Source organism: Chiloscyllium plagiosum, unplaced genomic scaffold (assembly GCF_037043375.1).
Source record: "Chiloscyllium plagiosum isolate Xiang-an unplaced genomic scaffold, Cpla_swu_hap1 HiC_scaffold_40, whole genome shotgun sequence".
Lineage (NCBI taxonomy): Eukaryota > Metazoa > Chordata > Chondrichthyes > Orectolobiformes > Hemiscylliidae > Chiloscyllium > Chiloscyllium plagiosum.
Window position 1 is genome coordinate 18,640,173 of NW_028270178.1, and position 131,651 is coordinate 18,771,823.

At 46.0% G+C, this 131,651-nt stretch overlaps 3 protein-coding genes across 4 annotated transcripts in view; 2 read left to right on the forward strand and 1 right to left on the reverse strand.

Moving 5' to 3' along the window:
* LOC122544124 (beta-1,3-galactosyl-O-glycosyl-glycoprotein beta-1,6-N-acetylglucosaminyltransferase-like) overlaps positions 1–534 on the forward strand; it is a 2,808-nt gene extending 2,274 nt beyond the window's left edge. The window contains exon 2 of the mRNA XM_043683162.2: positions 1–534. This exon is cut by the window's left edge and continues 643 nt beyond it. The gene's annotated coding sequence lies outside the window, so the exon portion shown is untranslated.
* Positions 535–26,982: 26,448 nt separating this feature from the next.
* On the forward strand, positions 26,983–99,376 carry LOC122544083 (uncharacterized). 2 transcript variants are annotated; one of them, XM_043683093.2, is made up of 13 exons: positions 26,999–27,475; positions 36,679–37,043; positions 51,289–51,320; positions 55,145–55,699; positions 63,159–63,491; positions 69,383–69,440; positions 70,145–70,237; positions 71,433–71,519; positions 74,459–74,509; positions 74,739–74,817; positions 88,273–88,387; positions 91,852–91,951; positions 97,622–99,376. In XM_043683093.2, exons 1-13 carry the CDS (start codon positions 27,014–27,016, stop codon positions 97,851–97,853), a joined length of 2,562 nt encoding a protein of 853 aa, XP_043539028.2. In that variant the 5' UTR covers positions 26,999–27,013; the 3' UTR covers positions 97,854–99,376. The 2 variants fall into 2 exon arrangements, 1 of the variants encoding a protein (XP_043539028.2); XR_015753990.1 differs by lacking the exons at positions 69,383–69,440; positions 97,622–99,376 and having other exon boundaries at positions 26,983–27,475; positions 91,852–91,885.
* A 10,692-nt stretch (positions 99,377–110,068) lies between these two features.
* On the reverse strand, positions 110,069–113,352 carry LOC122544140 (uncharacterized). Its single transcript, XM_087981771.1, has 2 exons — positions 113,249–113,352; positions 110,069–111,460 (listed from the first exon to the last, which is right to left on the reverse strand). Exons 1-2 carry the CDS (start codon positions 113,332–113,334, stop codon positions 110,935–110,937), a joined length of 612 nt encoding a protein of 203 aa, XP_087837897.1. The 5' UTR covers positions 113,335–113,352; the 3' UTR covers positions 110,069–110,934.
* Positions 113,353–131,651: the final 18,299 nt, after the last annotated feature.

Sequence of the window (131,651 nt, forward strand, 5' to 3'; positions counted from 1 at the left end):
CTGGACTGGCACATCTTGTATACCACGGGACAATTTAGCATGGTCAGACCACCCTAACTTGCACATCTTTGTGACTGTGGGAGGAAACCAGAGCTCCTGGTGGAAACTCACACTGACACTGGAGAATGTACAGACTCCATTCAGAGAGTCACCCAAAGCTGGAATCTAACCCAAGTCCCTGGCGCTGTGAGGTAGCACTGCAAATCGCTGAGCCACTATGCCTGATCATGCCTTTTGAAAAGCGTGTCACTGTTTAGAGGTAGGTAGAGAGACAGGCAGCTAGGTAGTCAGATAATTAGATCGACAGATTATCAGCCAGGCAGACGTCAATTTCCATAATGTTGTGATACTAATGGGTTAAAGCTATCAAAGATGCTATTTTAATTGATTCCATCGAAATTTTGTTTTTGTTTGGAATAAAGAACAGACAGTTCTCACGACTCAGAGAAAGTGAGGACTGCAGAGGCTGGACATCAGAGTCGAGAGTGTGGTGTTGGAAAAGCACAGCAGGTCAGACAGTATTGGAGGAGCAGGAAAGCCGACATTTCGGGCATAAGCCCTTCATCAGGAAACGCTAATTCTCCTGCTCCTCGGAAGCTTCTTGAACTGAGGTGCTTCTCCAGCAACATACTCTTAGTTCCTAGACTCGAGTGCATCTGAAGCTGAACTGCACCAGGGACTGTGCAATAGACGCAACTGGTAGCTGTTGCAAACACCACCCAACAAAGATAAACGCTGCCTCAGCCAATAACTGGACCTTGATCAGTTGGGTCAATGGGCTGTGGAGTAACAGATGAAATTTAATTTGGCTGCTTTTGGAATGTTGCGTGTAATTCTGGTCTCCTTCCTATTGGAAGGATGTTGTGAAACTGAAAGGGTTCAGAAAAAAAAAAATCAACGATGTTGTCAGGGTTGGGGTATTTGAGCTCTCGGAAGAGACTCAAGAGACTTGGGCATGGATAGAATAAACAGACAAGGTCTTTTTCTCTGGCGTGGTGGAGTCCAGATCTAGAGGTTGTAGGTTCAGGATAAGAGGGGAAAGATACACAAGGGACCTAAGGAGTAACTTTTTCATGAATGAGATGGTGTGTATGGAATGAGCTGCCAGAGGAAGTGATGGACGCTTGTACAATTACAGCAGTTAATAAAAGTATCTGGTTGGGTGTATGAATAGGAAGAGTTCAGAGAGATATGGGCTAAGTGCTGGCAAATGGGACTCAATTAGGTTTGGATATTTTGACAGAATGGAAGAGTCGGACAAAAGGGTCTGTTTCCGTGCTGTATATATCTATGACTCTTTGACTCTAAATGGACAAATTCATCAAATTTCTTACCAGTGAATTATAGAAAGGAGGTGCTGCGGGTACCACATCAATTACCAGTGTGATGTCATTTGGGAATAAGTAAAATGCAAGCCAAATTGCACATATATTGCTATTGGCCTAGACTGCATAAGAATGTGATTAAATTTTGGTGGAAATGCCATACATGTCACGCAATTGCAAATCATCAGGCAGTGACAAAATCAGCACTGTTAACGCCATTCCAGCTTCTGAGGAAGTTGTCACAAGACTTTTAATTGATTGTATCAAACCCCTCCTTAAGACAAAAATGGGAATCAGCATTTATTTACCATAATGGGTGTGTCTTCTAGATTTCGAGAGGCCACTGCGGTTAAAACAATTGTAGAAGAGTTGCGTAATTTATTTTTACTAGATAAGGATTTCCAACGGAAATACAATCGAAGCAAGTCTCAAATTTGACATCACTATTGTTCAAGAAGTTGATGAACAGTTTAGGAATAAATTATTCAAATCCACTCTTGCCATCCAGAATTGCAAGAGGTATTCGGACAATAACATTAAAGTTTAAAGGCCAAGTTGAGGGCTTATTTTGATGACCATCCAGAGAACTAGGATGAAGGAATTTCATTTGTACTTTTTGCAAGTATGGATGCAGCTGATGGATTACTTAAATTTAGTCCATTTGAATTAGTTTCTGGGTGTCAAGTGAGAGGACCACTGATATTGATTAAGAAGAAAATGGTGAGTCAGAGTTCAGAGGCCACTTAATTGGATGATGGGTCAAATTTTAAGGAAAGATTTAATCGTGCAGTTAAGCTTGTCAGAAAGCATTTAAAATCAACACAGCATGTTAAGAAACAGAAAGCAAACAAGAAATCAAAAGCTCACAATTTTGCTAGTGAAGATAGATTGTTCGCATTATGTCAGGGAACCTTTAAATGCGAGGTTTAATGGACATTATCACATCTAAAGGAAATTAAGTGAAGTGTAATTATTTGTTAACAAAAAATGCCAAATTTTAAAAAAGGAAATCTCACAGAGTGTCTTGTGCAAATATTCTCTGAAGCTATTTTGGTCAAGAAAGAAAACAAAAGGAAAGTGCATTGCTAGTTATTAGATTAGATTAGATTACAGATTAGATTACAGTGTGGAAACAGGCCTTTGGCCCAACAAGTCCACACCGAACATTGGTTACAACACAATGAATAACCAAGTTCAGACGATTCTGAACTGGACATTCTACAAATTAAATTGCAAAATTGGAAGGCCTAAACAATTGAGATAAACCGATTAATATTGTGTTCATATTCATATGCGAAGAAAATGGGGATATCTTTAATAAGCATGATGGTACAGGTCATGGTTGCTGTATTCCTGATGAAGGGTTTTTGCCCGAAACGTCGATTTTCCTGCTCCTTGTATGCTGTCTGAACTGCTGTGCTTTTCCAGCACCACCCTACTCTTGACTCTGGTTTCCAGCATCTACCTTAATTCCTTGTGACATCAAGAATTTATCACTGTCTGCCTTGAAGACATTTAGCGTCCCAGCCTCCACTCCACTCTGCGGCAATGAATTCCACAGGCCCACCACTCTCTGGCTGAAGAAATGTCTCCGCATTTCTGTTCTGAATTTACACCCTCTAATTCTCAGGCTGTGCCCACGGGTCCTAGTCTCCTCACCTAACGGTAACAATTTCCTAGCGTCCACCCTTTCCAAGCCATGTATTATCTTGAAAGTTTCTATTAGATCTCCCCTTAATCTTCTAAACTCCAATGAATACAATTCCAGGATCCTCAGCCGTTCCTCGTATGTTAGACCTACCATTCCAGGTGAATCTCCGCTGGAAACGCTCCCGTGCCAGTATGTCCTTCCTGAGGTGTGGGGACCAAAACTGGACACAATTCTCAAAATGGGGCCTAACTAGAGCTTTATAAAGTCTCAGTAGCACAACGGTGCTTTTATATTCCAACCCTCTTGAGATAAATGACAACACTGCATTCGCTGTCTTAATCACGTACTCAACCTGCATGTTTACCTTTAGAGAATCCTCGACTACCACTCCCAGATCCCTTTGTACTTTGGCTTGACGAATTTTCTCATCGTTTAGAAACTGGTCCAGCTTGTATTCTGTTTTCCAAAGTGCAAGACCTCGCATTTGTTCACATTGAATTCCATCAGCCATTTCCTGGACCACTCTCCCAAACTGTCTAGATCCTTCTGCAGCCTCCCCACTTCCTCAGTACTACCTGCCTGTCCACCTAACTTTGTATCATCGGCAAACTTCGCTAGAATGCCCCCAGTCCCTTCATCCAGATCATTAATATATAACGTGAACAGCTGCGGCCCAAAACTGAACCCTACGGGACACCACTTGTCACCAGCTGCCATTCCGAAAAAGAACCTTTTATCCCAACTCTCTGCCTTCTGTCAGACAGCCAATCCTCAATCCATACCAGTAGCTCACCTCGAATACCATGGGCCCTCACCTTGTTCAGCAGCCTCCCGTGTGGCACCTTATCAAAGGCCTTTTAATAAGACCATTGCTGACAAGAATTCCTGAAGACCATCAAAGACATGAAGATAGAAGAGGATGAAATAACGGTCTCGTTTGACGTAACAGCCCTGTTCACATCCATCAAAATCAACCTAGCCGAAGGAAACAGTGACTACACTCATAGAAGAAACAAAGACATATGCACCAAACAACATCAACTTTATCAGCAATGACGATATTGTCAAGCTAGTGGGCCTATGCCTCACCATCAGCATCACCTTCAACAACACAACCTAGAGACACCCAGCAGAAGATTCATGGGATCTCCGATATCAGGGTTCTTGGCAGAGGCAGTAATGCAGAGACTCAAACAAGCAGCTCTGCCAACCATCCAACCCAAACTTTGGGTCCGCTATCCTTGTCATCACTAAATGAAACAAATTAGAAGAAATATTGAGAGCCATCAATAATACCCTTACTGACATAAAATTCACTAAAGAGAAAAATAACAACAAACTGCCAATCTTAGATGTCGCAGTAGAGCAAACAGCCAATGGGGAACTTCAAACAATGTCTACAGGAAAACAACGCATACAGACCAAACACTGAATGACAGAAACAACCATCCCAACATTTACAAACAAAACTGCATTAGAACATTATTTCAATGAGCCGCCACACAGTGCAGCACAGAGAAATTATGAAGAGCAGAGAAAAACCACCTATACTGTGTATTCAAAAAAGAATGGGTACCAAACTAACTGTCTACTGATTTCTCATCAACAAATCCAAACAAGCTGACAAAACAGATCCAGAAACTCCAGCTAATCTCTCCTACATCAAAGACATCTCAGAAATGATTGCAAGACTACTCAGACCCATTGTTATCATGGTAGCCCAGAAACACACATAAAACAGCAGCTAATGAACTTGAAAGACCCTACACAGATAACACGCAAAACTAATGTCATTTACAAAATATCTTGCAAGCACTGTAACAAACACTATATTGGACAAACAGGCAGAAAACTAGCCACCAGGATAGATGAACATCAACTAGCCACGAAAAGACATGACCCACTCTCACTAGTATCTTTACATACAGATGAGGAATGACACCACTTCGACTGGGACAACACGTCCATCCTAGGACAAGCCATACAGAGACACACCAGAATGCCTAGAAGCATGGCTTTCCACTGGAACTCTATCAACAAACACATTGACTTGGATCCTATTTACCACCCCTTGAGAAAAAGAACAGGGAATGCCATCTCCACGGGAAATGACATCACCACAGGAAATGATATCAGTTCAGGAAATGACATCACCAAACCAAGGACACTTAAGCACATAAATAAAATGTGGGCCATACTACCAGTGCTTCATCTGCAGACTCACTGATGATGTTACCTAATATGGTGACAAAACATCTAAAACTTAACCTACCAGGTCAATGAGCAAACTTACATCCACAACACGAAGATACGTCATTCAACTTGTTGTGAATCAAATCATGACAGAAATGTGAGTACAATTTAGGTTACTTGTGAAAAGAGCTCTGTTTACACATGTAGGCTGTACGTCCTCTGGAGTCAGCTGCACCAATTCATCAGATCATTGCTGATTTGATTCTAATATGCATGTCCAATATGCAAGCAAGGTAGGAACATAAGACTAGGCCATTCAGCCCCACAAGTCTCTTCTTTCATTTATTGAGATCAGAGATGACCTGTGCACTTATTCTTCACTTCTGCCTTTGGCCCATCTCACTTGATGCATTTGCTTTACAAACAAAAATGAACACGGATTTAAAATTCGCATTTGATCCAACATCCGCTTTCATTTATAGTTAGAAATGCTTCCTAAATCTTGCTGAATGCTCTGGCGCTCACTTTCAGATTCTGTTCCCTCGTTCTAGAATACTCAAACAATGGAATTACACTGTGTTCTCTTGTTAGTATTTTCAATATTTTAATCAGATCAACTCGATGTCACACAATTTCATTTTTTTTTAAATGGGCCAGCCAAACTTCAAAGACGAACTACTAAAACCATTTCAGGATCACCCAGTTGTGTAGATAACAGACTGGGGTGGAAATGTGTTGCTGGAAAAGCGCAGCAGGTCAGGCAGCATCTAGGGAACAGGAGAATCGACGTTTCGGGCATTAGCCCTTCTTCAGGGCTAGATAACAGACTTCCAAATTGCTTTGAGGAATGACATGAATTTAAATGGAAGATGAGTCCTGTTCTATTGATGTGCATTTGTCATGTCAATGATCTGATGATTTCTACTCACACAAGAAAGGGATATTTGAAAGATCTATCAGAATTAATCGATCAACTTCGGGAAGCAGGCTTGGTGAGAAATTTGGCTCGTATTGAATTCAGAAAAGCACAAGACACATTCCTGGGCCATGTTATTAAAAATGCACATATCGTTCCATGGAACGTGAAAACCAACATTATTGGGGAGTTTCCCATGCTATTGATTAAGAGGGAAGTACTATAATACCTGGGACTGTGCGGTTTTTTTTTAAATTGCAGGTTTGTTACAAGTTTTAGCAGTGTGGTTACTCAACGGACTGATTGTTGAAGAAGCGCAGAACATTTCAGTTGACAGAGCAGTGTCAGCAGGAATTTGAAAGCCTGAAAGCTGTGTTAACCATTCCCCTAGTGTTAGACAGACCCATTTGTGCAAAGTCACTTCAGGTGACTATTGAAGCAAGTGCTGTGGTTGTCCGTTTTGTACTCTTGCAAGAGGATGATGAGACGATCGAAAGATCTACTAAATATTTTCCACAAAATTGAGTATTCATCAACAAAATTCAACAATTGAGAAAGGTATCTTGAGTTTGATATTTGTGCTGCAACAATTCAACATTTATGTTGCCATCAATGTGTATGGAAAAATTGCATATCCTGAACTTTAAACATTTTGGGAGAAAAAATTAAGACTATTTAAATGGAGATTATCATTGCAGCCTTTCAATTTGAAGATTATACACGTATCAGGACAAGAAAATTTAATGGCTGATGTGTTGTCATGACTTTGATGAAGGAAGACAGAAGTATTCGATGTTGAGAAAGAAATGGACTTAAAATGGATATTTGCATGTTTGAACTCACGTAATGTGTATGTATATATATATATATATATATATATATATAACATATTGTAGCGTTCTGTCAGCATATGGCTTTTGTTAATTAAGGCATCTGCATATTGGTCATTCATTTTTTTAATTGGGGATGCGTGATGATTTCATGCTGTCCTGGATTTTCTGCTTTGACGAGAGGTTAAGATAGAGGTGTGGGTGGTCCGCTTAAAGCCAATAAAGTCTATAACTTGTGACGGATCGTTATTTCTTTTAAAAAATGGACCTATAGAACTAAGCCCATATAGAGCAAAGAGTTTTAGGTTTAGCTGTCTGCTTCTAATGGAATCTTGAAGCGAGATACAGACGCTCTTATTCCTGACTCTGTTTCAACTAAAAGCTGGAGCCCTCTTCCTGATGCAAGGAATGCATTTAAAACAATCTATTTTACTGAAGTTGCCTTGGCAAAGGGTGCATTATGGGATGCTGCTATATTGGAACAGATAAATAGCAGCAGTTAATATATGATATTATTTTGCTTAGTATTTCGACTCAGTGCTAGTGAAGCCAATTCATTTCCTTTCGAAGTGTCCGTATTGTAAATGTAACGTAAAAATAAAGTGTGTTTTGCTTCATTATGTACCAGGTCGGACCCCCTCAAAACATTTCAAGAAAGTAGCCCAGACCCTAACTTTGTTCATGTTTTTAAGCAGGTGTAACATGGGTATTCCAGGAGAGGTGCAGTTGGTCAAACCATGTAATTTTAAACTAACAGAATTTATGTAGAAGATTACCCATCGTTTAGGGAAGGAAACTCATCATCACTTGGTCTGGCATACTTGTGACTTCAGACCTTCAGCAATGTCACTGACTCTTAACGATCCTCTGGACAATTAGGGTTGGAAAATAAATGCTGCCTCGCCAGCGACACCCCTATCCCGTGAATTAATAAAGCCTATCTGGACCGTAACATTTTCTTATTTTGTATGTGGATACGAAGTGCTGTATTCCAGCTGCAAACCATACTACTCCACGTTAAGCAAAATACAATGCATTTAAACACTATACTCAAAACACACACAAAACTAAAATAAAAATAGGAATCTAAAATAACTTAATGCTTGGAAAACTTAACAGAACAACACATTCCGCAGCTATTACTAATTAACTGTTCCAAATTAGTAACATCCCATAAATACATCCCTTGGCAGAAAGGTCAATGTAGATATGGATTTGTACATGCAGTTCTTAATTCTAGGAGAAACAAATCATCAAGAAAAATTCAGAAGTTTAGCAGTCAGAGAAATTCATTATAGGTTCAAACTGTGTTGACACGCCAAGAGCTTCTGATGTTTCTGAAAAACATAAACCACAGATATCTGGATCTGTGAGAGCTAGCCGCACACATTTGGCCTATTAAAGAAGAAAAGCCTCACAGGTCACTTACACCATTCATCTTCAGTAGCTAATACTTCACTTCTACGTTACAATTTCTCTACAAGGAAAAACAACTCGAAAAAATATCCTTTTAAAGTGACAGCATCACCACATACCTTTCTTAGTGGACTTCGAGCCATTTTTCCGTGGTACGATTAAAGAGTATCTCTCTCAGCTTCGCAAAAACTAAAGAACTAGTCACTGAATTCAGAAGGAAGGTTGAGGAACACGCCTGCAGCGGCGTCAAAGCAGCTGATGGGTGGCACAGTAGTTAGCACTGCTGCCTCACAGAACCTCAAACCCGGTTCAATTCCCGCCTCATGCAACTGTCTGTGTGGAGTTTGCACATTCTCCCCGTGTCTGCGTGGGTTTCCTCCCGTCAGTCCAAAAATGTGCAGGTTAGGCGAAATTCGGCCTGTTATGGTAATCGTTCTGCCCTAGACCGTAAGAAACTACAGAAGGTTGTCTGCACAGCCCAGACCATCGCAAAAGCGAAACTTCCAGCAATGGAGTCCATTTACACTTTTTTTTTGCCACAGAAAGGCTCCTAACATCATTAAAGATCCATCTCATCCTGGTAATGCTCTCCTACCATCTATTCCGTCAGGCAGAAGGTACAGAAGCTTGAATACAGGCACCAACAGGTTCAAGAACTGCATATTCCCTCTTTTATTAGGCTGATGAATGGACTCTTTAAATTCAAGTAATGCTGAACTTGCAAACGTTGATATTGCCTCGCACAGTCCTTTTCATGTAATCTATACCTCTGTCCAAATTCTTTTTTCGTACTATGACCTGTATATCCTTGCTTACTATTATCTGTCTGCACTGCTACTAAAGGAGTTACACATGACAATAAATCAATTAATAAGTCACTTTGCAGCTATTACAGATCCCTAATCCACAGCATGGCAGAGAGGTCTAGTAAAGTGCGTTCAATCCCCGTCTGACCACGAACGGCTCTGATTAGAATCTTCCACCTGCATTCTAGATGGTGCCCAAACAATGAGAAAATATTCCACCACTGTAACTTGACAGAACTAAGACACACAACACAATTTCTGAAAAAATGGTATATAATTACATGCAGTTTCCATCACTCTTTATTCATGCATTCAGACTTGAATTGAGGAAATTGAAATGTAAGAGATTTTGTTATCTGCATGAGAACTTCCTGAGACAGGGCAAAGCAAGCAGACAGAGAATATGGTACCTCTCATTTAAAATTTCGATTAGCTAATCTGAGAATACGCGGCCAAGGAGATGTCAACACTTTCTTCACTTCCTGCCTGAATTTACATTGTGTGGCTGCATAAATGCACATTTTTGTACATGAATTCAAATACATGAGCATGAGGCCAGTTTCAGTGGCAAAGTCAGCAGGAGCTGCATATTCACGTTGATGACGTGCAGTGCCTGCTATCCTTGTAGATGAAAAGTTCACTGCTACTGTAAACCACAGAAGTATAAAGCTGCTCGATAGGGACGCCCTTTGACTGTCCACCTTGGAGCTTTTTGACTCTCACTTTTGCATCCCTGGATGGCCCTGCGCGCTCTGTTGGTGACTACAATATGTCTGACCGTCAAGGAATTAAACAGAAATGTCAAAGAAAATGGAAGACAAACAGATAAGGTAATTTGCAACCAGAGAATGCTGCACCTACTGGAGAAAAGAAGAAATTCAAATTATGGTGACAACCCCACTGTATATGGTCAATTACTTGTTCAGGTTCATATGCAAAGCAATAGGGTATGTTCACGAGGTAAACCAGGGCAGTGGTGCTCAATATTGTTACAGCTGCTCTCCTCCATCTGCAATACGTTGTTTTCAGCCTGTTAAAACATATAGCTACGTGTCGATCAATTGTGAACAAGACAGTATAGGTTGGCAGCGCTCATGTAGGTAATGAACTTACAAAATCCAGTGTAGGCGAAGTAAACATGCAAAAAATGAAAACTGAAAATGTGATGCACATTGACGATCATCATCAGAAGAGGCGTTGTTGCCATGGCCACAATGTAGGCAGAAGTGAAATCAGAAAGGGAGCACTTCCTCTTGGAAATAATTATTATTGCCAGCAGGTTGGCTGTGTGTCAAGTAAAGAATAGTTACAAAACACAAAATCAGTCAGACAGCAAATGTCTCGAAGTTTTGTGGCAAAATTACACAATGGCACTATTTAAATGCACATGTATTTTGAAAATTTGATTATGCTATACCAGCACATTGGACACTGGATAGAGAGACAGAAAGTTTGGCTTGATTGCAGCATCTTCGAGTTAAGTTTTTTCAACTATCAAAGTATACTGTGGCATATGCCTTATGACGTGCAGACTAAAAGGCAAATCACATCTACCTTCCTGCTTTTATGTTCACAACACAGTAAAGTTAAGTGATTCCATCAACACTAAACTTGACCACAATCTTTCTGCAGTAAATATTTGAATAGCTAGTGAAGAGTTTAAGTTAACTGACATCAGAAATATTCCACTCAAAAGTAACTCTGAACAAGTTATTAACTGGGCAGGAACTATAGCAGAGCAAAATTCAAAATAAAGGTGAGGTAATCAAAATACTGGCTCAGATTTAAGTCTATTCCTCTTTGGTTCCAGCCCCAACTTTCACACAAAGACAAATAAGCAAATTAAATAGTTGATAATTTAAAATTAATTTAAAATATTAAAAGTGAGATAAAACCAGCCAGTTTACATCAGGGTTTTCCACAAACTGCAACATCACAGCTACATTGGATTGTGCTTTTATTGGTTTCTAATGACATTGATGAATGCAGACAACTTCCAAAAGGGTCCAATGCATGCCAAGATAATTCTGATAACAGAGATTCTCTTTTCGAAATGAATGGCGGAATAGCCTCGTCCTGCTCCTGTTTTCTATGTTTCTACCAAATGTGTACCTGTTCACTGAGCGCATTGACCGAAGGTATCTCAGACATCCCTTTCTGCTCTGTATCCGTTCAGTCATTGGAGCTACAGATTCAGAATCACACAGCACAGAAATTTAACCTTTGGACCAATACGTCCATGCCAACAAAGTATCCAAAACTTAATTCATCCCTTCTGGCTGTGTTTGTTCCATACCCTTTCCTATTCATTTACCTGTCCAAATGTCTTTAAAATGTTAAAATTGTACCCTCCTCCACCACTTCCTCTGGCAGCTCAGTCCAGACGTGCACCACACTCTTTGTGAAAATGTTGCCCGTCAGTGCCTTTTAAATCTTTCCACACTCACTTTAAACCTATGTCCTCCAGTGTTGGAATCCCCTACCATAAGGAAACAGACCTTTGCTATTTAAATTATCAACGCCCTAATGACATGATGTACCTCTATAACGTGATCCCTCAGCCTCATACCAAACAGGGGAAAAGGCCTAGCCTATCTAAATCCTCCTTATAACTCAAACCCTGCACTCAAACCCTGTCCTTGATTTTTTCTATGCACTCTTTTTAGTTTACAACATCCTTCCTCAACCAGAGTGAGCAAAAATGTGGACATTATTTCAAAAGTGGCATCAACAATGCTTTGTACAGTTGAAACTTGTCTACCCAACTCCTATACTCAGTGCTCTGCCCAGTGAAGGCAAATGTTACAAATGGCTTTGGACACCATCTAGTCCATATGCAATATCTCTTTCAAGGAACTATGTATGTGCATCCCTCGGTCCCTCGATCCAACAAGACTTCCTATAGTCCTACCATTAACTGTACATGTCCTGCTCCGGTTTGCCTTACCAAAATGCAACACCTTGCATTTATCTTAAATAACCTTCATTTGTCATTTCTCTTCCCAGTGAACAAGTTCAAAACCTCTTTGGAATTTAGATTAGATTTCTTACAGTATGGAAACAGGTCCTTCAGTCCAACAAATTTACATCGACCCTCCGAGGAGGAACCCACCCAGACCCATTTCCCCGACTGATACACCTAATACTAAGGGCAATTTAGCATTCTCCTGAACTGCACATCTTAGGATTGTGTGAGAAAACCAGAGCACCCGGAGGAAACCTACACAGACACTGGGAGACTGTGCAAACTCTACACAGACAGGGAATTCAACCTGGTCCCTGGCGCTGTGAGGCAGCAGTGCTAACCACTGAGACACCATGCCGCCCTATTTAAACTTCTTCACTCTTCCCTCTACTACCAGTTTTAGTGTCATCTGCAAATTTACTAATCATATCTCCAATATTCTCAGACAAATTGTTGAAATAAATTTACAAACAGAAAAGGGCGGCACGGTGGCACAGTGGTTAGCACTGCTGCCTCACAGTGCCTGAGACCTGGGTTCAATTCCCGCCTCAGGCGACTGACTGTGTGGAGTTTGCACATTCTCCCCGTGTCTGCGTGGGTTTCCTCCGGGTGCTCCGGTTTCCTCCCACAGTCCAAAGATGTGCAGGTCAGGTGAATTGGCCATGCTAAATTGCCGTAGTGTTAGGTAAGGGGTAAATGTAGAGATATGGGTGGGTTGCGCTTCGGCGGGTCGGTGTGGACTTGTTGGGCCGAAGTGCCTGTTTCCACACTGTAATGTAATCTAATCTAATCTAATCTAATCTGTAAAAAAAAAATGGACCCAAAACTGATCCTTGCAGCACACTACTGGTCACAGGCTTCCAGTCCAAATAACTATCTCCACCGCCACCTCCATGTTGTTGACATGCCAGGAATGGCAAAGGCTGCAAGAATCGGGTAATGAATTATCCTGATCTGGAGAATTATTGGTTGTGCCATTTTCAGAAGAACGTCTGGAATATATACAGATTGAGATCTTCACTTTGAAAGGGCAGTGAATGTTCACGTTTTAATCGAGCAATGTGTTCCTGTTGAGAACAAGATAAACATAATGCAACATTATCATAGTCGTATTTTCTGAAGCGATTGTAGCTGCTCCATTTCACCGACCTTTTCCATGAGGAAATGACACAGCTGAGTAACAGAGAAACCTGCCACGAAAGAGAACAAATGGAATAACATTACAGAATGAAAATGATTGGCACATACCAAAAAGAACAGGAACTTCTCATTGTACTCAGTTACTGTGTTGGCTTTCTTCCTTTTCTAATGATTATGTTCAATCTTAAAGCATATTTTGTAAAAGTTGTTGATTTTACAATCCTACAAGACGACTGAAGATCTGAAGGTGATCGAATTGAGCTGGAAAGGATTCTTAGGAGCTTGGCAGAATAAATGCTGAGAGGATTTTTCGCTTCATTGGACAATCTCAGGACAAATGGGGACATGCACACAGTCACAGACTCTCCTGTTCACAGTCAGAAACACAACCACACACGTGTGCGCATGCGCGCACACACACACACACACATATATATGCACACAGAAATACAGACACACTTGATGCAAATATGGAAAATAAGAATGATAGAGACAGAGGTATATCTGGGAGTAACACTGACAGCAGGAACCTCAGCAATTATCCTTATGATCTGCCCAGTCCTCTATGTCAGGGGGGTTATGGTCAGACAATCTTTGGTGTTAGTGTGGGATCAACGATCAATATTTTCAAACTGTATTGATGTCACAATCTCTCTTGCTTTTCCCTATTTATAATGTCAATGTCAGTGCTATGCTAACAAAATGACTGCCATCAACAAACCTACAATGTCTGCCAGACTCAGTTGGATATGGAATTCTGTCAGCAAGGAAGAAGGGGAAAAGTGTCAAAAGCCATTTCCATTCATAGATGTATGAAATTGAGACAACTCTTGAAGGTGATGAAATGCAAATTCCAGAACATGTTTATATAGAGACAATGTCACATTCCAGCAATGCCTGCCTTACTTTCTGAGCTCCGAATATCTGACAGACTCAAATATAAATAACCTGAAACAGCTCAGCCATTGAATTGTAGATGTGCAGACATGGTCAGAAACTGCCAGATTGAGAATCCTGTGTGGTTAGGCCCTATCCCAAAATCAAGTGTTGATCAAATCCCAGACTGACCTGCTGTGTGTTCAAATTGTGTGTTGTCTACAAATAAAGGAAAATAATGCATCTGCAAATGCGAACGAAAAGAGAAAGACATAAAGAAAAACAGAGAGAGACGGGCGATAGGAGATAGACACGGGGGGTGGAGGGTGGAGGGGGGAGACAGGGAGACATAGGGAAAAGAGAGCGAGAGAAACCAGGGGAAGAGAAACAGACCCAGGAGAAAAACAGACAGACATGAGCGAAAAGCTCATTACCACTTTCTCAAGGGGGCAGCTAGTGATATTGGGACGATAAGAGAGGGTAAAGGTAAGGGAGTACAATTAACTCTGACCCTGGTCCAACAAAGGAAAGCAATTTGAAATAAAATGGAGTGGTGTACAGGCTTCCTGTTGTAGTACTGAGCTTTGCAAATGAGTTGGTCACAAAAATGGAACTGATCGTCACATTTGGTAAGTTGGTGAAAATAGTGCTTTGCTTCCATGATAAATTGGAAACAGAATGAGTCTTTCTTCAATATCAATTTTAATTAAATTCCAGTGAAAATTCCGAAGCAATATGTCCTGACGCCATGAAAGGACAGACTATTGTAAACTCAAATTGTACTCGCTTCACAATGAAAGGTCAAGGGATTGCAGTTTGGCAGAGATCTGAATAAAATTGCATTCAATGTTTGCACTGAAGACAACAAGTAGTGTACAGTTCCCAAAATTTTACATTTTGATGAAGTGCGCTGTAATGAGAAGGAAAAAAGAGCCATAAGTAGCAATGTAAACCAAATAGCATTTGGATATAATTACAGGCTAAAAGGAGGATATCTTCAATTGAACGTTAGTTCAATTCAGCATTCTTTATATGTCCAAACACAATGTGAACCACTTGTAAACTCAAACAAATCATGCCCCAGGACATGATTCTTAAACGGTAAGAAATCTAAGGGAATCGGTATAAACAGAAGATAATAAAACATCACAGACTTCCTGGTAGTAGTATTGAAGTGCCCAAATGGATTAGTGAAGAAAATAAAACTGATCATTGCATTATTTATTTCATTTATATTGACAATTTGTGCTGGTGGTTTATCCACAAAGTGCTTCAGGAGGGAGAATTTTGACCCAGCCATACTAAAGCAGCAGCAATGACTTGAGGGGATTTCGCAGGGTGTGGTGTTTCTGTGTATCTGCTACCCTTGTCCTTCCATGTGCAAGTGCTTGTAGGTTTGGAAGGTGGGATTTATGAAACTTGGTGAATTTCTGCAGTGCATCTTGGAGGTAGTGCACACTGCTGCTGATGGGAAATTACCTTCTCACCACAGCTTGCTTTATCAAAATATAAAATGGTAGTAACTGGGTATTGCTTCTTCTTCACAAAGCAATGATTTAGTCCAGTATTATTATGATCTCTGTCAGACTGAAGCCTCCTTGCTCTTTCATGATGAAGTCTGGTTGACTGCTCAGTGTCACGCTCACAACAGTTTGCCCTCTAGTGTCTTCAGAGCATATTGCTTCAGAAATATCCCTGGAATTTTGTCACAGAATAAGAAAAGAATCTGACTCTTTCGACTGTCAAGCTATCATGGAAGGTAAGAGTACTTATTTCAGTCGTGTGTATGATGAAATGTTCTGTTTGATTTTCTTAATTTATTCGGGCACTTCAATACTGCTATCAGCAAACCGCATTCAATATATTTCAAATGCCATTATTGAGTATGAATCAGAGTCAGACTTCATGTGTTCCTTTCTCTATGTTCACACTTACTAATGTTGAAATGGCACTTCCAATCAATAAGACTTTTACCTTTGCAGTTCCTTTTCTTTCTGAAGATCACACAAACAAATTTACTCTGTATTTATTCACTTGTTGGACATCAGCAACACCGACTGCACCCACATGGTGCAGCCATCTCTGGTTACCCCTTGAGAAGGAGGTGGTGAGCTGCCTTCTCGAATTGCTGCAGTCCATCTGCTGTAGGTATACCACAATGCCCTGAGGGAGGGAATTGCAGGATTTTGTCCCAGCAACAGCAAAAGGGTCAGCAATATATTTCCAAGTTAGAATTGTAAGTGAGTCGGAGGGGAACTTAGTGTTCCCAAGTATTTGTTAACCTTCCCCTTCTAGATAGAAGCGGTTGTCTGTTTGGAAAGTGCCATTTGAGGAGCCTTGGTGAATTTTGGCGTGTACCTTGTAGATAATATGCACTGCTGTGAATGGGAAATTGAATCCAACCACATGTTTCTCTCTCTGTTCATAATAAATAAAACGCTGCAATCGGCTAACATCTCTCTCTTACGATTACATAAATTTAATTCAGACTGTTCTATTTTAACCATCCTCCTGTCCTTCAGATCTGCAGTTATCTTAACATGTTTCTATTATGTTTCTGATTACTTCGTGTTATTCACGTTGTAGCACAGCTGTAACAGAAATGGTCTGAACAGCCACCTACAGAGATTGGAAGAGCATCGTCCTGGTCTCTGAGGGACTGCCAAGCCTAAGGATGGATTTGTGTCAGAATGCTGTGATGGACACAATTAAAGAATTGTTCCCGACGTGCCCATGTGTTTCAGGCACACGCCCTCTCTCACTCTGCTTGACGTCAGCTACCTCGCAGCCACATAATAGGAAGACTCTCCCTTAGTCTGACTACTGCTAACCAGCTTAAAAAATGAGAAGCAGGAATTCCAGTAAAACCAAGAATCTAAAAAAAGCTCAACAGTTCAATGACCTGTCTCATCACTACCATTAAGTGCTATTTCAACATCCGCTCAATTCTTCAGGAACAGTTCCGAGACTGATCCAATTTTTTATTATTTTTTTTACTGTTTTGAAAAGTGCAAGTGTGAGAGTGTGTGACTGTGACTCTGTGTGTGTGTGTGTGTGAGAGACTGTGCGTGTGATTATGTATGTGTGCAAGATGGTTTGAGTGAGAGACTGTGAGAGAAACAGTGTGTGTGATTGCGTGCATCTCTGTGTGTATGAGAGAGATCGCATGTCTGCATTTGCGTATGTCTATGGGACAGACTCTTTCTGTTTCTGTGTGAGATGTGTCTGGATGTGTGTATGTGAGACAGTGTGTGTGTGTGTGTCTGTCTGTGTGCAAGACTGTATATGTATGCATCTGCATGTGTCTGAATATCTCTGTGTGTCTGTATGTGGGTCACTGTATGTGTGCATGTAAGTATATCTGTGTGTGGGAAAGACTGTGTATTTGAGATTTTGTGTTTGTCTGTGTGTGTGGGAGACTTTGTATGAGACTGCGTGTGTGTGTGTGTGTCTGCCTGTCTGTCTGTATTTTTGCCTGAGTGTCTGTGTTTATGTGTATGTCTCTGCTTGTGGGAGTGTGTATGTGTTTATGTTTGTTTGTGAGAGATGGTGTATGTTCATGTGCGTGTGAGACAGCGTGTGTGTATGTGAGGCCCTTTGTGTGTTTGTGTGTGATAGTATGTGCTTCAGTGTCTGTGTCTGTGCATGTGTAAGACTACGTGCATTGTGTGAGAGAGTGTGTGAATGTATGTGTGCATGTATATATTTGTGTATGTGCCTGTGTGCATGTACTTAAAACACAAATTCCTCTTGTGTTTTATGTTAGTCCAGTGATATATACCGTGTCTCTCACACATTCACATAAACACACACTCATTCCCATATGCAAAGACATGCACATACACACAGTCATTCAAACAAAAATACACTCACACATCGACACACATCTACACAGACACACACAGACACATATACACACACAAATACAGTTTCACACAAAGTCTCGCACACACAAAATGTCACATACACACAGCCTTTCTCACTCACATAGACAAACATATATGCGCACACACAGTATCCCACACGCAGAGACACATGCAGATACATGTTGATTGTTGTGCAGTGCCCGTTCATCCGTTGTCATAGCAGGAGTGTTCTCTCCCAGTTGGGGAACACTTCAGTGGTCCAGGACATTCAGCCTCGGACCTTCAGGTGACCATCCTCCAAGGTGAACTTCGGGACAAGCAGCAGAGAAAAGTGGCCGAGCAGAGGCTGATAGCTAAGTTCGGTACCCATAGGGAGGGCCTCAACCAGGACCTTGGGTTCATGTCACATTACAGGTGATCACCATTGCACTATACACACACACAGACACTCCGACACACACACTCTCTCTCTCACACATCCTAACACACAGGATTTATAGCAAAAATTTACAGTGTGATGTAACTGAAATTATACATTTAAAAATTGATTGTCTGTTAAGCCTTTCATCTGTTAGAAAAATGTGATATTTTCACTTCTTTTATGTGTAAATCACAGAACCTTTTTTAAAAAGTTGCATTTTCGGGTTAGCTGTTAACAATGGTGAAAGCGAGACAATATGTTGAAGGTGTTGCCCCCCTCTGTTCTCTGTATATGCCATGATATTTAGATTGATTCGAATCTAAAAAGTGAGATAATGGAGTTCTACATGAATGCATGTAGTTTCTGAACAAATTACAAAGTAACTCTGCAAGTACAAATTCACCCCACAAAATATATGTGTGCATGTGGGTCTTTGTCTGTCTGTCTGTCTGGGTTGGGGGTTGTGAGTGTGAAAAAGTGTATGTGTGTGTGTAGTGAGTGCAGAGTGTCTTAAGTCTGTGAGGGGGTGCATGTGTGAGTGTGCAGGCACTCCTATACACACATACACATGGACACACATACACACAGACATGCACACAGACACCCACACACACCCTTACAGACACACACACTCCCACACTCACACATGCACCCCCTCACAGACTTAAGACACTCTGCACTCACTACACACACACATACACTTTTTCACACTCACAACCCCCAACCCAGACAGACAGACAGACAAAGACCCACATGCACACATATATTTTGTGGGGTGAATTTGTACTTGCAGAGTTACTTTGTAATTTGTTCAGAAACTACATGCATTCATGTAGAACTCTGAGTTCAAAAACTGCATGAATTCATGTAAAACTCCATTATCTCACTTTTTAGATTCGAATCAATCTAAATATCATGGCATATACAGAGAACAGAGGGGGGCAACACCTTCAACATATTGTCTCGCTTTCACCATTGTTAACAGCTAACCCGAAAATGCAACTTTTTAAAAAAGGTTCTGTGATTTACACATGAAAGAAGTGAAAATATCACATTTTTCTAACAGATGAAAGGCTTAACAGACAATCAATTTTTAAATGTATAATTTCAGTTACATCACACTGTAAATTTTTGCTATAAATCCTGTGTGTTAGGATTGAGTCCTCCACTACCACCTGATGAAGGAGCATCGCTCCGAAAGCTAGTGTGCTTCCAATTAAACCTGTTCGACGATAACCTGGTGTTATGTGATTTATAACTTTGTACACCCTAGTCCAACACCGGCTTCTCCAAATCAGGGCCGGATTTACATAGTTAATGGTAGTGCCCTGGGGAGTGTTGTCAAACAGAGAGGATGAGGAATGCAGGGACATAATTCCTTGAAAGTGTTGCCACAGGAGGGAGGTGAAGAAGGCCTTTGGCACGCTTGCATTGATTGGTCAGAGCAATGAGTCCAGGAGTTGGGATGTCATGTTAGGACTGTACAAGACATTGGTGAGGCCACATTGGAGCTCTGCATACCATCCTGTTCACCCTGCTATGGGAAGGATGATATTAAACTGCAAACGGTATGAAATAGATTTACAAGGATGTTACCAAGACTTAAAGACTTGACTTCTCAGGAGAGGCTGGGACCTTTTTCCCTGGAACAGAGGAGGCTGAGTGATGAGTTTACCAAGGGATATAACATCACGGAGGGCATACATTTAAGGTCAGAGGAGAAAAATGTAAAAAACACTTGAGGGGATCTTTTTAACACAGAGCGTGGTGCGTATATGGAAGGAGCTGCCAAAGGAAGTGATAGAGGCAAGTACAATCCCAACATTTAAGAGACCTCAGGATAGGTGTGAGGATAGGAAAAGTACAAATGGGACTGGCTCAGTTTTCGAAAACTGGTCAGCATGGATCAGTTGGGCCAAAGGGTTGGTTTCCATGCTGCATGGCTCTATAATTTCTATCATCTCAAAAACCCACTCCCGGGTAACTGTTGTACCACATTAAAAAAAAACACCTTCAACTCCTCAATTAGATTCCAGTGTGTAACACACATCTGGGCATCTGCCACTCTTTGTATAAGCCATCTGCTACCTCTCGATTATATTCCAATCTGTAAGTCACTCCTAGCTTGCTATTAGTCTACTGGTAAACCACTCAAGTACCTTGATCAGAATCCTGACTGTAACTCTCTTCTGACGCTCTGTTGTTCCATATATAGTTACCTGTCTGTAACTCAATCCCTGGTATCTGATATTCTGTATGTCAATCCCCACTGAATCCTGGATTAGATTCCAGTCAGTAACTCAGACTTGGGTATCTGTTAAAAACCTTCTGAACACATATTGAGTGGAAGAGTGAGTGAGAACCAGAGTGAGATGGCCTAAGTGATGTATGAGCCAGAGTCAGTGTGCACATGCTTGCGTGTGAGTGAGAGAGAGTTAGGCATTCCATCAAGGAATCATTGACACTGAAACTCGACAAAAAAAGGCACGGTGTTTTGGTGTGGGACCAATATTCACTACTTTCAAACTGTTTTGGTGTTGCCAGTCTGTCTTGCTATTTCCTATTTATTCCATCAGTCAGTGCTATGCTAGTATAAAATGGTGGTTGAGAACAAATCTAAAATGTCTGCCTGAGTCACTTGGGTCTGGAATTCTGTCAGCAAGGGCAAGGAGGGAATATGTCAAAAGTCATTTCCATTCATGGATCCTTGCAGAGGTAGGAAATGGAGACAGTCCTTTGAAGGAGATTAAAATGCAAATTCCAGAACCTGTGTACAGTGAATGCAGAGAGACAATGTCACATTCCAGCAATATCTGCTTTACTTTCCAAATATGTAAGAGACTCAAATTTACAAAGACTGAGTCAGCTATCTGTGACTCTATATCCAAACCACCCCGAATCAGTCAATAGGATTCCAATTTGTAACTCACTCCCACGTATCCGTGACTATGTATATACACCACTTCAAACCCCTTGATTGGATTCTAGTCTTTAACTCATTCGCCATTATTCCATATATAAACCACACATCCCTCAGTTAGATTCTAGTCTGTAACTCACTCCCGAGTATCTGTTATTTGACATAAAAACACTTCAAACACCTCGATTAGATTTCAATGTTTGACCCACTCACTTGCCATCTCTACCTCCAAATATTCTTCTCTCAAACCCTATCCCTTGGTCAGTGTGTTTGCATCTGTTTCTCTCTCCACTCCCAAAATATCTGCCAATCCCACATCCATCCATGAGCTTTTATGAGTTGGTTCATGGTATCCATGTCCTCTGCACAATCCCAATAAGGCTTCCTCACTTCTCATGTCCCATCCCCTGGGAATAACTGAAAGATAATCAGGTGTCCTCGGAATATATAAATACCAGATTAAACATACAAATGACGAAATGATATGGGGCCTTAGCGACTCTCACTCTCTCTCTCTCTCTCTCACACACACACAAAGTCACTTGCACACACACACATACACAGTCACAGCACACACATACGATTCCTCTCACTCTTTTTCTCATACACACAATCAGACACAGTCACTTGCACACACACACACACATATACACACATGGTCATACCACACAAACATGATCCGTCTCTCTCTTTCACATATAATCACACACACAAGCATGCGTGCACACACACACATACAGACACACAGAGTAATTCTCACACATGTTTTCACATACGCACACTCAGACATGTGCGCTTATGAGAGAGTGTGTGCAAGAGAAATTGTGGGAGTGTGAGAGAGTGAGTGTGATCATCGATCTCAATTTCGAAATCCCCATCATGTCCCTGGGATCACTTAGGCAGGTCAGGTTAATTGGCCATGCTAAATTGCCATAGTGTAAGGTGCATTAGTTAGGAGTAAGTGTAGGGAAATGGGTCTGGGTGAGTTACTCTTTGGGAGGGTAGGTGTGGACTTGTTGGGCCAAATGGCCTGTTTCCACATTGTAGGGAATCTAACCTAATCAAACAAAACCAAGATTATGTATGAGAGAGACAGAGATTGTGTATGGAAGTGAACAATAGTGAGATGGTGTATGAAAGAGAGAGAGAGAGAGAGAGAGATAGTGCAATGGTGTATGAGAGAGAGAGAGAGAGAGAGAGAGAGATTGTGTATGAGAGAGAGATAGTGAGATTGTACATGAGAGAGACTCACCTTCTCCCTGACACTGAGGGGTTCCTGTATCACACACCAGAATGAAATCAGATGCTGTGTTTGGGAGCAGGACATGGCCCATGGACTTAGGACATCTGTTCATGTCGATATTCAGAACCAGGAATTGAGCAGAGAATGACAACAGAACAGAGAGAATCAAACAAAGATATTGGTGTTGAATTTGTGGAAGAGTTCAGTTCCTGTAGAGAATGTTGAGCCAATGATACATTGACACTGATGTACCACGGTCGAGAGTTTAGGACTATGTCTTTGTTTGTGTCTGTGTGTGAGACAGATTGTTTAAACTGAGTTTAACCCTGTGTTGCTGCTTAGGTAATGCCTGTCCTTCACACTTTTCACTGTGACATCATCCAGAAATACACACAGTATTCTAAAGCTTGCCTAACCAAAGTCTTCTACAGCTGCAACATGATCTCTCAAATACTATTCTCAATTCTCTGACAATAGAGGAAAGCATACCAAATGCTGAGACTCTACGACTGACTTACTCTATGACACTGTGACTCTGATTCTCTGGCTCTGTGACTCTCAGACTCTGTGATTCTTTGACTGAATAGCTATATGAGTCTGTGCCACTCTGAATCTGTGACTCTGTGAATCTCAGACTCTGTGTCTCACTGAATCTGTGACTTTTTGACTATGACTATTTGCCAGTCTGACACACTGATTCTCAGACTCTTACTCTGTGACACTGTGAACCTCAGAGTCTGTGACTCAGTGTCACTCTGATTCTGTGATTACCTGCCTTCAGACATTGTGACTCTCAGTCTCACTGACTGTGTGACTCTGAAATGTTATGACTTTGACTCTGTAAACCTCAGTCTCTGCGTCTCTGTGACTCTGGCTCAGTGTCTCTCTCACTCTGTGGTCTCTGAATCTCTGACACTGTGATTCTGAAATTCTGTTACACAGTGACTCTCTGACTATGTGACTCCCTGCCTCTCTGGCTCTGTGAATCTCTGATTCTGTGACTCTCTAACTCTCTGAATTTCTGACGCTGTGACTCTCTGACATCGTGGTCTGTGACTCTATCTCTCTGTGACTCTCTGGCTTCATGAGTCCTTCTAGCTCTGTGACTCAATAACTCAGTGACTCCATGACTGTGATCCTCAGACTCTGCGACTTTGTGGCTCTGAATCTGTTACTTCTGACTCTGAATCTGTGAATCTTTGTCCCTGTAAATCTCTGATTCTGTAACTCTGTGTCTGTCAGACTCTGTGACTCACTGACTCTGTACTTGTAAATTTATGACAGTATCACTGTGACTGACTCTGTGAATCTGTGAGTAACTGACTCTGTGACTAAGTCACCCTGTGCCTCTGTGACTTTAACTCTCTGATTCTCAGACTCTGTGACTCTGTACCTCTGTGCTCCTCAGACACTGTGCCTGTGTGAATCTGAATTTGTGACTCTGTGACTCTGTGACTGTGTGACTCTCAGACTCTGTGACTCTGTGAACCTCAGACACTGTGCCTCTGTGACTGTATGACTCTCAGACTCTGTGACTGTATGACTCTCAGACACTGTGATTCTGTGACCGTATGACTCTCATACACTGTGACTCTATGACTGTATGACTCTCATACACTGTGACTCTGTGACTATATGATTCTCAGACTCTGTGACTGTATGACTCTCAGACTCTGTGACTCTGTGACTGTATGACTCTCAGACACCGAGACTCTGTGACTGTATGACTCTCAGACACTGTGACTCTGTGACTGTATGACTCTCAGACACTGTGACTCTGTGACTGTATGACTCTCAGACACTGTGACTCTGTGAATCTCAGACACTGTGCCTCTGTGACTGTATGACTCAGACTCTGAGACTGTATGACTCTCAGACTCTGTGACTCTGTGAATGTATGACTCTCAGACACTGTGACTCTGTGACTGTATGACTCTCAGACACTGTGCCTCTGTGACTGTATGACTCTCACACTCTGTAACTCTGTGACCGTATGACTTTCAGACACTGTGACTCTGTGACTGTACGACTTTCAGACACTGTGTCTCTGTGACCGTATGACTCTCACACTCTGTAACTCTGTGACCGTATGACTTTCAGACACTGTGACTCTGTGACTGTACGACTTTCAGACACTGTGTCTCTGTGACCGTATGACTTTCAGACACTGTGACTGTATGACTCTCAGACTCTGTGACTCTGTGACTGTATGACTCTCAGACACTGTGACTCTGTGACTGTATGACTCTCAGACTCTGTGACTCTGTGACTGTGTGACTCTCAGACTGTGACTCTGTGACTGTATGACTCTCAGACTCTGTGACTCTGTGAACCTCAGACACTGTGCCTCTGTGACTGTATGACTCTCAGACTCTGTGACTCTGTGAACCTCAGACTCTGTGACTCTGTGACTGTATGACTCTCAGACACTGTGATTCTGTGACCGTATGACTCTCATACACTGTGACTCTGTGACTGTATGACTCTCAGACTGTGACTCTGTGACTGTATGACTCTCAGACTCTGTGACTGTATGACTCTCAGACACTGTGACTCTGTGACTGTGTGAATCTCAGACACTGTGCCTCTCTGACTATATGACTCTCAGACTCTGTGACTGTATGACTCTCAGACACTGTGACTCTGTGACTGTATGACTCTCAGACACTGTGACTCTGTGAATCTCAGACACTGTGCCTCTGTGACTGTATGACTCAGACTCTGAGACTGTATGACTCTCAGACTCTGTGACTGTATGACTCTCAGACACTGTGACTTTGTGACTGTATGACTCTCAGACTCTGTGACTCTGTGACTGTTTGACTGTCAGAAACTGTGACTCTGACTCTTAGGGTATGCCAGTCTCTGAGTCTGTGGATCTCTGAGTCTGTTACTCTGTGACCCTCTGACTGTAACTGGGTCTTTCTCAGTGACTGGCTTATTCTGTGAACTTGTGACTCTGTGACTCTCTTAATCTGTGAGTCTCTGACTCTGTGACTCTTTAACTGTTTGATTCTTTGACTCTCAGACTCTTTGAATCTCAGGTTCTGTGACTGTCACTCTCAAACTCTGTGACTCTATGACAGTGTCACTCAATGACTGCTTGAATCTGTGACTCAGTCACTGACTTTGCAACTCAGGCTCTGTGATTCTATGACCCTGAGACACTGTGGCTTTCAGACTCACTCTGTGACTGTGACTCTTAGATTCTGTGACACTCTGACTCCCGAGTCAGTCACTCTGTGAATGAGACTCTATGACTCAGTAACTCTCAGATTCTGTAGCTGTGACTTTGCCTCTGTGACTTTGAGCCTCTAACTTTGTGACTCTGTTACTTTGTGACTCACAGACTTTGCGACTGTCTTAGTCTGTAAATTTGTGCCTCTCTGACTCTGTCATTCAGTGACTCTCTGACTAGTTGACTCTCAAACTCTGTGCATCTCTGGGTCTACGAATGTCTGATTCTGTGACCGTCTGACTCTCAATGTGACTGTCTCTGTGACACTGACTCTGGCTCGGTGACTATGACTTTAGGCATTTGATTAGATTTCCTACAGTGTGGATACAGGCTCTTCGGCCCAACTAGTCGCTGACCCTCCGAAGTGTAACCCATTCCCCTAACTAATGCACCTAACACCATTGGCAATTTAACATGACCAATTCACCTAGCCTGCACATCTTTGGACTGTGGGAGGACACACACGCAGACACAGGGAGACTGTGCAAACTCCACATGGGTCCTGGTGCTGTGAGGCAGCAGTGCTAGTCACTGAGCTACCGTGCCGCTTTCAGAATGTGTGACTCTTGGACTATTTGCTGTCACTTGCTCCACTGTGACTGTCCCTCCCGATGTGGGGCTTCAGTGGAAAGGGGGCGGGGACAGTAAGTGTCAATCATCGTCTGGCCCCGACGCATGCGTTGTTTGTTGAAGGGCGCGCGCAATGACGCGCAGGGGCGGGGCTCACAGACAAACGGGGCGGGGAAGGAATGTGTCCATCAGCGTCAGGCCGGGACGCGCGCGCTGTTTGACGGGATGATGCTTCCGGGGGCTGGCCTTCAAGTGATTTTCGTTGGGAGGGGAAAGAAGCTGTCCATCAGCGGCGCGCCTCCTCGCATGCGCCGTTCACCAAGCCCGCAGGAGGGACTTGATAGGATATCGGGGCGGGGTCAATGACGCTCCCTCCGCCCTTGGGGTCCGGCGACGCATGCGCGGTTTGGCGGAGTTGGTCTCTCCCCCGGGGGGGGGGGGGGAAAGGGGGCGGGGACAGGAGCTGTCCGTCACCGGATGCACCGCGACGCTTGCGTCGTTTGTCGGAGGCGAACCCCTTTGTTGGGAGGAACCAGCGAGGGCGAGTGGACGCGCACGCGCCGTACGTCCCCGCGCGCGCTCGGGGACGCGCGCAGTGACGTATTCCCCCCTCCCCTCCCCGGAGAGTGTGAGCAACATGGCGGCGGAGAACCGGAGCGGGGCCTCGGTTCATTGTCATCGGGCGGGCCCGGGTCCCGGGGGTGAGGAGCGGCGGCGGCAGCAGCAGCAGCAGCAGCAGCCTGAAGGTGAAGGACAGGAGGAGGAGGAGGAGGAGGAAGAAGAGGAGGAGGAGAGACACCGGGGGAGGAGCAGGCTCAGGGGGCGACACGAGCCTGAAACACAAGGCCGCGCGGAGCTAGGCCTGGCCGCACCCTGCACCGTCAAACAGGAGCTGGGGCTGGAGGAGCAGCAGCAGCAGCAGGAGGAGGAGGAGGACGGGGAAGAAGCGGAGGAGGAGGACGGAGGAGGAGGAGGCGGCGGCATGGTGAAGGTGGAGGCCGAGCCTGAGGAAACGGGCCTTGCCGCCGGACAGACGGACTGCTCGCTTTACCCGGCGGGCCAGGAGCAGAGCGAGGCCTCGGGCAGAGAGCAGCAGCAGGTCAGCGGCAGTCACCAGGATTATTGCTGGTTATCACTGTCCGGGCAGTGTCGGAGCAGGTGACACTGTCAGGTCATAGAGAATGTTACAGCGCGGAAACAGACCCTTCGGTCCATCCCGTCCATGCTGCCCCAGTTATCCCAACCCAATCTAGTCCCACCCGCCAGCACCCGGCCCATACCCCTCCAAACCCTTCCTATTCCTATACCCACCCAAATACCTCTTAAATGTTGCAATCCTACCAGCCTCCACCACATCCTCTCGCTGCTCATTCCATACACGCACCACCCTCTGCGTGAAAAAGTTGCCCCTTTGGTCTCTCTTATATCTTTCCCCTCTCACCCTAAACCTGTGCCCTCTAGTTCTGGACTCCCCGACCCTAGGGATGAGACTTTGCCTATTTATCCTATCCATGCCCCTCATAATTTTGTAAACCTCTATAAGGTCACCCATCAGCCTCTGATGCTCCAGGGAAAACAGGCCCAGCCTGTTCAGCCTCTCCCTGTAGCTCAAATCCTCCAACCCTGGTAGCATCCTTGTAAATCTTTTCTGAACCTTTTCAAGTTTCACAACATCTTTCCGATAGGAAGGAGACCAGAATTGCACACAATATTCCAACCGTAGCCTTGCCAATGTCCTGTACAGCCGCAACATGACCTCCCAACTCTTGTACTCAATACTCTGACCAATAAAGGAAAATATACCAAATGTCACCTTCACTATCCTACCTACCCGCGACTCCACTTTCAAGGAACTATGAACATGCACTCCAAGGTTTCTTTGTTCAGCAACACTCCCTGGGACCTTACCATTAAGATTTGCTTTCCGAAAATGCAGCACCTCACATTTATCTGAATTAAACTCCGTCTGCCACTTCTCAGCCCATTGACCCTTATTACTGCAGGGGAGGTGATACTGTTAGATTATTAACATCAGGGCAAGTGATACTGTCAGATTATTACCGCCAGGGCATGATGGGGGTGATGTAGGAAACTGATGCTGTCTGTTTCTCTGTGTGTGAGGCACATGGGGGTTAATACTACCTGTTACACTTGGTGAGGGACGTGGAGTGTTAGTACTGTCTGTTACACCCAGTGTAAGGGACTTGGGGGAATTGATGCTGTCTGTTACTCTGCGATACATGAATTAATACTGTCTCATTATTGGTGTGAAAATTAGGTAAGGGTTATTACTAGGTGTGAGAGACACAGGATTTATATTGAGTTACTGTGCAAAGGGCAAAGGGTTTTTATTAACACTCTTCAGATGAGAGACGAAAGGATGAACATTTGTCTTCCTGGTGTAACAGGTCGATTAATACTGTCTGTTAATCCATTTCAGTGATATGGAGATTAGTACTGTCACTCCTACTCTGAGTGACATGGTGAGTATTCCTAACACTACCCACAGTGTGACATCAGTCTAGATTAAAACTGTTTTTCATTGCAAGTGACAGGCATGAGATTGAATGTTTCTCTCAGCATGTGGTACGTTAGCTGATTAGTACTGTCTGCTTTACTCCGTGTTGACTATCAGAATATTAATGCTATTTCTCTGAGGGTGGATAATATTATCCTTTAGTCTCAGAATGAGGGGCTGGGTGATGTAATTTTGTCAGTTTGTGAGGGACCTGGGGATTAATACTATCCATTATTCTTATTGTGAGATACCTGGATTAATAATCTCTCACATTGTGAGGGATGCAAGATTAGTACTGCCCATTTCTCACTGTATGATTGACATGGGAGGGTTAATATTGTCTGTCACTGTGAGAAACGTGGGTATGAGTACTGCCTTTCACTTTCAGCATAAGAGTTGTGTGTGTATGAACAGTGTTTCAGACTTCATGGATCTTAGAAATTAATACTGTCTGTTTTTCTCAATGTGAGGTATCTGGGATGGTTAATAAGTCATTCAGTGTTACAGAAATTATGGGGAATTATTAGTGTTACTATTCGTGGGGTATTGGGGTGAATAACACTGTTACTTCAGCATGAAGAAAATGGGAAGATTAGGATACGGAACTGAGGGTGATTAAATCTTAGTTGCAATTGGGATCTTGGCAATTAATACTGTCTTATTCTCAGGATGTGATGTGCTAAATAATACTGTCGCGTGTTCTGAATGGCATCAGACTAATACAGTCTGTTTAGTCTGAAGGATGAGTTAATTAATACTGTCCATTACTTAAAAGCAACAGAAGAAACCTCACAATCTTTAAAAAGATCTTGGATGAGCACTTGAATTGTCATAACATGAGCCTAGTGAAAGAAAGTAGGACTCGTGTAAGTACTGGTGTATTTCTGATGGTACAGTCCCAAGGACGAGAGAGTCTCTTCTGTATTTTGCGATTCCATGTTGGAGTAATGTTCTCTCTTATATTTGGAGACAAACACATAAATGCTTTATTGCTGTCAACAGTGTGAGGGATAGGGTGGGATTTAATATTCTGTGTATCTTTGTTAGGGTCTTAGAGGAATAATGCCATCTTTTACTTGTAATGAAAGGGAACTTGAGGGGTAATTTGTATTGTCAGTTACGTTTGCTCTGAGGTGTACTGAGATTAATACTCTTGGATGCTGTCATTGTGCTTAATACTGTCATCTACTCTCTGTATTACTCTCTGCAAGTGTGATATGTAAGTCACCCTCGGTGTCTGGCAGATGGGGGAATTAGTCTGAGAACAGCAGAGATTAATGCTGTTGGTTATCCTCTGAGAGATTGTAAGGGTTTCATACTATCTGTTCCCCTCAATATGATGGATATCAGGGATTAATGTTAGTTATACTCCACTTGGGATGAATACTATCTGTTTCTCCATGTGAGGGCCCTTGGGATGATTGATATTGTTATCCTCAGTGTGAAAAGTGCAGGGCTTATTACTGTCAGTCTGTGTGAGGGATATGGTGGTTAATGATGTCATGCTTTGTGTGGGGCACATGTGACATACACAGAATGAGGGAAATATGGTGAGATTACGAATAAGAGACTGAGTAATTCTGTCAGTGACTTTCTGCAGGACTGGGGACTTGGTGAGATTTAATCTGAGGGGCATGGGTGTTAATACTGTCTGTTTTACTCTGCATGAGTGGCATGAGGAATTAAGCTTACCTGTTACCCACAGTGTGCATACTGGGTTGAGGAGGGATGTGATGTTAACACTTACTCTCTCAAACAACTCAGTGGAGTATGCGGCTCTACAAATATCCTTCAAATATGAGTCCAGCAAATCAGTGCAAAAGAGAAGGCTGAAGCATTTGCAATAATCTTAAACCAGAAGTTCACTGAAACCGGCAATAGATGACTTGGCTTTTCAAGCCTGCTGTGCATTCATTATGATGACAGTGGATCCTCTGTCTCAATGCCATATTCCCTTTTACTCTCCGTGCCTCTTCATGCTTTTAATATTTAAAAATTTACCAAATTATTTTTGAATGTATTTTGACTTCACCTCCACAACCTTCTGTGGTAATGATTTCCACAGATTGACCACGCTGTAACCTAAAGAAAAGTGTTTCCTTGTCTCGCTTCGAAACAGTCTACGATGTTTGCTGAGACTGTGATCCCAGATTCTGAATCCAATTTGGCCTTCTGCAGAGGGCCCTAGCATTTCACATGACAGTCTCTAGCTGAGTTGATTGACTGTGTGATATCAAGAAAGGCTAGATATCAGAGCAGGAGCCACTAGTTAACCGTTGGACCAGGAGGTCTGGGTTCAAGTCTCTCATGCTCCAGAGGTATGTACAGGAATAACATTTCTGCATAGGCTGATGAGAAAAATAGGATAAATAAAAAAAGGCACAGCCACATTAATTGGCCGTTATTGAAAGCTTTTTCTACTGCACATGCCAGTGACTCTGACAGCATACTGCCAATAGCACTGAAGATGTGTGCTCCAGTTCTTGCTGTGCTACTAGCCAAGCAGTGCATCTACTTTACAGTGTGCAAAATTGCCCAGGCATATCCTCTACCGAAAGGCAAGGCAGTCAGTTACTGTGCCATCATTGTACTCTTGATCATCAGTACAGTGATCTGTATATAAATTACAGTACGTGTGCCAGTCGCAAAGTAAGGAACGCAATCTCAGGAGAAGACCATTCAGCCTGTGCCAGGTTATTGTAAGAATTATTCACTCCACTTCCTTGCTCATTCTCTGTCATGCTGCAATTTACATTTTTGTGAAGTTTTTTAAAATTCCTGTGACCTTGTTGGTTGTAAGCCCTCTTCAAGCAATGCATTGCATCTCTTGTTTGTTCATGCAAACATCAGTTATAACCTTCACCATGTGCTGAGGAAAGAGGCAGGCCCCAAGTTCACGTTGACCAAACGGGCATTGAGACCCATCCTGTTGACCTTTTCTGGCTGCCCAACCAAATGAACTGTCAGCACCTTCCCATCTTGGAGTCAAAGTTGCAGTGAAAATATCCACTATTACATGTTTACTTCCAATAGCGTTGATTGAAATCTGCTACCTCTACACTCATTGCCAGGGATCTGGGTTTGATTCCCACCTTGGGTGACCATCTGTGTGGAGTTTATATGTTCTCTCTGTGTCTTTGTAGGTTTCCACCAGGTTCTCCAGTTTCTTCTCATAGTCCAAAGATGTGCAGGTTAAGTGGATTAGCCATGCTAAATTGCCCCATTGTGTCCAGGGATGTGCAGATGGCTGATGTGATTTCGAGGAGAGAAAACAATGAAAAGATTTGTTGGTGGGAGTAGGGAGTGGCTTACAGGAGTTGTTTCTGGACAAGCATGGGCCTGTTTCAATGCTGAAGATATTGCACGATGATATAGCTTAGTCTACTTTATACCTAGCCCCATCCCTCAATCAGAAAAGCACACCTTTGTCCCCATTGCCTGGATTGTAACTAACCACTTTTGTTCATATTTGTATTTCCTCAGACTTCGTCCTCCTGTAATGTGTCTTGTAGCTGCTCTGAGGCCATAATACGTGGGAGAACCACAACCCTGCCCTACTCTGGGCTTTTATTGCCTCTTGTCATTCTGTACCTTTTGAGACATCACCTGACGTTTCATCAGCTTTTTCGTATTTCGCAGTCTGATGAAACTGCAGCGACGTTTTATGAAAGTATTTCATGTGACCTGTATCTGGTCGAATACTGTCAGTAGTTCAGTAACAAAGCATTGATAGTTTCAAGAGGTGAGACAAGATCAATAATATGGAGGAAGGAATCAAAAGTGTGAGAATCCAGCGGCGGAGATTCATGCTGGTGTGCAGCACAGAGGTCCTGAGGCTGTGATTGGAGGGGTTTGTCGTCCAGTGTGATGGTCACAAGGGTTGTGTCATGAGGCTTTCGTGCTTCATGAGTTTCTTGGGCTGTTTTGGGTTACAGTGCAAGGGTTTCTGGCTATTGTTTAAAGACTGTGGGACTTTTAAGGAGCTGTTGTATTCTGTGAGCATCAGGGCAGAAATGAGGGCTCTGTTTTTGAGTTCTGTTGGCCACTGGGCTGCGATGAGTGTGTGTAGGCTGCAAGGACCAAGTCTTTGTGCATTTCATACATTGAGAGGTCCTGGGCTGTGTTTATGGTTATGGGGGAGTGCATTGTGAGCGTTTCAAGCTGTGAGAGTGTACTGTCATACAGTATGTGTGTCTTGGGACAGCAGAGAAACTTTACAGAATTCTTCCTTGAAATACAGATGTCGCTGATGAGATAGGTGTCTGTTGCCCAATTCTGATTGATTTTGCATGTTTTACGATGCCATTTAGAGTCATTGAGTCATAGAGGTGTACAGCACGGAAACAGGCCCTTCGGTCCAACCCGTCCATGCCGATCAAATAGCCCAACCCAATCTAGTCCCACCACATCCTCTGGCAGCTCATTCCATACACGTACTACCCTCTGTGTGAAAAGGTTGCCCCTTGGGTCTCTTTTATATCTTTCCCTCTCACCCTAAACCGATGCCCTCTAGTTCTGGACTTCCCCCACCCCAGGGAAAAGACTTTGTCTATTTATCCTATTCATGCCCCTCATAATTTTGTAAACCTCGACAACGCCACCCCACAGCCCCTCCGTTCCAGAGAAAACAGCCCCAGCCTGTTCAACCTCTCCCGATAGCTCAAATTCTCCAACCCTGGCAACATCCTTGTAAATCTTTTCTGAACCCTTTCAAGTTTCACAACATCTTTCCGAAAGGAAGAAGACCAGAATTGCATGCAATATTCCAACAGTGGCCTAACCAATGTCCTGTACAGCCGCAACATGACCTCCGTACTCCTGAACTCAATACTCTGACCAAGAAAGGAAAGCATACCAAACGCCACCTTCACCATCATATCTACCCGCGACTCCACTTTCAAGGAGCTATGAACCTGCACTCTAAGGTCTCTTTGTACCGCAACACTCCCTAGGACCTTAGCATTAAGTGTATAAATCCTGCTAAGATTTGCTTTCCCAAAATGCAGCACCTCGCATTTATCTAAATTAAACTCCATTTGCCATTTCTCAACCCATTGGCCCATCTGGTCAAGATCCCATTGCAATCTGAGGTAACCTTCTTCACTGTCCACTAGACCTCCAACTTTGGTGTTATCTGCAAACTTACTAACTATACCTCTTATGCTCACATCCAAATCATTTATATAAATGGCCAAAAGTCGTGGACCCTGCACTGATCGTTGTGGCACTCCACTGGTCACAAGCTTCGAGTCTGAAAAACAACCCTCCACCACCAGCCTCTGTCATCTACGTTTGAGCCAGTTCTGTATCCAAATGGCTAGTTTTCCCTATATTCTGTGATATCTAACCTTGCTAACCAGTCTCGCATAGGGAACCTTGTCGAATGCCTTACAGAAATCTATACAGATCACATCTACCGCTCTGTCTTCATCAGTCCACTTTGTTACTTCAAAAAATTCAATCAAGTTTGTGAGACATGATTTCCCATGCACAAATCCATGCTGACTATTGCTAATAAGTCCTTGCCTTTCCAAATACATGTACATCCTATCCCTCAGGATTCCCTCCAACAACTTGACCACCACCGATGTCAGCCTCACTGGTCTGTAGTTCACTGGCTTGTCCTTACCACCCTTCTTAAGCAGTGGCACCATGTTAGCCAACCTCCAGTCTTTCTGTACATAACCTGTGCTTATCGATGATACAAATATCTCAGCAAAAGGCCCAGCAATCACTTCCCTAGCTTCCCACAGAGTTCTCGGGTACACCTGATCAGGCCCTGGGGATTTATCCACCTTTAACCGTTCCAAGACATCCAGCACTTCCTCCTCTGTAATATGGACATTTTTCAAGATGTCAACATTTATTTCTCTACATTCTATATCTTCCATGTTCTTTTCCACAGTAAACATTGGTGCAAAATACTATCGTCCCCCATTTTCTGTGGCTCCACACAAAGGTTGCCTTGCTGATCTTTCAGGGGCCCTATTCTCTCCCTCTTTACCCTTTTGTCCTTAATTGTATTTGTAAAAGCCCTTCGGATTCTCTTTAATTCTATTTGCCAAAGCATGTCCCCTTTTTGCCCTCCTGCTTTCCCTCTGTAGTAAACTGAGGGCTATTCAGATACAAGCACTTCATTGGAAGTCTGGAGTCACATTACACCAGACCATGCAAGCATGGCAGATTTCCTTCCCCAAAGGAACATAAATCAACCCACTGGGTTTTCGAAATGTACAGCTTTGCTGATTCTATTACAGATGCTATCGATTCCCGGTTATAACTAATTAAATAGCGCCAGCTGTCATGGTGAGATTAAACCCATGCCAACCAATACATTAGCCAGATCTCTGGATTATTAGTCCAGTGCAAAATACCACTGTGGACTCAAGTGTGTAAAACTGATGGACTGTCAGAACATTGTAGGTCTCAGCCGTGAAGAGGGCATCATTATGCAGTGTGAATGTCTGATCCATGAGGATAGACTGCCGTATGGTGGGTCCTGCGGCTGTTGTGCAGTGTCTGGGTCACTCATAGGCTTTCAGCAAACTGTTGTTTGAATTTACCACTTCTACGAGACCATGCGCTTGATTGAGTCTCTCACACATCCTGAAAAGAATTCGAGTATGTAGATCTGTGGAAGTTGAGGTAGCAGAGTGGCATCATGTGTGGGTATTGACTTTGAGGGTTCGTTACAGACGGGACAACCAGTTTGTGTAGAGGAGCGCCCCACCAGCCTGCTAATGATAAAAGATAACTGAATTCTTGGTAATGGTCTGAAGATTCGCATTGACAAGGAGGACTGGATTAACTTCCCGATGACTCGAAATAATGGAATGGGATCCCTTGATGCTGATTTGTTGATCCAAAGGTCAGGCCTTTCTGAATGTGGATGCATTCCTTCATGGTGTTAATGATATTGAAATTCATTCCATTAAAGTCTAGAATTTCTAGATTCTGAGATGCCGGTGTTGGACTGGGGTGTACAAAGTTAAAAATCACACAACACCAGGTTATAGTCCAGCAGGTTTTATTGGAAGCACACTAGCTTTCGGAGCGACGCTCCGAAAGCTAGTGTGCTTCCAGTAAAACCTGTTGGACTATAACCTGGTGTTGTGTGATTTTAAACTTAGAATTTCTAGGTAATGGTGACCAAGGCAACTTCTGTTTTTTTTTTATTTTAATTATTTATTCGCTTGTTCATGAGTTGTGGACTTTGCTGGTTTGTCTAGGATTTGTTGCCCATCCCTGCTTGACATTATGACGGTCATAATCAATTTAAAGGATTTGGTTCATTCTTGTCCTCTTCAAGGAGGGGTATCTGCCATCCTTCCTAAGTCTAATCGACCTGTGTCCGGAGATCCACTGTTGTGGTTGGCTCTTAATTTCTTTGCGAAAAATAAAATCACCCAGCCAGTCCCTCAAGGAAGGGCAGCAGATGTTGGCTCAATGGCAGGCACATCCAGGAGAGAGTCAGGAAAAAGAATAGTGCGTGTAATCTTGAGTATTGACTCAGTGTCCAGACTCCATTGAGATTCTGAATAGATATAGATGGATAGCACTCCCATTGACTGTAGTTCAGGATGCACCAGTCACAGTGACTTGTTTTGCTGATGAGACCACTGGTTTTTGATGTGTTAATGTGGTTCCCATTCAGATACTAACGTTGTGTATCTCTCTCCCCTTCCTCTCTCTCTCTCTCTCTCTCTCTCTCTCTCTCTCTCTCTCTCTCTCTCTCTGTCTCTCTCTCTCTCTGTCTCTCTCTCACACACTCATTTGGTGAGAAGCGGAGGATCCTGATCATAGATGAACAACGGCAGCGGGTAGAGGAGGCCGTGCTGTGCCAGGAAGTTGAGTGGGACCGTACCGACAGGCAGGCCAGCGGGCTGGTGTGGCAGCGTGTGGAGGCCTGGGGCCCGGACGCAGACGAGTCAGGGAAGGTGCTGGTGTCGGTGGCCGGTGTGCGAGGCCAGGAGCAGCACCCACCAACAACATTGCAGAGCCTGCCCCGCGATAGACCGGGTTCCTCCCCAGCCCAGCGTAGGCGCAAGTCGGAATATCCCCGCCGGCGGAGCTGCATCTCGTTCACGTTCGGTGGGGCGGAGCTGAGCACAGGCCATCCTGAAGAAGGCGAGGAGCCGGTGGAGATCCGGTGAGTGGAGAGCACGTGTGGAGGTGGGTGAGTCACCCGGTGTCCAGGGCCTTCTGTGCTTTGGAAAGGGATGACTGATGTTTGGGGGAGTTGGGGAAGTGTACCCAAAGGTGGAGAGATTGATGATGAAGGCATGAGTGTTCCTTTCAGACTCATGGAAATGACTGTTTCGAAGAGGGATTGACTATCAAACAAACCAGAAGGAGCACTATCCTTTGCCATGCACACCTGAGCAGCATGAGGGTACTCAGCCTCAACTGGTGGGAAAGATATTCAGGATCAGATCTGCAGGGAAACTCTGAAGAGATGCAGAAACTACAGTTTAGTGATAACGGACGACTTCAGTTTTCTGAATGTGGAAAGGGGCAAATCGTGTTAGAAAGTATTTATTGTACGTATTTGGGAGACTATTTTTGATGTGCCTATTCTGGCTGACGGAGGAAGGATTCTGGTTGGTTGGGAATGCTCTGAATCCGGTCGATCAGGTGTGAGGGAACTTTGGGGGATCAGTGATCAGCGCTAACCTAATGTTTCCAACGTTGTCTAAAATAACCACATTGGAGGTAGGCCAAATTCTACATTTGGAGGGAAAGCTGTCACAAGCAAAATTGTGCAAAAAAGAACAATTAGCTGTTTTTTAATGAGGAAATGGTTCATGTGCCCAAGATGGAGCAGCCAAGTACAGAGCACTGAGACAGCAAGAACTTATGAAGCAGAAAAAAGATGAGTACAAAAATATGTCAAGTTGACAATACAAGTCCAAATCCAAGTTTTAGTTCCAAATGGAGAGGGTTGAGAAGTCAGGGCTACTTTACATGGAGATTGTTGAAGCAAACTTTGCTGGAAACAGTCAGAATTGAAGGGTTTGGACAGAGTCGCCCAAGATCAACTTATTCTTGTTGGTGTGAAGGCTGTAATTTGAGGTTATTGGCCAATGACTCATCAGTGACACGTGAAACGTTTACTTTTGCACTTGGTGGACCTGTGTGCTTGAAATCTAGAATGCACTGCTTGTATTGTTTTTCCCCCCTCATCGTCCTCCCTAGGTTTATGGGCTGCTCCAAATCTATGCCCCCTCCCATTCTTGTCTCCTCTATAAGCAGGAACAGCTCATCTATTCTATCCATCATTTTGAAAATCCTTTATCAAATCTCCACTCAGCCACCTTCTCTCCAAAGAAAGCAATGCCAATGGGGAAACATGGTATGCAGACCTGACCCCACTTCAGATGACTTATTGTAATAACAATAGTGATGATCTCAGTGCTGGTTACAGTCTATGACCAAGCAGCCATGACATCAGTGTGTAGAAGTTTCTCATTACCTCGGTCCCGATAGGCAGTTTGTTAAGCTGGGGCTCTGTAAATCTTAGCTTGAGAGAAACAAACTTAAACAGCAACTACCTTTGCAACATTCCATTACTTTCTACTTTTCAACAAGGTAGCTGCTCAGCCTCCCAAACCATTAGTGAATATGGACCCATTCTAACTGACCTCTCCTCATAGGACAGAGCACTCCTTCCAGGAATCAGTCATAGAGATGGACCGCATGGAAACAGACCCTTCGGTCCAACCCATCCATGCCGACCAGATATCCCAGCTCAATCTAGTCCCAAATACCAGCACCCAGCCCATATCTCTCCAAACCCTTCTTATTCATATACCCATCCAAATGCCTCTTCAATGTTGGAATTGTACCAGCCTCCACCACTTCCTCTGGCAGCTCATTCCATGCACGTACCATCCTCTGTGTGAAACAGTTGCCCCTTAGGTCTCTTTTATATCTTTCCCCTCTCACCCTAAACCTGTGCCCTCTAGTTCTGGACTCCCCGACCCCAGGGAAAAGACTTTATCTATTTACCCTATCCATGCCTCTCATAATTTTGTAAACCTCTATAAGGTCACCCCTCAGCCTCCGACGCTCCAGGGAAAACAGCCCCAGCCTGTTCAGCCTCTCCCTATAGCTCAAATCCTCCAACCCTGGCAATATCCTTGCAAATCTTTTCTGAGCCCTTTCAAGTTTCACAACATCTTTCCGATAGGAAGGAGACCAGAATTGCACGCAATATTCCAACAGTGGCCTAACCAATGTCCTGTACAGCTGCAACATGACCTCCCAACTCCTGTACTCAATACTCTGACCAATAAAGGAAAGCATACCAAACGCCGCCTTCACTATCCTATCTACTTGCGAATCCACTTTCAAGGAGCTATGAACCTGCACTCCAAGGTCTCTTTGTTCAGCAACACTCCCTGGGACCTTACCATTAAGTGTATAAGTCCGGCTAAGATTTGTATTCCCAAAATATATCACCTTGCGCTTATCTGAATTAAACTCCATCTGCCACTTCTCAGCCCACTGGCCCATCTGGTCAAGATCCTGTTGTAATCTGAGGTAACCTTCTTCGCTGTCCACTACACCTCCAATTTTGGTGTCATCTGCAAACGTACTAACTGTACCTCTTATGCTCATATCCAAATCATTGATGTAAATGATATAAAGTAGTGGACCTAGCACCGATCCTTGTGGCACTCCACTATTCACAGGTCTCCAGTCTGAAAAACAACCCTCCACCACCACCCTCTATCTTCTACCTTTGAGCCAGTTCTGTATCCAAATGACTAATTCTCCCTGTATTTCATGAGATCTAACCTTGCTAATCAGTCTCCCATGGGGAACCTTGTCGAATGCCTTACCATGTCCATATAGATCACATCTATCGCTCTGTCCTCATCAATCCTCTTTGTTACTTCTTCAAAAAACTCAATCAAATTTGTGAGATATGATTTCCCATACACAAAGCCATGTTGACTATCCCTCATCAGTCCTTGCCTTTCCAAATACATCAAGTGAATCTTTTACGGTAAGTATATCTTTCCTTTGGAATAAAAAAAAGCTAGTACACTGTACTCCTTTTTATCTCCTTAAAGCCCTTTGCCATTGCACCAAACCCTCATTTTCGTGAAACAAAGCACCTCTGTGAAGGCTTTTGGGATAGTATTTCTGTGTTCAATTTGTTGTGCCTAATTTGGAGTGTAAGTCCCAGTAGTGCAAAAGAGAGCAAAGTCTCCATCTGACCCCATGTTTTTCCTGCCCCTACAAGTGTTTGGTTGAGACAATGTAGAGGGTGCATTACTTTGCTACGCTGTATCTGAGAGTTTTGAATCTCCAAATTTTCACCCCAGATGATCTTTGCTCAGTTGTCAAGTATTTTCAAGACTGAGACTCATGGATCTTTGGACTTGCAGGGGAATCAAGAGATTTGAAGATTAGGCAGGAAAGTGGAGTATGTGTAAGATATCTACCTTACTCTATTGAAGGATGGAGGACCTTGAGTGGCTTTATGACCTTTTCGTGCACCTGTGGGTTTTTATTTGTGTTTGTAGGTTTAGATTCATTTGGAGTCAACCCCACACAATATCTGTGCTTGATAGACCTTGTAGAGGGAACTTTATATCAAACCTGAAGTTTGGCATCCTCATCTTAGAAGACCATGTACCCTGATTGTGTGATCAAATGTTACAGCTGTGCACCCCTTTTCCAGGAGTCTCTCATGATAATATCAAAATGTGAGGTGAAAATAGTAGTACAGCATTGGGACAGTGGATCCGTCTGATTATACTGAATGAAGGAGCTGGGATGAATGGCATACTCTTCCTTCATTCTTCAACATTTCTATATTTCTGTCAGTGATGCCATCATCCTTTAGGTAATGGCCAGTAATCATGACCGCGATTTCTGTTTTTCAGTAGCTGTGTGCACACATTCATTGGAGTTTTTTTTTTCAATATATTCCTCTATTCGAAGAATCAATCACTTTTTGACTTTCAGAAATATGTGGCTGCTCTTCAGTAGCCAAGGTGATGCTAATTTATCTCCTGTTAAAAAGCAAAAGCCTGGGAACTGTAAACTAGTGAGTCTGAAGTCAGTGGTGGGTAAGTTTTTGGAGGGGATTCTGAGAGACAGGATTAACGTGTATTTGGAGAGGCAAGGACTAATTAGGGATATTGAGCATGGCTTTGTGCATGAGAAATCGTGTCTCACAAACTTGATTGAATGTTTTGAGAATGTGACCAGTAAGATAGATGAGGGCAAAGTGGTAGACCTTGTCTGTTTGAACTTTAGCAAGGTAAAACCATTGGCAACATTTCGCATGGTAGACTGGTGAATAAAGTTACATCACACTGAATTCAGGGAGACTTTGCCAATTGTATTCAAAATTGACTTGATGATACGAATCAAAAGGTTTCGGTGGAAGGTTGATTTTTGGACTGGGGGTCTGTAACCAGATGTATTCTGCAGGGATTGGTACTGGGTCCGCTATTGTTTGTCATTTATATAAACTGTTTGAATGAGAATGCAGGAGGCATAATTACCAGTTTGTGGGTGACACCAAAATTGGTGAAGAAGGTTATCTCAGACTACAAAGGGATCTTGATCAATTGGACCAATGGGTCCAGGATTGGCCCATTGATTTTAATTGAGATTAAGTTTAATTAAGGTAAATGCGAGATGTTGCATTTTGGTATGGTGAATGACGGTCGGACTTACACAGTTGATGCTCGGGCCATGAACAGAATTGTCGAACAAAGGCACCTCAACCCCTCGGCATAGAGTTCCTTGAACGTTCCTTCACAGGTAGACAGGGTAGTAAAGAATGCACTTGGTGTGCTTGCTTTCACTGCTCAGACCATTAAGTATAGGACTTGGGATGTCATGCTGTGATTGTACAGGATGTTGGTTAGGCCACTTTTGGAGTACTGTGCACAGGTTCTGCTTGCCCTTGTAGTTGATTACACGGTGCACAAAAGGATATTACAGGGACTGGAGGGTTTGAGCTCTGAGGAGAGGCGAGATAGGCTGGGAGTTCTTTTTACTGGAGCAACAGGGTTGAGGGATGACCTTATAAAGGTCTGCAAAATCATGAAGTGCATAGATAAGGTGAACAGCAATGGTTGTTTACCTATGGTAGGGGAGTTCAAGACCAGAGGTCAAAATTTTAAGGTGAGAGGAGAAAGATTTAAGAGGGCTTTTGAAGGGACGAGGATGGTTCATGTGTGAGATGAACTGCCAGAGCAAATGTTTGATGCAGGTATAGTTTTTAAAAAATTGAAGACATTTGTCAGGTATGCACATAGGGATGTGAGCCAGGCCCAGGCAATTTGGACTAGTTTAGTCTGGGAAACCTGATTGGCAGGGACGAGTTGGACCAAAGGGTCTGTATGACTCTTAAAGCATTTTCTTGACCTTTGGCGGTCCCAAAGCACTTTACTTTTGAATGCGTAAGCATGGAGCCCCTCACTTTTGCGTGATGTTTTTGAGAAATGTTTATGGTTCTTATCACCTTTCATCCCACTTTGTTATCATTCGTGGGATGATGTCTTTGCTGGCTGTGCCAGTGTTTATTACCCATCCCTAACTGCACTGGTGAATGCACGGTGAGATGACTGTTTTAAGTGCTGCTGTTCAGTTGTAGGTGTGGAGGGCCCGTAGGAAGGGCAATCTGGAATATTTCAATGTCCTCCTAGATGGTGGTGGTGGTGATTGTGGGTTTGGAGGTTGTTTCAGAAACCTCTCAATTCCTGCCATGCAACTTGGAGATGGCACCCATTGCTGCTATTGAGTGTCACTGGTGGAGGGAGTGATTGTCTGTGTCATTCAAGTGAGCTGCTTTGTCCTGGATGGTGTCAAGCTTCTTGTGTTGTTGGAGCTGCACTCATACAGGAAATTGGGGCATATTCCACCATATTGCTGTTCTTGCGCCTTGTAGATGGGGGCAGAGATAAGGTTCTTTCTGCAAGATTTCTAGCCTGTGACTTGCTCTTGTAGTTATATAGTGAATTTAGTTTTGTTTCTGGTCAACCCCTGTGATGTGGTTAGTGAGTGATTAAATGATAGTGAGGCAATGGTCTTGTAATAATTATTATTAGACTGTTAACCTCGAGACACGGGTATTGATCTGGCGACCAGGGTTCAAATCTCACCCCATGGCAGGTGGTGAAGTTTGAATTCAATAACAATCTGTCTTTAAGAGACCAGTGATGACCATGAAACAAGTGTCATTTGTTGGGAAAAGAAAGTCATTTGTTGGGAAAAGAAAATCATCTGGTTCACTAACATCCTTTAGGGAAGAAAGCTGTCATCCTCACCTGGTCTGGCCTATATATACTCCAGACCCACAGCGATTTGGGTGACTCGTAACCCACTGGGCATTAAGGAATGGATAATAAACACTGCCGAACCCATTGATTCTCTCATCTGGTGAATTATTTTTTTTAAAAGTGCCATTTAATGTAAGGGGTCAGTGATTTGATGGAGATGGTCATTGCTCGGTACCTGGGTAACACAATATTATTTGCCACTTGTCAGTTCACCCTTGATAGTTTTTCAGGCCAATCTTGAGCCTAATCAAATCTTTGCCTCCTGTTCCCTAATTCCCGTTCCTTCGTTCAGCGATATTTATTGGATGCAATTTTGTTAATAAAATACTCTTCCTTATATTCAAACCCCTGTTTGTAATCCTCTCCAGTCCTGCGAACTGTTTGTGCCATGCCTTGACTTCTGGCCTCTATTGCGTTCCTGATCATCTTCATTTCCCATTGTCTAGATGAGAGTGGTGCTGGAAAAGCAGAGCAGTTCAGGCAGCATCCGAGGAGTAGTAAAATCGACGTTTCGGGCAAAAGCCCTTCATCGGGAATACAGGCAGAGACCCTGAAGGGTGGAGAGATAAAATCTCATTACCCATTGACCTGGAGCTCTTGCACTCACATTTTAAAGCCCTTTATTCCTTTTAAGACTGCTATTTGAATTGTGCTGGATCAAAGACCTGGAGCTCCCTCCTTCCCTGCATTGTGGGTTGATTCCTGTTCGAGGTGGCTGCAGCTCACCCCCTCCTTGTTTGGAGCAATGTGGAATGGGCAATAAATGATGCTATGCCTAGAGACACTAACTATCTGTTTGTTCACCATGGGAATGATAAAGAAATATGCCATGTTAGCAAGTTGTGCTGAAGCAGTATAAGGAACCTTGTTGATTTTTTCATGTATTGTACATTTTTTGTGTTATTCTGTTATCGCAGTAGTGGAGTACTTTCCAGTGTTCTTTTTTATTATTCTTTCTTTGGGATATGGGTATTGCTGCTGTGTTGCCCATCCCCAATTATCCTTGAACTATGAGGCCACCGAAGAGTCGTGTGCATTGCCATATATATTTCCATGATGTCTTTATCTGATCTAGCCAACATATGATTCCTGATTTATAGCAATTTAATTGACTTTGAAATGGTCGAACAAGCCAGTCAATTGTGTCTAAGTGCTGCAAGGGTGATTAAAGGAGTGAAACCAGATGGACTGCCCAGCATCAACAAAGTCTGCCAAACAAAACTACTGTGGTGCGTGTTGTCCTGTTGCCTCTGCAAGGTCATCCTTGCTGACATGTGGGGACTTTCACCAAAATTGTAGTAGCAGACCCACAGATCGGTCAAGCAAGTGCCCGACACAGTCATTCCCACAGAGTCATATCTTACCAAGTCCCAAGCAACACCATCACCGTCCCTGGGCATGATCAGTCCAGTGGTGGTGGCACAGCGGTGAATGCTCTGCCTGCCCTGGGAATCATCCACATTGACTCTGGGGCCAATGAATTCTCATGCTAAAAATGGTGCTTCTCTGTGTTCATCCTCACTTCAAGGAAGCGCTGTGGGTAGGTTGGGTGGGGAGGCAAGGCCACAGAATGAACACCAAGGGAAAGAATCTCAGTCACTAAAAGTGGTTCAGCAACGCTGTTGACCAAATCGAAGGAGTCCCAAAGGACTTAGCTGCTAGACTGCATCAGTAACAGGGAGAGGGAATCAAACATCAAGAACTAAACACATCTTGTTTAGATTTTTCAAATTGAACTCCTTACACTGAGACAGCCTATTTCTCAACATTTCTGAACCATTGTTTCTTCAGACGAAACTGTTTTACACATCTAATGCCCACCAAAATGTCTGGAAATTGAAACCAAAAGGCTTTGGGAGCTGAGAGTTTAACCTGAGCCAAACAAAACTGATCCTTTTACTGAAAACCTAAAGCACTTCATTTTATTTTGTTCGATTGTGAAAACTCCCAACAAAGCCAAAACCTTGTTGCACTCCAGGGTGTCTCAATTTTTGAATTTGACAAAAAAAAGTACGGCAGCAGAAAGCATGATGAGCTAATTTTGAAACCCCTTCACATTTGGGCAAAAGGCACATGCCACTGGTTCCAAACTCTTAAATGTATATATGTTTCATGCTAACAATTTGAGGTGCTGCGTCATGAGGTACTATGGGTGGTCAGTAGAATTTTATTTAACCACAGTCTGTCACCTCATGGCTTAGTATGTAATCCACTTGAGCAGTATCACCAAGCTCATGGGTCAACCCTGCTTCAACAAAAAGTGCAGGAGAGCATGTCAGCAACTGTACCAGGCACCTGTAAACATGAGGCATAGTCCTGGTCAAGATATAAGACAAAACTGCCACATGTTCTTTACGATGTGTGGCAAGATAGGCAGCTAAGTGATTTTCCTAAGAATGGATCAGATCAAAACTCTACATTCCTTGTACATCCAGTCTTGAATAGTGATGAATAATTTTTTAAAATACCTCAATGAAAAAGCAGGCTTTACAAATAAACGTTGGAGTCTAGCACTGCAGTAAAAATAAGGCGAAAAGACAAGCAGCTTCAGTCAAAAGTGTTCATCTTCATCTGATTTGGTTCACTCGTTATATTCATAAGGAAAGGCTGCGTTGTGGCACAACTCTGTAGTTTGTGGGACAAAAGCTCAGACATAGATAGGGACATCTGGATCAATGGTGCTGGAAGAGCACAGCAGTTCAGGCAGCATCCGAGGAGCTTCAGCGCAATCAACGTTTCGGGCAAAAGCCCTTCATCAGGAATAAAGGCAGAGAGCCTGAAGTGTGGAGAGATAAGCTAGGTGGAGGTGGAAAGAGAGTAGCATAGAGTACAGTGGGGGAGGAGATGAAGGTGGATAGGTCAGGGAGGAGAGGGTGGAGTGGATAGGTGGAAAAGGAGGTAGGCAGGTTGGACAAGTCCGGACAAGTCAAGGGAACTGGAAGTTTGAAACTAGGATGAGGTGGGGAAAGGGGAAATGAGGAAGCTGTTGAAGTCCACATTGATGCCCTGGGGTTGAAGTGTTCCGAGGCGGAAGATGAGGCTTGGGGTCTCCTCTACATTGGGGAGACTGGGCGCCTCCTAGCAGAGCGCTTTAGGGAACATCTCCGAGACACCCGCACCAATCAACCAAACCGCCCCGTGGCCCAACATTTCAACTCCCCCTCCCACTTTGCCGAGGACATGGTGGTCCTGGGCCTCCTTCACCACCAGATGCCTGGAGGAAGAACGCCTCATCTTCCACCTCGGAACACTTCAACTCCAGGGCATCAATGTGGACTTCAACAGCTTCCTCATTTCCCCTTCCCCCACCTCATCCTAGTTTCAAACTTCCAGCTCAGCACTGTCCCCATGACTTGTCCAACCTGCCTAGCTCCTTTTCCACCTATCCACTCCACCCTCTCCTCCCTGACCTATCACCTTCATCTCCTCCCCCACTCACCCATTGTACTCTATGCTACTCTCTCCCCACCCCCACCCTCCCCTAGCTTATCTCTCCACGCTACAGGCTCTCTGCCTTTATTCCTGATGAAGGGCTTTTGCCCGAAACGTCGATTGTGCTGAAGCTCCTCGGATGCTGCCTGAACTGCTGTGCTCTTCCAGCACCATTGATCCAGAATCTGGTTTCCAGCATCTGCAGTCATTGTTTTTAACTTATAGATAGGGACATGACCACTGTGCTTTCAGGAAATCTGTTTTACTTTCCTTTAACTTGAAGGTATTTAGTATCCTGTTAACTGAATTAGATGCAACCAGAAGGGGAGCAGGTGTTGTTGGATAGCTCTTTCAAGAAGCTAGCACATGCCCAATGGACTGAGTGGTCCCTTTTGCAGTATGTTTCCAGGAAAGCTCCCAAACTAAGGAGCTGGGGCTGAACCACTGAAGAAGATGACTGTGTCTTTAAATGCAATAGTGAGCGGCAGGACTTGGAATAAACAATAGACAGTTTGTTAAAGGAAACCAAAAAACAGTGTCAGGAAGCAGCAATCTCCATCCAGTCGACTGACAATACGAGCACTGTTCCTTTAAAGGAGAACCAAAGGTTCTGACTCCAGATAGTAATGGGATCTTGCATGGTATAACAAAAGTGCTAGTGTTCCTTAAATAACCATTGTACAAAGGAGGTCAAAGGGAGCACTTGTTTGTCTGGTCTGGGAGCTTAATATTTTGGCTGATGGAGAGAAAACGGATCGGTAAGTTTAGGGCTGTGTACTTGAGTTTGGCAAAATCCACTGCCTTTATCCTACCTGGCAACACAACCCAGCCACCCTGTGGTCACTTAACTACATTGGTTCTGAGTCCAGCCGCACCTTTACTTTAAAAGTTCTTATCTTTGTTTTCAAATATGTCCCTGGATTCTTTTTAAATTGTTTTACGGAATGTGGGTGTCACTGTCTGGGCCAGCATTTATTGACCATCCCCAATTGCCCTTAAGGTGGTGGTGAGCTGCACTCTGACTAGTGCAGTCCACTTGCCTCTCACATGCTGAGCCCCATGGTTCTAACCTCATGTTTGTCCCTGATTTTGATAATCCATCATCCTTGATTGAACATTGAACTGCTCGGGTCCTAAACTCATGCTAATATATTCCGTAATAACCCACCCTCCTACAGGAACAGAAAATAGAAGCTGGAGTAGGTCATTTGTCCCTTCAGACCTATTCTGCCGTTCAATGCTGATCATTAATTCCATGCACCATTTCCGCTTTCTTCCCATAGCCTGAATCACTTTGGAGATATGTTTTAGCTGCTGCTCAAAAACATTTACTGTAGTGCTGATGTCAGGCTAACCAGTCTATAATTCCCTGTTTACTTTCTTCATAAATTGTGGGGCTGCATTCGAAATCCTCCAATCCTCAGGAACTGTATCAGTCTGTGCAATCTTGAAAGGTAATTATCATTGTATCCACTGTTTGTACGGCCACCTCCTTAAGTAGTTTTTCTCCTCATCCTCAAACAGGCCAATCTTTAATTTTTGATGGTGAACATTCCTGTGATGTTGCAGTCGAATAAAGGTGATGTCTAAATGCAATTTGTGGTTGAATCCGGAGCCCGCCATTTGGCCAAGTTATGTTATTGTGATCCATGCACAAAACCAGGGATTGGTCCTGTTTGCAGAGCCAGAGCATGTGGTGAAGGGTCTCTTTGGACAGAGAAGCGCACTAAAATAAAACGTTGATAAGGGTAGGGTGACTGAAGTGACGTCTGTGTCATTTAAAAAGTGCCACTTCTCCAATTTGTTGGCAAATTATAAGCTCACATAATTCGAGGAGCTGGGAATCCATGGATTCAAATGGACAAAAAATGAATGGTTGAAACTAAAAAACTGAAATTGTGGAGGAAACTCAGCAGATCTGGCAGCTCTGTGGTAAAGCAGAGTTACACATTTGGGTCCATCGACCGATCTGATGAAGTGCCCAACATCCACAGTTCTTTGTTTTGTTTTAGTGGTGGCTGGTTGCTTTTCAGACGGAAGTGAAGTGGTATCTCCCAGCAGTTTCTCAGAGGTTTGGCAGACCTTTGGTTAACCAGCACTTGAGGAACCATGCATGCTTGTTGATTAAATTCTCTGGATAATCAAGAGGTACGCATAACCGCAATAAACCTTCAAAATGCCAACATCCCTCAAAAAAAATGTTGTGTGAAAACACCAACATAACACATAAAATACATGTAAAAACACACAGTATTCACCAACTTTTAAGTGATGCAGTTCCTACTAATCTTTGAGACAATGAGAACTGCAGATGTTGGAGAGTCAGAGCGGGGATACACACATCACTGTCGTAATTTACTTACAACACAAATACTTGGGCATCGTGGTAGATTGTGGTATTTGAGGTGTATAACTTTTGCCTGTTTATCAAGTTGGCAGTTTATCAAGAATGCTGGTTGTTAAGGTGCCAGTTAAAACAAAGTTTGCTGTACACCAACAACCTGGTTGTGGGTGTGCAAGACAGAATATGAGTTTGCAAATATCTTAAAGCTTCCGAATGCATCAAACGGGTGGGAGGGATGTCCAGGAGAGAGCAAAGATGGAGCAGTCTGATGAAATTTTAATTTTGAGAACCATGAAGTGATACTCTGCCTGGCAAAATGGCAAGCAGCCATACAAGTTGAAAGATAGGACTCTAAGATGGCTCCGGGAGCAGTGATTTCTCTGCATGTGTATTGAAGGGCAGCAAGCCAAGTATGGTGGGGGGTCATCCAGTAGGATCGTCCATACCTCACAGCAAACCAAGGATGACACTAAACCCTTGCAAGTCATCGGTTCTGCCTCAAAGCGTGCAGAGGGCTTCACTTCAGTAGTGCGAGCGGTGAGATGTTGCAGCTCTGAGAGGTGACAATGCACTGGTTGATCCCAGTGAAGCAGAGAGAGTTTTCACAACATAGATGCCGAGAGGCGTGTTCCTTGGACTGCAGTGAGAAATATGGGAAACGGGATGTGCCTGATAGGGCAAAGATGAGTCGAGTGGAGCTGGGAAAAGCACAGCAAGTGAAGCAGCATTAGAGGAGAAGGTTCTGACCTGAAACATCAATTCGCCTTCTCCTCTGATGCTGCTTGACCTGTTGTGCTTTTTCCAGCTCCACTGTTAATCCGCTCTGACTCTCCAACATCTGCAGTTCTCATTGTCTCAAAGATTAGTAGGAACTGCATCACTTAAAAGTTGGTGAATCATTGGAATTCTTCACCACAGAAAACTTTTAGTGCTCACTTCTCTGGCATTTATCGAGGTTTTTAAACATATATTTCCCATCAGCTTCATGAGAGATGTTATAAAACACCTCTGGAGCAGGAGGGACTTGAGCATTAGTCTCCTGATGCAGAGGTGGTGGAAAGAGCTTCCCAGTTTATAGATTTTTAAACTTAAGATGGTAAAGGGATCAGGTGGATCCAAATTTGCAGTCCAGTGGTAATCTTATTAGAAGGCAGCATTTATTTTAGGACTTGTAGAGTTAGTTTCTACTACTGCCACTTGTGCTCCCAACTTTTAAAATTCCCTGAGAGAATACAGAAATTTGTGAAATCTCTTCAACGTGCTCAAAATGATGGAGCATGTATTTTGAAAAAAAGCAGATAGAAAGTGACTTGTTCCATCAGTGATTGAAGCTCAGTAACAGAATTATAGGAGGAGAGTTGTCTTTGTCACTTAAGTTGTTGTGATTTGAAATGGGCTTTGTGGATAAATAGTGGCAGTAAATTCAATATCAAGTCTCAAGTGCAGTTAGATATATCCAAGAGAGAATAAATGCAGAGCTGTGGGATGGAAAAAGCAAGACAGACAGATTGTGGAGGTGTCGAATGATGACGGGTGGTAAAACAATAAACAGAATCCCTTTATCTTCTCGTTGTGTGTCTTAACACTTATTGCTTTGAAGCTTTTCTTTTGTCTGAATTCATTTTTGCTGCTATGGCTCAATATCGAAATGTTTTTAGCAAAACTTTGCATTGTGAAGCGCCTTGAGGCGTTTTTTTTAAAATGTCAAAGGGCGCTATGTAAATGCAAGTTATTTATTGTCACAGAAAATGCTGGAAATAGTCAGCAGGTCTGGCAGCTTCAATGGAGAGAGAAACCAAGTTAACGTTTCAGGTTAGTAACCTTTCATCAGAACTTGTTAGGCTATTGACTGGAAACGTGAACTCTGTTTCTCTTTCTTTCTCCCTTTCTCTCTTTGTCCATCTCTCTATCTCTCTCTTTCTCTTTCTCTCTTCTCCCCCCCAACTTTTTTCTTTCTTTTCGTTCTTTCTTTCTCTCTCTGCTTTCTCTTTCTCTCCTCTCCCTCTCCCTCTCCTTTCTCTCTCCCTCTCCCTCCTCTCTCCCTCTCCCTCCCCTTTTTCTCTCTCTCTCCTCTCTTTCTCTCTCTCTCTCTCTCTCTCTCTCTCTCTGTCTGTTTCCATGTTACTTTCTCTTCTCCTCTGTAATCCTGCCACAGATGCCCTGCCTGATCTGATTATTTCCAGCATTTTGTTGTTGTTCATTTCGGGTTTCCAACATCCTGCCATGTTTCTTTTTCTCCTTTTGTTGTGAATGATGCCCGATGGTTGCCCCACCAGCTGTCACTCCTTTGTTCTTTGTTCTTGTTACAGAGATCTGCAGCGATTTGGTACTGCTCACAGAGGTAAGCGGATTTCATGTTCCATTCATTACCCCTTACCCGCCAGCTCCTGCAATCACGGGATGTTGGTGTCAGTTTATACATTGTTTGCAGAGCTCCCAGGCTGCAACCCCTTGTCATCTTAATGTCGTGTTAGAGGAGCAGGTCCAATTGGGCATTTAATTTGGCTTGTCGTGCTGAACCTGGCAGAGCTACATAAAGCCCCCAAACTGCTGTAGAGAGAGGGATGTGTTGGAAGGTGCTCCAGTAAGTTGCACCGATCTGTAAGATTTGTGTGGAATTGTTCCATCATTTGAGCTCCGAGACCGCGTCGGCCAGCACTGCCAGTGTGAGTGCGCGCAATGTGATTTGGAATGTGCAAGAAGATAAGGCAACTTAACCTAAACAGTAAAAAGTAAAAGACAGTGGTGGGGGAGAGAGGGACAGAGAACTCGGAGGGCTCTCATATACTAATCATTAAAGGTAAAAGGCAGGCTGAGCAGAGACATGGTAGTGCCATGGCAAAGCTGCTGAATTGGACAGTCCACAGGCCCCAGGGTCACCGCTGTGGCAGCTCGTGGTAAGAAAGCCCTTATCATTTTAAAAAAAAAATTTTGGGTAGCTAACGCTGAGACATCTTTCCTTCCCTGATCTTGCCTGCATGAGACTCCAGACCCATGGTTGACTGTTGCCTGGCCTCAGAAATGACCTGGCGGGTCATTGCGTTCCCGATGGTGGCTCGCGTTCGTCTTCTCGAGCATTTAAGAACTAGCAGCGTCGCCAATTGGAACCCAATTCCCATCAAAGGACGTAGAGTTGAAGAAGCTGTGCGGGTAAGATGAGCAGAGTCTTGGACGTGGAGCGCAAGGAGAAGGAAGCTGCCCTAAGCCAATATAAGTCATTGGATAGCTCTCACATCATCCTTCTTGACCTGGGACTTGAGAGACGCAACATCAAAACCCTGGCAAAAGAATTCGAAGAACGGAACCAGAATTGGGGTGAAGGGGTGTGTTTCAATTATTGGGAGAGACTGGAGAAGCTGAGTTCTTCGCCTTGGATTCTGGACATTGTCAATGTTGGGGGGCTCTCAATGAGTCAATAGGGAGAAGCTATTTCCACCATCAGGAGAGGGGATGCAGATGGAAGGCCATTGACGAGAATAATAAGTGACAGGGAGATGGCTATTTAAGTTAACAATCCAACTAGTGAGTTGAATTGCGCACTTTAAAGGCTACATGAAGCAGACTGGAGTCCCTTTTCTAGAGGGACTTGGATGAATATTCAAGAGAAAAATACACGGCCAGAATAGAGGGGCAGCATTCGGGGCTTAATTGATATGTCTTTCGTGGCATCAGCCCAAGCACTGAGCAGCCGATACACCTGAAAGCCAGTGCTGCTCTTAAACCATTTTCACCTCTCAGCTCTCAATTTCTTCTGCATGTTCAACTCCAATTCCTTAGGGCCTAAATGCAGTTGACCTTTGGGAACATAGTGATGGGTTGATGAGATTTGCAGATGTGGAGGTGACTGACAGGCATAGTGGAGAGTGAGTTTCTGCGGGGAGGGTAGTGTCAGGCAATTTCCATAAGACCTGTGTGGCCCAGCCTCTTGCTGCCAGTGTTTTTGGTTGGGGGGGGGGGAGGTGGTGTGGTGGAGGATGTCAGTGGTGGGGAATATTTTGTCCTTTATGGCTGCTATCAGTTGGCTCTGGTGTTGAGGCCCTGAGAGCTCGTCTTCCAACCCCCATCCATCGCTCGTTCACCTCATCCTGCTGTTGACATTGTCACCGCCGGCTGGCACACCCACTCTGCTAGAGAGTGCCATCCTGCGGGCACTGGTTGGTGTTGTGTTCAGTCTTGTGTTTTGCAGTCGTTGGTCATTGTGCTCGTTCAAGGACAGCTTGAATCTGGCTCAAGTGTGCGTGGGCTCTCGAGCTCAGGATGTTGGTTGGGTGGGGGTGCGGGGTGGGGACGGGAGGCTCAGGGCTCCTCACCGTGGACCCAGATCAGGAATCTGGTGTCTGCACCCGACCTGCGCACACTTCAATACAGCTTCAGTTGTCCTTTAGAGGTGATGGATGGTAGTGCTGGAGAATGGAACCCGGTTCAGTCTCAATTTTGCTTTGTATAAATACCTGAGCATTTTATTCACCTTGCTTTATTTAAAGTTTCGCTGGGACGTTTGGAAATGGGAGGGTGATTCTTTGTGCCCAGCCCTTTTTTTTTTGTTTAAATTGGTGCTTGGTATTTTGTAACACAGCACTGCCCCCCCATTCTCTATCATGTGTCGTAATTCCTTTTACCAGCCTTCTGCTAGTTCCCCACGTCTTCCATCTCTGTCCCCACACAGGAAACATAAGCAATATTGCTTCTGTGTCCATTCTCTGCACTCTCAAGCCTGAGCCAGGTTCCAGAATCAAGGAGCGTGGCAGTTCTGTGACATGAGTCTGGCAGAGCTCCCCGATTCACTTTCGTTCCTCGGGAGGGACAGAGGGAGTGGGTCTCTGGGTATCTGCTCGCTACCAACGCGAGATGCCATGTGTGACTTGGTGCAATACCATCAATCCTGGAGCTTGAGGGCAATCCCGGAGTCTTCCCACCACTGGAAAGGGTCAGTGGCCTGAATACTGGACTCGTGTGCCCTGGGTCAGCCTGGCGTTCCTTCTACCCTTAATTGTAGTCCATAGCTGGGCAGAGCTGGGAAAATTGAGTAACCAACTTGAAGCAAGTTTCCCAGAGCTGGGAAAATCTGCTCATCACTGCCAGGTGAATCAGTTCGGGCGCTGGAGCTCTCATGGTAAAGCATTGTTTCCAGGAACTGAAGTGTGTGTAGCTGGAGCAACAGTCACAGGGGAAGAGTCCTGGGTCAGGAAACCCACCTGACGTGGGGTACACAGCAGAATAGCGTGGAAACAAAGTGGGGCAGGAGGGAGAATGTGTGGAGTATTCGGGGTGGGATAGCAACAACAGGGGCCCACAGCGAGTGTGGGTATAATGTGCACAGCAGGAGCCCTTGGGTCAGGTCAGTTTTCCGGGTGGTGAACGGGTGCTTGGCTGCCAAAGGATCCAGCCATTGGGTAGGGAAGGTGTGTGTGTGTGTGTGTTGCTGGAGCGGCAATTGCTGCAGAACCACTGAGAGGTCCCGTAATGTCGAAAGCACCTCATTTCCAGTCTTGTCATAAATCCCCACTGAGAGCTCCGGGAATGTCGTGAAGCCCCACTAAGGGCTCCCGCCATGTCGTAAAGGGCAACTCAGAGCTGCCGTAATGTCTGGGGCTCCTGTTCTGTCGTGAGGCCCCACCCCAGGGGGCTCCGGTCCTGTTGTGAGGCCTGACAGGAGCATTATAATCAGGCAAAATGAAAACTGACAGACCCACCCAGATCGGGGCCCAAGCAGTAAGTCCAGTTAAAGCTTGTGGTCTTAAGATGTGTCCCAAATAAAGTTAGTGAGATTTGCTGAGAGAATCCCTGAGATTTGCATATGAACAGAAAGAGCACGTCAAATGGTTTGAGGACTGGGTGTATTCTTTACACGGCAGGACGGGGGAGGGAGGGACGTTGGTAGGTCCCTTTGTTGGGTTTTGCCTGGGTTCTCGTGGAGCCCGTTGGTCGAGGCTCTGGACGTTGAGTTTCATCTGTGACCGGAGAGAGCAGCCTTACCAGGATTGATGGTGTAATGCAGGATGCTGCCCACTTCAGGAAGCAGGCATTGCCTGGTGGTGGTGGTGTGGTTGGGAGGGAGGGGGTAGAGAGAGAGGGACGGTATGTGTGGGGTTGTGCTCTGCCCCCACCACCCCACCCTCCAAGAGTGCCGGCACGGTGACCTCGAGTTCTTGTTCTCCTCCGCAGAAAACGGCGAGGGCCCCGCGTGCCGGCTGGACCTGCATACCTGCGGCGAGGCCCTGGGGGAGCTGGTGGGCTGGGCGCACAGCCACTGCCGGGGCTGTCCCCACCCACCCGGCCTGAGGTACCTGCCGGCCGGCGGCACCACCCCTGCCGTGGCCGTCTGGGCCTGCCAGGCTGGCCATACCTACCGCTGGCGAGCGGCGGGACACCACTTGAGAAGGAGAGGGCAGCAACGACGGCACCGGCGGCGAAACGCCGAGGCTGGAGGATCCCCCACGTTGGCCGCGACCACCACCACACCCGATAACCAGGAGGAGGAGGAGGGAGGCAGTGGGCCAAACCCGGAACTGGAGTCAGCGCATGGCTCGGACTCTGAGGAGGCAGGAGGAGAGAGCAGCGAGGGCCACCCGTCCCACTCCGTCGCCTCCCTGCGGATTGTGGAGTGCGAGCTGGAGGAGCAGGGGCCGGGCGGCAGGGGAGCCCGGCCTGGCTGGAAGGTGATCCCGTGTAAGGACGAGTGCTCGGACGAAGAGCTGCCCGATGATGGACTTGATCCAAGTATGTTTCCCGCTCAGTTGTCCCCATCGCCATCACTCCCGCCTCCCCCCATCCCAAACCCACTGACCCCAGCGCAGACCGAATCACAATTTATTCGAGAGTTTGGAATCCCTTTCCCACCACCACCTTGCTTTTTTTTTTCAAACGGCTGGTACTCTGGCCCTGTTTAGCTCCCGTTTTAGTTCTTTTGAGGAGTCCAGTTTTAAAATTGTCAACAACAAAGCTTTTGTCTTACACAAGATCAAAGGTTAGTTTACTGCATAGCTACCGAATGCAGTTGCTAAGGGAAAAGTGATAATTTATTAACTCAAAGTACACTTACCAAGCTTCAGAGTAAGTACAGATCAGAGCTACATTTAAAGACAGACGTTCGATCTGTTATGGTTGCGGGCCTGACTTACTTGAAGATTTCTCCCGCCAGGGAGAAGATTTTTTAAAATTTCAAGCTGCAATGGCTTTTGCAATGCAATGATTTGAGGTTTCTCCCACATCTGGTCTGAGCAGGACAGGTTCTGGGAAGGGGGTCCCTGTATTTTGCTTTTACAGCACTGCAGGGTTGTTCTCCATGAAGCCTGGTTCAGCACAACAATCCATAATCAGTTTGCTTCACCCTGGAAAATGGCCCCTTTACCTGCCTTCTGTCAGTTAGCCAGAATTTCTGAATAGTGATCACTGGACCCGAAAAGTTAACTCTGCTTTCCCTCCACAGATGCTTCCAGATCTGCTGAGTTTTTCCAACAGTTTTTGTTTTGGTTGTCCTTACAGCCTGCCTTCCTCCTCTTCAGAAACTTTGAGTTGTCTCATTTCCATGTCCAATAATTAATTAAATTTTAACTATTTTTCTTTGTGAATGATGCTGAGGGGGACACATTGCTCGGGCAGCTATTTTGGCTGTTGTGAATGAGCAAGATTAGTCACATGAATTTTGGGAATCTCCTAATACGATGTTAATTCAGTTTCAAAGTCGGGTTCGCCACCTCCTTTAAATAAAATACATAGCAGAATTGTTCAGTCCTGATAACCTTACCTATTGAATGTTAGTGAGCAGCGATAGTCATCGAACTCTCACACTTTCACCACTCCCAGTAAAGGGAATAAGGCAAGAAAGTGGAGTTTGAGGGTTGTCACGTCAGCCATGATCTCACTGAATGGCAGAGCAGACTCAATGGGCTGAATGGTCTACTTCTGGTCTAAATTTGGAAGGATGGAGATAGCTTGATTGTATAAGAAGAAAAACGGCAGATTAAATTCAATACATGGAATTGCAAAGCCATTCATTTTGCAAGAAACAAGATGCAATGTAAAGGTTCTAATGGGGGATGCACCTTATATATGCATAAACCGTTGAAAGTGTTCTGACAATTGCTACTGACTGCAGTCCAAAAGCAAGGAATTTATGCTCAACTGATATAAAACAACAGTTTCATTTTGTTTGCAGTACTGCATCCAGTTCTTGGCTGGGCTTTAGGGAGGGTGCCGAAGGGATTCACAAGAACTATTTCAGACGTGAAGAACTTCAGTCACACATTGATTGGAGGAGTTAGGACTGTTCTTCTTCAAGAATAAATAGTTAAGAAGAGGTTTGACAGAGGCCTTCGAAATCATTAGTGGTCTGGACAGAGTAGAAAGGGAGAAACTATTCCAGTTAGTAGAAGAATGGAAGATCAGGGGGCACTGACTTTATGGTCATTGGCAAATGATGCCGTGGACGTGTGCAAACTTTGTCATGCAGCAAATGGTTTTGAACCTGTTAGGGATGAGTTGAATTGAGGAATTCAGAAGGAATTGGATTTACTCTCGAAAGGAGGAAGCTGGGTAAATGGTGCTTGTTCAGTTGCCCCCCCAGAGATCCCCTGAAGTAGCTATTTGGTCTCCTGTGCTGTACAGGACATCAGTTAGGCCACTTGGAGTACTGTGTACAATTCTGGTCTCCCTCTTATCGGAAGGATGTTGTGAAACTTGGGTTAAAAATCACACAACACCAGGTTATAGTCCAACAGGTTTATTTGGAAGCACTAGCTTTCGAGATACTGCCCCTTCGAAGGAGAGTGCTTCCAAATAAACCTGTTGGACAATAACCTGGTGTTGGGTGACTTGTAAACATTGTCCACCCCAGTTCAACGCCAGCACGTCCAAAAGTTGTGACATTTGAAAGGGTTCAATAAAGATTTGCAAGGATGTTGCCAGGATTGGAGGTTTTGAGCAATAAGGAGAGGCTGAATTGGCTGGGGCGATTTTCCCTGGAGTATCGTAGGGGTGACCTTGTGTAGATTTATAAAGCCATGAGGGGCATGGATAAGGTAAATAGACAAGATCTTTTCCCTGGGGTGAGGGAGTCCAGATCTGGAGGGCATAGGTTAGGGTGAGAAGGGAAAATGTAAAAGGGACATGGGAGGGAACTTTTTCCACACAGAGGGTGGTACAGTATGGAATGAGCTTTCAGAGGAAGTGGTGGAGGCTGGTACAATTACAACACTTAAAAGGCATCTGGATGGGTATATGAGTACCAAGGGTTTAGAGGGTATGGGCCAAATGCTGACGAATGGGACTAGGTTAATTTAAGGGAAGGTTCAGTAGTTAGCACTGCTGCCTCACAGCACCAAGGTCCCAGGTTCGATTCCAGCCTCGGGCGACTGTCTGTGTGGCGTTTGCACATTCTCCCCGTGTCTGCGTGTGTTTCCTCCGGGTGCTCCCACAGTCCAAAGGTGTGCAGGTGAATTGGCCATGGTAAATTGCCCGTAGTGTTAGGTGCATTAGTCAGACGGAATTGGTCTGTGTGGCCTGGTTGGGCCGAAGGGCCTGTTTCCGCATTGTAGAGAATCTAAAGATATCTGGTCAGCATGAACTGGCAAGGAATAGATGGATATGGACCATTTGCAGGCAGCTGAGATTAGTTTGGAATGCCATCATGGTTGTCACAGACCTGATGGGCCAGGAGGTCTGTTCCTGTGCTGTACTGTTCTATGTTCAGTGGTTATTGTGGTTCTAAAAAAAAAGTGTTAGTGGGGAGGATATTATCATGGAATGTAGCCTGGCTAGCACAAAAGGGAACGATATAATGTGTGTCACAGGGATGTGTTCTTGGATCTCAAGCACTCACAATTTGTATCAATGATTTAGAATGAGGGGCAGAAGGTGTTTGTCCAATGCTGATGAGACATAGATTGGAAAGTAAGTTGTGGAGAGTGCATAAGTCTCTAAAATGTTTTACATGTGTTAGATGAGTGGGCAAGGATGTGGCAAATGGAGTGTAATGTGGGAAAATGTGACAGTCCAATTGGCAAAAAGAATAAAAAAACATATTAAATGGTGAGAGATCAGAGCCCTAAGATGCAAAGGAATCTGGATGTTCTCATATACAAATTACAAAAGAGTAGTGTGCAGGTACAGTAAGTAATTAGGAAAACCAGGAGAATTGAATGCAGAAGTGGGAATGATATTCCTTGTGAAACAGGGCACTGCTGAGACCACAACCTGAATACTATGTGCAGCTTCAGTCCCTTTAATTAAGGAATAATGTAAACGTGAATGTACAGTTCAGAGCGGGTTTACCAAACCAATACCTGGAATTGTCTTATTAGGGAAAAATTGGAAGTGACTTGATGGAAGTATCCAAAACTTGCAGCCTTGGGTGAGTATCTGTGTGGAGTTTACATGTTCTCCCTGTCTATGTGGGTTTCCTCCATGTACTCTGGCTTCCTCCCACAGTCCAAAAATGTGCAGGTGAAGTGAACTGGCCATGCTAAATTGCCCATCGTGTCTAGGGGTGCATAGGCTAGGTGGATTAACCATGGGAATGGAGAGTTAAAGGGAAAGGGTAGGGGAGTGGAGTGGGTCTGGGTCTGGGTGGGATGAGATGCTATTCGGAGGGTCAGTGTGGTCTCAATGGGCCGAATGACCTGCCTCTGCAGTTGTGGGATTCTATGCTATAATTCTACAAAATCATGAGTTCTTGACAATGTAGATGGATGCTTCCTCTTCTGGGAAGATCTGGAGGGAGGAGTCACTATTTAAAAATCAGATATTGCCTTGTTTCTGTTTAAATGGGCAATGTTTTTGAAGGTCTTGAGTCTTTGGAGCTGCTTTCCTGAAGAGGTGGCGAATATATTGAAGGCAGTGGTAGACGTACTTCAATTAGCAACAGGATGGCGGGTTGCAAGGGAGAGGCGAGAATGCAGATTTTAAGTTACAGTCAAGAGGGTGAATGGCTGCACCGTCTGTTTCTGAATGTTTGTTCATATCTTGCCTCGCTCCCACTACAGGGTCCTTGGGGCCTTTTTGGAATTCGGAACTTTTCAAATTTCGGAATACGTGACATCTTCACAGTGAAATTAAAAAACTATTAGCTAACAGCAGATGCACGTGTGAGTAGTACGAGTGCTGAGACGCAGTTGATCCCTGTCAGTGTTGGGCCACACTGCCACGTCACAGATGAGTGATGTGCTTCAAGTGGGTGTGGAGTTGGGTCACCTGTTCACACACCAAAATGACACTCTCACTCCACGAAAAAGATTTTGGAATTTCGGATAAAGGATTGTGCACCTCTATCACCACCTGAACTGGTGCAGAGGTCCAATAACAAAACACGAGAGACAATGGAAATCTTTCTCTTAAAAGAAACTCGGTCTGCCACTTGAAATGTCTGCCAGCATTTGGTGATATGGCCAGAGGATGGTACAATTTCTGTTGGTTTGTCTTCTGTGACGCATGATGAACTGGTGAACTGCAGTTCAGCATGCAGGGCACACTGGACTGCTTCCATGTTCACTGAGGACCTTTAGAAGCTGGTAACAGCAGTACCGGGGCAGATATTGCAGCATTGTCAGCAGTTCAGTGCAAGTGCCTGCACTTCACAGCTGATGTAATATTTATCAAAATTTATAGCTCAGTAAACAGCCACTCAGTCAAGTCTCGCTGCAAAGCGATCCAACCCTGAAGAACTAACCATTTACTTTGCTCTATCTCACCTTTTGCCTTGACTTTATCTGCACTCTGGTTCTCTGTGGTTCCCTGTGGACTCTCTGGCATGCTCTTGCTCATTCACAATGTCAAATACTCCATTCTATTTCCCCCTCCCACTCCCTGGCTAGCAATCTTTCCTCCCCTTGTGATACCTTCCGTTTCTGACTGTTGTGCTCTCCTGCGCTACCCACACTGCTGCATAATTTACCCATCGATCTACCTTCTCTCTCCCCTTCTGTTTGGACGGATGAGTTGTCAGCGCACACACCTCCTGAATATGTGGTTTCGTGGTCACATCCCAACTCCAGACCTTGAGCATAGAAATGAATTTTGACACTTAAGAAATGTACTGCATTTGAGTCAGTCAGCTGAGGCATGGTCTGCCAGTTGGGCTGGATATAAGATAACTTGCCACTAATTCAAAGAAAAGCAGCATTATCCCCAGTATCTGAGGCAATATATCTCCCTGGATTATGATTCGAAAAAAGAGTATCAGACCATTAACGCGTTGCTATTTGTGGAAACTTGTTGAGCATGTTTCCGACATTACAGATCATCATTAGTTGTGAAAGGCATTGCGAGGCCCAGTCAAGTTATTTTTTGATCTGTCGTTCTCTTCCTGCTCTCTTCCCCTTCCCCCACTCCACTATCACGTTCTCACTCATCATCGTGCTCTCAGTGAAGCAGATTCTGCTGTCTTCCTCCTGCTGCTCATCATTCGATCTCCCTCCATGCCCCCGTTTGACTGCTCTCTTTCCACTGTCTTCACAGTCTTCGTTCTTCGTGCCCCCCTCTCTGGCTTGCCCCCTCGCGCGTGCCCCCCCCTCTCTGCTCGCCCCTTCGCGCGTGCCCCCCCTCTCTGGCTCACCCCTTCGTGCGTCCCCCTCTGGCTCGCCCCCTTGCGCGTGCCCCCACCCCCCCTCTGGCTCGCCCCCCTCACGCATGCACCCCCCCCCGGCTCACCCCTTCGCGCGTGCCCCCCCTCTCTGACTCACCCCCTCGCGCGTGCCCCCCCCCCCTCTGACTCGCCCCCTCGCGCGTGCCCCCCCCCCTCTGACTCGCCCCCTCGCGCGTGCCCCCCCCCCTCTGACTCGCCCCCTCGCCCGTGGCCCCCTCTCTCTGGCTCACCGCCTCGCGCGTGCCCCCCGCTCTCTGGCTCGCCCCCTCGCGCGTGCCCCCCCCCCCCCCTCTCTGGCTCTCTCCCTCGCGCGTGCCGCCCCCTCTCGCATGCCCCCCCCCCCACCCCCTCTGGCTCGCCCCCTCGCACGTGCCCTCCCCCACCTCTCTGCCTCGCCCCCTCGCACATGCCCCCCTCTCTCTGGCTCGCCCCCTCGCGCTTGCCCCCGCCCCTCTGGCTCGCTCCCTCGCGCTTGCCCCCCCCCCCCCCCCCCGGCTCGCCCCCTCGCGCGTGCCCCCCCCTTCTCTGGCTCGCCCCTTCGCGCGTGGCCCCCTCTCTGGCTCGCCCCTTCGCGCGTGGCCCCCTCTCTGGCTCGCCCCTTCGCGCGCTTCCCCCCCCCACCCTCCACCCCTCTCTGGCTCGCCCCTTCGCGCGTGCCCCCTCTCTCTGGCTCGCCCCCTCTCTCTGGCTCGCCCCCTCGCGCTTCCCTCCTCTCTGGCTCGCCCCCTCGCGCTTCCCTCCTCTCTGGCTCGCCCCCTCGCGCGTGCCCCCCCTCTCTGGCTCGCCCCCTCGCGCGTGCCCCCCCTCTCTGGCTCGCCCCCTCGCGCGTGCCCCCCCTCTCTGGCTCGCCCCCTCGCGCGTGCCCCCCCTCTCTGGCTCGCCCCCTCGCGCGTGCCCCCCCTCTCTGGCTCGCCCCCTCGCGCGTGCCCCCCCTCTCTGGCTCGCCCCCTCGCGCGTGCCCCCCCTCTCTGGCTCGCCCCCTCGCGCGTGCCCCCCCTCTCTGGCTCGCCCCCTCGCGCGTGCCCCCCCTCTCTGGCTCGCCCCCTCGCGCGTGCCCCCCCTCTCTGGCTCGCCCCCTCGCGCGTGTCCCCCCCTTGGCTCGCCCCCTCGCGCATGCCCCCCCTCTCTGGCTCGCCCCCCCCCCCCCTGGCTCGCCCCCCCCCCTCACTGGCTCGCCCCCCCCTCTCTGGCTCACCCCCCCCCTCTCTGGCTCGCCCCCCCCCTCTCTGGTGCGCCCCCTCTTTCCCTCTCTCCCTCCATTCCGCGCGCCCTCTTCTTCTGTCTCGCTCCCTCCCACATGCCCTCTCTTCCCCCCCCCTTGCCCTGTTGCTCCACCCACTCGGCCCCCACCCCTTGTGCTCTCTCTCTCTCTCTCTCTCTCAATTTGGTGTTTTAGATCACCCCCTCTTCTGGTTTGTCATTTTCCATCTTTCTCTTCTCAAATTCTTTCCCTCACACTTTCTTCCACTTTCTCTGCTGTCTCTTCCTCTCAGTTCCCCCATGTTCTCCCTCCGTCTCCCTGTTTCTGTTTTTTTTTCTTCTCACCCTCTGCCGTCTCCTATTCTCTCACCACCTGTCTCGTTCTCTCACTCATTGCAGTAGAACCTGTGCCAGAGCTTCCAGTGCTGAAGACGGCCCCTGTGGTTTTGATGAAGACTAAATTGGGCCGAGGACGATGGCGGGCCAAGAGCACGTGTGAGGAGCCAGAGTCCGATCCCACCTTGGAGCCCCAGTGGGAGTCTCAGTACTGGGAGAAGGCGTCACCATCTGCGTACGCTGTCCCAGAAATTCACACGCACGTGGTCAACAGTGCGGAGCTGTCCAGAGAACATCCTGCTGATACACAGCCGGCCGCAGAGACCGAGACAATGCAGCTCATTTGCGAGTCGGTGCCAGACCCTGACCAGAAGGATGAGAGTATTTCACTGGCGGGTGAGTGCAGCTGGAAAAGATAGCATTTGGCATGCTTGCCTTGATCAGTCGGAGCACTGAGTTCAGGAGTTGGTGTGTCTGTGATACGCTGTGTGGGATGTTGGTGAGACCACCTTTGGAATCCTGTGTCCAGTTCTGGTCACCCTGCTATTGGAAGGATATTATTAAATTGGAGAGGTTGTGCAGAAACAAATGGCAAGGGTGTTGCCGGGACTGTTGGGTTTCAGTTAAATGGCGAGGCTGAGACTTCTTTCACCGGAGCGTAGGAGGTTGAGGGATGACCTTGTAGAGGTTTATGAAATCTTGAGGGCCCTGGAAAGGATGAATAGCCAAGCTGCCTTTCCGAGGGTAGGGGAGTTCAAAACTAGAGGGTGTAGATTTTAAGGTGAGAGGGGAACGATTTAAAAGAGACCTGAAAGGGCAATGTTTTCACAGAGGTTAGTGTGTATATCGCTTGAGCTGCTAAAGGAAGTGGTAGAGGCGGGTACAATTACAACATTTGCAAGACATCTGGGCAGATTTGTGAATAGGAAAGGTTTCGAGGGATATGGGCCAACGCAGGCAAATGGGACTGGTGTAGTTTGGAAAACCTGGAAGGCATGGATCAGTTGGACTAAAGAGTCTCTTTCTGTGCTCTGTCTCTTATGTATGTAATAGACCGGAGCGTGGGGGCCCTCACATGGAGGTGTGCAGAATAGCAGACATTTGCTTCATTGTAAATAGGGAACAGGAGTTCAGCCTTTTGGGCCCACTCTGCCGTGCAGTATGATCATGGCTGATCTTCACCATTTTCTTGCGCTGTCCAGGCAGTTGTTTTGGATATGGAGAAATCTATGAATCTCAGCAGTTTAGAATTGCTGAGATTCTGGAGTCGCGTGGCTAGACAGGTATGGATAGCAGATTCTTCAGAGATCATTAGTGACTCATGAGTTTGTACACTGATGGTTTCATCGTTACCATTACTGGTTCTACCTTTCTATTTCCAGATTTATCAATTAACGAGGAGGCAATGGCGTAGTTCTGTTATCACTGGATTGTTGATCCAGAGACCTAGGTAACTTTCTGGGGATCCACGTTCAAATCGTGCCATGGCCAATGGTGGAATTTTAATTCACCTATTAAAACAATCTGGTGTTAACATTCTAATGATGACTACGAATCCACTGTCAATCGTTAGAAAGACCCATCTGGCTCAATCATGCCCTTTAGGGAAGGGAACTGCCCACCCTTGCCTGGTCTGGTCTAGCCTACATGTGACTCCAGACCCACAGCAATGGGCTGAGGATGATGGCGGGCCAAGAGCACGTGTGAGAAGTCAGAGTCCAATCCCACCTTGGAGTCCCAGTGGCATCTCTTAACTGCGCTCTTGGTCAATTAGGAATGGGCAATAAATCTTGGCCTCGCCAGCAAAGCCCTCATCACATGAAAATGAATCTGAAAAATTGTAATTCTATTAATGACTATCATGGATTGGCCCTGGAACATTAGTTTGTGACTTACACACACTGGTTCAGTCACACTGCATTATTGTATCACCATCTCCCTCAGGGAGATGATTACTGTTCATTTTGCTTGTCAATATTGTTAATTCACTGCCACGCTGCTGAAGCTGCAAAGTTTTCATTTGTCTTTGGTACCTGCATGGATCATTATGATTGGATGCTTGCTCTCCCAATACAAGTTCCACTCCAGCCATGAGTAGATATTCATGAACCCTGGCATTGGCGGGCAATCGAGCTTTATGGATTCGCGCAATCGATCACCTCTGTCTCCCGCCACCACGTTCCTCTTCATTCAACCCACTTAAATTGTTTCCTGTACCATGGTGCCACGGTCAGTCTGCTGCGCCGCATTCCAATCTCCTCGCTCATCGGGCAAGCTGCTGAACAGCTGCTAGGGCTGAGACCTAATCTGTTGGTCCCTCTACCTGTCACACCCTCATGACCTTGATCAGGGACTAGATGAGACGATGCTAACCGAAAAGGGTGTTAACGTCCTTCTAGAGTGCAGTGACCAAGCGACTTGTCCCCTTCCTGATGTAACATATTATGTGCAGCTCTGCCTCCAACTTAAAATCTCTGAACTGAAGCTTCTTGAGTCATTTCTTGTGGATACAGTACTGATGTGGTCACCGTGGATTGCTATGGTATCCCAGATCTCCCAAGTGTTGTGCTCATGACACTTCAACTCAAGTGCCAACTTTATTCCATTAATTGTGTTTTTTTTAAATTATTTGCAGTTCCGCTCCTCACCCAACTCTCAGCTTCACACTTCACAATCACTGACAAGTCCCTGTCTTTATAAGAATTTTCAACTGGCCTTGTTTAGACATGTTCTGACACACAATACTGGTGAGGGTGGGAGTTGAATTCTGACTTTCTGGCCGAGAAGAAGGGACAGTACCACAAGAGCTGCATCCCATTTTTAAAAAAAATCAATTATTCAACTTTGCTCAAGTGGAGAAACCAGCGTAATTAACTGGCAAGAGCTGCTCTCGGAGAGCTTGTACCTCACTCAACCTGTCAATAGCTCTGGAAATTCTTTGCATCTCTCTTGTAAACGTCGCCACCTAATTTTGTGGTGTTTGCCAATGTGGGCGAAGTACATTTGTTTTCTCCCTCCAAGTCATTAATATAAATTATAAACACTTAGTCCCAGCACTGATCCCTGTGGAAACCCACTGGTTACAGATCGCTGACCTGATAAAGAGCCCTTGCCACCACATGTTTTTCCCTGCCCATTAGCCAATTTCTCTATCCGCGCCATAATACTACCTCTAACAGTGGGTTCTTATCTTATGACTTAACCTTATGTGAAATACCTTGTTAAATACCTTCTACAAGTCCAAGTACAGCACATCTACTGGTTTCTCTCTATTCACTATGTTTGAGATCTCCTCCAACATGTCTACTAAGTTAGATTTACTGATTTTCTTTTCACAACTGAATACACTTGATTGAGTTATGATTTTCCAAATGTTCTTTACTTTATTGATTCCAAACCTTTTCCAACAGTAGATGTTGGGCTAATCGGTGTATAGTTATCTGCTTCTTGCCTCCCTCTGTGTCTTCAAGGTTTTTGTCACTTCGCTGCACAGAGAGAGAGAGAGAGAGAGACTTTCCCTGTTACTGTCTGGAGACTTCGGTTTGTGTTGTCATGCTGTGATATCTCTCGCCTCCACAATTGCACAAACCAGTCAACAGTCTGTCGCTGGACAATGTTTGCTTTGCACTCATCCATGGTTCATCCATTGGTTCTTAGATATTGTCCACCCCTACTGCCTGAGCAAATCAACTGTGAAAATACAGTTCTGAGTGAATTCCAGTAGCTTGACTTTTTTTTCAAATTGCAGCTTCCACAGCCCTTGGTTTAAGACAATCCTTTTCACATTTTGGTCCACAGTCCAAAATAATAATTGTGGTCAATACAGCCCTGAGACTGAGGATAATAAATCCATACAAAGCCAAGACTGGATAAAAGGCTTTATGACCCCACATCTGCAACTCGTAGCAGGTGGATCACAAAGTTGAGGGAAACCACTTGCCAACAGACTGAATATTCCCCCAGGCTTGGAGGTTTGGGCTAGTTGATCAAAGCAGCCATGTCTTGGAGACTTTTAACCTTTGTAAATGGGGCCCCCCTGAGTTGTCAAGTATAATTACCATTGTCTGTTGGACCAGTGAGCCACGTTTGAAGACAAATCGGTAACCTCCTTTTTCTCAATTACATGTTGGGGTGTTGGTGGTGGATGCTGGATGGCTTCAGAGCACAAACTCTCATGAAATGGTGAAAGATGACACAGAGAAAGCAATGGTGTAATGATAGTATTCCAGTCCAATTAATCCAGAGACTCAGTTAATGAGTGGCAGATGGTGGAATTTGATTTTGGTAAAAGAATCAGGAATCAACAGTCAAATGATGGCCATTAAACCATGGTTGATTGGCAGGGAAAAAGAAAAATCTGGATCACTAATGCCTTTTAGGGGAGGAAACTGCAACCGTTATCTGATGTAACGGGTGTGTGTGTCTGTCAGTCTGCGTGTGTGTGAAAGAGAGAGACACTCCAGAACGAGAGCACTTACCCTCTGGGTAAGTGGGGATAGACAATCAATGCCAGCCAACCTGTGACACCTACATCCTGTGAATAAAGTTTACAAAATTAGATTAGATTAGATTCCCTCCAGTGTGGAAACAGGCCTTTCGGCCCAACCAGTCCATACTAACCCTCCGAAGAGTAACTCACCCAGACCCATTTCCCTCTGACTAATGCAATTTAACATGATCAATTCACCAAGCCTGCACATCTTTCGACTGTGGGAGGAAACTGGAGCACCGGGAGGAAACCCATGCAGACATGGAAAATGTGCAAACTCCACACAGACAGTCGCCCGAGGATGGAATCAAACCCAGGTTCCTGGCACTGTGTGGCAGCAGTGCTAACCGCTGAGCCACCGTGTCAACGTGTTGCCTGTATCATCTGCCTCAATGTCCCACCTGCTCCAAAACCTCCGCACATAGCCTTCCACCCAAAGACTCAACTGGACCTGCATGAGTGAAACTCGCTGAGGCTCCTTCAACACCGTCTCCCAGACCTGTGATGTTGACTGCCCAGCATAGCAAGCCAGCAGAACCATTGGAACATCAACATTTGCAAGGTTCCATCCTGACTTGGAACCAAATCACTGATCCCTCAGTGCTGTTGGGTAAAAATGTACACTCTCTGACCCCCACATAGCCGTCCATACACACACCACCCCACCATGTGTGCATGCCAAAACCCCTTTGCTTGTCAAGTTGAGTGTGGTTCCAAAATCCACAAGAGGCTTGGCCTCATGCAGGTTAAAGTAGCCCACTTGCTGAACACCAATTTAAGCACTGCATCCTGTCTCCCCCCACTGTCACTAGATTCCCGACAGTGTGGAAACAGGCCCTTCGGCCCAACCAGTCCACACCGACCCTCCGAAGAGTAACCCACGCAGACCAATTTCCCTCTGACTAATGCAATTTAACCTGACCAATTCACCAAACCTACACATCTTTGGACTGTGTAGTGGCTGCAGTGTGTGACATTGACACTTTGCGCTGCAGCAATTCCCCCTCTGAAACTCCTTCGACTGCATCTTCCAAACTTGCAGCCTCTACAGTCAAATGGTCACTGGGTCAAGAGTCAGGATGTCCCCTCCTGACAGCACTGTGAGTGTCCTCAAACCCATGTTTAACAGTGATGTTAAACCCAAGTTTCTCACACCACCTGGGACACAATTATTGGTGGGCATTGAATACTGGCCAGCCAGTGCTGTCCTAATCCCGTGAAACCGTAATGTTATAAAGTATATTTTTCTCTTCAAGCGGTCATATTTTTGGGTCACTTGTAATGTTGGAATCTGTCTCTGATGTCTAGCATTCGGTTCTTTTAGTTGACAAACAAGGAAACAAGAATGGTCAACTTGGACGGTAAAACCTGCACAAGCACTAGTGCCAAACAGAGCCAAAAGCTTTATCGAAACAGTGCTGCTTTGCAGCTTCCAATGTGAAAATTAATCCTCTCACGTTCACCTATTAGTGGAGAATGAAATTGCATTGCCGTGCAAGACATTAAAGCCCTATGGCTGAATCACCCTATGGCTGCATGTATCAGACTCGCCTTCAGAGAGAGCTATTTAAGATGAGTTTGAGTTGGTGGGATTGAGAGGAGTTAGCAGTGCAGTTTTTCAGTGGGAGTACTGATAAAACTGCTGCTTTTCATCAGACTTGATGTCCAGATATGAGTGCCCAAGATAAGACATAATGTTCCCTTGGCACGAGAACAATGGAAGTAACACCAGTGTTACCCAGCATCTTCCTATTTCCCTTTCTCCCCAGTTGACTTTTCTCCTCTTTCCTCTTCCCAGGATTAGCTGCTGCCGCTGGTCTCCCTAATTCCGTCAGAGAGCCAGAATTGGAAAACAGGTAGGAGACAGCCCCTGCCCTGCCTCCTCAGTCATTCCTCTCCCTGACCATTTAGCACTTTCCAACCAGTTGTCCTTAAATATAGCAATGTGATAGAACCTGTTCTCCCCCCCCCCCCCCACCCTCCAGGGGTGCTGGAGACTTGGTCCATTGTCCGATAGTGTTGTGCTTAGGGGAATTTTGGGGTGCAGAAACAGGGGGCTCGGGAGGTATGGTGTATAACAAAGGTTGCGTGGCGTTGGGGTGATTCTCTTGTCTGACCGTTCTGAGAGGTTTGGTTCCAGATATTGTGGTGGTGAAGTGGGGTATCATTTCACAGTATGTTGGGGGGAGAGTGGACGGCTTACTCCAGGGATATGGCCACATGCGGAGATGATAACTGGGACGGCATGGATTGCGGACAGAATGCTGATTTGAGCATTAAACCATGGGCATGGGGTGACACAGGGTTTGACTGGAGACTGGTCGGATTGGGGACTATGAGCTCAGATCCAGACCATGAGGGTGAAGCAGGAGTCAGACCCGGGATATAAGGGTGATGCGAGGGTTTGACTGTTTGGGGGGGGGGGGGGAGGTGACGCTGTTGGGTGATGAACTTTGCTTTTAGTGAGTGTCGAGGGAGATTGAAAGCTGTCATTACTGGGTTAGAGAGCGCCATGAGTGTTGTTCTTACCTCTGACTGGTCGCTCCTCTTGCTTTATTAGTGAGGAAGACGAACCAGAGTTGGTGGAGACTGACGATGACATCCCATTCCACGATGATCCCAAAGATGAAATGTATGAGCCGTCACCACACAGGTAACTAGCTGGAGGGCAAAGCAAATCCCTTTGGACTCTCATTCCATGACCTGCTCCACCCATCCTGTTCCTTCTGTCTTTTGGCCTTGAATCCCAACACACTTTACGTAACCACAGCTGAGGGGCTTGACTGGTTTGTTTCTCTCCACCTTTTCTCTCCTTGCCCGAGTTTGTGCTTCATCGCACTTGTCTTAGACCGTCACTTGTCCCAGGCTCGGCTGCAGTCCTGGCACTGTGATCTCTGTGCTGCCTCTTCTGCCCCCATCTCTGCTGTCATCCTCTCTCCTGCCCATCTTTCTGCCAGCCTTGCCTTCATTGCTGCCCAGGTCAGCAGCTGTTCTGCCTTCTGTAAACAGCTTCCCTTACCAGCAACCCTTCTGTCTCTCCGCTTCATGTTTGTTGTTATGGACCAGATCAAACCCTCTCAAAACATACCAAGGGAACAGCCTAAACCCTAACTTTTACCTTACTTTGAAGGCAAGTCCAAGATGCTGCCTTCCAGATGTGATACGATTGGTCAAACCTACTAGGCTTTACGCGACACATTACACTATGGCTAAAATACAAACAAACGACAAAAGAATTGTTAGAACTTGAGCTCTATTAAAAGACTTCACAAAATAATATTATTTAACTACTACTCATCAACTGTCCGACATGGCTGCATCCCATAAACACACCCTTGGCCAAGGCAAATTCAGCAAAACAGATTTTCCCTCACTTGTTTTCTTTTCCAACCCGGGCCAGAGGAAAGACCGAAAGAATGAATCTAGCAGCAGAGAGAAACCCCAAGCATTTTACAGCTTCAACTCCAAAAGCTGAACCTCAATAGCTGAAAGCAAAAGGTAAAACCCTGGATCTCTGTGAGCCTGACTCCACCCCCTCATGCTGCTTTTGACTAATGTAAAGAAAAGGCCCAAAGTTATTTTGTTTGCTTTCCATGGAGTAGACACCCTAGCAGCAAGTTCACTCAGCTCTTCTTCAAGAGAAACAGGACAGCACAAATCCTCCTTCAAGGCACATCTTGTCACATTTTCCTACTTTGTCCCATTCACATCTTCCGCCTCTCCTATCTGTCCCTTCACCTTGCCCCCTGCGCAGTGTTTTTATCTCGTTGGCAGTGTTTGCAGATTGTGAATCGACGAGCCTAACTCTCTTTCAGAGCACTCAACTTCCGATTTGTTCCAATTCACAGGGAGCGTGGGAAGCCGAGGCGGAAACCACGGAAAGAGAAGGAGAAAGTGGAGACGGTGGAGCAGGTGGAACCTCCTAAGAGTCAAAGGTTAGCCACCACTGCCCTCATCGAGGGAGCAGTGTTGCCTTGTATTGCCCCCGAATGATCCCACCTCCTGCACTTGGTTCTAGTGGTGTCCCCCTCCTCTCTCATGTAACCTTCCTCATCCCCATTCCATTCACCTGTCAACTGAGTGTGCAGATGTGAGGAGCACTGATATGACTAATCCATGGAAGGCAAAAACTGACAGTCATGGGATGTGCATTCACAAGATGGCAATGCGACAAGTTGTGGTCAGACGTTTACTTATAGAAATGTGCGCGGCTGTGCACGTACAGCAATGTTGAATGGAAAAGCAGGCAGAAAAATATGCTAAATCTTTGCAAACTCTTCAGCACTCGAACGGGTATTGTGTCATACTGTGTGCACCGTGTGCAAGTTGTGAAAGTGGATGTTTACCCCCCTGTTTTTCTCTGCTATTAATGGCCTGCCTGTTTGTTGCACTACACCGACTCACAAGTGTGCACCTTGGTTAATGTTCGTCAACGCCCTGTTGAGGCTGCAAAACAAAGTTTACATCGAAGATAGTTGGGCTTGAGTTATACGGAGTTTCCAGAGCCATTTGTGGAGTTGATATGATGTCGTTATCATTGGACTATTAATCTAGAGACCGTGGGGACTTAGGTTTGAATCGCACTATGACAGACGGTGGAATTTGAATTCAGTAAAAATGTGGGATGAAGAGTCTAATAGTGACCATTGTTGATTGGTGCAAAAATAGGCAACGGCTTCACTAATGTCCTCAAAGGTGAAATCCTTTTTGGAAATCTGTTATCCTTGCCTGGTGCGGCCACAAGTGATTCCAGACCTATAGCAGTGCCATCTTATCTGTCCTCTGGGCAGTTAAGGATGGGCAGTAAGCATTAGCCTGGCCAGTGATGCCCACATCCTGTGAATGATTAAGAAAAGAGCTCGGGAGGTTAAAATGGCCTCTCGTGCCAATACCCCTCATTTTGGAAAGCCCAAGTTTTTTAACCTTCTCTGCTGGAAGGCTTCTTCATATACCAGAGCTCCTCATTTCTGGTGACAAGTCCTCACCACACTTTCTGAAAGTGGTCCCCAGGACTGTGCACTATACTCAACTCCAGCAGAAATATGAATTTTGTGGCTCTATTGTAACTTCTCTGTTTACAAAACTGCTCGAGGACACCACTTGTCACAGCCTGCCAATTTGGGAGAAAACCCCTGAGTGGTACCTTTATGAAGTCCAAATCAATTCTCTGTCCCAAATTTGCCTGCTTAATTATCTCTCGAACGGGTATTGTGTCATACTTTGTATTAAGCTGCAAAAGCTGCTCTATCATATCTGTTCTTGAAGTGAGCTCAAAACTATTTATCTTTTCTTGGACGTTTCCTATCCATTCTCTCACCTTGCTCCCTGAGCAATGTTTTATCTAATTGTTGCCCTATGATTAGCTGTTCTTTCCTGTCTACGTTATCACTTACTGGTGACATGGTGACTCAGTGGTTGCCCTTGCTGCCTCTCACCGCCAGGGACCCGGGTTTGATTCCAGCCTCGGGCCACTGTCTGTGTGAAGTTTCCACGTTCTCCCGTGTGGATTTCCTCTGGGTGCTCCAGTTTCCTTTCACAGTCCTGAGATGTGCAGGTTAGATGGTTTGGCCATGCTAAATTAACCGTAGCATCCAGGGATGTGCAGGCTAGGTGGTTTAGCCATGGGGAATGTGAGGTTGCAGGGATAGGGTAGGGGTGTGGGTCTGAATGGGATGCTGTTCAGAGGTGTGGACCCAATGGGCCAAATGGCCTCCTTCCACACTGGGCATTCTATGATATGGTATTCCTCCTATGTTTCCTGCATATCCCCAGTGTTCTCCTGGGACTTCACTGCTTAGATCTTAAGCAGCCAAATGTTTTCTCTTGTTCTCTATACCCTTGTACAATAGTGTGGCAATACCTGTGCCTTCAAAATTCTCGACACTGAATAGGAATGGGGGACGTTGATGGTGGATTGGTGGGCAATAATTAGTTTGTTCTCTTTTCAGCAAAGGTGGCTAGTGGGGTTTTATTGGAAGTGAGCAAAGTTGTGAAGAGTTTTATCGTAAATGAGTCTCATCAGTTTTAAATAACTGGTAAAGTAAGCAGAGAGAGAAGAACATTAGCTGCACGATACATTAAGGCCTAGAATGTGGCGGGAATCACTTAGATTTGAGACTATGCTCCTTGACAAGGTTGTGTTGTCAGTATTTTTTTCCAAAAATACTTGATGACACAGGTTCTGAAATCTCTGGGGTTGATTGACTTGAAGAAACTTTTAAGTTTTTTAAACAAAAACACTTGTACAATGAAAGGGGAGTGGCCAGTTCTCCCAGCTCAGCTCATCTCTGGTTTGGGTTTTAGCAGTCTGCCTGTTTAGAGCAAGCAGTCAGTTTGTTTGAGGCTGCTGGTCAAAGGAAGAGTTCCATGCTGAATCTCTCTGCCATCTTGCTCTTGCTCTCGCTCTCTCTCGCTCTCTTCCCCCCCCCACGTAAGACCCTGTATTTGATTGTACCTTTTCTGTCAAGGGGCATTTATGGGGGATTGTTGCAAGTATTTGGAACAGCATCAGAATGGATGATCTGTTGGGTTTTCAGGCAGGTTAAGTTATTCTGTATTCTGTTCTCTTTTGTTCGTGTTTCATTCGATAATCTTGTAAATCACTTGTTTAAACCTAAGTGATTGGGCCAGCTGCATCACTCCTGGATAATCTGCTCCACACCTTCTTAAAGCAGCAAGCTAAGTTAGGGTCCGGGCTACTTCCTTGAAATGTTTTGAGGGGGACTGGTCTGGTCCATAACAGACTGATTTGTAAGGTTGTAAGTGAGCCTACGTTGGGCAGCACCACCAGTGGATTGAATGAACTCCTGTACTGTCAGATTGCAGTGATGTTACTTAACTTGCAAGGCTAACACCTTACTTTCTTCCTTGTCAGGAGGCCACGAAGATCCAAAGAAGATAGAGGACCTCGTCCACCCAAGAAGCGGTAAGTCTGTTGCCGGGGAGGTGGGGACAGTGACTGGTGTATCACTGGGCTCGGTGCGTTTTTACCATGGGGGGAGCAGCAAGACCTATGGAAATATACCACAGACCTGCTTGATCTCATTACAGTGGCTGGGAAGGTTGGGGAGAATGCAAGAGGAAGAGAAGTCTAGGTTTTCCTGCAAAAGGTGTAACTGAATGTCCTGGTCAAACTGCTCTTTCCTCTGCCTCAGGAAGAAGCCTCCTATTCAGTACGTGCGCTGTGAGATGGAAGGTTGTGGAACTATCCTCGCCAATCCAAGGTATTTGCAGGTCAGTGCAAACTTAATCTGGTTGGCATACACCATGCTTTTTTTTTGCACAAAGAAGCTTTCTTTCAGATGTCTTCATCTGCAGAGGCTGAATGTCAATATCGTTCAGCCCTTGTCTAGAATACAGCTGTGCTGTTCGGATCTAGAATGGGATTAGGCTAAGAAGCAGTAGTAGGAGGATTACAGTGTGCAACGTTACCAGGATTTAGAATCAGCTTACCTGGCTGAAGAACATTGGAAATGCTCTGCAGGTCTGACAGCATTTGTGGAGCGTCCGAGAGAGAGTGGCTGTTTCAGGCAAAGGGTTTCTGTTCAGAGCCGTTGAGGAATGAGAAAATCAATAGGCAAGATTTCACTTCGTAGTTCTGGTTTACCACTCAAAACAAAATCAAGAAATATTAAATAAGAGTCACCAATGAATTACAATCAATGTTTTCGACATTACGCATTCAGAAGCAGATAGACGAGTATCTGTTGCAAGGTATTACCAAGTTTGTGAAATTTCTAAGACCGTCTACTAAGCCTGCAGGACTCACTTCAGCCCGAAGGTCAGTCAAACGTCTGGATTGGTACTGGCGACTTTTAAAGGTTCTATTTTACAGAAACAAAAATCACTAGGTTGATTCCAGAGTTGAGAGGGTTGGCGTTTGAGGAAGATCGAGTACACTGGGTCTATGCTCTTTAGAATTTAGAAGAATGATGGGAGGGATCTTATAGAAACGCACTAGATTATGAAGGGAATAAATAAGATTGAGCAGGGAGGTTGGTGGGTGAAACTACACTCGGAGGCACGGCCTCAAACTGAGGGGCAGCAGATTTAGAGCTGAGTTGAGGAGGAAATTCTTTACGCTCAGGTTTGTGAATCTGTGGAATTCGCTGCCCAGTGAAGCAGTCGAGGCTACCTCGGTAAACATTTTTAAGGCAAAGATAGATTTTTGAAAAGTAAAGGAATTAACGTTAAACTGCAAAGTCACGCACGTAGAAAAGGTATAAACTTTGTGATTAAAAACTGCATAGAATCATAACAGTACAAAAGAGGTCATTCAGCCCATCAAGTCTGCACTGCCAAAGCTACACTCGTTCTAACTTCCAGCACCAGGCCCATGGCCTTGAATGTTAGAACACTTAAAGTGCTCATCCAAGTTTGTTTTATAAATGTTGTGAGGTTTGCCACCTCAACTCCTCTCCCAAGCAGTCCATTCCAAACCTCTGCCACCCTATGAGTGAAACAAATCCTCAAGCCCCCTCTAAACCTCTTGCCTCTCACCTTAAAAGTATACCTCTTGTTACTGACTGTTCAACAAAGGGGATTAACTGCTTTCTATTCATCCTGTCCATGTCCCTCAATCTTATACATCTCTGCCATGGTTGTTGGCATGTTCGCTGGGCTGGGATATTTATTTGCAGACGTTGCTTTGGAGCCTCCTGTGAAGCGCTGCTGTACTGTGTCTTCTGGAGTTTATTCGGTTCTGTTCTTGCTGCTTCTGGTTGCTGGTTCCAGCTGTTCGTTGTAATGGCCGGTATATTGGGTCCAGGTCGACGTGCTTGTTGATGGAGTCTGTGGATGAGTGCCATGCCTTGAGAAATTCTCTGGCTGTCCTCTGTTTAGCTTGTCCTATGATCATTGTGTTGTCCCAGTCGAATTTGTGGTCCTTCTCATCTGTGTATATGGATGGCGTTTAGTGGCTAGTTGGTGTTCGTGGATACAGCTTGCTAGTTGTCTGCCTGTTTGTCCTATACAGTGTTTTGTGCGGTCTTTGCATGGAATCTTGTAAATTACGTTAATCTTGCAAGTGATGGATATAGAGTCTTTTGTCTTGTTGAGTTGTTGTCTGAGCGCGGTGGTCGGTTTATGGGCTCTCATGGTCCTGAATGGTCGGAGAAGTCAGTTCCGAGGCGTTTTTTTATGTAAGGTAGCATGGTTAGTGAGGTGGGTCGTGGCATGTCCTCGTTGTTTGTCTGTTCAGCATCTACGGATAAAGTTGCGGGGATATTCATTCTCGGTGACGACTCTGTAGAGGTGTTTTCTTTCTCTTTGCAGGTTGGGGGTGCTGCAGTGTGTTGTAGCCCTCTTCGAGAGTCATAGAGATGTACAGCATGGAAACAGACCCTTCGGTCCAACCCGTCCATGTCGACCAGATATCCCAACCCAATCTCGTTCCATATCCCTCCAAACCCTTCCTATTCATATACCAATCCAAATGCCTCTTAAATGTTGCAATTGTACCAGCCTCCATCACTTCCTCTGGCAGCTCATTCCATACACATACCACCTTCTGTGTGTGTTTGAGTGGTTGCTGCTGTAGTTCAGGATCTGCTCCGTGTGTGGCTTTTCTGCACACCTTTGTGGTGCATTCACCATTCTGTGTTCTTTCTGCCATCACTACTACAACAGCAACCATCCAAACACAGAGAAGAGAGGCTGTTTCAGTGTCCTATTCAAAAGGGTTACAATGCTGTAGCACTCCCGACCTGCGAAGAGAAGAACACCTCTACAAAGTATTTGCCAAGAACGGATATCCCTGCAACTTCATCTTCTGATGCCGAAACAGACAGACAACGTGACGAGGACGTGCCACAGCCCAGCACACGAGCCACGCTACCTTATATTAAAAATAAGTCTCTGAACTGACATCCGGACTTCTCCGATCACTCGGATTCATACCAGCCCTGAAAAGGGCAGTCACACTCAGATAAGAACTCACCAAAACAAAAGACCCTGTGCCCTTCATTTACAAGATAAATGCTCTTCAGAAAAGTTCATGCAAACACTGCATGAAACACTACCTGGGGCAAACAGGCAGACAACTAGCAATCCGCATCCATTAAAACCAACCATCACTAAACTCCACAACCAGCTGTCCCTAATAGCCATACACACAGATGACAAGGACCAAACGTTCGACTGGACAACACAACAAGCATAGGACAAGCTAAGCAGAGGACAGCCAGAGAATTTCTAGAAGCATGGTACTCATCCACAGACTCCATTAACAAGCACATTGACCTAGACCCAATATACCAGCAATGACAACGATCAACCGGAAATAGCCGGAACGGAACCAAATAAATTCCAGAAGAGACAGTACAGCAGTGCTTCATGGGTCTCCAAAGCACTGACGATGTCGTCAAGACAGGGGACGAAACATTTGCAAATCACCTTCCCAGCTCGGCGAATATACTCACAACCACAGCCATCGACACCCAAGCTACAAATCTTTCAGCAAATCTTACACATCTCAACTACGTCCCCCTTCAACCTTCTCTGCTCCAAAAAAAAACAGCCCGAGCTTATTCAGCCCCTATTTGTAGCTAAAGCTCAAGATCACCTGGCTGAAGCACGTTGAAAATACTCAGCAGGTTTGACAGCAATTATGGAGAGTGAGACAGAGTGGATGTTTCAGATGAAGAACTTTTCAGAGCCAGTTGAGGAAAGAAAAAGACCAGTGGGTAAGATTTCACTTCGAAATTTTGCTTTACCAGTCAAACAAAATCAACAAGAACGCTGAATTATGATCAAGGTGTTATAAATTACACATTTAAGAAGCAGATAGCCCAGCGTCCACTGCAAGATATATCAAGTTTATGCAATTTGTACGACAGTCTGCTCAGCCTGTCGGACTCATTTCAGCCATAAGTTCAGTCAATGGTCTGGTTTGATAACTGGTGATTTTCAAGGGTTTTATTTTACAAAAGCAAAATTTCAATACAGTAAAATGTAAAAGGCGAATAAACTAGAGTAATTAATTTCCAAAATAAATCCCATATGATTGTGGTGATGTGACATTGATGTGTTCTGGTGCAACATGTCGGGCCTGTTGGACACCAATGTGATCCAGAGCGAACACAACTGGACTAAGTATTTGCAGCTTTATTAACTTTGGATCCAATTTGAGGAGCTGTAGACATCATTCAACATCAGGGAGGGGGAGAGTTAGCTGGATACTTTGTTTCACAGAGCAGTTATATAATTAGATGACATAATTCAAAATTGGCTGATGATCAGCGTCAACAGGGTGTGAATGTAGGTGAGGCCATTAGACCAAAAGACATAGGAGTAGAAGTAAGGCCATTCAGCCCATCGAGTCTACTCCGCCATTCAGTCATGGTGATGGGCATTTCAATGCAACTTACCCACACTCTCCCTGGATCCCTTACTTCCTTGCGAGATTGAGAATTTTTCAATCTCTGCCTTGAAGGCGTTTAATGTCCCGGCCTCCACTGCGCTCCATGGCAATGAATTCCACAGGCCCACCACTATCTGGTTGATGAAATGTCTCCTCATTTCCGTTTTAAATTGACCCCCTCTAATTCTAAGGCTGTGCCCACGGATCCTGACGGAAACAAATTCCCAGCACCCACCCTTTGTAAGCCATGCATTATCTTGTAAGTTTCTATTAGATCTGCCTTCAACCTTCTAAACTCTAATGAATACAATCCCAGGATCCTCAGCCGTTCATTGTATGTTAGGTCTACCATTCCAGGGATCATCCGTGTGAATCTCCGCTGAACATGCTCCAGTGCCAGTGTGTCCTTCCTGAGGTGTGGGGCCCAAAACTGGACCCACTATTCTAAATGGGGCCTAACCAGAGCTTTATAAAGTCCCAGTTGCACATCACTGCTTTTACATTCCAACACTCCTGAGGTAAATGACAGCATTACATTTGCTTTCTTAATCACGGACTCAACCTGCAAGTCGACCTTGGACTAGCACTCCCAGATCCCTTTGTACTTTGGCTTTAGGAATTTTCTCACCATTTAGAAAATAGTCCATGCCTGTCTTCTTTTTTCCAAAGTGCAAGACCCTGCATTTGCTCACGTTAAATTTCATCAGCCATTTCTTGGACCACTCTCCTAAACTGTCTGATTCTTTCTGCAGCCTCCCCACCACTTCAGAACTACCGGTCTGTCCACCTAACTTCGTATCATCAGCAAACTTCGCCAGAATGCCCCCTTGATCCCTATCATTAATATATAACGTGAACAGCTGCGCCCAACACTGAACCCTGCAGGATACCACTTGTCACTAGTTGTCATTCTGATAAAGAACATTGTATCCTAACTCTCTGCCTTCTGTCAGACAGCCAATCCTCAATCCATGCCAGTAGCTCACCTCGAACACCATGGGCCCTCGCCTTACTCAACAGCCTCCTGTGAGGCACCTTATAAAAGGCTCTTTGGAAGTCGAGGTAGATAACATCCACTGAGTTTCCCTGGTCTAACTGGCTTGTTATCTCTTCAAAGAATTCGAACAGGTTGGTCAGGCACAACCTCCCCTTATTAAATCCATGCAGACTTGTTATAATCTGACCCTGCACTTCCAAGAATTTAAAAATCTCATCCTTAACAATGGATTCTGGAATTTTACTGACAACTGAGGTTAGACTATTCGACCTGTAATTTTTTCATCTTTTGTCTTGATTCTTTCTTGAACAAGGGGGTTACAACAGTGATTTTCTAATCATCTGGGACTTGCCCTGACTCCAGTGATTTTTGAAAGATTATAACCAACGCCTCCGCTATTTCCTCAGCCACCTCCCTCAGAACTCTAGGATATAGCCCATCGGGGTCAGAAGATTTATCAGTTTTTAGACCTTTCAGCATTTCTAACACTTTTTCTCTTTTGTAATGGCTACCATACTCAACTCTGCCTCTTGACACTCCTTAATTCTTGGGATATTACTCATGTCTTCCACTGTGAACGCTGACACAAAATATTTATTAAGTTCTTCAGCTATTTCCTTATCTCCCATCACTAGACTTCCTGCATCAATTTGGAGCAACCCAATTTCTGCTTTTGCCCCTCGCTTGTTTCTCATGTATTGAAATAAACTTTTACTACCACTTCTAATATTACTGGCTCACTTACCTTCGTAGTTGATCCCATCCTTTCTCATTTCTCTCTTTATTATTTTCTGTTTGTTTTTGTAGTCTTCCCAATCTTCTGATTTCCAAGTGCTCTTAGACACTTTATAGGCTCTCTCTTTTTCTGTGATACATTTCCTGACTTCCTTTGTCAGCCATGGTTGTCTCCTCTCCCTCCCCTGGATAATCTTTCTTTTCTTTGGGATGAACCTCTGTACTATGTCCTCAATTACACCCAGAAACTCCTGCCATTGTTGCTGTACTGTCTTCCCCACTAGGCTCTGCTTCCAGTCGATTTTCGTCAGTTCCTCTCTCATGCCCATGTGACTACCTTTATTTAACTGTAACACCATAACATCCGATTTTGCCTTCTCTCTTTCAAACTGCAGACTGAACTCTACCATATTATCATCGCTGCCTCCTAAGTGTTCTCTTACTTTAAGATCTTTTATAAAGTCTGACTCATTACATAGCACTAATTCAGAATAGCCCTTTTCCTCATCCATACAGGGAGTAAGAATCTCATACCTGTTGGACAAAGATCAAGGGCTGAGGCTCCTCCGCTCCTTGAGGCACACCTGAGCACCCTGGGGTTATAATCAAGAAGCCTCGGCCTGTGCAATTATCCAACAATTGCCTTCGTTGGTCAGAGCATTGACCAAAGGAGTTTGGGACATCATGTTTCTGCTGTAAGAGACATTGGTGAAGCATTTCTCGAATACTGCGTTCAGTTCTGGTCACCCTACTGTTGGAAAGATGTTGTTAAACTAGAAAAGGTTTAAAACAGGTGAGGTGCCAGAGGACTGGAAGGTTGTTCATGTTGTCCCCCTGTCCAAGAAGGGTAGTAGGGATATTCCGGGTAACTACAGACCAGTGAGCCTGACGTCAGTGGTGGGAAAGTTGCTGGAGAAGGTACTCAGGGATAGGATCTATTTATATTTAGAAAAGAATGGGATTATCAGTGATAGGCAGCATGGTTTTGTGCTGGGGAGATCGTGCCTTAGCAACTTAGTAGAGTTATTTGAGGAAGTGACCAAGTTGATAGATGAAGGGCTGTTGATGTCGTATACATGGACTTTAGTAAGGCGTTTGATAAGGTTCCCCATGGTAAAATAATAGAGAAAGTGAAGTCACATGGTGTGTAGGGCGTTCTAGCTAGGTGGATAAAGAACTGGTTGAGCAACAGGAGACAGTAGTAGTTGAAAGGAGTTTCTCGAAATGGAGAAAGGTGACCTGTGGTGTTCCGCAGGGGTCAGTACTGGGGCCACTGTTGTTTGTGATCTGGAAGAGGGCACTGTTGGTATGATCAGCAAGTTTGCAGATGACACGAAGATTGGTGGAGTAGCAGAAAGCATAAGGGACTGTCAGAGAATACAGGAGAACATAAATAGACTGGAGAGTTAGGCGGAAAAGTGGCAGATGGAGTTCAATTCAGACAAGTGTGAGGTGATGCATTTGGGCAAGCCTAATTCTAGAGCAAATTATACAATGAACAGAAGAGCCTTGGGAAAAGTTGATGAGCAGAGAAATCTGGGAGTTCAGGTCCATTGTAACCTGAAGGTTGCACAGGTGGATAGAGTGGTCAAGAAGACAATATAGTATGCTTGCTTTCATTGGACGGTGTATTGAGCATAAGATTCTGGATCAGTGGTGCTGGAAGAGCACAGCAATTCAGGCAGCATCCGAGGACAGGCAAAATCGATGTTTCGGGCAAAAGCCCTTCATCAGGCACGTCGATTTTGCCTGTCCTCGGATGCTGCCTGAATTGCTGTGCTCTTCCAGCACCACTGATCCAGAATCTGGTTTCCAGCATCTGCAGTCATTGTTTTTACCTCTTACTATTGAGCATAAGAGCTGACCGGTCATGTTAAAATTGTACAAAGATATTGGTTTGGCTGCATTTAGAACACTGTACAGTTCTGGTCACCACATTACCAAAAGGATGTGGATGCCTTGGAAAGGGTGCAGGGAAGGTTTACGAGGATGTTGCCTGGTATGGAAGGTGCTAGCTATGGAGAGAGGTTGAATAGGTTAGGTTGGTTTTCATTAGAAAAAAGGAGATTGAGGGGGGACCTGTTTGAGGTTTACAAAATCATGAAGGGTATAGACAGGGTAGATAGAGACCAGCTTTTTCCCAGGGTGAAGAATTCAATAACGAGAGGTCACGTTTTCAAGGTGATTGGTGAAAAGTTTAAGGGGGATACACACGGCAAGTACTTTCCACAGAGGGTGGTGGGTGTTTGGAATGCGTTGCTGGCAGAGGTGGTAGAGGCAGGCACGGTAGATTCATGACCATTGGTGTTCCACAGGGGTCAGTGCTGGGACCACTGTTGTTTGTGATATACATAAATGATCTGGAAGAGGGCACTATTGATATGACCAGCAAGTTTGCAGATGACACGAAGATTGGTGGAATAGCAGAAAGCATAAGGGACTGTCAGAGAATACAGGAGAACATAAATAGACTGGAGAGTTAGGCGGAAAAGTGGCAGATGGAGTTCAATCCAGACATGTGAGCTGGACAGATGCATGAGTAGGTGAGGAGCAGAGGGATACAGCTGCTTAGGAATTGGGCGACAGGTTTCAACAGTAGATTTGGAGCGGCTCAGGCTTGGAGAGCTGAACGGCTTGTTCCTGGGCTGTAAGTTTTCTTTGTTCTTTGTAGGCAGCAATCTAAAGTGAACATAGGCCCTTTAAAGAACAAGGTTGGGGAAATAATGGGGATTAGGGAATAGCAGGTAAGTTGAGCAAATACTTTGCATTAGTCTTCATAGTAGGAGACATGAATAGCATTCCAAAATTTCTAAGTAATCAACAGCCAAAAGGAGGAGAGGAAATAAATACAATAACTAATATTAGAGAAAAATTGGGAAGGAAACTAATGGGGCTAAAGGCTGATAAGTCCCATGGAACCTGATAGGATACATTTTAAGATATTGAAAGAAGTCGCAACCGAGATTGTCGATGCACTGGTATTAAGCTTTCAGGAATCCTTTGATTCTTGGAAAGTCCCAGAGGATTAGAAAGCTGCCACTTCTGTTCAATAAGCAAAGAAGGAAAAAAAAATTGTGGGTCAGTTAGCTTAATGTCTGTTGTAGGGAAAATGTTAAAACCTAAAGGATGTAATATTACAGCATTTAGAAGTGCATATTTGTATAATCAAGCAGGGTGAGTGTGGCTTCTTGCAAGAGAAATAATGCCTGACTAATTTATTAGAGTTCTTGAACAAGGTAACTAGCAGGAGAGACACAGGGAAGCAGTGGATGCGATGCACTTGGATTTTCAGAAGGTGTTTAATAAAGTACCACACCTTTGGCTTCTTCATAAATAAGTGTGTTGGAGATAGTACATAGCGTGGAGAGAGGATTGGCTTAATAACGGAAGACATAGAGTTGGGGTAAGCAGGGCAGGTCATCTCAGAAAGCAATCCATAAACTACATAAAACATGACAGCGCAGTATAGACCCTTCGGTCCTCGATGTTGCGTCAACCTGTGGAACCAATCTGAAGCCCATCTATCCTACACTATTCCATCGTTATCCATATGTTTATCCAGTGATCATGTAAATGCCATTGAAATTGGCGAGTCTACTACTGTTGCAGGCAGTGTGTTCCACGCCCCTACTACTCTGACTAAAGAAACTACCTCTGACGTCTGTCCTATATTTATCACCCTTTAATTTAAAACTATGTCCGCTTGTGCTAGCCATCACCATCCAATGGAAAAAAAGCTTTCACTGTCCACCCTATCTAACCCTCTGATTATCTTGTATGTCTCAATTGAGTCACCTCTCTACCTTCTCTCTCTATTGAAAACAGCCGCAAGTCCCTCAGCTTTTCTTTATATACCAGGCAACATCCTAGTAAGTCTCCTCTGAACCCTTTCCAAAGCTTCCACATCCTTCCTATAATGTGGTGACCAGAACTGTATACAATAATCCAAATGCAGTCGCACCTGAGTTTTGTACAGCTGCAGCATGACCTTTTGGTTCCAAAACTCAATCCCTCTACCAATAAAAGTGAACACACTGTATGCCTTCTTAACAGCCCCATCAACTTGAGTGGCAACTTTCAGAATCTATGCACAAGGACATCAAGATCTCTCTGCTCATCTACAGTACCAAGAATCTTACCATTAGCCCAGACTCTTATTGCTGTTGCTCTTTCCGAAGAATCACCTCTCACTTTCCCGCATTAAACTCCATTTGCCACCTCTCAGCCCAGCTCTGCAGCATATCTATGTCCCTCTGTAACCTGCAACATCCTTCTGCACTATCCACAACTCCACCGACCCTCGTGATATCCGCAAATTTACTAACACATCCTTCGACGCCCACATCTGGATCATGTATAAAAATGACAAACAGCAGTGGCCCCAAAACAGATCCTTGCTGTACACCAGTAGTAACTGAACTCAAGGATGAATATTTCCCTCAACCACCACCCTCTGTCTTCTTTCAGCTAGCCAAGTTCTGAATCAAACCGCTAAATCACCGTCAATCCTGTGTCTCTGTATTTTGTGCAATAGCTTACCATGGTGAACCTTCTCAAATGCCTTACTGAAATCCAAATACACCACGTCAACCGCTTTACCCTCATCCACCTATTTGGTCACCATCTCAAAGATCTCAATAAAGTTTGTGAGGCACGACCTACCCTTCACAAAACCTTGTTGACTATTCCTAATCAACTTATTTCTCTTTAGGTGATGATTAAATCCTATCTCTTTACCCACAACTGCAGTAAGGCTCACTTGTCTATAATTACCAGGGTTGTCTCTACTCTCCTTGAACAAGAGGACAACGTTTACTATCCTCCAGTCTTTTGGCACTATTCTTGTAGACAATGAAGACATAAAGATCGAACTAGTGGAGTACCACAAGAATCAGTGCTAGCGCAACACTCACTTCGAATAAATAGAAATGACTTGAATGAGAAAAGTGAATGTACTCTTCCTGAGTTTGTGAATGGCCTGAAAAAAAACAGTTTGGGAGGCCAGCGATGAGGATTTAAAGGATGGATGTGGACAGGTTAAGTGAGTGGGGAAAAAATCTTGGTAGATAGGGAGTAATGTGGTGGAAATGTGAGTTTATGCACTTTGGCTGGAAGAATAAATAAGTTGACTATTATTCAAACGGAGAACTGAATATTCAACTGGCATTGGATGCTGTCTATTTGGCTGATACCTGGTGTGGAGGGACCGTCTTAAAGAAGTTGGATTGGAATTTAAAAAGTGACCTTATTGAACCATGCAAAATTCGTAGGAAACTTGACAGGGGAGTTAGAGACAAGTTGCTTCCCCTTGTGGGAGTGTCTAAGACCAGAGATCATAGTCTCTGAATAAATGGTCTCTCACTGAAGAGACAGATAAGGAATTTACTTGCTGAGGGTATTAAATCTGTGGAATTCGCTACCGCAGAAGGTGGCTGAGGCTCGGTCCTTCAGTGTGTTCAATGCTGAGATCAATTTTTCAGTCAGGGAACAAAGGTTATTGGGAAAAAGCAAAACAGTGGAGTTGAGGATTATCAGATCAACCATGATCCCATTGAATGGCAGAGGAGCCCTCAAAATGCTAAATGGCCAACTTATGCTAAGCCTTATGGTTTAAACTTCCTCAGAATTCTAGCTCGCTCCTTGTTCAAGAATTTAGCTGTAATTCCAAGCGGATGGGCGCTCCCAACCATCCTGAGATGGCCATGGTTTTCACCACGATCGCGACTTCTCCAGAAGCAGCCCAGCTCAGCTCTTCATCGCCCTGATGGCTTGGATCCTCCAGCTACAACTTTTTCCAAACTCTGGGGACAACCCTGTGCACTGTTTAGTCAGTCAATTACTTTGAAGGCACAGAAAGAGCTGCACGCTGGGATTTATTTCCTGTAGCCCACCTGCAGTATTTCACACCGTGATCCGAGTTTAGATGCTTCTGCGTCTTTTACAAGGGTCTATCTTCTTTATTTTCCTTGCAATTTTCCCCAAGAGCTCCTTCTCACTTTCATTCTCACTACTGTTTATCAAATCGTGTAGTCATACCAGTGACATGACTTTGTATTGTTTTAGACTTTTCATCTTCAGCATAATAACCAAAGATGTATACATACGTACTAAATGTATTCATATCAACTAAATATCTGTAAATAAGATACATATGTTAATTTACTACCAGTAAGTCTCCATACTTGCTTCCAAACTGAGAATTCTAACTACTTTGCAAGAAGCCAATTAACAGGAATGAACAAAACTAAATGAAGTTCAGGATTAAGAGAATCAGATTTTAAGTAACAATGTAAAAGGAACTTAGTGAAAGAGATTTGTTGTTGAAATGAGACAAGTTGTCGATGGAGAATGTAATCAGTGTAAATGTAGTTTAAAGTCCTTTCTCGGTGAACAATCTTCAAGCTCACCCTTGACTTTGTGGCAGATATAGGCGGCAAACCAAATACGTACTCACTCAACCCTCGAGCGACAAGTCAAAATACCTAAACAGAATTAGGTGGTGCCAGGATGACCAGTAGAACGATAAGCTCTGCCCAATCATGGTGGAAATTTGGGCCCCAGTAGCTGCAGCCATCTACCTTCCCCTCCCTTTTAGTTAGGTCTCCATGACATTGTGGGACCAATCAAAATTGCTGCTTCACCGTGATGGAGAGGGAGTCAGTGATTGGGAGGAGCTGGGGAGAAGCAGGATCACTGCATGTTCTGTCTGTCTCAAATCCAGGGGCAATCATTCTCTGGTGTTGCCTCCCCATTTCTCCCACCAACCTCCCCCTCCCCCTCCCCCTCCCCCCCCAAAAAAAAACCCTTCCATTATTGATTATTTTATTGAGTGTTTGATTGGGACAGTTTTCCCTGGGCAAAGTCACCCACCATCCCTGTATAATTGAAGTACTGGTCTTTTTAATGTAGTTTCAAGCTGTTTGCTTCCTCAGAAATTTGAAGGTTCACTTTCCCTCTTGTTTAAGGTGTGATTCAAAAGGAAAAAGCTCTGAAACCGGGATTAGTGTCCCTACCTGAATATTGGACAAGTCATCTGTTCAAGTTGTGGATTGCACACAAGCACGCGCGCGAACAAACACACACACACACACACACACACACACACACACACACACAGGCAGGGGGAGGCAGAGATGCACAGGCACACACACACAGGTCAAGACACAGGCAGAGATGCGAAGGCAAACACAGACACGAACAGACACACATCATACCAAGTGGTGCTTGTTAAACTGTTAAACTGCATGCTGTAAGATTGATGTAAAATCTAGACCAGCAGTACAGTGTCACTCTGCTGGTAAATGAATTCATATAGTCTTTTGTGAATGTGGTTATATATGTCCATCCTTCTGTGGTAGTGACTTGCTGTTAAACTATCGTCTCAGTGTGTGTTGCCTTATTGAGTGTGTTGCTGTTAGTTGGCGTTATAGTTGCTCCTTGTGCGATATAAAGTTGCATTGTGCATGTCTCCTCCTCGTGTCACGGTGAGTTACTGTTACAGCTGTGCGTGGGATGTTGCATTGTGGTCTTGTGTAATGGATTTGTCGTGTTAACCTTGTACTTCAGGCTGGTGATAATGTGTGTCAACCTCTTTCAGCATCACATGAGGTATCAGCACATGCTGAAGAAGAAGTACGTGTGTCCACACCCATCCTGTGGCCGGCTTTTCCGACTTCAGAAGCAGCTGCTACGGCACACAAAGCACCACTCGGGTATGTACCAGCAATCGCGGGTGGGCACGGAATCAATAGTTGGCTAGTGTGAGGGAGGGGGTGGAGTGTCGTTGCCAAGTGTTAAGGCCTGAGTCTGTATGGAACCCTGTTTTGCAGACTGCGAGAGGCTCTGTTTTCAGGTTCATATTCTGGATCCTGCATTATTCAGAAGCTAAGCAACCAAGGCAGAAGTTGCACAGATGTCATTGGAATTATACTGAATTATACCACATTCTAACCCATTCGGTCATTTCAGTCCAAGTCAAAATGAACTTAATCAGCAATGAAATCAACCCCACAGCCAGTGCGGTAGGATCGTGTTATGTAACTGAACTAGCCATCCAGTAGACTAATGATCTCGATAAATCGTGGCTGAAGAAATTTGTTAATTTCAGTTCAATAAATAAATTCAGGAGAAAAATCTAGGACCAGTAATGATGACAGTGGATTGAGATAAAAGCACATTTACCTCATTAATGTGAGGGGAGAGTATCTGCTGTTTTTACTCAGTTGGACTTCCATGTGATTCCAGACCACAGTGGTGTGGTTGCTCTTGGTTGCCCTCTGAAATAGGCCAGCAAGCCACTCAGTTGTACAATCCCTGCAGAAGACTACGGCGCCCAACATTAATCTAGGCACTGGTATCAGAACTGAGAAAGGAATGCCTAACCTCAGCGATTCGTTCAAGTTGCCCTCACGTTCTGGGGGGGTTTTGCGTCAATCTCAGGAGCAGTTGGTCTGCAGATCAGTAACACGCGCGGGCGGCACGGTGGCACAGTGGTTAGCACTGCTGCCTCGCAGCGCCAGAGACCCGGGTTCAATTCCCGACTCAGGCGACTGACTGTGTGGAGTTTGCACGTTCTCCCCGTGTCTGTGTGGGTTTCCTCCGGGTGCTCCGGTTTCCTCCCACAGTCCAAAGATGTGCAGGTTAGGTGAATTGGCCATACTAAATTGCCTGTAGTGTTAGGTAAGGGGTAAATGTAGGGGTATGGGTGGGTTTCGCTTCGGCGGGTCGGTGTGGACTTGTTGGGCCGAAGGGCCTGTTTCCACACTGTAATCTAATCTAATCTAATCTAAAAAAACCTACTGAGACATGCCTTCCAGCCAAAATCCTTGGCGCCTGCGTCATCCCTGGGAATGTCTTCACTGCAGACCCACGTAGTCTCATTATTGTCAGGAGGCTGAGGGGTGACCTTACGGAGGTTTGTAAAATCATGAGGGGCATGCACATGGTAAACAGACAAGGTCTTTCCCCCTGTCTTGGGGCAGTCAGCAACTAGAGGGCACAGATTTAAGGTGAGAGGAGAAAGATAGTAAAAGAGACCCAAGGGGTAACTTTTTCACGCAGTGTGGGGTAAGTGTACGAAATGTGCCGTCAGAGGAAGTGGTGGTGGTTGGTACAATTACAACATTTTCAAGGAATCTGGGTGGGTATATGAAAAGGAAGGATTCAGAGGGATATAGGCCAAGTGCTGGCCAATGGGACTAGATTAATTTAGGATATTGGGTTGGGATGGACAGGTCTGTTTCTGTATTGTACAGCACTATGACTCTAAACATTAGGTAAAATGTGGGCAGGGAAGCCCAACTCCTTTTCTCCCACCCTCTCTTCCCTATTACTGGCTCAGCACTCCTCCATGTTGAACAGTACTTGGAGGAAGAGTGGAGGGTAGCACGAACCAAATGTGTTCTGAGCATGGGTACTTCATTGCAAGAGTGGTTTGGTGGCACCAATATTGAGTAACCTGGCTGAATCCTGAAGGATCTATCTGTCGCATTAGATCATGAGAGAGCCAAAATGAGAGAAAACATAGATGAGCTTGTCCCCAACAAACTACGACTTGCAGATACTTCTAATGATGATGGAATTGTTTGGAGCCTGTGCTTGTGGACAAGGAGTCCTGTCTTTACACTGAGGGCCCCGTCCTTCATATTGTGTGGCACTGCCAATACATTAAATAGGATATAACAGATGGTGCATCTCAAAGCTCAGCAGCAGAAAGGTTACCTCCACAGCCCATAAGTTTCTGGCTTTGGCACATCCTTTATTCCATATTGCCATCAAATGGTGGTGGGAAGGGGGGGTGGAGCGGGGATCAATCCTAATTCAGGCAAGTGTGTGGAAGGGGCTATCTGTAGTATCAGGCAGAGTTTTAGAATGAGCTGCCAATCTGATGAAGGTACAACACAGGACTACATGTCAGCTGAACATGTAGTCTTTCTTTCTTTCTCTCTTTCTCCCCTCCCTGTTTCTCTGTCTCAATCTCCCACTTTCCCTTTCTCCCCTCCTCTCCGCCCACCCCCCTCTCTCCGGCCACCCCCCTCCCTCTCTCCGGCCACCCCCCTCCCTCTCTCTGGCACCCCCTTCCCTCTCTCCGGCCCCCTCCCTCTCTCTGACCCCTCTCTCTTTCTCTCCACCCCTTATTACCCCCTATCTCCTCCACTTACCCCCTTCCTCCCCCCTTTTTCTCTCTCTCTCTCTCTCTCTCTCTCTCTGTGTGTGTGTGTGTGTGTGTGTGGATAATGGGTGTTGCTGTTAAGACTGGCACCTGATTTACATCCCCAATTATCCTGGTACCAAGTGGGTTGCTGGGCAGTTTCACAGTTGAGAGTCAGTCACATTGCTGCGGATCTGTACCTACATCTATGCTAGACCAGTAAGGATTGCGGCTTTCCTCCTTTCGAAGGCCATTGGTGAACCAGATGCAGTTTGGCAGGAGTCAATGATCTTTTCATGGTCATCATTACTGAGCTTCTAATTCCAGATTTATCGATTGACTTGAAATTCCACCAGTTGCTGTGGTTTGAACCCATTTCCCTGGAACATTCGCTGTTTTACGAGTTCAGTGACACTGTGACTACTCCACTATCTAAACTCAATTGTATGCTAATGTCAGGCAAGTGAACAGGTCGGTTCAGGACTCTCCAGTTCTGCCACATCCAGTCATGAGTGCTAATAGGAAATCTTCATCTCCAGGCTCCCATTCCTGTTAGATGGACTCCAGGACCAGTGCAACCATCATCCACCAGAACAGTAGAGTGGATGATCCACCTTAACTCCTCCTAAAATCCTTGCTGTCACAGAAACCCGATATCTTTTCTTGGATCTGCCCTTCCTGACTCCTCGCTACACCGGCACGTTCATGAACACATAGAGCAGTTTCTCTCGCCAGACGAGTCTGAACTTCAGCTGTTCTTTCCCTTTGTCCCCTCCTCTGCGCCGATATCCCCACCCATCCTTGTTTCACCAGCTGACGTGGAATGGAATTAGCGGCGCCCCAGTGTTGAAACTTCATCGGTTGCAATATTCAGACTTGAAATTGATGCCTGTATGCTGACTTTGTTTCCCTCTGTATGACCAATCATCATTCTGTGTTGCTGCAGTCATCTCTGCTGCTTGTCTGGCATGATATTCTCTCTGTCCCTTGCCTGTTGTCCTTGATCATTCTGTTTGTGTCTGACAGATCAGCGGGATTATATCTGCGAGTATTGTGCCCGTGCCTTTAAGAGTTCTCATAATTTGGCCGTTCATAGAATGATCCACACAGGAGAGAAGCCGCTGCAGTAAGTACCAAAGACTTGTGCAGAGTTCCAGAGCTCAGTTTCCCTCCCCCGACCCCACCATCCCACTCTCACTCTCTCTTTCTGCCCCTGAACCTGCTGCCATTTTCATTCAACCCTGTTATTTCCATGCACTCTCTCCTTCCTACTCTCTTGTAAGTTCCCCCTCTGTCACCATGTCCTCCCTGCTTTGCACCTCCTTTCTCTTCTGGTCACCACTGTTGCCCAGTCTGCGCCAACCCCTTTCGCTTTTCAGCTCCTCTCTAGCTCAGCATTCTGCCTGTGAAACCAACTCCCCCCGACCCCAGCTTCCAATTCTCCTTCATCGTCTACCTTCTACAATAACCTGACCACAATAGGAAGGATGTTATTAAGCTGGAACAGGTGCAAAAGAAGACTTACAAGGATTTTACTGGGGTTTGGGGAGTTTGAGTTATAAGGAGAGGCTGGGTCGGCTGGGGGAACATCTCCAGGACACCCGCACAATTACCCCATTGCCCCATGGCTCAACATTTCAACTCCCCCTCCCACTCTGCTGAGGACATGCGGGCCCTGGGCCTCCTCCACCACCACTCCCTCACCAACCGCCGCTTGCAGGAAGAACTCGTCATCTTCTGCCTCAGAACACTTCAACCCCAGGGCATCAGTGTGGACTTCACCAGTTTCCTCATTTCCCCTCCCCCTCCACCTTACCCCAGTTCCACCCTTCCAGCTCAGCACCATCCTCATGACCTGTCCTACCTGCCTATCTTCCTTCCCATCTATCCACTCCACCCTCCTCTCTGACCTATCACCTTCATCCCCACCCCCATCCACCCATTGTACTCTTTGCTACCTTCCCCCCAGCCCCACCCCCCCTCCAATTTATCTCTCCACCCTGGATGCTCCCTGCCTTCATTCTTGATGAAGGGCTATTGCCCGAAACGTCGATTTTCCTGCTCCTCGAATGCTCCCTGACCTGCTCTGCTTTTCCAACACCACTCTAATCTAGACACTGATTTCCAGCATCTGCAGTCCTCATTTTTGCCTTGGTCTTTTTTTTTCAGTAGGGCATATCAGGTTGAGGAAGGACCTTACAGACATTTACAAAATCATGAGGTGAATAGGCAATATTTCCCCAAGGGTAGGGTAGAGGGCATAGGTTGTAAGGTGAGGGGGGTGAGATTTAAAAGGAATCTAAGGAGCAACTTTTTGCACGCAGAGGGTGATGCGCGTATGGAACGAGCTGCCAGAGGCAGTGGTAGAGGTAGGTTACAGTTGGCAGACATTTGGACAGAAATGTGAATAGGAAAGGGTAGAGGGATATGGACCAAACTACTTCATGGGCATGGCCAAATTGCGACGAAGGGCCTTTTTCTCTGTGCTGTATGACTCTGATTGGCTTCCTGCCCCCTTCTGCCCTCCGTATCTCGAGTGTATAGAGTCATAGAGACGTACAGCACGGAAACAAACCCTTCGGTCCAACCCAATCTAGTCCCACCTGCCAGAACGCGGCCCATATCCTTCCAAACCCTTCCTATTCATATACCTATCCAAATGGTGCAATTATATCAGCGTCCTCCACATCCTCTGTGTGAAAAGGTTGCCCATTAGGTCTCTTTTATATCTTTTCCCTCTCACCCTAAACCTATGCCCTCTAGTTCTGGACTCACCGACCCCAGGGAAAGGTCTTTGCCTATTTACCCTATCCATGTCCCTCATAATTTTATAAATCTCTATAAGGTCACCCCTCAGCCTCCGATGCTCCAGGGAAAACTGCCCCAGCCTGTTCAGCCTCTCCCTATAGCCCAAACCCTCCAACCCTGGCAACATCCTTGTAAATCTTTTCTGAACCCTTTCAAGTTTCACAACATGTTTCCGATTGGAAGGAGACCAGAATTGCAATATTCCAACAGTGGCCTAACCAATGTCCTGTACGGCCGCAACATAACCTCCCAACTCCTGTACTTCGTACTCTGATCAATAAAGGAAAGCATACCAAACGCCGCCTTCACTATCCTATCTACTTGCGACTGCACTTTCAAGGAGCTATGAACCTGCACTCCAAGGTCTCTTTGTTCAGCAACACTCCCTAGGACCTTACCATTAAATGTATAAGTCCTGTAAGATTTGCTTTCCCAAAACGCAGCACCTCGCTTTTATCTGAATTAAACTCCATCTGCCACATCTCAGCCCATTGGCCCATCTGGTCAAGATCCTGTTGTAATCTGAAGTAACCTTCTTCACTGTCCACTACACCTCCAATTTTGGTGTCATCTGCAAACTTACTAACTGTATCTCTTATGCTCATATCCAAATCATTTATGTAAATGACGAAATGTAGAGGGCCCAACACCGATCCTTGTGGCACTCCACTGGTCACAGGCCTCCAGTCTGAAAAACAACCCTCCACCACCACCCTCTGTCTTCTCCCTTTGAGCCAGTTCTGTATCCAAATGGCTAGTTCTCCCTGTATTCCGTGAGATCTAACCTTGCTAATCAGTCTCCCATGGGGAACCTTGTCGAATGCCTTACTGATGTCCATATAGATCACATCTATCGCTCTGCCCTCATCAATCCTCTTTGTTGCTTCCTCAAAAAACTCAATCAAGTTTGTGAGACATGATTTCCCACGCCATTGTGACTGTCCCTAATCAGTCCTTGCCTTTCCAAATATGTGTACATCCTGTCCCTCAGGATTCCCTCCAACAACTTGCGCACCACCGACATCAGGCTCACTGGTCTGTAGTTCCCTGGCCTGTCCTTACCACCCTTATTAAACAGTGGCACCACGTTAATCAACCTCCTGTTTTCCAGCACCTCACTGTGACTATCGATGATACAAATATCTCAGCAAGAGGCCCAGCAATCACTTCTCCAGCTTCCCAGAGTTCTCGGGTGCACCTGATCAGATCCTGGAGATTTATCCACCTTTACCTGTTTCAAGACATCCAGCACTTCCTGCTCTGCAGTATGGACATTTTGCAAGATGTCACCATCTATTTCCCTACAGTCTATATCTTCCATATCCTTTTCCACAGTAAATACTGATGCAAAATATTCATTTAGTATCTCCCCCATTTTTGCGGCTCCACACAAAGGTCGCCTTGCTGATGTTTGAGGGACCCTATTCTCTCTCTCGTTACCCTTTTTGCGTAATGTATTTGTAAAAACTCTTTGAATTCTCTTTAATTCTATTTGCCAAAGCTATCTCATGTCCCATTTTTATCCTCCTGATTTCCCTCTTAAGTATACTCCTACTTCCTTTGTATTCTTCTGAGGATTCACTCCATCTTTCCTGTCTATACATTACATATGCTTCCTTTTTATTAACCAAACCCTCAAAATTCTTTAGTCATCCAGCAGTCCCTACACCTACCCAGCCTTTCCTTTCACCCTAACAGGAAGATACTTTGTCTTGATTCTCGTTATCTCATTTCTGAAGGCTTCCCATTTTCCAGCTGTCTCTGTACCTGTGAACATCTGCCCCCAATCAGCTTTTGAAAGTTCTTGCCGAATACCATCAATATTGGCCTTTCTCCAATTTAGAACTTCAACTTTTAGATCTGGTCTCTCCTTTTCCATCATTATTCTAATAGAATTATTGTCGCTGGCCCCAAAGTTCTCCCCCACTGACACCTCAGACACCTGCCCTGCCTTATTTCCCAAGGGTAGGTCAAGTTTTGCACCTTCTCCAGTAGGTACATCCACATACTGAATCAGAAAATTGTCTTGTACACACTTAACAAATTCCTCTCCATCTAAACCCTTAACATTATGGCAGTCCCAGTCTATGTTTGGAAAGTTAAAATCCTCTACCATAACCACCCTATTATTCTTACAGATAGCTGAGATCTCCTTACAAGTTTGTTTCTCAATTTCCCTCTGACTATTAGAAGGTCTGTAATACAATCCCAATAAGGTGATCATCTCTTTCTTATTTCTCAGTTCCACTCAAATAACTTCCCTGGATGTATTTCCAGGAATATCCTCCCTCAGCACAGCTGTAATGCTATCCCTTATCAAAAACGCCAGTCCCCCTCCTCTCTTGCCTCCCTTTCTATCCTTCCTGTAGCATTTGTATCCAGGAACATTCAGCTGCCAGTCCTGCCCTGAGCCATGTTTCCGTAATTGCTATGATATCCCAGTCCCATGTTCCTAACCATGCCCTGAGTTCATCTTCCTTCCCTGTTAGGCCCCTTGCATTGAAATAAATGCCGTTTAATTTATTAATCCTACCTTATCTCTAACTGCCCTGACTGACTCGCTTCTGTTCTCAACTGTACCAGTCTAAGATTGATCTCTTTCCTCACTATCTCCCTGGGTCCCACCCTATCACCTTACTAGTTTAAATCCTTCTGAGCAGCTCTAGCAAATTTCCCAGATATTACTACTCTCGAGGACCTCCTTTTTAAATTCCTGCCTAGCTCTTTGTAATCTCCCTTCAGAATCTCGACCTTTTCTCTTCCCATGTCGTTAGTTCCAATGTTGACAATGACCTCTTGCTGGCCTCTCTCCCCCGTGAGAACATTCTGCACCCTGTCTTGATCCTGGCACCAGGGAAGCAACACACCATTCTTCTTTTTCGCTGCTGGCCACAGAAACGCCTGTGTGTACCTCGGACTAGAGAGTCCCCTAACACAATTGATCTCTTGGAAACCGACGTACCACTCGTTGCATTAGAGTCAGTCTCAATACCAGAAACTTGGCTGTTCGTGCTACGTTCCCCTGAGAATCCATCACCCCTCCATTTTCCAAACTGGCATACCTGTTTGAAATGGGTATATCGAAAAAAGACTCCTGCACTAGCTGCCTACCTCTCTTACCCTTCCTGGAATTAACCCATCTATGTGACTTTATCTGCCATCCATCACATACTGTTGCTGTTGCAAATTCCTCATTGCTTCTAACTGTCTCTCCAACCGATCCATTTGATCTGATGAGATTAACAGCCAACAGCAATTATGGCAGATATAATCTGCAGTAACCCTTCAATTCTCTTTAAACTGCCCCATCTGTCAAGAAGTACATATCCCTCTATTAAAGGCCATTTTTGTTCTTTCACAATCTACAGTCCCAGAAATTAACCCCGTCTTATTCATTTACAAACACTACCCTAGGTTAAATTAATAGTTATGGCTTATATTTTAAGTTTAATCAAGAGACAAATCTCCAAAAACACATAATCAAAAAAAAACCCACTCCACTCACTACTGCAGATTCTCTGTAGGCTACACTTAAAACAACGGTTAACTTATTTGATTCTGTGCTGTGAACTTCACCCAACAGATTCTCCAAGATTAGTTGGGAATTTCAGTGTTTGTTAATTTTCCCAGATACACTCCGTTGTCCAGTGATACATGAATTCAAACGGCAAAGGCAGTAACTGTTCAGATTCTCTCTCTCTCTCTCTTCTCTCTCTCTCTGTCTCTCTCAATGACCTCACCATGTGCTTCCTTTGTCTGTTCTTCTCCCTTTTAAAACGGCTGTTCTTTTGACTTCTTTTTTCCAAAGTTCCAAAGCAATGCAACAGCATATAAAACAGTTATTGCTGCTCCTGGAATTTGGGGAAATCACCTCCAGCACCTAAAATACTTAAAAAAAAGGAGCATCTCTTACATCCAGAATTTTTTCCCGTCCTCCATCTTGGATTACCCAGCTAACCAGCCTCTCTGTCCTGTCCCTCCCTCCCAGGTGTGAGATCTGTGGCTTCACCTGCCGACAGAAGGCCTCGTTGAACTGGCACATGAAGAAACATGACGCGGACGCTAACTACCAGTTCTCCTGCAACATGTGTGGGAAGAAGTTTGAGAAGAAGGACAGCGTGGTGGCTCACAAGAGCAAAAGCCACCCAGAGTTGGTTATCGCCGAGGCTCTGGCGGAGAGTGCGGAGTGTACCGTTCTGGACCCTTGCAGTGCGCCCTGAGACAGACTCGTGCCATTTGGAACATGCCCACCCCTTCCCCTCGATGTGACAGAGGAAGGGGCGGGTACCAGAGAGACAGACAGACAGAGGAGGAGGGAGACTTTCCTCAATTCAACTTAACCGGTGTACATGTGTGGATCGGAAGAGGGGCATCTTTATTCAAACCCAGACACCCTCCCCTCTCCTGGCCCAACCCGTTGCTCAGACGGCATCCCCAAAAGCCTCCCCCAGAGCCGTGGAGAGACCTCCAGCCATAGCCCTGAGTCCTGTTGAAGCCCCCTCCCAACGCCTGGATCGTTCTCCTGGGCAAGCTGCAGCAGAGATAGATGGACCAGGCTTGAAGTTTACCACTGCGTTCGCAAGGCAGCTTATCAACTGCCTGGAGCGTCACTAGAGTAAATCCAGAGCATGTCACAGTGTGTGTGCGTGCAGACACGTGTGTATCTTGTACTCAAGGAGATGAGGCATCTTGCATAGGATCAAAATGGATTCAGCGTAGGGAGACGGGAAGTCCAAACCAAGGTTTTTTGCCTTTACTGATTGCTGTCAGGTGATCTCACTGGGTGAGAGGGTGTGTGGAAATGAGCTAAGGGTTCTGCTCCTGATCACTGGGTTGGCCAGAGACAAGAAATGGGCCGGGGTCTATCAGCTCATACTTGAGGAGGGGCTTAGGGTTCTGAGTGCTCGCCTTTCCAATGAAAGGGCAGGTTGCTGAGGAAGCAGCTCCAACACGGCAAGGGAAAGGTATTCTCCCAAGCCGCCAATACTGTTGGTTCAGTGCTATGGGATCCGAGGCCCTCAGAGGCTGGGTTGGCCGTTGGTTGAGAGGATTGAAAGACAAGCATCCCATATTGTACCCCCATCAGAAAGTAGTGATGTTGCCACTGAGACAATGAGAGGGAGAGCATTTAGAGAAAGACATGTTGGCTGTGGGGGGGGGGGGAGAGCTGAGTGTCTGTACACACCGAGTGAAAGGTGTCTGAGCACGGTGGTGAGTCCCAATGAAGTGGGGTCTGGGTATGTACACATGTTCATATAAACGTGTGCTGCACAAGAGGTGATGGGGTGAGAGCACCGCTGAATGCTGGTGAGTCCTGAGGCGTGGCTGCGGTGGGTAACAAGCTCGTACCAGACGGTTATTGAGAATTGCTGCACGAGGTTGTGTAATTGAGAGAATGTGAAAAGGTGTGTGTGAGTGTGCACGTGAAAAAGCATGCACAACGGTGAGCCTGTTCGTGCATGTTTGTGTGTGTGCGTGCGTGCGTGCTGGATCGGAGGTCTCTCTGCTCCTGATGGTGTAAATACCTGTAGTGAAGTGGGCCTGTAGTCAGACCCTATTGGAAGGAGTTGATGGCTGTAGTTGGATTTATACTGAGCTGGAAATCGCGGGGGTTTTTGTTACTGTTTCACGTTATGGATTGCATAGATGAAACCATTAGACTCCACTGTGAGCACTGTTTAGTAGAAATAAATCTGTATAATTAACTATTAAAAAAGAGCAATAAACACAGTATTTTCTTCCATTGTGTTGTCTTTTTACGGGTCCTGCTCTATGTGCATGTCTGTACTCTGCATATGCATATCCCATTTGTGTGTTCTGTACATCTGTGTCCCTTGGATCACTGATTATAGACTCTACATGCCCACTTTCCTCAGGTCCAACTGTGTTCATCTCTGTTTGTGCTCTCCACAATGTTTTTGTCTACTGTTTTTCCATCTGCTTATACTTGCTGTAACAGCCCATTGTAAGTGAAAAATAAACTGAAAGAACTGTGGATGCTGTAAATCAAACAAAAACAAAAGTTGCTGCAAAATCTTAGCAGGCCTCGGTATCTGTGGAGAGAAATCAGAGTTAAATTTCGGGTCCGGTGATCCTTCCGCATCACCGGACCCAAAATGTTAACATTGATTTCTCTTCGCAGTTACTGCCAGACTATTGCATGTACTGTGTGCACGTGTCTGTATTCCTGTTTGTTGGAATTTTTTGTGCGTGCTGTTATAGTGTTGCTATTCTGTATGTGACCATGTTTTCTCCCTTACTGTGGTACCAGTCCATTTTTCGTTGTCTGGCTTGTTCTCCCATCACAGTCAAAAAGTGTGGCGCTGGAAAAGCGCAGCTGTTCAGACAGTATGTCTGCCTGTATCCTCAATATGTTTTGTCCAGCTGTGCTGTTTACCTGTATCTGTAACTCCTGCATACTGCATTTGAGTGTCTGCTTGTGCTTTCTGCATGTATATGTTCTTTGAGTCTGTATTCTCTGCATGTCTGTCCATTTCTCACTGTTGTCAAAAAAGCGGGGTGCTGGAAAAGCACAGCCGACCAGGCACCATCCAAGGAGCAGGAGAGTCGACATTTCGAACATAAGCTCTTCAGGAATGTCGGGGAGGCACTCGGGGGCTGAGAACTGGAGCTGGGGCTAGGGGGAAGTTAGCTAGGAATGCGATAGTTGTTTGGAGGTGGTGATGGTGATAGATCGGAGCTTAGGGTGGAGTGGACAGGTGGGAAAGATGATGGACAGGACAGATCAAAAGGGCTGTGCTGCGTTGGAGGGTTGGATCTGGGATAAGGTGGGTGTAGGGGAGATGTGGAAACTGGTGAAATCAGTGTTGATCCCCTGTGATTGGAGGGACCAAAGGTGCAAGATGAAGCGTTTTCCAGGCACCAGGTTGCTTGAATTTGGCTGTGGAGGAGGCCCAGGACTTGCATGTCCTTGGCAGAGTGGAAGGGGAAATTGAAGTTTTCGGCCACAGGGTGGTGGTGTTGTTTAGTGTGTGTGTACCAGGCATGTTCTCTGAAACATTCTGCAAGTTGGCATCCTGTCTCCCCAATGTAGAGGAGACCACATCGGGAGCAACAGAAACAGTAGATGATGTGTGTGCAGGTGCAGGAAAATCTCTGCCGGATGTAGAAGGATCCTTGGATGGAGGTGAGCAGGGAGGTGTGAGGGCAGGTTTTACACTTCCTGCGGTGGCAAGGGAAGCTGCCAGGAGTGGAGGGTAGATTGATGGGGGGCTTACTCCCTATTCCTCTGACTCCGCTGCATCTGCTCCTGGGAGGACCAATTTCACCGTAGAACTTCCTGGATGGCCGGCTCCTTCAAGGACCACAACTTTCCCTCCCACGCAGTCAATGATGCCCTCCAGCGTATCTTCTCCACTCCCTGCCCTTGATTCCCCACCCCTCCAATCGCAACAATGACAGAACCCCCTGGTCCACACCTTTCACCCCACTAACCTCCGGATACAACACATCATCCTCTGCCATTTCCACCACCTACAAACAGGCCCCACCATCAGAAATATATGTCCCTCCCCAACCGATCTGCATTCTGCAGAGACCATTCCGTCCAAGACTCCCCTGTTTGGTCCATGCCCCCACCAACCCACCCTCTCCTCCTGGGACCTTGCCACTGCAGGACGTGTGAAACCTGCACACATACCTCGCCCCTCATCTCAACCTAAGGCCCCAGAGGATCAGCACAGTAACTCAGTGGTTAGCATAGCTGCCTCACAGTGCCAAGGACCCAGGTTCGATTCCAGCCTTGGGCGACTGTGTGGAGTTTGCACATTGTGTCTATGTCTGTGTGGGTTTCCTTTGTGTGTCCAGTTTCCTCCCGCATCCAAAGCTGTTCAGGTTAGATGAATTGGCCATGATGAAATTGCCCACAATGTGTAGTTTAGGTACATTAGTCAGAGGAAAATGTAGAGTAACAGGGTTGAGGAATAGATCTCTTCAGAGAGTCAGTGAGAACGTGTTGGGCCAAATGGTCTGTTTCTGCACTATAGGGATCCTATGATCCTTCCACATCTGGCAGAGATTTTCCTGCACCTCCATACGTATCATCTACTGTGTCCGTTGCTTCTGATCTGGTCTCCTCTACATTGGGGAGACAGGACACCAACTTGCGGAATGTTTCCGAGAACATCTCTGGGACATGCAGTAAACAACCCCACTACCTTGTGGCCGAACACTTCAACTCCCCCTGCCACTCCACCAAGGACGTGCAAGTCCTGAGCCACTTCCACCATCAGATTTTAGCCACCTGATGCCTGAAGGAAGAAAGCCCCCAACCACATGAGATCAATGTTTAGATTAGATTACTTACAATGCAGAAACAGGCCCTTCGGCACAACAAGTCCACACCGACCCTCCGAAGCGCAAACCACCCATACATTTACCTAACCTAACACTACGGGCAATTTAGCATAGCCAATTCATCTGACCTGCACATCTTTGGACTGTGGGAGGAAACCGGAGCACCCGGAGGAAAGCCACCCAGACAGGGGGAGAATGTGCAAACTGCACACAGTCAGTCGCCTGAGGTGGGAATTGAACCCGGGTCTCTGGCGCTGTGAGGCAGCAGTGCTAACCACTGTGCCACCGTGCCGCCCACGGTTTCAGGAGTTTCCTCATTTCCCCTCCCCTACCTTATCCCAGATCCGAACCTCCAACTTGGAACCACCCTCTTGATATGTCCTACTTATCCATCTTCTTTTCTATGTATCCACTCCAACATCAGCTCCAACGTATCACCACCACCTCCAACCACCTATCGCATTCCAGCCACCTTTCCCCCCCAGCCCCATCCCCCCTCCCATTTATCTCTGTCCCCTTGGGCCTCCCTCACATTCCTGATGAAGAGCTTATGCTCGAAATGCCGATTCTCCTGCTCTTCTGGTGCTTGATTGGCTGTGCTTTTCCAGCATCACACTTTTTGACTCCGACCTCCAGCATCTGCACTCCTCCTGTTCTCCCTTCAGGTCATAATTTTGAGAGCCTGGAGCGAATCTACATTTCCTTACGTCCTGCTTCCACTCCCTGTCTGTGTTCCAGATGCTATTTTATCATGAAGTGTCTACACTTCCTATTTCCCTCCTGTAGTCTTTTGTATGTGTCTATTCTTTTTTTTGTTTACCTAGCAAGTCTCCATGTGTTCCAAGTGTTCTTAGAATAAACGGAACATAGTTACTTACATGCAAAATGAATGCACATTGTATTTTCCATGTTAGGAACTTACAATATACAGACAAAGGCTGCAGTGCTGTCTGTGCTTACGTTTGAAATTGAAAGATGCTGGCAGATGTTTTTTGTTTTGAAGATTGGATAACTGGAGTCCTACAGGATGCTACTGTCAGCACAACCTTCCTGGTCCATCCCCCCCCGTTAGGTTCTCACTTCACTTTTACTGCTTCTACCGTCTGTGTCGCCGTTACCTCCAGAACCCTTGATTTACTCAGTATGAGGCACCATCAAAGTGCCCCCTAAGTCACCCAAGTTGGCTCATGCAGCTTTGAATGAGAAAAGAGTGAGACACGGAGCAGGTTTGGATTGAGTGTGTTAAGGATATCTCACTAAACCTTGGGAGTTTGGATCGAGAAGCAGCACCAGTAACCCTTTGAGTGCATATTCAACTGCTTTTAAGTGTCCAACTGTTGAACTGTTTGTGAAGAAAATTATAGAATTCTAGGATGTGAGAGCGTATGCGTGTGGACTTTTTAAAAATAGATTTCAAAACTGCATCTTAATAGCAACTACTTTTCTGATGATATGCTAAGCCAGAGCCTATTCTGCTCTTCCCGTTGGCTGTAAAAGATCCCACAGAGGTATTTCATTACTGGAACTGGGGCGTTGCCTAATCCAGCGTAAGTCCTGCTTGTGGAGTCACGCTATTCATAATTTAGCTGCACCTTTTCCTACATTTCAACAATAGACTGAATTTCAGCAGTTCTTTGCCTTTGTGAAGTCCTAGATCATGGAGATCTTAAAACACAAACTTATTATTTCTATTTAATACAATATGAGAGAGCTGGAAAAAGTTAGTTTCTAATCCTCCTCTTTTGAACAAGAATGAAACAGAATCAGGTTGCTGAAGGAGCTCAACAGGACAGGCATCATCTGTAGGGAGAAAACAATATTAACGATTCAAATTAAGTGAGCCGTCTTCAGAATAGATTGTGTCTGAGGCAAAAAAAGTGGTATTTTCCTCAATGACAAGGGGTGGAATGGAGTGAGCTGATAGATAGGGATGGAGCCCAGAGAGGAGCAAAAGGAATTTGTTGATAAGTCAGGGAAGGAAAAACACTAGATGGGACAATGTATGGTGAGTTAATGTATGGTTGCTTAAAGTAACCCATGTCAGAGCAGAGTCTGGGGTGTGGGGTGCAAGCTCTAAAATTATGAACTCAGTATTGAGTCCTGATGGCTGCAAGTGGAAAGTCAGGTGCCGTTCTTCCAGCTTCCAATGAACCTCACTAGCGCACTGCAGCAGACCTGAGATAGTTATGTTCCCACTGGAACTTGGTTTGCTGAAGTGGCAGGCAACAGGAAGCTCAAGGTCAATTTTAGACGAAACTTTGGAATGTCATAGTCATACAGCACTGAAACAAACCCATTGGTCCAACAGGTTCATGCTGACTATAATCCCGAAATGAACTACCCCAACTATCTGTGCTTGACCCATATTTTTTCAAGCATTTATACTCATGTCCTTATCCAAATGTCTTTTAAATATAACCACCACATCCACTGAGTTCATTCCATTCACAAACCACTCTGTGCAAAAACGTTGCTCCTTGTCTTTATTAAATCTTTCTCTTCTCACCCTTTAAAAATATGCACCCTAGTCTTGAAGTCTCCAACCCGAGGGAAAAGACACCTGCTTTATCACTTTACCTGTACCCCTTGATAAGGTCACCCCTCAACCTCCTATACTCCAGTGAAAAAATGTCCCAGCCTATCCAGCGTCTCATAACTCAAATTCTCCTCTCCCGGAAACAACCTGGTGAACCATTTTAGAACACACTCTAGCTTAATAATGCCCTTCCTAAAATAGGGCGACCTGAACTGGACACAATAATCCAGAAGAGGCCTCACCAACATCCTGTACAACCTCAACATGACATCCCAACTCCAACATTCAAAGGTCTCAGCAATGAAACCAAATATTAAATGCTACCTTAACCATCCTGTTAACATGTGATGCAAACTTCAAAAAAATTACATGCATCAACCCCTAGGTTTCTGTATTCAACAGCACTCCCAAGCTCCTACTTTGAATAAGTCCTGCCCCGGTTTGTTTTATCAAAACCCAATACCTCACGTTTGTCCTCAGAACATTTTTTTTCTTATCCTGTGCCTCCTTCTGACTCTGTCTCCCTCATTGTGATCTCTCTCCCTCTCTTGAATTATTTCCATTGCTGAAACTGGCACAAACCCATGAGGCTTGTCTTTCTCAGAAATTCCTTAAAGTGTTATTTCTTGTCGAAGAAATACCACAAGCTACCAGAAAATGGTGGGAGTTCTGAACAGGATTTGGACCGGGTTTGATCCCTTTCATTTCTTTGTTTTCACAGATGCTGCCAGATCTGTTGAGCTTCTCCAGCTTCCTCTGCGTTTCTTTCAAATTTCCAGCATCTGCAATATTCTGTTTACACTTTCCATATCACAGCTGATTCCTTATATACTGGCTACTCCCAGTATTCTAACTTTATCTCTGTTTTCAGGTCATTTCTCTTGATTATTTTTCTCTCTCTTTCGCCTGTTCCAATACTCTAGTCCGCATAACGATCCTGGAATAAATTCATGAACACTTACCTCATGGCAGGGAAGAGGATCTTTTCATTTGGAGGTGGGAATTGTTCTCCCCAGAGCAGAGAATGTTAATGGGGAGGTTGGTTTGATGTATTTTCTGCACAGTTGTTTTTGGGACACGACTGCCATGTTTGGTATAAACGTAAGACAAACACATTGATTTGTCAGGGAATGAAGTACTGTAAATTCAGGGAATTAACATTTCAAATTTCTGTTTGTAAGATTCTCAGTGGTATAGTTGTCAAATGGAAGCTTTGGTGACAAAGGTGATCGGTGAGGGGAGAACATTGGATGTTGCCTACTTGGAATTTAGTAAGGCTTTCAACAAGGTCCCTCATGGTAGGCTCATCCAGAAGATTAAGATGCATGGGATCCACGGTGACTTGGCAGCGTGGATTCAGAACTGGCTTACCTATAGAAGGTAGGGGGTGGAAGGGTTTTTTTCCAGGCTCGAGTTCTGTGACTAGTGGTGTTCCGCAGACATCTGTACTGGGACCTCTGCTGTTTGTGATATATTTCAATGACGGATGAAAATGTAGATTGGTAACTTACTAAGTTTACAGACAATACAAAGATTGGTGAAGTTATGGAGAGTGTAGAAGCTTGTCAAAGGATACAGCAGGATCTAGATCAGTTGCAGACATGGGCAGAAAAATGGCAGATGTGGTTTATCCAGATAAGTGTGAGATGCTGCACTTTGGGAGATCAAGTATTAGGGAAAAGTATATATTTAATAGTAGGATCTGAACAGTATTGATGTTCAGAAGGATCTTGGGGTTCAAGTGGATACTGAGGCTGCTGGAGATTATAGTCAAGATTAGCGTGGTGCTGGAAAGGTCAGGCAGCATCCGAGAAGCAGGAAAATTGATGTTTTGGGCAAAGGCCCTTCATCAAGAAAGGCTCTTGCCCGAAACATCAATTTTCCTGCTCCTCGGATGCTGCCTAACCTGCTGTGCTTTTCTAGCATCACTCTAACTTTGGGGTTCAAGTCCACAGCTCCCTGAAAGTAGCCACACAAGTAGATAGCGTGGTAAAGAAGACACATGACATGGAACTGAGTACAAGACTAAGGATGTCATGTTGCAGCTTTGTAAGATTTTAGTCAGGCCAACTTAGAGTAATGCATTCAATTCTGGTCACTACATCACAGGAAGGATGTCAAGGCTTTGGAGAGAGTGCAGAAGAGGCTTACCAGGATACTGCCCGGATTAAAGGGAATAAGCTATAAGGAGAGGTTAGAAAAAACTTGGCTTTTATCTCTGGAGCAGCAGAGGCTAAGAGTAAACTTGATAGAAGTCTATAAAATTATAAGATGCATAGATAGGGCCCATCCCTGCGCTGTACAGTTCTATTTATATGTTTTAAGATTTTTTTTTTCTAGTTATGCACCACATACAGGTTGTTCTGCTATAAGTATATACAGTTGTGCTCTTATGCAACATCACGCTGTCAAAGATTGCTAATAGAAAATCGCTATACCCAATCAACAGAAAGTTTGCATTGTCCAAACAATGTTGACAATTCATCAATCGCATTATAGCCAAGTTCGCACTGATGCATTATAGCAGAACGACCTGTACATTTAAATGTTCAGTTACCTAGCTGACTTTGGGTACATCAAAAGAAGCACATCTTATGAGATTAGGAAATCTGGTCTTAAAAAAAAAATCAAGTTGATGACTGGACACAGAGGCTGGTGGTGGAAGGTTGTTATTGGACTGGAGGTATGTGAACAGCACTAAGACACAAGGATCGGTGCTGGGTCCACTGCTTTTTGCCATTTACAATAAACGAGTTGGGTGGGAATATAGGAGGAATGGTTAGTAAGTTTGCAGATGACACCTAAATTGGAGGTGTCGTGGACAGCAAAGAAGGATACCTCAGAGTATAATGAGTCCTTGATCAGATGGGCCTATGGACCAAGGAGTGGCAGATGAAGTTTAATTTGGATAAATTTGAGGTGCTGCATTTTGGAAAGACTAATCAGACTTGTACAACTGGTAGGGTTCTGGGGAGCGTTGATTAACAGAGACCTTGAGGTGCAGGTTAATTGTTTACTGAAAGTGGAGTCACAGCTAGATAGGATAGTAAAGGCAGCATTTGGTATGCTTCCCTTTATGGGACAGTGCATTGAGTATAGGAGTTGGAGAGTTATATTGTTGCTGTACAGGATATGGGTTAGGCCACTTTTGGAATACTATGTTCAATTCTGGTCTCCCTGCTTTAGGAAAGCTGTTAGACTTGAAAGGGTTCAAAAATGATTGACAAGGATCTTGCTGGAGTTGGAGGGTTTGACCTCTACGGAGAGGCTGAATAGGCTGGGGCTCTTTTCTCTAGAGTATTGGAGGCTGAGAGGTGACTTTATATAAGTTTATAAAATCATGAAGGGCACGAAGAGTGTAAATAGCCAAGGTATCTTCTTTTCCCCAAGGTAAGGAAGTCCAAAAACTAGACGGCATAGGTTTAAGGAGAGAAGGGAATGATTTAAAAGGGAACTGAGGGGCAATGTTTTCATGCAGGTGACGCATGTATTGGATGAGCTGCCGGAGGAAGTGGTGGAGGCTTGTGCAATTACAACATTTAAAAGCCACCTGGATAAGACCATAAAACATAGGAGTGCAAGTAAGGCCACTCGTCCCATCGGCCCACTCCGCCATTCAATCATGGCTGATGGGCATTTCAACACCATTTACCTGCACTCTCCCCGTATCCCTTAATTCCTTTCGCGATTAAGAATTTATCAATATCTGCCTTGAAGACATTGAATGTCCTGGCCTCCACTGCACTCCATCATCATCCATATGCTTATCAAATGACTGTTTAAATGCCCCTAACATTGGCTGAGTTAACTACATTGGCATGCAGGGCATTCCATGCCCTTATCACTCATGGCATAAAATGGGGTAGCAAAATGCAGGGGATGGGGACAATCAAAATGTGGAGCTGGTTTAAGGAACAGATAGTGTGTGTCCTTGATAGGTATGTCCCTATCAGGCAGGGAGGAAGTGATCAGGTAAGGGAACTGTGGTTTACTTAAGAAATTGTATCTCTTGTTAAGCAGAAGAGGGAGGCTTATGTGAGGTTTGAAACAAGATGGTTCAGATGAGGTGATGGAGGGTTATGGATTAGTTTGGAAGGATTTTAAGACTCTCTCTAAGAAGGCAGCGAGTGGTGATTGATGGAAAATATTCAGTCTGGAGCCGTTACTGGTGATGTCACACAACGATCTGTTTTGGGACCACTGTTTGTCATGTTTATAAATGACTTGGATGCAGGCATAGATGGATGGGTTAGTAAGTTTGCAGATGACACTAAAGTTGGTGGAGTGGTAGACAGTGTAGAAGAATGTTGCAGAGGGACTTGGATAAACTGCAGAATTTAGCTGAGAGTTGGCAAATGAAATTCAACGCTGATAAATGGGAAGTAATTCACTTTGGGAAGAACAACAGGAAGGCAGAATACTAGGTCAATGGAAAGATTCTTGGTAGTCTGGATGTGGGCAGAGAGATCTTGGTGTCCATGTACATAGATCGCTGAAAGTCGCCAGGTTGATAATGCTGGTTGATAATGCTGTTAAAAAGACATATGGTGTGTTATGCTTTATTGGTAGAGGGATTGAGTTCCAGAGCCATGATGTCATGCTGCAACTGTACAAAATGCTAGTGTGGCCTCACTTGGAAGATGGCATACAGTTCTGGTCGCCTCATAACAGGAAGGATGTGGAAGCATTGGAAAAGGTTCATTGGAGATTGACCAGGATGCTGTCTGGTCTGGAACGAAGATCTTATGAGAAAAACCTGAGGGATTTGGGTCTGTTCTCATTAGAGAGAAGACTAAGAGGGGATTTACTCAAGAGATACAAGATGATCAGAGGATTAGATAGGGTGAACAGTGACAGTCTGTTTCCTAGGATGATGACATTGCCTTGTACAAGGATGCACAGCTGCAAATTGAGGGGTGATACATTTAAGACAGATGTCAGAGGCAGGTTCTTTACTCAGAGTGGAAAGGGTGATGAATGCCCTACCTGCCAATGTAGTTAACTCAGCCCCATTAGGGAGATTTAAACAATCCTTGGATAAGCATATGGATGATGATGGGATAGTGTCGGGAGATGGGCTTAGATTAGTACACAGGTTAACACAACATCAAGGGCTGAAGGGCCTGTTCTGCGCTGTATTGTTCCATGTTTTATGCTCTTGCTAATCTGCACTGATGTGTTGTGTTTCTACTCTCTCATTCTGACACATAAGCCAGTGGGAAGAGACAGGAATATACAGTCAAATGGAATGAGGCATGTCTGATGAAGTGGCTGGGGGCAAGGGAGATGTGACAGAGGGAGGGAGAGAGTGAGGGAGAGAGTGAGAGAGAGAAAGAGAAGGGAAGTGGAAGGGAGTAATGGGAAGTGGGAGGAAGACGGGGAAGGAGAAAGAGGAAGTTGAGGGAGGGAGAAGGGAGGGAGGGAGAAAAGGACACTAGGAAAGAGCTGGGAGGCAGGGAAGAGACTGAGGGAGGGAAAATATAGGACACTAGTAAAGAGCTGGGAGCAGGGAAGAGAGAGAGGGACAGAGAAAAGGACACAAAGAGCTGAATGATAGAAAGGAAGAGACAGACAAAGTTTAAGGCCAATGGAATCAATCATTTTATTCAGTCACAAAATGAGAACTACGTAAATTCTACAGGGGTAAAGGCCCTTACATGTGAGGATAAGTCTCAATCAAACAGGTTAATAGTGAACTGTGAAGTCACACTGCTTTCGTGGGGCTGGGACAAGGTGAGAAACATTATAACTTGATGGCCAATCTTCACACCAGCCTAGATATGAAGTTTGTTCCATCCTGAACAGCCTTGTGCCCAGAGCAGGGAGAAGTTGGCAGAAATGATGGAGTAATCACTGGTCTTTCTGGATCCTGACCCCCAGTTTCCCCCAAGGCTCGGAGGACAGGAACCAGGGCTCGGCATGCACTATGAGGCCTGACAGGAGTCCTACCTACCCACATGACTGAATTCTAGATTCACACAAAACAGAGAGCAGGGATGTAACCCCACGGCCAGCCTTAATAACGAGTGGAAAGACTATCAAAGCTTGGATACCACAAGACCAAACCAGTCGTGGTTGGAAGTTGGAAGTGTCCCATACTCTCCTTGGCAATCGCTAGCTCCCGCGATCAACCTCGTGTGCAGCCCCCCAGTGTACTGGCTGGTAGGGATGGTTTTGGTAACAGTGGGCTGTCCTGTCCTTCGAGCCATCCTGTAGCATGCTAACATTTCCTGACAACCAGCCCTTTTACCAGAAACTGAGTCACAACACTTTCTCGGAGCCTCATTCCAGTCAGAAACGTCCCTGCTGGTATTGGATCTGTTACGGAAGGCCTCAGCCTGTTCCATGAACTCAGACTTTCTCTGCTGCTAAGCCTGTTACAGTTGGCCAGGCCCCTCTTGACATTGGGCCTGTTCCACGAGCTCAGACTTTCTCTGCTGCTGAGCTGACTACAGTAGGCCAGGCCCCTCCTTGGCATGTTGGATCCAGTAATTTTTCACGATCCTCTTGGGGGGGGTGGGAGTTGCACTCAGACCTGGCCTCTTTCTGCCACTCTTGCCCATAGGCACCTCACCGTTCTCCTGGGGTGGGGAGCCTGCAGGGCCAGGCCGGTAGTCTGGCAGGTCACTGTCGTGGGCGAACTTGCAGTTGCTGCCGTAGCGGCAGCGGCCATCCTTGCGGTAGGCCAGGCAGATCTTGCTGCCCCCACCCGCTTCCTCCGTGCGCACGCCAGCTGTCAGCCTCACGTGCTTCTCCAGCAGACTCAGGCGCTGGCGCCGCTCCTGGGTGAAGGGGTTAGCAAAGACTCCGGGCGTCTGGCTCAGGCCTCCCTCCAGCTCTGGTGGCGGGAGCTTCATGGGATTCGAGGTCCCCTCCTCTGCTTGCTCCTGGGACCCACCACCATCACTGCATCGCTCCTCAGTCCCAGATTCTTCCGCCGGTGGAGCCTCTAGTCCGGACTCAGTGCTCCCAGTCCTGAGACCGAAGATAAACACAGAGCAAAGGGGTCAGACACAGAACGTACTCCAACCTTTCCAGCATGCACAACCCTTTAATGGCCAGATCCAGCTTTAACTCAGGTACAGACGAATTCTCAACATTACCACCAACTAACGTTCCTCATGAATGACAACAATAAAATCACTGCAAAGGAAATGCTGCAAATACATCAATGTTCTATTAGAGGTGAACTGCCAACTCAGCGATCTCTTCCCATATCTTCATGTGATACATGTTTTTTGAGTAGGGAAAAGATACCCAAACTGGTGTCCATTCTCACACTGAACTTTAACCTCAGGATTAAATGTGACGGATGCAGGTAATAAATGACCTTCCTGTCAGAGTGAAATAGAGATGTAAAAAGCGGAAACAGACCCTTCAGTCCAACGCATCCATGCCGATCACAGAATGTACTCCTGCATATTTATCTGCACTGAAATTCATCAGACAATTATCTGTCCATTCTGTACATTCATTAATGTCCACTACTGAATTACAGCTATCAGTGCTGACCTTCCGTCCCAATTTGGCATCATCACAATTTAGAAAATTGTATTTTTGATTCCAAAGCAAGTCATTCTGATTTCTGTGAATACCATTTCCTGCCTCTGCCATTCCGAATAACTAGCATTGAATTCTGTTCTTAGCTTTCTGTCCGAAATCAATGAGCTATCCATTGTCACTTGCCCCAGTATTATATTCACTAAACTTATTAGTCGATTATGGGCACCATATCAAAGCCATTTGAAAATGCAGATAAATTACATGTACTATTTCACTGCTGAAGCTCTCTGCCAACACCAAAATTAAAATTAAAGTTGGAAAACAACATTCAATTTTCACATACATTCTAACTTAATAATCAAGACAATTGAAAATGCAATAGTTATATTCAACACCTCCTGTGTTTAAGGAAGTGAGGTCTGCAGATGCTGGAGATCAGAGATGGAAATGTGTTGCTGGAAAAGCGCAGCAGGTCAGGTTCCCTAGATGCTGCCTGACCTGCTGCGCTTTTCCAGCAACACATTTCCACCTCCTGTGTTTATCCAGCCTCATACTCCTCTCTCTCTACTCAAGATTGTCTGTTAACAAGCTCCTCTCACAGCAAGCAGCTGTCTCCCTGTGGCTCCCACTCTTCCACACTCATACCCCTGCAAGTCCGCCCCCATCAGCCCACCTCTTTCCCCAGCAACGCAATCCCACTTCCGCCCCAGTCCCTAGGCGTCTCTCTCCACCCCTGTACTCACACCTCTTCCCCTGACCACTCGCTCTCCCCTTGTGTCCCACAACACACCCTCTCTCCCTACCCCTCCACAACACAGCTCAATCCAGTTACCCTTTTCACTCCCACTGTCTCATGCATTGCGTCTCACCGCCCTAAACTTCCCAACCTCACTGCTTTCTCCCATTCAAACATCCAAATCGTCCCAGTCCTATTTTCACTCCTCTCCCTGCTCACCCTGAACTCCTGCACTTCCCCAAACCGTCTAATCGTCCCCGGCTCGATCCACGCCCCCACCCATCTCCTCTGCACCAGGCACCACCGCTCCCCCAACCCCCGCGTCGTCAACCTCCCCTCAATTCCCCAGCACGGACTCCTCTTCCATCGCACTGCACTCCTCTGACCCCACACCCTCTCCCTCTCTCCCTCTCTCTCTTTCTCCCTCACACCCTCCTCCCCTTTCCTCTCTTCATGCTCCCTCCTTCCTCCCAAATCCCCTCACACACCGACCCACTACTCCCTCTTCGTGCCGCCTCCGGTACCTGGCCGCTCTCTCTCCGCCCCCGCTGCCGCACTCAGTCTCCCCCTCGCTCTCCGACGAGCTGTAATCAGCGACTAGCGCCGCCATCTTTCCGCAGGAACCCGAGCTTCCGCTTCCGGCTCATCCCGCCCCGCCCCCTTTCAACACCGACCATTCAGCCAACACCCCCCCCCCACCTCAGTGACCCCGGCTCCACTGACCCCGCCCCTCCGCCTAACAGACCCCGCCCCCCTTCAATGGTCCCGCCCCCTTCGACACAGACCCCGCCCTTCGCTCGCCGACACGCCCAGCGCCCGCTGACCCAGCCCCCTCACTGACCCCGCCCATTCAACGCAACATCCCCACCCCTTTCCCATTGACCCCGCCCCTTCAGCACCTCCCCCACCCACTCCCACAGTATCTGACCGCTCCCGCTGTGACCCCGCCTCTGGCTGTGACCACGCCCCCATACTTTGTAGCCCCGCCCCCTTGGAAGCGAGGCCGCTCCTTGGCTGTAACCCCGCCCGCTGACTGTCTGACCCCGCCCACTTGCTGTGATCTCTCTCCTGATTGCGTTGACCCGCCACCCGACTGTGACCCCGCCTACTGGCGGTGACCCCGCCCCTTACCGTGTAGCCCCGCCCCCTGGTTGTGACCCCGCTCCTTGGCTGTAACCCCGCCCCCTGAATGCCTGACCCCGCCCACTTGCTGTGATCCCGCCCCTTCTTGGGGAGACCCGCCACCCGACTGTGACCCCGCCTACTGGCGGTGACCCCGCCCCTTACCGTGTAGCCCCGCCCCCTGGTTGTGACCCCGCTCCTTGGCTGTAACCCCGCCCCCTGAATGCCTGACCCCGCCCACTTGCTGTGATCCCGCCCCTTCTTGGGGAGACCCGCCACCCGACTGTGACCCCGCCCCCTTGCTGTTTGACCCCTCCCCTGGTTGTGACTCCGCCCCCTGCCCTGATCTCCAGGCCTGTCCAATGTGGGTCATGACCCTTTCGCACTGACCCTGTGCCACCCGTTCAGAAATCGTTATGATTCAATTAATTTTCACTGTGTCACAGTGTAAGTACACAAGTCAGTGAGTGTTCATCAATTTAAACATTATCCCTGTAGCTTCAACGTCACCCATTCCATATTGCTTAACATTTGCAACATTTAGAAATAAAAAATATGCAACTTGTTTTCCAGCATTAAGGACGCAAAGTTTTGGAAAATAAAATCTAATCTCATTTTTCTAAACTCCAGTTAAGATGTGCCTACAATTCTATTCCAACGACTTTGCAGTTTTTCTTCAATTAAATAGTACATGTATCCCCCACTATTCAGAAGTAGAGCATTCCTATGAAACCTTTCATAAGCCCTTCTTCAGGAACGTCGATTCTCCTGTTCCCTGGATGCTGCCTGACCTGCTGCGCTTTTCCAGCAACACATTTTCAGCTCTGATCTCCAGCATCTGCAGACCTCACGTTCTCCTCAAGAACAATAAGATACTGACAAAGAGTATCCCACACGGCAGTAATGAGATGGCCATGAAAACTGTTGCGTGGTTTTATGGACAGTGTTTGTGTGTACTTTAATTTAAATAATTTTTAGCAGGTTTTCTTGGTTTAAGTGGCATAAAGCAAACGTTCCAAAAGTAGGGGCTACCTGTACTGTGTGACTTACTCTCTTCCAAAGTGAGCAACTTATTTTCACTCAGACTCCATTCAACAACTTTTTTTTTCCCCAATTAGGTATCCATTCATATCTCTCTGTAAATTGTTTGCACCTCCCATGCAGCCTGCCTTTCCACTCATTTTCACGTCACCTCAAATTTGGCAACAGTACTTCAGAATCCTTCCTCCAAGTCATTCATACACTTTTGTAAACTGACCCCTGTGGAACCACACTCAACAACGTGAAAAAATCAGCCTTAGCCCCACTTGGTGGTTCCTGCGCATTAGCTAATTCTCTAACCATACCGATGTACTACCTTTAGCTCCATGAGCTCTTATCTTATGACTTAACCTTTTCACGAAATCCCTACAACGTGGAAGCAGTCTATTCAGCCCATTGTGTCCACATCGATTCCCTAATGAGCACCCCAACAAAACCCATCCTAATGCACCCATTAAGCAATGCCTGTAACCCCACATTTCCCATAGTTAACCCACATAGCCTGTATGTCCCTGGACACTGTAAACAACTTAGTATGGCCACTCTCCTAATCTACACATCATTGGACTGTCGGATGAAACTGGAACACCTGTAGGAAATCCACACACAGACATGGGGAGAAAATGCAAACTCCAAACAGACAGTTGCCTGAGGCTGGAATCAAACCCAGGTACCTGGTAGTGAGGCAGCAGTGCTAACCACTGAGCCATAACACCGTAAGGCACAGGAGCAGAAATTAGGCCATTCAGCCTATCGAGTCTGCTCTGCCATTCAGTCATGACTGATAGGTTTTTGAAACCCATTTTCCTGATTTTGCCCTGTATCTTTTGATCCCTTTGGCAATAAAGAACTCATTGGTCTCTGTTTTAAACATACTCATTGACCTGGCTGCCAAAACCTTCTTTTGGAAAGTACCTTGCCAAACACTTTCTGGATCTTCAAATACAACAAAACCACTGGTTCGTCTCTATTCATTCTGCTTGAGACTTCCTTGATATGCTCAAATAACTTAATTAGACCCGATGTCTCTTTCATGAAGCCAAGCTGACTTTGTTTTATTAGATTATGATATTTCCAAAGTTTTGCTTCTTTATTAATTCATTCTCATACATTTCAAACAATTCTGGTTCTCATATGTTTCAATCAACTCACCTCTCTCACCCTTCTATACTACAGCAGATACAATCTTACATGATCGTGTCTTCCCCCTTAAGATATTCCTCACCTTCTTGGTATTGGTCCAGTAAAACCTCCCTGAAGTGCACCCAGCACAGTTCCATCCTTCCTGAAATAATGTGATCAATACCATATAGCATTGCTAATGTTGTCTCAGCAGTGGCCTCGATGATTGAAAGACACTTTTGCTGTTAATCTCATTCCTGATAAATGGTAACAGTCTATTAGCTTTCTTAATTACTTGTTTGATCTGAAAACTGACATTTTGTGATTCTCTTGTGTGTGAAACCAAACCCACTGCTTTCCTCGTAATCTGGACTTTTGTTGCCATTCATCAGAACTCAAAGTAGCTAGACAATCTAATACATTTGCTGATAACGGTTGGTGTGGAAGTGGGTGTGGGATTGGATAGAATACATGGAAACAGTGCTAGGAGGGAGAGAGAGAGAAAAAGAGAGAGAGAGAGAGAGTAAGGGAATAGGCCAAGAAAGGGATTGCTCATGATGGAAAACAAGCTGAATCTTTTCTATTTCTACATGCTGCCAAAACTCAGTGACAAGTAAACAGTGATCTGAAAACTGCTGGGATTATGCTTAAACTGATGAGCACTTGCACCAACTCATGTATTCATAGTGTGATCCAGAGAAAATTTAAAGGGGAGCTGGATAATGAAATGAAGTACTCACTGCTGATTTAAATGATTGAGTTAAAAATCACACAACACCAGGTTATAGTCCAACAGATTTATTTGGACGTACCAGCCTTTGAAGTGCCGCTACTTTGGCTGCAGGCATTGACTTTCCCAATGCTATATTTTGGAATTGGAAATTACATATGAAATGCGTCACTGGCGGTGCAGAACCGCGCAAAAAAGTCTATGGTTCCATGTGCGAGATTTTTAGAACATTGTGGAGTCCAAAAATACAGACTCTCAGATTAGGGTGAGAAGGGAAAGATTTAAAAGGGAACTAATGGGCAATCTTTTTTATGCAGAGGGTGGTGCATTTATGGAATGAGCTCCCAGAGGAAGTGGTAGAGGCTGGTACAATTACAACATGTGAAAGGCATCTGTATGGATAAATGAAGAGGAAAGGTTGAGAGGGATATGCATCAAGTGCTTGCAAATGGGACTGGATTAATTTAGGATATCTGGTCAGCATGGACGAGTTGGACTGATGGGTCCGTGTCCACAGTGGACAGCTCCATGACTCCATGACTATGAATTGATGTTGAATACTTTCATGTAATCGTCAAATTGAGTGTAAAAGAAAATCAGAATTAAAACCACTTTTCTGCCGCAATTTCAATTTGCAGTTGCATGACCTGACAACACAGGGAAGCCTGACAATCTTGCATCAGGAAAGAATAAATGTCAATGAAAATGTGAAACTTGAATAATTGGTGAATGTGAGTCTCAAACTCTTTAAAAAAAAGAGTTCAGGAGAACAATTTGTCCCCAGTTATGGTATAGCAATGTTTCCTTACTGCAGAATGTTTCAGGAAACATAAATCTGACATTCTGTATGCTTACCGATGGAGCAAAATGTAAATACCCAATGCAATGCATTTGTTGTTGTCAGCAAGTTAGCTTGTGCCACAATGGACACATGAAATTGTGTATCCACCATGGAAGGTGACAGTTACTATCACCAGTCTTGGAGACTGCACAGAAGTGGAGTGAATGGGGAAACCACTCCACTGGCAAGTCTCATACCTGGCACAAATAAAAATTGTTGTAGTTGCTGCACCTTGAGGTGAGGACATGACCACTTCGCCATAAAAGCCCCGTGAGGGGTCGGCAAGGATGTGTGTCCCTCGGCGAAGAAATCTTCAACTGCTTCATCAACTAACTTAATTCCACCACGAGGTCAGAAGTGGGAATGCTTGTTGATGAGTGCACAATGTTCAACACAACTTGTTACTCCCCAGTGACTGGACGCAGCCTATGTGCAAATACGGCAGGATCGGGACCACACGCAGGGTTGTGGACAGGTGGTGCAAACAACATGTCCATCAATTTCCATCTCCAGCCATTGTCCCTTGACACTCAGTGCCATTACAGTCACCAAATAGTCCACTGTCGTTGAGGTGGAGTCATCAGGAACTGGACTGGACCATCCACATACACCAAATGGCTACAAAAGTAAGTTGGATGCCAGGAATCCCGCAGAGTTTTTAAAAAATGCTTTATTCATAAAAAAAATCTTTTTATACATACGCACTCACTAAAGCAGCTCTGTTCCATCCAGTAGCAAAAGGAGAAGCAAACATTGGCATATATCCAACAAGGAAGCCAAAGACATGTCTTTCTTATACATTGGATTTGCGACCCTGGAGTAGTGGGAGGGCGGGTTGGTGCTGTCTGATAACTGAACAGAGCCGCCATTTAACTTCAGCAGAAAGACCTGTGACATTGGCCTTTCCCACTGTACCTTGGCTGCAGCTGCCCCAAGCATTAATGGAACCCTCAGTACGTAGTCATGCACCTTGGAATGTGTCAAGCTGCAAAACTAGGTCGGGGTCAGCCCCTTGCTCTGAGAGACCAACAAGTTTTGGGCAGACCAAAGAGCACCTTTCACTGAGTTGATGGTCCTGCAGGCACAGTTGATGCTCATCCTGGAGCATATTCAGGGGTAAAGACCGCAAATCACAGAGTTCTGCATATTGGATCTGTTCAGGACGAACCTTGACAAATGCCAGTGCACCCTTCTTCAGACTTCCTTTCCAAAGGCACATCCCAACTGGAGATGTTTCAATGAGAATTAGGTCAAATCATCATGTGTACTCAAGTGCAGAAGTACAGTGCAGAGCCCACAATGTCGCCTCTCCTGGTGCCATCTTAGGTACAAAGAATCTATGTCCAAACGTTAAATGCAAAAAGAGATAGAAAGAAGAAAAAAGTGGGGTTACCTTACAGTGATACATTGTATAGGTTATACATAAGACACAGCTAAAAGGATGAGACTTCGCAGTCAGATAAAGAGATTACTAATAAACATTATATTGCAGTATATGAGTGCAGGGGCTTCCACATGCAGAATTACCGACTTCAGAAACCACTGATTACCCATAACACACCACAAACCGTACCCTCTCCCTCCATACTTCCAGACCACTCCCATCCACCCCCCCCCCCCCCACCCCCGCAGTTGTCAGTCGCTCCAGGCCTCCAACTCGCTACTCTCCAACTCTCAGCTGGTCCACACCACTCCATGTCTCCAATCATTCTGTCCATTCGCCGACAGCCACTTCAAATTGATGCCGCGCAGAGTCCAGGCTTAGATGTCTTGGTGCTTGTTGGAACATTCTGGTAATTTTTGCCACAAAGCCAGTGCTCAGGGAACCAGGTGACGGGATCCATCCATTCCTTTCCCGCAGGGTCTCAGGGATGCTCTGTGCTGACCAATTCCTGATGGACTGGTGGTCAAAGATATTTTCCTTTGCAAATTTCTCCACAAAGGACACTTAATATGGAACATTCCAACTACTTGGCGTGTTCTATTGCAACGAGGCCAGACCCATCCTTCGCAACACTGGGCCGCAACACTTCAGTACATGGTGAGCCTTGGTGTTTGTGGAGAGAGGGTCTGCGCACAGCTTGACACAGCCGCACATAAAGGTAGCTGTCAGGACGAGAGTGCCATTGCATATGTTTCTTCCCCACCCCCACATCCCAGGTCAGAGCTTTGCACACAGTATTCCTGCAGACAAGGTACACTTTTGAGCTCCAAATGAAGCATAAGTTAGCTCGCGCGACTGCAACAGCGCAGTTTCTGGGAATAAGCCATGTACAACAACAGAGAGAGTGCCTCACACCTGATGACCTGGTGAATGGAAAGGGAGCAGTACTCCCAAAAGACCACTTCCTGCCTCACCTTTGGCCATATTTTCCTCTCAAGTCTTTGTGGCTGCCCAGCCTCCTCTGAACCATATTCCCAGCACCTTCCTTGGTTGTGGTGTTTCCTTCCTTTCTTTCCTGAATTCATGCCACTCCTGAAATTAATTGGATTGCAAATGTTTAGAAAGGCCTTAAGGTTGAAAAATAAGCATGCTTTGACCTTCATGTGTGATGTGACATCGAATTCTCACTTCAGAACTCAGTCTTCCTGAATGCTTGGAAGGAAAAGATCAGAGTCTTCTTTGGGATAATTTAAGATAAGACAGTCCAGAGTTGTACAGGTTAAGTGAATTGGCCGTACTAAACTGCCCATTGTGTTCAGGGATGTGTACATTAGATGTGTTAGCCATGGGAAATGTTGGGTTACAAATAGGGAGACAGGCTTGTGTAGGAAGCTCTTTGGTGGGTTGGTGTGGACTTGTTGGGCCGAATGGCCTGTTTCCACACTGCAGGGATTCTGTGAAGATGATGAGAACTAAGGCGCAGCCGAGTTTGAACTTGTACTTTGCTGCTGAAAAAAAGGATATTATGTTTTGCTTCCACTTCCACAACATTTGATGACTGTAACAGTCAAACATCTTCAAATATACCCACTGATACTTTCAACAGCTGAAACTGCAATTTCTACAGAAAATCTACTCTGAAAGAATTCGGTCTGGATTTGTTAGTTACTTTCCTCTGATTGGTATTGACATACCTCCCCAATGGCCTGCATCCCACTATCAAGTCACCCTTTATCTACACATGGATAGTACTTGAGAGTTGTTCAGCTTCTTCAGAGCCAGCTGTCAGAGTGAACAAAACACCTGACCCTACTGTTTATATCTGTCAGCCAGGGCTCCCTGAGTGGGACTTGGTAAACAGCCCCATGCGAGACAGTGTCAGAGGAACAGTTCCCAACGTGAAAATGCCTCAGGAGAGGCTGCAATAGGCTAATGTCCCTGGACTGGGTAGGAGGAGGAATGAAGTGAATGCAATGAAGTCAGGCAAGTGGACTCTCAGAATTTGAGTTCCCTGACTTCATTGCATTCACTTCATTCCTCCTCCTACCCAGTCCAGGGACATTAGCCTATTGCAGCCTCTCCTGAGGCATTTTCACGTTGGGAACTGTTCCTCTGACACTGTCTCGCATGCGGGCAGCATGTACTAGAATGTAACCTGCCTCTTGTATCTAGAATATCTCGGAAGAAGTTCATCCCCCTCATCGAGAATGCGACATGCACCGTGCCATCTCAGACTCAGAGTCTCTTTCGAGGCTAGACGGATCAGACAGGCGATTTTTGCTCATTCCCCATTTGTACCTGTCATGTGGTCCACTTACTTCTTCAGCAAATGCCAGAACCTTCAACATCACAGGACCTGACCTTGCACTGACCATGCTTCGTTCCCCCATGCAGGACCATTCCTGTGGTTACAACATCAAACCCCGACCCCTGAAGTAAACCTCGCTTGCTTAGATGAGTCTTGTGTCCGGCCTTAGCGTTCCCATTGTCGATTCACCCTCACCTCTCCACAACCAAGTCTGGGAAGATCAGTATTAAACTGGTGCTGAGACTTCTCCCCATGAACTGTCCCTGTTGTTGTATCTCTTATATCTCTTATAATCAAACAGGAGCCGGGACAGTTGGTATTGAGTGAAGCTGTTGGCTCTTTCTTTAAACCTGCTTTCAAAGTTAAACTGTTCTTTTCGCCAGACCATTGGACGATGGCTGGAATGGTTCTGTCTTTATATGCCGAATGCCATCTGACTTTAGGAAATGCTCCAACTTCTTGCTGGGAAAAGATGGCCTGTTGTCTGTGATCAACACTTCTTCCAGCCTGGTAGTTCGAAAGATGCTCGCTGCTTTCCTGTCATTGTTCAAAATGTTTGATGAATGAATCACATGTACGTCCAACCACTTTGGGTGGGTGTCTGCAATGACGAAGCATATTAACCCACAAAATGGCCGATATAGTCAACATGAAACAGATTTATCCAGCCATTCCTGCCAAGCTGGGTAGCTGCCGATGGTAATTTTTGTCCTTGTTGGCATTCTGGGCACTGCCCCACCAACACAGCTATGTTGGCATCCAATCCTGGCCACTGGACATAGCATTTCGCCAACATGTGCATTTTGGAAGCACCTGACTGAACTCAGCCACTATCTTTACTCGGTCCAATTCCTCTTGCTCCCCACAATAATATGCTGTTGTCTACAGTGATCTGGTCTCACTGGGTCCAGAAAGGTTTCAATCCTCAGTGTAATCGCCATTCTGTTTCCCCCAACACCACCAGCTCTTTTTCTTTTGCCAGGACGGGGACGTTTTGTGCCCACAATTGGATATTGTCAGCGGTGAGTGGAATGGTGTCCAGAAAGTTTAAACCCAAAAAGGACTCTTCCAGAGAAGGTGCGACCGATAGTTTATCTACGAGCTGGATGTGGCTCGAGACATCCAGATTTGCTACTTGACCTCACGGACGGTGTTCCAACTTGTGATTGGGCACACTCAGAATGAGAGTCCACTGCTGAATTCGACCTGAAGCTATGGATGGCACAGCTCTATTCCCTTTAAGTAGCCCTCACGAGGGGTTGTGTTCTGTTGCTATTACAAATTTACATCCGTAAAGGTATTGGTGGAATTTTCTCACAAGGAAGACCACCAAACTATCCTTTCCTGTTCGCACGTATTTGCACTCTCATCAGCCAAAGTACAGGAAGTGTATGCTATTGGGCGTTCATCTCCATTGGGCTCTCTCTGTGAATCTATACTTTTCCTGACACTATATCGGGCAGGCATTGCATGTCAACACCAGATCTCGCTTAACACCTTAGTCAATGATAGTAGTTTCTTCACTTCCCTAAAGACTGCATTTTGCTTATGAGACCAATTCTAATGCTAGCCATTTCTCAATAGCAGATGGAAGGTTGCCAGACTGGTGGCCTGGTCATGTGTGAACTTTCCCGAGTAATTCAGCAGCCCAAGGAAAGTACCAAGCTCCAGAACATATATAGGAGCAGGGACACCCTTATTTTCCAACAGGTGTAACCCAGTCTTGTAGACTCTGTAATCCAAGTAGGTCATTTTGGGCGCCTGGACCACTTATTGTTCCTTCTATGGCGTGCATTCACCTTGGAGAACTGTCTAAGCACTGTTGAAATTCTCCAAGAGCTCTTTATTGGTCTTCCCGGTTATTAGCAAATCATGCAGATAAATGGGTGAATGGGATAAATTTTGTAAAATGTTCTCCATGGCCCAGAGGAAAATGGTACAGGCTGACGACACCCCACAAGGTACAAACCCTTACGGGTTTTCAATGTGGTATATCTCTGGGAATCGTCATCTAACCACAATTGCAGGTACACATGGCTGCTATCCAGCTTCCTGAAGGGCAGTCTCCTGCCAGGTTAGTGTAGGAGTCCTGTATGTGAAGAATTGGTTGTTTGCCCAGCTGTGAGAATTTGTTTACTGTTTGTTTAAAATCCCCCCAGCAGCAAACCGACTTGTCAGGTTTCACCAGTGTTGCCCATTTTGCAAACTGTACTAGGTTGATGATTCCTTCCCTTTCCTGCATCCTGATTTCTGCCTCTGCTTTTTCACGTAAGGCAAAAGGCACTGGGCAGGCCTTGCAGAATCGGGAAATTGCTTCCTGGTCAACATTCAAGGTGGCCTTTGCTCCTTTGGGAATCCCTGGATCTTCCTGAAACATGCTGGGTATTTCAATCGGACTTCACTCGGGCAACAATTTCATATGCAAAAAATGATCAGCCAATAAAGTTGAACTTTCCTCAGGCAATATGCCCCCATCAGCCTTGGGCTGAGACTTTTTCTCCAATCAGTGGAAACTGAACCAGCTGTTTCTCATACAAGCCCAAAACGGAAGTTGTCCCCTTAATGTGTAAAGGTTCACCAGGATAGGTTCTCAGTCCAGCCGAGCTCTTCCACTAATTTAAGAGTTGGAGTCCCCAGCAAACCTTGTGAAAGATTGGTTCTGCAATCACTGATACAGCTGTTGCTAGTATCCACCTCCATTAGAAGCAAGCGACCATTTAACCAGACATTTACTAAGGTTGATTCTGTTATGGATTTGCTAAGCAATGTAAATGTTCCAAGCCATCTGTAGGGGGCTTTGCAGGGTATGCACTCGCCTGGAAACCGGGCTATGAGTTTTCTTATTCACTTCAGGCTTAGGAGGACTCTTTCACTGTCTCGAGCTCACATACCGGCAGCAACTACAATGGCTTGCCAGCTCCAATCCTAAAGAAAATGTTAATGGCTTGGGCGAGGTTTGGCTTTGTTTTGGGATTTTGGTGTGGGCTGACCTGTAGTTCATCTGCTCAGGATATGTCCTGAGGTGATGCAATTCCTTCAGTCAAATGGTGTCTCTCCCCACCCCACCCCCCACCCCCCCACACACACACCGGCTCAGTTGGCCTGGTGTGAGTGTCCACTTCAATTGGCATGTGATGTAACTGATATGCCCCATTTATCACATTTTCCAATGACACAGCACGACGTAGTGTTGGTTGAAGTCTAGTAAGCCTGGGCTTCAGCTAGTAAGCATTTTGCATGGTTATATCATTGGTCCCATTTTTGTTATCACTAAACTAATTCCCGAGAGGTTGGTATCGCATCACCAAGTCACCATTTATTTGCATATATGTAGTACTTCACACTGATGTAACTCCCTCAGAGCCAGCTCTCGGAGTGAACTGTATCCTTGACCCTCCTTTTTTTTTCTTTTTAGAACCTCTGACATTCCTGCTTTTTTTTTTCTTCTTTTAACACCCACACTACTGCCTAACTGTGGTAGTGCTTATTTTACCCCCAGCATCTATCTTGTGTATGTGCAGGTGTGAGACACACATGGTGTACGAATCTTTATTCAATTTCAACCACCAGGAAGAAAGGAATCACCCGAGTAGTCAGTGACAAGCAGTGCCGGCTCAGTTGGCCTGGTGTAAGTGTCCACTTCAATTGGCATGCGTTTAACTGATATGCCCCATTTATCACATTTTCCAATGACACAGCATGACGTAGTGTTGGTTGGAGGTATCGCTGCAAGATCTGAAGGTGGAATTTCGCGACCTGGGTGCGGACGCACACCAGCGACTGACCACCCTCCTCAGTAGGGAAACTCTGAGAGGAACACCCCCGTGACCGCGCCGTGCAGAACCAGCCCCAACAGCCTCCTCCGCAAGAGGCGCAGGAAAGGCTCCACACACAGGAATACAGCTGGCTGGACAGGGGGCAGCCTTGACGCACACCTCTCCCGAAGCGAAGGGGCGCCGTCAGGGACCGGTTAACTTTAACCAGACACTCTGCGGCGGCGTACAAAAGACGGATCCGGGCGACAAACTGCGTCCCGAACCCGAATGCCCGCAGAGTCCCGAGCAGGTACTCGTGATCGACCCTGTCGAACGCCTTCTCCTGGTCGAGAGACAGGAAGGCAGTCGGCACCAGCCCGTCGACAGAAATGGATCAGGTCCCGGACCCGGTGGACGTTGTCGTGTATCCTCCGGCCCGGGACCGTGTAGGACTGGTCTGGGTGAATCATGTGGGCCAGCACGGAGGCCAGGCGAGAAGACAACACCCTGGCGAAGATTTTGTAATGCGTGCTGAGGATGGAGACCGGACGCCAGTTCTTAAACGAACGAAGGTCCCCCTTCTTTGGCAGCAGGACGATGACCGCCCTGCGCCAAGTAAGGGGCAGCTCTCCGGCATTTAGTCGCTCCCCAGGACGTCCCAGAATGCCCTGAAGAACTCCACAGTCAGCCCGTCCAGCCCCGGGGTTTTGCCCCTCGAGAGCTGGTCGAGGGTGCCGGTCGGCTCCTGTGAAGTGACGGGAGCGTCGAGCCTTCCGGCGTCCTCCGGGCTGAGCTGTGGCAGGTCCTCCCACAGAACTCTGCGAGCAACCTCGCTGGACGGATCCGGAGAGAACAGAGCCGTGTAATAGTTTCGGACGTGGGCCCTGATGCCCTCCGGATCCGAGACGAGGGACCCGTCATCGGCCAGCAGCACAAGGAGCTGCTGACGGGTGCCACGCCTTTTTTCCAGCGAGTAGAAGAAGGGGGAGCTGCGATCCAGGTCCTGGAGGAGCTGGATCCGCGACCTCACGTACGCGCCCCGAGCCCCGACGAGCTGCAGGTCCCGGAGCGCGGCTTTCTTCTCTTTGTACACCCCACGAAGGGCCGGGTCTGTGTCGGGCTGACAGAGATGACTCCAGGACGAGCATCTCCCTCTCCAACTCCCCGATCCTGGATTTCTGCCTCTTCGTCGACCCCCTCGCGTACTCCTGACAGAAAATGCGGACGTGAGCCTTGCCCACATCCCACCATAGCCTCAGGGAGGGGAAGCTTCCCCATTTCCTTCTCCAGCCAGCCCAGAAATGACGAAACGAGTCCCGGAACAGCTCGTCCTCCAGCAGCAGGTTGTTAAAGTGCCAGTACGCGGAGCCGAGCCTGGCGCCGAACAGAAGGAGTTCCGCCCACACCAGGTGATGGTCCATGCACGACACCTGCCGCATGGAGGCCTTCGGAAAACAGGAGGCATACGCAAAACATACAGGCGTTCAATTCTGGATGCTCCGACCCCAGGCCTCTCGAACGTGAAGGCGATGGAGTTGGGATGGAGATTCCGTCAGATGTCCACCAGGTCGAAGGACTTGGCCAAGTCCCCCAACCTCCGCCCTGATGCCCAAGCGGTGCAGGCACAGCCGTGGTCCCTGTCCTCGAGGAGGCAGTTAAAATCTCCCCCGAGGACGACGCACTGGCTCTTGTTCATGGAGGCGAGATGAGCGGACACTTCTCTGAAGAAGCTCGCTTGCCTTGGCCCAGCCAGGGGAGCATAGACGTTCACCACTTGAAGCACTGTGCCCCCCCCAGCCAAATCATCAGGTGAAGCAAACGGCCTGGCACAGGCTCCCTAAGCCCCAATATCTCTGGCTGAAAATGCGGGGCCAACAAGATAGCCACCCCGCCAGACCTGTGGGTGACGTGACTCATGTAGACCCCCCTCACCACTCCAGGAGCCAGGTGGTTTCATCTCCCGGGGTAGTGTGGGTTTCTTGCAGGAAGCACACTGCATACCTCCCGTCCCGAAGGGCTCAGACGGTGTAGAATCTGCACGGTGACTCCCTGCTGTCATTGATGTTGAGGCTAGCTATAGTTGTCTTCATGTTGGAAGCATTGTGCAACCACCACCCATACAGTTAAAAAAACTATATACATTTAGTGGGAGGACGAGGGAGGAGCACAGAAGTCCCTCACCCTCACCAGGAATGCCCGAAGTTCTTGACTCGCTGTCGCTCATTCAAGTTGAGCCCAGGCGCCTGACGAGCAGCGTGGGCCAACCAGTAGACTCTCTCAAAGGAGCTCCAGTGGTCGAGCGCCAGTTGGGCTCTATCGCAGCGACTCTGAGTTTCCTCGACAAACTCCCGGAGTTCCTCGAGGGGATGAGGGTGAGATCGGTGGGGGACACCTAGGACTTAAAAATGTCGCTTGAAACAGACTCCACGTCGTCCCCAGTGTCCAGCATCAATCCTGAACCCTCCTCCGGGAGGTCGCCCTCGGTCACCGACCCCTCCTCCAACAAGAGAATAGGGGCTCTCCAACTGGCCTCAAATCCCCAGCAACCACACCCCCAGGGTCACCGGCGGTACCTTCCCCGGCGCACCCCTTCCCGGAACGCCCCGAGTGCGGGTTGTCAGGCAGCAGAGGCTCGGGCCCCCCTCCTCTCCTGACACTGGGACGCCAGGCTCCTCGGGGTAAAGGTCCTCCCCAGGGTCAAGACCCCCGGAAAAACAGTCTGGGAGGTAGGAGCGAGGATAACACCTTCCCCCCCCAACCACTCGACGACCCAGTGGAGAGTTGACCATTGTCACCCGCACCAAGGCCCGTGTGGTTTTTAAAGTCCTCCCCAGGGGCTGGTGGAGTTATGGAAGCAGAAGATCCTACTATATCCCCTGGGTGTTCGGGCAGGTCAGGCCGTGGTGCAGGACATGCAGGAGACGACGTAGGCTCATCCCTTGGAGAGGGGCAGCGCCACTGGCGCGCTGCTGGGATGTCTCGCCCCTCCAAGGGCTGGGACCTCTTCCCCAGAGAGACGGGGGAAATTTATGGGACTTCCCTTCCTGCCCGCCTTGGCGGTCATGGAGCCCGAGGTCCCCCCCCCACAGACTTTCCCGGAATACTATTGGCTAGGGGAAAGCAGGGGGCGTGGCCAGGGTTGGGCAGGTCAGCTGTGTCACTTCCTGCCCCACCCCTGGTTTTATCAGGTGATGGGGGGTGGCTCAGTTCTCTCTCCGGGGCCCAGAGACAACTGCTGCAGGAGGTGAGGCAGCGGTGGTTCCCTGCAGGTTAGTACTAGGGTGTGGCTGGGTGGGGCAGGGCTCGGGGGCCCCCGGGCCAGGTGTTGTAGCGCCCGGAGCAGGCGTTGAAGCACCAGGGGTTTCTGTAAATGGGCGGGGGTTGGGTGTGGGCTCAGTGGGTGCAGCAGGGCCAGGATCAGGTACGGGTTTGGGGGGGTCAGGGTTCCCGTGCCAGGGCAATGCTGGCACAGCTTGGGGGCATTCTAGTGCCAGGGTAGGGCAGGTCATGGGCTAGCTGTAGGGGAAGGTGATAGTGTGCTCTCCTCATGGGCGGGCCTGGTGCGTTGCATCTTCCTGAGCGCCTTCCAGCTGGCTGGATGCTCACCACCCCCCCTGCCAGAGGCTGAGGCATTGGAAGCCTTCGGCTTAGCCGCCGCTGCCGGGGCTTGTAGTGTTGACTTCGGGGGAGGGGGAGTGGCTGCGGCGGCGCCACCCTCAGCCATTGGTGTGGACAGGGCAGCCTTCTGGGTGTAGCAGTTTTTTCTTATGTGCTCCACCTCACGGCACAGGTGGCACCACACACTGTCTGCGGTCCAGAAGATGCGGTCGGCTGCGCCCTCATGAAGGAAGGGAAATGAACCCTCGGTGACCTCCTCCCAGGCCAGACAAATGAACATCTGCCATCGGAAAGAGTATGCGTGCCGGAGGGCAGGGTCCTTAAGACCGAGCAGGAGTGGTTGGACACCCGACCGTATCTCCCCCAAGGTGTTGAGTTGGAGAAGAAGGAGCTCACTGGCAATGAAGGGTGGGACATTGGAGATCATGACCCAATGGGCAGTTATGTCCCGCCCACAGTGAGCCCCCTTTCCACTGTCAGGTAGACTGCCTGCTCGGGCTTCAGGAAAAAAAAAAACAGCCTTCCCGTACATCCTGGCCGCAGCGATGGTGGTCAGTGGGCCAACCACACTAGCGATGGCCTTGCTGCAGGCCTCGATGGTCAGGTTGGGGTGGGGATAGGCCTTTACCCCCGGGCATTTTGTCAGGTGCTTGAAGGGGTTCAGGGTTGCAGCCAGGGTTGGAGCAGCCACCACTAAGGCAGCGGCTGCCCCGGCATAAGTATGGCTGGGCCATGCAATTTTGGGACTCGCCATACTGTGCTGCTGAATGGTAGTAGGCCCCAGAAACCAGCTGTGTTGTTGAGTTCTCAGGCATTGGCAGCAGCAGGTGGAGGCAGGCCTCAGATCGCAGCAGTGGTGGAGATCCTGGGGAGGGGCCAAAGGTGAGACACAGGCAGCACCAAATCGAGTCCCAGGCAGCAGTGATGGAGCAGGCCTCAGGCAAGTCTCAGGCAGCACCAGAGTGAGTCCCAGGTAGGCCCCTGGTCGCAGCAGTGAGGGCAGGCCTGCTGGGGGGTCCCCAAGGTAAGTCCCAGGCAGCAGCAGTGGAGGTGGGCCTCCAGCAGTAGCAGTGGTGGAGGTCCTGGGAGGGTCCCAACGCGAGTCCCAGGCAGGCCCCTAGTCACAGCGGTGGGGGCAGACCTGTTGGGGGGGCGTCCCCAAGGAAAGTCCTAGGCAGCCCCAAAAGTTAGTCCCGGGCAGCAGCGGTGGAGGTCCTGGGAAGGGCCCAAGGCGAGTCCCAGGCAGTAGCAGCTGAGGCAGGTCCAGGTGGGGTCCCAGAGACCAGCAGTGGGAGTAGGCCCCACTTCAGCAGCAACACTCCCTTGGCCTGGGTGAGGCCCAGGCTGCAGCTCCAAAAGCAGGCCCAGGACTCTGCTCTCACCTCCTTCTGCCTCCTCCTCCTTCCTCTTCTCCCTCCTCCTCCTTCTTCTTCTTCCTCCTCCTCCTCCTCCCTCCTCCTCCCTCCTCCTCCTCCTCCCTCCTCCTCCTCCCTCCCTCCTCCTCCTCCCTCCCTCCTCCTCCTCCCTCCCTCCCTCCTCCTCCTCCCTCCCTCCCTCCCTCCCTCCTCCTCCTCCCTCCCTCCTCCTTCCTCCTCCTCCTCCTTCCTCCTCCTCCTCCCTCCTCCTCCTCCTCCTCCCTCCTCCTCCTCCTCCCTCCTCCTCCTCCTCCCTCCTCCTCCTCCTCCCTCCTCCTCCTCCTCCTCCTTCTTCTTCTTCTTCTTCCTCCTCCTTCCTTCTTCTCAGAGCTCTCTGGATGTGGAGCAGCTGGTGCAGGGACAGTGCCCTTCCTCTCAGACACAGTCAAGGTGCAGAATCCTTGCACACACACTGATCCAGCTCTCTGAGTGAACTGAATCCTGGACCCTCCTATTTATATCTGTCAGAAAGGTACACCCACTCCACTAGGGAGGGAATTCCAAGATTTTGACCCAGACACAGTGAAGGAAAAGCAATATAATTCTAAGTCAGGATGGTGACTCACCCAAAGGGGGAACATGCAGGCGGTGCTGTCCTCACTTCCTGAAATTAATCAATTGAACAACCAAATCTGAACTTTGCTGTAACTTTCCATGATTAGGATCTGTAAAATTGAATTCCATGCTACATTACATTGGTGCCTGTGAACTCAGCAGAAGGTTTTCTTTAGAATTTAGAAGGTTAAGGGCTGGAGTCTGATTAAAGTATTCTAGATATTAACAGGAAAAGACAGGGTAGATAGAGATAAACTGTTCCCACTGATTTGCAATTGTAGAATTAGGGAGGATCGCCTGAGATTGAGGGGCAGACAATTCAGAAAACATGTTGGAAAGCACTTCGACTGTTTAAGTTGCTGTACTTAATTGATTCTTTTACTCTTAATATTTATTTCATTTAATTCACACTTAACTTGCAATTTCATTTACATAAACTTGAGTTATTCTTATGCGGTATTGTAATATTTTCCTTTCATTATGTTATAATCATACAGAATGGAAATAGATGCTTAGTCCAACCATTCTTGCCAACCCTGTTGCCAAACTAAACTAGCCCCACCTGCTTGCTCTTGACCCATATACCTCCAATTCTTTCCAATTAATGAACTTATACCAATGATTTTTAGATGTTGTAACCTTACCTGCATCCACATTTGCTCTGGAAGTCCATTTTACACACGAATCGCCCAATGTGTAAAAATATTGCTCCACACGACCTTTTAAATCTTGATTTCGAGGTGCCGGTGTTGGGCTGTAGTGCACAAAGTTAAAAATCACGTACCAGGTTATACTCCAACAGCCTCCAAAGCGCTCTGAAAGCTAATGCTTTCAAATCGTCTTCCTCTCACCTGACAAAATACGCCACCGAGCTTTGAGCTCCCCTCCCTGAAGTAAATTCGCTTGTTATTCACCTTATCTGTACCCCTCAATATTTGATAAATGTCAACGCAGTCACTCCTCAACACCCAAATCTCCAGTGAAGAAAAGTTCCGTCCTTCCAATCCATGTTTATTACTCAAATCATTGATTGCCA

What these genes read in the sequence shown, in the direction of transcription:
- LOC122544083 (XM_043683093.2), top strand. Translation starts at nt 27,014, where the DNA reads ATGGCGGCGGAGAACCGGAGCGGGGCCTCGGTTCATTGTCATCGGGCG. An exon ending in GAGGAGCCGGTGGAGATCCG is followed by an intron (nt 37,044 to 51,288) that starts GTGAGTGGAGAG and finishes TTCTTGTTACAG; the next exon opens with AGATCTGCAGCGATTTGGTA. An exon ending in TGAGAGTATTTCACTGGCGG is followed by an intron (nt 63,492 to 69,382) that starts GTGAGTGCAGCT and finishes TCCTCTTCCCAG; the next exon opens with GATTAGCTGCTGCCGCTGGT.
- LOC122544140 (XM_087981771.1), bottom strand. Translation starts at nt 113,334, where the DNA reads ATGGCGGCGCTAGTCGCTGATTACAGCTCGTCGGAGAGCGAGGGGGAG. An exon ending in GGCGGAGAGAGAGCGGCCAG is followed by an intron (nt 111,461 to 113,248) that starts GTACCGGAGGCG and finishes CTTCGGTCTCAG; the next exon opens with GACTGGGAGCACTGAGTCCG.